Here is a 141,327-nt window from a genome sequence, read left to right on the forward strand (position 1 = left end):
CTTTGGAGGAGTGTCTAGAATGCAGAGTGTGGTATGAAGTGGGCTGAGCCTCCCCTGCTGCCCATTCCAGGATGAAGATGGAAAGGAACTGTCAGACGAGGACATCCGAGCTGAGGCGGACACCTTCATGTTTGAGGGTGAGGACATGGGGTGAGGCTGAAGGAGGATGGGAAGGGGCACCATCATCTGAAAATTGCATCTCTGCTATCTTCAGGCAATTTCATTCAGTACCTCATCTACCTGCAGGTCATGACACTACGTCCAGTGGGCTCTCATGGGTGCTGTTCAACTTGGCAAAGTATCCGGAATACCAGGAGAAGTGCCGTGAAGAGATTCAGGAAGTCATGAAAGGCCGGGAGCTGGAGGAGCTTGAGTGGTTAGTTTGGGGACTGATGGGGGCAGGTTGAGGCCAGAGCCCTGAGTGTGAATATCTGCTCTACTGCCTATTGATTGTGTGACCTTAGACAAGTCACATAAGCTTCCTGAATTCCCATCTCTTCAGCTGTAAAATGGGGATGATAATAATGCTATGTCTACCTTATGAAGCAGGAGTTCTCAAAATGTCTTAGTCAGCAATTGTTGCAATGATGCCGCATAACAAGCAGCCCCCAAACTTAGTGGTTTACAGCAGGAATTTACTTCTTGCTCTTGTGTACACATTACTCTTGCTGCTGCTGGGCTCAGCTGAGTGGGGTGGGGTTGCTTCCAAATTGAAGGTCAGGCTCAGATCTGTTCCATATGTCTCCTCACCCTCAGAAAGAGACCCTGTTGGTTTAAGGAAAACAATCTAGATCATGAACCAAGCATTATAATTAATCCAATTTGGGGCGCTAAAGTCCAAAGTAAAAAAATATCAAGTAGATGATAGTATAAAGAGAGGATGCATGGGTTTTTAAATAGTGAAATGGATCCATACATGCTGGTAAATTGCAGCTGCTTTGAGCACCCCTGGCTGTTCTGACACCTCCTTTGGGTGACTCTTGACTTCCACATAATTCATCAATTAAAGGGTTAATGCTGGGCCGCCCCGTGGCTCACTCAGAGAGTGCGGTGCTGATAGCACCGCAGAGGCCGCAGGTTCGGATCCTATATAGGGATGGCCGGTGTGCTCGCTGGCTGAGCGTGGTGCAGACCACACTCTGCCGAGGGTTGTGATCCCCTTACCGGTAAAAAAAAAAAAAAAAAAAAAAAAGAGGGTTAATGCTGGGCCCAGTAGGGGCACCCAGAAGCCTGCTCCAGTGCTAGCTTGACTGGTTGGTGCTGATATTTTGCATCCTAAATGTTAGTGACTCTGTGCATGGATGACTGCAAATGGTGGAAGTCGGGGTGCTTCTGAAATCCTGGACTGGTTTCCTTCCCAGATGCTCCTTAGTATGTGCGTGTTTGGGAGAGGGGGTGTCACATGGCCTCGCCCCAAGTCACGGTTCCATGTTCCCCAGGGATGACCTGACTCAGCTGCCCTTCACCACTATGTGCATCAAGGAGAGCCTGCGCCAGTTCCCACCCGTGACCCTTATCTCTCGCCGCTGCACGGAGGACATCAAGCTCCCAGATGGGCGCATCATCCCCAAAGGTGCCCACGTGTGCCCCCTGCTGCCAGTGCACCATCCCCCATGACATGGCTGCTCTATTGTCTGGGGGGCCCTGGCCATGCCTGTCACAGGTGCACTATCCCTGTAAATGGGGCAGTGTTCTGAGTGCCTGTTGCTTCTGGGGTCGTGGGGGAAACCCAATTGTGTGGGGGGGAGACAGGTGAGTGAGTCCAGGCAGAAAGGAGGAAATTGTCAGTGTGGCAGGATCGGCCCTGTAAGGGTGCAGGTGGGGGAGGGTCAGTTTCATTCAGTTGCCAGATATCCCCTGGAGACTGAGCCCTGTCCTGGGTGATGCTGGGGGTCTAGACAGGCCTCCTTTCCAGGCCAGTCCGGGGGGAGATACAGCAGGGCACAGACATTTCCAGCTACATGAGGTCAGGGATGGGTAAAGGGAGGGAGAAGGGCCGGAGCAGCCCAAATACGGAGGGATGGCTCTATTTGGGGAGGAAGGCAGGGAAGGCTGTCTGGAATAGAGAAAGTGGGAGGGGAGCCTCAGAAGTTGGAGGTGAAAGAGCTAGCGTGTTTGTGAAGCAGAGCCTCAGGGTGCAGACTGTGAAAGACATTGGTTGCCAGTCAGAGACACGCAAACTTGATCCTGAGGGAAGTAGGGAGCCAATGGAGGTGTGTAAGCTGAGGAGGAGCAATGTCAGATCTGTGAGTGAGAAAGATCAATGTGTGGCCAGCATAGCACTGGAAAGAAGGTGATGGGGACTTCTTAGGGAGAGGCAGGGCAAGTAGATGGAGCAGCAGAATTTTTCAGAGAAGGATGGACAGGCAGATGGCTTGTGGCTCTCCAGGGAGGGGAATGTCTCTAGAAGAGGCCCTGGCTCCCCGTCGTATCACTAACTCCATCTCTCCCCACAGGAATCATCTGCTTGGTCAGCATCTACGGGACCCACCATAACCCCACAGTGTGGCCTGACTCCAAGGTGAGCTCCTGCCCCAACCCTTCCTGCCCTCAGTTCCTTCCTCCCCAGCAGAGGCAGCTCTGGGGTGGTGGAGCCTCCTCTCCCCTGCTCCCTGGGGAGCCAGACTGCAGGCTGGTTTCAGGGCCTGAGCACCTTACCCCCCGTCCCCATTTATTCACCCACTTATTGATAATTCATTAGGTCAACAAATATTTATTGAACACCTGCTGTGTGCCAGACCCTGTGCTGGGTATTGAGGATGGAGGATGATACTGTCTTTGCCCTCATGGGGCTCACAGTTAAGTTCAGAGGAAGACTATAAACAGATAAAGATCATTTTGGGTATTGATAAATGCACAAACGGAGTACAAACTGGTGGGGGCGGGCACATTAGCTCAGGTGGTCAGGAAAGGCCTTGCCGAGGAAGAGAGGTCTGAGCTGAGACCTGACCTGAAGGGTGTGGAGAGTAGGGAGAAGTGTGTTCCAGGCAGAAGAAACAGCAGATGCAAGGGCCCCGAGGTGGGAAAGTGCCTGAATGAGGTGGGAGGCAGTTGTTGCTGGACTGTAGTTTGGAGTGGGATGGAAGAGGTGGCCCTGAGCTGCTCTCCATCCACCTGTATTGGTTCCCAGAGGCTGAGGGAGGGGACCAGGCTGGGATGTCTGGGACAGCCCCCAGACTCACCTCTAGGGTGTTCCTGCCTAGGTGTACAATCCCTACCGCTTTGATCCAGACAACCCACAGCAGCGGTCCCCACTGGCCTACGTGCCCTTCTCGGCAGGACCCAGGTAACTCCTCTATTCCTCCAGTCCAAGACCAGTGGCAGGTCAGGGATGTGCCCATCAGGAGCAGAGATCACGTCCCACTCAAGTATTCTTTCTGCCAACGCAGTGTCCTCTCTGCACCCCTCAACACACCAGGGGATCCCCAAATCAGACTCTGCAATAGCATCCCTGGGTAATGAGTACCTACTGTGTGCCAGGCCCTAAGTTCTGGGCCGACATACTCCCGATGGTTCTATGATGTCATTGTCCCCGTTTTATAGATGAGGGAAGGGGAGGTCGTTTACCTAGGACACACAGCTATCAAGAGGCTGCTCCAGGATTCAAACACTTGACTCCAAGTTCATATTAATTTAGCGACTCTTGGAGTCTCCTTTAGCCCCCGTCCAGCCCAGGATGCTTGTCCCATTTTAGGGGCATGAGAGGCCCAGGAATCCCTGCTCACACAGAGGCTGGGCCTGAACCCCGTCTGCCTTCGTGCAGGAACTGCATCGGACAGAGCTTTGCCATGGCCGAGATGCGCGTGGTCGTGGCGCTGACGCTGCTGCGCTTTCGCCTGAGCGTGGACCGAACGCGCAAGGTGCGGCGGAAGCCGGAGCTCATCCTGCGGACGGAGAACGGCATCTGGCTCAACGTGGAGCCGCTGCCTCCGCGGGCCTGAGCGCGGGCGCGCCCCTGCGGTACCCGGGGTCCAGATCCGCTCAGAGGCCCAGGCCCCGCCCCCAAGATCCAGCGGGATAGGCCACGCCCCTCGAAGTCCAGGCTCCGCCCCTGGAGGACCAGGCTCTGCCGCTGAGCCCCTGACGGTGTTGACCACGCCCCTCAGGGCAAGGCTCCGCCCCCTAAGGGTCTGACCCCGGCCCTTGAGGTCCACGTCCCGCCCCCAAGTTCTCGCACTGTCCTCCGGCATGAGGAACCAGGCTCGGCCACGCCCCCTGGTCCGCAGGATTTTGAGGCTTAAGGTATTTAGGCCACCCCCCTGCAGGTTCAGGTCCCTCAGGCCCCGCCCACCGGGCCTTCCGAGGACCTAAGACCCACTTCTCGGACTCAAGCCTCATCCCCTACTGGCTGGATCCCGCTGGCTTATAAGTTGAGGACGTGGAAGCTAGAGCCCGAGGTCAAAGCCCTGAACCGGACATCACCTTCCTGAGACCCTCAACACCTATGGGCGGACTGCTTGGGCTTCGGGCTGCATCCGGGGCTCGGGTTGTTTGCTTTCGTTGTTTTGTAAACCCAGACCTTCACAAGCCTCTTCCTGTCTCGCTTGCTCAAAAGCCCTTTGCTGAGTGTTCTGATATTTGTAGAATAAAAGCAAAGGATGCAGACATCTCCCTCCCAACCTCCACCCACTAGCCAAGCTAGACCCTCACACCTGGAGCCCAGGATGGGAATACGGGGCTCTGTGCAGTTGGGAAGCGCCTGAGGGAAGCTGTGGGCTCGGAGGCTGGGAAGCCGTTTGCCCTAAGGCACAAACTCAGACTTTTTGGGGACGTTTCGTGCATTCGTTTATTTAATCAACTGATCACATATTAATTAAGGGACTGCTGGCCCAGGGCCGGGAGCACAGATAGGCCCAATTCCTGCCGTCGTGGAGAGAGAGACAGATGTTGAACAAATAATTCCACGTGTGAATGTTTATTTACAACCTGTGACAAGTGCTGCAAACTAGAGGCCCCTGGTGCTGAGGCGAATGTAGTAGGGGGATGGGGGTGAGTCAGGGAGAACTTCTCTGATGCTGAAGTAGGAGTAGAAGTTGAGTGGGTGACAAGAAGAGGGAGGAACATTCCAGGCAGAAGAAACAGTATCCACGAATGCTTTGGGGTGGAGAGCACCGTGTGCTCGAGGAATTCACCAGGGGCTGGAAGTGGTTCGATATGTGGAGTGGAGGCAGAATGGTAAAAGGACCAATGCACAGGCTTTATGCTGAGGGCAATAGGGAGCTACGGAGGGTGTATGAGCAGGGGCAGGGCAGGACATAGATATGGGGCTGGCAAGGAGGTGGCTTGTGAGGGGCACTGGGGGTTGGAGCCATGGGGAAGAGGGAAACCGAGGTTCAGGCAGGACAGGAAGGGACTCGATTGGGGTGACTATCTAGCCATGGGAGCTTAGGGAGAAAGTCAGTAAGGGTGATGATGACCAGGCTGGGGGAAATATACAGTGGAGTAGTCCCTGATAGGGGATTGGTGGGGCAATGACAATGTCGACAATAATAATATTAATTCAACAAATATTTATTGAGCATCTACTGTGACCCAGGCACTGTTTGAGTCCTTGCATAGTTGACATCTAGAGGGGGAGATAAATGATAAATGATAAATAAGTGAATAAGTAAATTCACACAGAGTCTTGGAGACCACTGTTAAGGATTTTGACTTTCTTTTTTTTCTTTTAATTGAGACATAATTGATTGCACATATCTGTGGGGTACCACGTTGAATATCAATACCTGTGTGCAATATGTGATGCTCAAATTAGGATAATTAATATATTCAACATTACACAATGTAATCATTTTTTGTGCCCCTTTACCAATTTCTCACTAACCCCACTCCCCCTCCCCCTTTCCCACCTCTGGTAACCTCAGTTCTGTTCTCTCCCTTGGAAAGTTCAATGTATTATTGTGATTGTTGTATCTTTCTTTCTTTCTTTTATGTATTTGTTTATTTTTTTTAGCTCCCACTTATGAGTGAGGATGTGCAGTATTTTTCTTTCTGTGCTTGGCTTATTTCACTTAACATAATTTTCTTTTCTTTCTTTTTATTTTTTAAACATAATTTTCTTTAAGTTCATCCATGTTGCTGTGAATGGGAGTATTTCATTCTTTTTTATGGCAGAGTAGTATTCCATTGTGTAAATATACCACATTTTCCTTATCTGATTGTCCTACAATGGACATTTAGGTTGGTTCCAACTCTTGACTATTGTAAATAGAGCTGTGATAAACATGGGAGTGCAGGTGTCCCTCTGACATGATGATTTCCATTCATCTGGGTATATACCCAGCAGTGGGATAGCTGGGTCTTATGTAGTTCTATCTGTAGTTGTTTGAGGAAACCCCATACTGTTTTCCATAATGGCTGCACCAATTTACAGTCCCACCATCAGTGTAGGAGGCTCCCCCTTTCTCCATATCCTCACCAGCATTTGTCATTCTTTGTCTTTTTGATAATAGCCATTCTAACTGGGTGAGATGATATCTCAGTGTTTTTTTAAATTTGCATTTCCATGATGTTTAGTGATGTTGAGCATCTTTTCATATGTCTGTTGGCCATTCGTATATCTTCCTTTGAGAAATGCCTATTCAGCTCCTTTGCCCATTTTTAAATCAAGTTTTTTGTTTTTTTACTGTTAAGTTGTTTGAGTTTTTTGTGTATTCTAGATATTAATCCCTTGTTGTATGCATGGTTTGCCAGTATTTTCTCCCATTCTGCGGGTTGTCTTTTTGCTCTTTTGTTTCTTTTGCTGTGCAGAAGCTTTTTCGTTTAATATAATCCCATTTGTTTATTTTTTCTTTTGTTTCTTGTGCTCTTAGGGTCTTATTCATAAAGTTTTTGCCCAGTCCTACTTCCTGAAGTATTTCCCCTATGTTTTCTTTCAGGAGTTTTATAGTTTCAGGTCTTATATTTAAGTCTTAATCCACTTGGGGTTGATTTTGGTATATGGTGAGAGGTACAGATCTAGTTTCATTCTCCTACTTAAGGATGTCCAGTTTTCTCAGCACCATTTATTGAAGAAGCAATCTTTTCCCCATTGTGTGTTCTTATTGCCTTTGTCAAAGATCAGTTAGCTGCAAGTATGTGGGTTGATTTCTGGGTTCTATGTTCTGTTTTGTTGGTCTGAGTGTCTGTTTTTATGCCAGTTCCACGCTGTTTTGGTTACTATAGCTTTGTAGTATAATTTGAAGTCAGGTAGTTTAATACCTCCAGCTTTATTACTATTTTTTTGCTTAGGATTGCTTTGGCTACTCAGGGTCTTTTGTTGTTCCATATGAATGTTAGGATTGTTTTTATATTTCTGTGAAAAGTGTCATTAGTATTTTGATGGGGATTGCATTGAATCTGTAGATCACTTTGGGTGTACTGACATTTTATTAATGTTAATTCTTCCAATCCAAGACCATGGAATATCTTTCCTTCTTTTTGTGTCTTTCTAAATTTCTTTCAGCAGTGGTTTATAAGTTCTCATCGTAGAGATCTATCATGTCTTTGGTTAAATTTATTCCTAGGTATTTTATTGTTTTGGTGACTATTGTAAATGGACTTGCTTTCCTGATTTCTTTTTCTGCTGGTTTGTTGTTGGAGTTTAAAAATGCTACTGATTTTTCCATGTTGATTTTGTATCTTGCGAGTTTACTGAAAGCATTTATCAACTCTAAGATTTTTTTGGTAGAGTCTTTAGGTTTTTCTATATATAAGATCACATCATCTGTGAACAAGGATGGTTTGACTCTGTCTTTTCCAATCTGGATGCTCTTTATTTCTTTCTCTTGCCTCATTGCTTTGGCTAGTACTTCCAATGCTATGTTGAATAGAAGTGGTGAGAGTGGGCATCCTTGTCTTGTTCCTGTTCTTTAGGGAAAGGCTTTCGGCTTTTCCACATTCAGGATGATATTGGCAGTGCATCCCTGACAAGAATCAGTTGATTTGTCCCTATCCTATGGGCCTGCCAGAAGCAAAAGTAAATCTCTTGTGAGCCAGTGGAAGAGCAGGCGGTTTTGGAGTCAGCTTTTTGGAGTTTCAAATCCAGCTGCTTCAGCTTGTTTATAATCCTAAGAAAGAAATAGGTGCAGGCTAGGTTCACCCAGACTTCAGGATTGCAATTTTCCTCTTTTATCACATTTTCATATTTCTCCAGAGCTCTCTTGTAGCCACCCAGTTGGAAAGCATAGTGTCCAATCCACAAATTAGTATCCTCTTGTTTTCTGACATGAAGTTTGAACTCCAATAGGGTAATAGCACCAGTGAAATCTCTTTGTGAAAATACTTCCTCTGCTTTTAGAATCTTCCTTTCTTCCTTTGCCAATGTGCAGTAGGTCCCTGCCGACAGCAAGTTTGGCGCTCGAAAGCATCATTTTGGCATTGGTTCTGTGAGCCCCCTCCACAGATAGACAGCAAAGGACACAACTCAGTACATCCTGACATCTGCACAGCAAACACTGTTTTTAAAGCAAACCATCCAGGAGGCTGATCTGCCTGGGAGAGATTTTGACTTTTACTGTGAAAGAAATGGGGAGCCATGGAGGGTTCTGAGTAGAGGAGGAACGAGATTTGTCATACGGTCTTTGTTTGCTATGTCAAACAGAGTCTGTGTGGGGTAAGGATGAGATTAGGGAGATCAGATGGGATGATTGCATTAGTCCAGGTGAGAGAGGACGGTGGCTTGAACCATGCTGGGTGCTATAGAGGTGATGAGGGATGATTGGATTCTGATGAAGAGTGATTGTTCCATAAAGGTAGTGCTGTCAGCTTTGCTGATGGATCAGTCAAATGTGGGGTTTGGAAGAAGAGGCAGACTCCAGGCTTGAGCACCTGGAAAGATAAAACTGCCACTTCCTGATATGGGGAATGCTGAGTGGAGGGAGTTGTTTTTCCGGGGGTAGGGGTGAGATCAGGATGTCAGTTTTGGCCTGGAGGTGTTGGAGATGTCAAGGAGGCAGTTGGATAGAAGGTTCTAGAATTCGGAAGAGAGTTCTGGGCTGGGGATGCACATTTGGGAAGTCTTAGTATTTAGATAGTGTTTAAAAGCCCCAAGATTGGGTGAGATTTCCCCAGGGTGTGTGTGTGTGTGTGTGTGTGTGTGTGTGTGTGTGTGTGTGTGTGTGTGTGTGTGTGTGTGTACATGAAGGAGAGATTTAAGAACTGAGCCCTGGGGGTCTCCAAAGTTAATATAATAATGAGATTTAAAATGGATCGAATGCTTTCTGCATGCTCTTCCCGTATATTCTCATTTAACTCTCACGCTGATTTATGAGATCACATTTATTATTTCATTTAACAGCGGTGGAAACTGAGACCTCAGAAGTGACTCACCCAAGGTCCTACAATGATATCCTTATGTTGGGGCCTCAGCGGGGTTCCTGAGTCCTTTTCTGTCCCATCCCTCAGCCCCCGGGTCCTGGTCTGGGTCTCTTTGTCAACAGGGCTTGGGGTGGGGGCGTGGAGATGAGCCTGAGCCGGGCCAGCTGTGCTGAAGGGGGCGGTGGCAGCGTGTGTCCTGGGGCGCCGCCAGGTGGCGTGTGCTGGGATCGGCCGGAATCCCCTGTCCGAGGTTCTCGGAGGCCGAATGGGAAACGTGCTGTCTTGGACCCTGCGGGAGCCACCTGACTCTTGCTGTTGGAGCCTCTCCCACACCCCAGTCCCGACTGAGGTTCTCCAAGCGCGCATCATTCGCCAAACACCCCCTGGTTCCCCTAGGTGCAACCCTACCATCAGTCAGTCAAAACAAGCAAACAAAAAAACTTCTCCTGGGGAGCCCACGTATGTGCGCGCCCAGCTTCCAGCGCTGCCTTTTCTTAGCGGTGGCTTTGGGCACGTGACTGTCTCTCTTGACACCTCGGTTTTTACTTTGTTATGCGGATTTTACAGGATCATGGTGCTCGCAATACATATTGGGCTTCTGCTAAGGACCATGAGGGGGAATGAATGAGACAGGGAGTGGGGGGCGGGGGGGGCGTGGAGCCCGGGGTCTCCCAGACTCTGCTGCACTCGCAAACACATCCAGGCTTGGTCCTGTCACTCTCCAGACTGTGAAGGAGGCTCCCTCTACTGGAAGCTTTGGGGACAACAGGCTCTAACGAGTCCCTTCGCCATTAGTTCAATGTTTTTGTGCACATGTGCGCATTTGAACGTGTAATTGTGTGTGATTGTGTGTGACCGCGTATGCGTTTGGGAGACTGTGTGTGCACATGTTCGGGTGTGTGGGTGTAATTGTGCGTGCATGCGTGTGTGTACACGATTGTATGTGAAAGTGTGTGCATGTGGGTGTGTGCGGAGGGGAGAACTCCGTTCACTGAGCCACTGTAACTAACTGTCCACATCAGGCTGTGCTCCCGCTCATCGCCGGAGCTGCTGTCAAAGCCCCCTGTCCCTGTCCCCAGGCCTGATCCTTGCAGTGCAGGCAGGACATTTTGGAGAAATAATGCCGTTGGAAGCAGCCCTCAGTAATGACTGGTGGGTATCAGTGGATAAATACCCAGCTTCCTTGCTCCGGGTGGGATGACTCTGAGGTGTACGTTCTATGCTGTCTCTCAGAGGTCCCCAGCAAGACAGAGCCCTGGTTGCCTACATTAGAAAAGTCCTTGATAAATGTCCCTTTAACTGTTGCCTTCCCTTTCCTGTCTCAGTTCCCTTCTGCCCTCCCGGTGTTTCCTGGGGTCACCTCCCAAAGAAACAGCTGGCAGTAGAATGCTTGTCTTAGGGTCCCCTCCAAATAGAGCACTTTCACTTGAATCCTTGCTTCAGGGTTTACTTCTGGGGAACCCAGACTATGGCACACATGTTAGCTGGACACTCCAATCCCCATAGGCCCATTGCTGTGCCTTTTTTACCAAGGAAGAATTGAGGCTCCAAGAGGGCAAGTCACTTGCCCAAGATCACACAGCTGAAGAGTGGCAAAGCTTGGTTTGGACCATGGACTGTGTGACCCCAAACTGGAAGCCTGTTCCTCTGCCAAGAACCTCCTTGCTGCTAAGGGAAAAGAGAATGAACAGGGAATGTTTACAGCCAGCAACGCCCATGATGTGTATGCCAGAGAGTTCATTGCTGGTGCCCATGTCCTTATTCTACCACAAACTCAGAATAGTAATACTGGCAAGCACATGCTGGTGCTAATTGCGTGCCAGCAGTGCTGTTGTAAGACCTGTACTACTCTCTCTCAATGTTACATGGGTTTGAAGTAAAAAAAAAGTTGTCAGTGTAGAAATTTAGAAGGGAATTTCTTCCATTTTCTGCTTCTGCTTCTTACTCCCAGCCCAGAAGTTTGATGTGATTTTTTGGGGGGTTTTAAAAATTGCATATATGAACATTATTTAATGTGTCTATTTATGCACACATAATCAGTTTTTTCGGGACCCCAAACTTGCTGGGAATAGTATCTGTTTCAGTTATCTATTATTGTATGAACTACTAGGAAACTTAGTAGCTTAAAACAATAAATGTCTAGTTTGCTCACAAATTTACCATTTGGGCAGGCCTCAGCAGGGACAGCTTTTGCTACCCTACAAGGCACCAGCCAGGGCAGCTCGTCTAAAGCTGGAGGAGTCACTTCCAAGGTGGCTCACTCTTGGGGCTGGCAATTTGGTGCAAGTTATCAGCTGGGGTCCCTGGTTCCTCTCACATAGGGCATCTCCACGGGGCTGCTTAGGCTTCCTTTCAATGCGGCAGCTGGTCCAGGAGTGTGCATTCCAAGGGTCCTGGAAGAAGTCACTGAGACATCCCAGATTCAAGGACAGGGGGATTAGATTTCACCTCTGTATCCATCAGGGATCTTCAGAGAGACAGAACCAACAGAATCTATCTTGTATCTATCCTTATATATTTATCTTAAGATATATACCTTAAGAGATTTATTTTAAGGATTTGGCTCATGCAGTTATGTGGCTAGCAAGTTCGTCATTTGCAGGACAGCAGGCCACCAGGCTGAAACTCAGGCAGGAATTGATTCTGCAGTCTCCAGACAGAAGTTCTTCTTCTCTGAGAAACTCAGTTTTTACCCCTCTCCCCCTTGCCCCCCATGCCTCCCCTTTGTCCTCTGACTTCTGATCCTGAGTCCAGCCTCCAGGTTTCCTCTTCCAGCTGGGTTCTTCATCCCCAGAATCTGACCTGGGTAATCCCTGGCGAGGCTGGGTTCTTTGTTTCTGCTCTGAGCAGTCATGTTTCAATCTGGGCTCTGGGCTGCCCAGAGATAGGACTTGAACTCCTGCCCGGCTGTGCATCTGGGGGTCCAGATGATTCCTTCTCAGAGCCTCATGATTCTGCACCAAGAAATGGTGCAGGACATTCTCCTGGCCCAAGCTTGCAGCGGAGCTCGGGAGATGTTCTGGGACAAGGCTTGGCCTGGCCCTGCTCACCTGGTGCTTGAACTCTCTCAAGTTCATGCATTTACCTGTCGCACCCTGGCCTTGGAAGGGCAGGAATAGCAGTAAACTTTGGGGCTCAGAGTCATCTTTGACCACCCCCCAACTTACCCTTCACCACCTGTGGGAGGTGCTGAGTCCTGAGGATCCAGTGCCTATACTCTATCAACCTCAGTTGGTTCCTCTGCACCCAGTAGGACCCACCTCTACCCCCTTCACTGCACCTCAAGTTACTCCCCATCCAGCTTGAAAGGTGATGAAAGGCCCAGTGCTCATGTTGTGTCACTATGAGTTGGTTCTTCTGCAACCAGTGGGTCCTGCCCCATGTTTTGGCCGGTGACGCAGGCAGGAATGAGGCAGCTAGGCCTTTGGGGATTGGCTGGCCCAGCCCAGCCCAGCCTCCTGCAGGCTTCCCTAAATCAGTGGACAGGAGCAAAGATCTCCCAGCAGAGGAGGGGGGGGAGTTTTTTGGGGACAAGCTGCTCTTGACAGAAGTTGCCAGGTTGGGAGTGGCGGGGGTGGAGGGACTTGGCTCAGGATAGGGAGGGAAACTGTCCGAGGTGGGGGTGGGTACAGGGATTGCACTGGCTCGGGAATCTGGTGGTTTCCAGGTAACTAACTCCCCCCAGCCCGCCCCAGTGTTTCAGGCTGGATTTTTCTGAACTCTGATCAGCCTCTTCCTTCCTTCCTCTCTCATCAGGCTCTCCTCCTCCTCTCCCAGCTCACTCTGCCTCCTCCCCTGGATCTCCCTGGGTCTCCCTCCCTGTTCTCAGTCCTTGTTGACCCATCTCTGAGCCCTCCCTGCCCTGTCCCCATCACCCACCTTCCCTGCGCCTCTCCACTGTCCCTGGAGCTCCCGAGGCCCTGCCTTGGCCTCAGGTCCTCACCTCTGTCCCACCTGCCTGCAGGATGCCGCAGCTGAGCCTGTCCTGGCTGGGCCTGGGGCCAGTGGCAGCCTCCCCATGGATGCTTCTGCTGCTGGTTGGAGCCACCTGGCTCCTGGCTCGTGTCCTGTCCTGGACCTACACCTTCTATGACAACTGTCGCCACCTCCGATGTTTCCCACAGCCCCCGAAACGAAACTGGTTTTGGGGTCACCTGGGCCTGGTGAGTGAGGCAGCAGGACTGGGTGTCAGGGTGCTTGGACTTCCTGAGGGGCCAGAATGGGGCTCAGGAGTCTGGGAGTCAGGGGGTGGTCTGGGGTCCCGGCAGCAGAGAAGAGAGGGAGGTGTCTCACTCTGTCCTCTGCAGTACCATCCCAAGTCGTCTCACACCTGGTCCCCTTCCCAGCCTGCTCTGGATCCATTTCCTGCCTGTCTTCCCCACATTAGTGCAGAGGTCTGAGGGCTCACAGGGCAGGCTCCACAGAGCAGGGGCCCCCTGGTGTTCCCACATTCTCCACTGCTGGACTTGAGGCCTCCTGAGGGGCAGTGTCCGGGGTACGCCTCCTGCCTGTCCCATTTCCTTGTGTCTACCCATCTCTGGGCTGCCGCATTCCCTCAGAAATTAGCTATGACCCCCCCCCCCCACAGGCACAGCTGAGCCAGGAGAGAGCTGTGGCCAGTCTCTCAACCCCTCCCCTTCCTGGGGCACCTTCCTCTAATCTTGCTGTTCCTCTCTAAGATGTACCAATGCACCCTGTTTCCCAACCTGATAAAAGGTGTCCACTCACTTCCTCTTTCAGAAACCCTCCTGATTCCCTTCCCCCAGACCCTGACCTCTGACTTAGACCTGCTCTTATTTGCAAAGGCATGACTGATGGTTGTGGGCACAGAATCAGTGACATCATGCACAGGATGCCCTGTGCACAGAACCAGGTGTGCAGAAGTTGCCAATAGGTGGGAGCCACCATCCTGATGGACAGTCAGAGCTCACCTCTGTTCCCTGTGGTCTGACAGGTCTGGAAGATCCCAGGTGTATTAGTCCATTTCTGTTGCTTATAACAAAATACTTGGAATTGGGTAATTTATAGAAAACAAGATTTATCGCTTACAGTTTCGGAGGCTGGGAAGTCCAGTCTAGGGAACACATTTGGTGGAGGCCTTGGTGACAGTGTCCCAGGGGTCTCACATGGCAGAAAATGGCAGAGCAGAGAAAGAGAGACTAACCTCTCATGCGCTCTTCTTTTGAAGCCCTCAGAACCACGCCCCTGCTCATTATTAATCCATTCACTAGGCACGATCCTACAATCCAATCGCCTCTTCACACCCCACCTTTCAGTTACCATAATAGGATTTCCCACCCTCAACAGTTACAGTGGGAACTAAGTTTTGGGGGGACATTCAACCCAAGGCACCAGGAGTATTAGTCCATTTGTGTTGCTTAGAACAAAATACTTGGAATTGGGTAATTTATAAAGAAAACAAAATTAATTGCTTACAGTTTTGGAAGCTAGGAAGTTCAAAGTTCAGGGAGCACACGTGGTGAGGGTCTTGGGGGTGGTAACAATGAGCCAGAGGTCTCACATGGCAGAAAATGGTGGAGCAAAGAGACACTAACCTCTCAAGTGCTCTTCTTCTAAAGCTGTCTCCACGCCCCTGACCACCATTATTAATCCATTCACTACAGCATGGTCCTACAATCCAATCACCTCTTCAAGATCCCACCTTTCAATTACCGTAATAGGATTTCCCACCCTCAACAGTAACAGTAGGAATTAAGTTTCCAACATATGAAATTTGGGGAACACAATTCAATCAATCCTCAGCACCAGGTATGCAGACCTTTCTCCATGGGAGGGACGGGAGGCCATGTGAACAAGCAAGGATGTGAGAGGATGTGGGGAACAGCCTTAGGGATAAGTCTTGAGGACACACTGCTGCCCAGAAACCACCCCTATAGATGCCCCCAGGTTGAAATCACTCCAGAATGAGAAAATCCATTCTTTTGAGCCGAGGTGGGCCTCTCTTCAGGCAGACAGCACATCTTCCTTATCTACCCCCCTGGGATGCACCCTGGCACTTAGAGATAACCCCAAGAAGGAAGCAGCAGGACAAAGCAGAGATTCCCTCCATCCATGCAGAGTCCAGACACAAGTTCACTGCAGAGGCTGTGCCAGCTCTGGAGGCTGCCAGGGGGACCCGCTGTGGCCCCTTTTGGGGAGGTGTGTTAGTCAGGGTTCTTCAGGAAAATAGAATCAATTATGTGTGTGTGTGCATGTGTGTGTATATACACACACATATATGAATTGGCTCATGTGGTTATGCAGGCCCAGTTGGTTAGTGTGGTGCTGATAACACCAAGATCCAGGGTTCAATTCCTGTACCCTCCAGCTATGAAAAAAAAAAAAATTATGTAGGCTGAGAAGTCCCACAATATTCTATCTGAAAGCTGGAGAACTACAGAAGCCAGTGGTTTAATTTATTGTGAGTCTGAAGGCCTGGGAACCTGGGGGCTGCTGGTGTAAGTCCTGGAGACAGAATGTGCGATAGCCTGGAGTTCTGACGTCCAATGTCCCAGCTCCAGAAGAGAAAGTGAATTTGCCCTTCTTCTGTTTTTGTTCTATTCGGACCTTCAAAAAACTGAATGATGCCCAACTACGTATTCAAATGCTAATCTCTGCTGGCAACACCCTCACAGACACACCCAGAAATAATTCTTTCTCAGCTATCTGGGCATCTCTTAGCCCAGTCAAGTTGATACCTGCAATGAACCATCACAGGAGGTGACCGCCCTGCCTTGCTTGCAGATCACCCCCACAGAGCAGGGCTTGAGGAAGGTGACTCAGCTGGTGTCCACCTACTCCCAGGGATTTAAGATCTGGATGGGCCCCATCTCCCCCCTTGTCACTTTGTGCCACCCTGACATCATCCAGTCTGTCATCAATGCCTCAGGTACCTATGTGAGCTTGTGGTGGTGGGTGCCGTGGCACATTTGAGAGCTTCCTGCCTCTCCACCCCCAAGATTCTGTGCAGCCCTTATAGGACCCTGGCCCCTCCTTCCCTCTCCTCTCAGCCATCTTCTCTTTCTTGCACGTATTCACTAGCTCTATCTCAGTCCTCCACTGCTGTCTGCCCAACCCACCCTGGTGTCCTGGGTACCAGTGGGGTCCCAAGATGTCTCAATCCAAGGCCCTATCTGAAGGAAGCCCCAACTTTAAGGAGATGGATTTGGACAGAGACACCCCCAACTTTGTGTGGTCAGGAATGGGCCAGAGGGAGATGGGCCATGACAGCTAAGAGGAGAAACAAAGTCTCTGATGGGGCAGACTGGAGGAAGAGTTGCTGGAGCCGAGTTTGGAATGATGACTAGAAATTTTTAAAGCAGTGGGCAGCATGATACAGGGCATTGGTAGCATCCAAGTCCCCCTGCCAGGCCTGGCATCAGCTTGTCTATTCCTAGGCCCAGAGTAATGAGGAGGGCTTGCAGATGATGGGGGATTGGGGCCGCTATTTCTATGATATTCACCTCTGGTGGGTTGGCTCCTTTTCCCCCATCCTGTGACTCATCTGTTGTATGTTCATCAATCTCCTTCTCCAGGTCCCAGGAATCTCCAAGTGGAGATCCTATCCTAGCCTGGTACCCTTTGCATGACCTCTTCCCTTCTCATCCTTGAACAGGCCAGGTTGACCAGGGGAAGGGGCAATGTCCCACAGAGACCATGGCTCTGACACCAAAATGCTAGGTGACTCAGGGTGGATCCCCACCTCTCTCTGACTGCCGAGGTCTGTGTCTGTTTCAGTTTTGAGTAATAGAAACAACCTTGTGTTATCTAAGAAAAGAAAGGGAAACTATTGACTCTAAATTTCAGAGAGGGTGGCCGTCAGGCACCGCTGGATCCAGGTCTCAAACAATGTCATCAGGAATCTGTCTCCATCCTTTGGTTTTACCTTCCTCTGATTACTTTTCTTTTTAAGACAGCCCTTTCCTCTTGGTGTCAACGATGATTACTAGAAGCTCAGTTCCCATGGGAAAGTTTGTCTTTCTCCTGGGTTTCCCCTAAAGGGCCAGTGATTCACTTTAATTGTTCACATCTGGGTCACAGGACCAATTGTTTATTCAATCACCGATCGAATCACAGCTCTGATCGCCCAGTCTTAGCAGACATGGGGCCCCCAGAGCTATTTTTGGGTGGCAAAAAGTTGTTAATGTCTAAGAACACAGGCCCTGGATTTAGACAGACCTGGCCTTAAGTCTCAGGCGTGCCACTTACTATCTGGGAGACCACATGCAAATGACTTCATTATTCAGAGCCTCGGACTCTTTATCTAGAAAATGGGATGGAAGAGACTTGAGGTAAATGTGGTGTTTGGGGTCTAAATGGGGAAAGGCCATTTCTTTCCCTGTAACCAAGGGACCTGGAGAGTCATGTACTGAGGACATGGGGAGGTAGCCCTGGAGGAGGCTCTGCACAGAGAGGACAAAGAGCTGCTGGGTGGAATTCCCAGGGCCCGGGTCTGGGTCTCTGCCCTGCAGGTCCTTCTCTGTGGCAGCCTAGAAGAGTATGAACTGGGTCCTCTTTGTTCTTCCCCAGATTCGGAACTCGGAGGAGAGTCTCCTGTACATACAGAACTTGGCAAGCACCTTTGGGGATATGTGCTGCTGGTGGGTGGGGCCCTGGCACGCAGTCGTCCGCATCTTCCACCCCACCTACATCAAGCCCGTGCTCTTTGCTCCAGGTAGACACTGCACTGGCCACACCTTGCCCACTGAGGACATCTCTGTGTTGCATCCAGATGGTGGATGACCTGAGTCATTCTGAGTGCAGGATGACCTGAGTGCAGACAGAGGGATTGCGGCAGAGATGCCCCAGCCTCTGCCTCACCTGGACTTCCATCTGTCTTGCCTCTGGTCATGTCTGCTCATGTCTGGGCATTTCCTTGTGATATCTGCTGTCTAGCCACATGTTGACACATTTATGTGTACAGCTGGGCCCTGGTTATATCTGGTATATGTTATACCTTGTTATACCTGGTTTACAACAGGGATCATATGAAGATGATAATATGGGGGCTTGGCTATGGCCCAAAACATTTCAGGCATATGGAGTCTATCTTCGTCCTGTGTGAGATGCTGTTTGAGATTGTCTTTTTCTCCTGTTGGTCACATCTAGGCAATGTTTGGGCTGATCTGAATCTGGGACCCAGGGTCCCTTTGTGAAATGTCTGAGACATTATTTGAGTCTTGTCTGAAGCAGGTCTTAAGGTACGTTTGGGTCAGGCCTGATGTTCTGCCTGGGTCACACCTGGGCCATGTCTGGGACATTAACACAATCATATTCAAATAATGTCTGGGGCCCATCTCTGGGGCATGCTGAGGTAATGTCAGTTCATCTCAGGACCATATCAGAGTGTGTTATGTCATGCCACAGCTTGTCATGTATGCTGTGGCCATGTCAGGACATGTTAACACATGTTGGTGTCATGTCATATGTCCCAAGTCTGTGTCAAGAGATGTCAGAGAGTGCCGGGACAGAGAGGTTGTGCTAGGTCTTTGTGAAGGTATTTGTGAGTGTTGTGCTGTGCTCAGGTGTTGCTGAACATGTTGGACCACGTAGGAGCCATGTCAAGGTGTGCTGGGGTATGTCAGGTCATGTTCGGGTGTTCCTGTTCTCTACTCTGCTGCTGTAGCCTAGTCTGGTTCCCCCTTTTTTTTTTTTTTTTTTTTTTTTTTTTAAAAGATGACCGGTAAGGGGATCTTAACCCTTGACTTGGTGTTGTCAGCACCACGCTCAGCCAGTGAGCGAACCGGCCATCCGTATATGGGATCCGAACCCGGGGCCTTGGCGCTATCAGCACCACACTCTACCGAGTGAGCCACGGGCCGGCCCAAGTCTGGTTCCCCCTAATCCCCACTCTCCTCCCTGCTTGCTCCTCCCTCAGCCCCCTCCCTGCTATGCTGGGCTTGAAGGGGGAATTGTAGACTCCTGGTGGGAGCCCCCACCCAACACCCAAAAACCCTCCCCTCCCCCCCTCTATGGCCCCTGATGGTCCTCGTTCCTGTCAGCTGCCATCGCACCCAAAAGTATGACTTTCTATGGCTTCCTGAAACCCTGGCTGGGTGAGTAACTGCATGTGAAGGGGTTGGTTGGGGTCAACCTTGGGGGACCAGGGGAAGGTGACACCTTTGCCCGCTGCCATGGCTGCCCCACTAGGGGATGGGCTGCTGCTGAGTGCCGGTGACAAGTGGAGCCGCCACCGCCGTCTGCTGACACCCGCCTTCCACTTCAACATCCTGAAGCCCTATGTGAAGATTTTCAACCACAGCGTGAACGTCATGCACGTGAGTCGTGTGAGCCCAGGGTCCCAGCTGGAGGGGGAGGGGCCTCAGAGGGATCCGTCTGGAATTTGGCTCTGCTGGAGGGCTTTGGGGTCATTGCTCTTCCTCTCCAAGCCTTGGTTTCCTCAACTGTAAAATGGTGATGATAACCCCTCCTTAAATGTGGTCAAGATAATGGAATGGAGTCACATCCCAGGCACATAGTAGGTGCTCAGAAGGTGGTCATTTCTTTATTTCTCTCACAGACTCTGTAAACTCAAGAGAGTAATGATGAAGATTGTATAGGAACTATTGCAAGTAAACAACCACTTCAAAACTCACTGGTTTAAAGCAAGAAGGGTTTATGATCGTTAACATGTCCCTGGGGTCAGTGGCTGGTTCTCCTGGATGTGGATGGGGTCACTCATGGTAAATGATCAGCTTTGCTGATCCTGGCTCAGGTCTCTCACATGTCTGGGGCTTGGCCAGCTTCAGGCTGATCTGGGATGGCCTCAGCTGGCACCACTGGACTTTCCTCCCTGTGATTCTCTTTTTCCAGAAGGCATCTGGGCCTGTTCACATGGTGGAGAAAGGGTCCCAGGGAGTGAAAGGAGGCTGCAGTGCCTCTGGCGTCTTAGGTTTATTAGTGTTATTATCTCATCATTTTCACCACACTGTGTTGGCCAAAGAAAGTCCAGATCCAAATTAAAAGGAGATAAGGTAGGCTCCATCTCTCGATGGAAGTTGCTGAAAAATCACATTGCAAAACGTGTAGATACAGGGAGAAGTGGAAAATTAGGGTTAAGGGTTTTGTGGTTTTCCTAGGATTTTTTCTTACTTGCAAGGTGATAAGTTAGCTTGTTACTGCTCATGGCTTCTGCCAGAAGGCATCAGACTCCAGGGTCAGAGACAAAGGGTAGTTTATTACTCTTGGCACAGCAAGCATTCTGTACTTCTGATTGGTTTGCATCCTTTCTCCAAGCCACCCGTATCCCGTGGGGATGACACAGGTGGACTTCCACATATCTCTGCTCTTTTAGTATGTTGCATTACAGGGGAGAAGCAATAGGTTTAAGGAATCCGCTTTTATAGCAAGCAGAAGGAAGTCTGATATTTGTTCGGGGGAGTCATTACCTTGTTCTCTGCAAATACAACTGACCCAGTTTAAGAAGAACAGGGCCTTACAATCCTGGCATACTCATCAAAGATTCTCAGGACCCATGGAGGACAGCCTCTCCCAAACTAGGGTTATATATGTGTATGTATATATATTTAATGATTTATTGTAGTAAAACATATACAACAAGAATTGCCATTTTAAGCATTTTACTTTAATTTATTTTCATTTTAAGCATTCTAAAACATACAATTGCATGGAATTAAATACATTCACAATACTGTGCAAACACTACTTTATTTCCAAAGCTTTTTCCTTCATCCTAAACATAAACTCTGTACCTATTAAGCAATGACTTCTCATTTTCCCTTTACCGACCCCCCACCCCCCACCCCCTTCGTTTCTGGTAACCTCAAATCTATTTCTGTCTCTGAATTTTTTTTCTTTTTAATTTATTTTTTCTTAATTTGCCTATGATAACTGTATATATATATTGAATACGATATAATAGTTGGGAAGATTTATACTGTGTGCAATGATCATATCAGGGTGTGTAGCATATCCATTTCAAACATTTGTTACCTCTTTGTGTTGGGGACATTCAACATACTCTTGATGTTGGGAACGTGCAACTACATACTTGAAATTATGCAGTAATTTGCTCTTGACTGTAGTCTCCCTATACTGCTGTAGAACACTAGATCTTATTCTTCCTGTCTCTCTATAGTTTTGTATCCATTGGCCACCCTATCCCCATCCCCCCTCCATCATCCCCTTACTAGTCTCTAATAACCACTATTCGGGCCGGCCCGTGGCTCACTCGGGAGAGTGCGGTGCTGAGAACACCAAGGCCCCGGGTTCGGATCCCATATATGGATGGCCGGTTAGCTCACTGGCTGAGTGTGGTGCTGACAACACCAAGTCAAGGGTTAAGATCCCCTTACCGGTCATCTTTAAAAAAAAAAAAAAAAAAAAAAAATAACCACTATTCTACTCTCTACTTTTATGAGTTCAACTTTTTTGTCTTCCATATGTGAGAACATGTGGTATTCTTTCTGTGCCTGTCTTATTTCACTTAACACATTTTCTCCAAGCTCATCCACATTTCTGCAAATGGCTGAATTTTTTTATGGCTGAGTACTATTCCATTGTGTATACATACCACATTTTCTTCATCCAGCCATCCATTGGTGAACATTTATTTTTTTTATCCCTTCTTGGCTATTGTGAATAGAGCTGCAATAAACACGGGAGTGCAGGTATCCCTTTGACTTGTTGACTTCCTCCTTTGGAAATGTTCCTAGTAGTGGGATAGCTGGATCGTATACTAGTTCTATCTGTAGTTGTTTGAGAAATCTCCATACTATTTTCCATAGTGGCTGTACTAATTTACATTCCCACCAACAATGTATGAGTTCCCCTTTCTCCACATCCTCACCATCATTTGCTATTTTCTTTTTGGTAATAATCATTCTAACTGGGGTGAGATGACATCTCATTGTTGTTTTGACTTGTATTTCCCTGATGATTAGTGATGTTGAGCATTTTTTCACATACCTGTTGGCCATTTGTATTTCTTCTTTTGAGAAATGTCTATTCAGCTCCTTTGCCCATTTTTATTTTTATTTTTTAATTTTTTAAAAGATGATCAGTAAGGGTATCTTAACCCTTGACTTGGTGTTGTCAGCACCACACTCTCCCAAGTGAGCTAACTGGCCATCCCTATATAGGGATCCAAACCTGTGGCCTTGGCGTTAAGAGCACCACACTCTCTCAAGTGAGCCATGAGCTGGCCTGTTTGCCTATTTTTAAATTGGATTATTTTATTTTATTTACTATTGAGTGGTTTGAGTTCTTTGTATATTCTGAATATTAAACCTTTGTTAAATATATAGTTTGCAAATATTTTCTCCCATTCCACAGGTTGTCTTTTTGCTCTGTTGATTGTTTACTTTGCTGTGCAGAAGTTTTTAGTTTGATATAATCCCATGTGTTTATTTTTGCTTTTGTTGCCTGTGGTTTAGAAATCTTATTAATAATATCTTTGCCCAGTCCTAAATCCTGAAGTGCTTCCCTGGTGTTTTATTCTAGAAATTTTATAGTTCCAGGTCTTACAGTTAAGTCTTTAATGCATTTTGAGTTGATTTGGGTATGTAGTGAGAGATAGGGGTCGAGGTTCATTCTTCTGCAAACAGATCTTCAATTTCCCAGCACCATTTATTGAGGAGACTGCCCTTTCCCCAATGTATGTTCTTGGCTCTTTTGTCAAAAATACTTGTTGAGACTGTTTTATGGCCCAGCATATGGTCAATCCTGGAGAATTTTCATATGCTGATGAGAAGAATAAAGTTGTTGGATGAAATGTTTTGTAGATGTCTGTTAGGTCCATGTGGTCTATGGAGCTGTTTAAATCCAATATTTGTTGATTTTCTGTTTTGATGATCTTTCCAATGATGAGAACGGGGTGTTAAAGTCCTCAACTATTATTGTGTTGGCATCTGTCTCTCCCTTAGATCTGATAATATTTGCTTTATATATCTGGGTGCTCTGATGTTGGGTGTATATATATTTATAATTGTTATATCCTCTTGCTGTATCAATCCCTTTATAATTACATAATACCCTTCCTTATCTCTTGCTACAGATTTTGATTTAAAGTCTGCTGTATCTGATATAACTATAGCTACTCCTGCTCACCTTTCTTTTCCATTTCTGTGGAATACTTTTTTTCATCCTTTCACTTTTAGTCTATGTGTGTCTTTGTAAGTAAGGAGTGTTCTTTGCAGGCAGCAGCATATGGATGGGTCTTCTTTTTTTTTTTTTAAAATCCATTCAGCCAGTCTGTGTATTTTAATTGGGGCATTTAATCTGGTTACATTTGTGCTTATTTTTGATATGTGAGGTCTTATTCTCATCATTTTGTTGGCTGTTTTCTGGTTGTTTTGTGTATTCTTTGTTTCTTTCTTTCTCTCTTATTGTTTATTCTTGTGGTTTGGTGGTTTTTCATATTGATGAAGTTCTATTCAGTTCTCTCCTGGCCTGTAGGGTTTATGCTGAAAAGTCTGCTATTAGTCTAATGGGGATTCCATTATAAGTGACTTGACACTTTTCTCTTGCTCTTTTTAGAACTGTCTTTGACTTTAACTTTTGACAGTTTGACTCCAACATGTCTTGTAGTGGGCCTTTTTGGATTGAATCTATTTGCAGACCTTTGTGCTTCGTGGATTTGGATATCCATATATTTCCCCAGACTCGGGATGCTTTCAGCTATTGTTTCCTTAAATAGGTTTTCAATATCTTTTTTGTTTTCTTCTTCTTCTGGAATGACCATAAATTAAATATTTGTTTGCTTGATAGTATCCCATAAGTCTTGTAGGCTTTATTTTTTAAAATTGTATTTTTTTTTTTGTCTTTCTGGGTTATTTTAAAACAGTTGCCTTCAAGATAAGATATTCTTTCTTCTGCTTGATCTAGTCTGTTATTGAGACTCTTGGATTTTTGTGTGTGTGTGCATTTTTCCATTAAATGTATTTTTCAATTCCAGGATTTCTGGTTGTTGTTTTTTTTATAATGTCTATTTCTTTGTTGATTTCTCATTTAGATCATGAATTGTTTCTGACTTCATGGAATTGTTTGTCTGTAGTTTTCTTAAGGTTATTAATTTGAATTCCTTTTCTGGCAAGTCAGGAAATTTTGATTCTTTGCAATCAGTTACTAGAACATTATTATGTTTCTTTGGTGGTACAATATTTCTTTGTTTTTTCATGTTTCTTCTTTTCTTGGATTGACATCTGTGCATCTTCTGGAACAGTTACTTCTTTGAATATTATAGAGAGCTTGCATGGGGAAGGACTTTCACCTGCAAGTGTGTCTTTGGGTTTTGATCGAGTATACTACAAGGCCATCACATTTGTCTGCAGAGGGGGCCCTGCCAGCCACTTCTTGGGTGGTGCTCAAGGCCATGGAGCAGGCCTGACATAAGGGGGCCCAGCCAGCCACTTCTCTGTCAGTGGGTTGTGCACTAGATGAGGCTGCAGAGGGCCCCTGTCAACTGCTTCCTGGGCAGTGGGTGAGGCTGCTAGGTGGCACTGTTGAGGGTGAGACCTCCTGGTGCTTCTCCAGGAGGTCGGGAGTGTGCTTTACTTCCACTGGCCCGGAGATGTTTGTTAGGGTAGGGACTGATGAGCTGTTTTCCTAGGTTTGGAGCTTACACACACAGAACTCAGCCACTGGTGGAAGGGTGGGGTCTGCTTCTCTGATCTTTGGCTGGGGACATGGGTGTGCATCAGTTCAGCAGACCAGGAGTTGTCTTCCCAGATGTGCAGGTCTGGTGTCACAGCTGCCCTTCAGTCCAGGCCTCAAGCTGCTGGGATCAGGGTGTTGTAGTCTCTCCTGTGAGTGCACTGGGATGACTGCAGAGCCTTAGGCTGGAAAAGCAGCATGGCTACTGTCTCCAGAACAGGACAAGCTCCTGCAATGGCTCAGTTTCAAGACGGCACCATTCTCCATCAGCTTGGGTCATGAGGTGGGGGTGGGGAGTGCACAGCATGTGTTCTTGTTCTAGAGTGATGCAGTGCATGTGTTCTAGGCAGCTCCCCACACCTGGCTCTGGGTTTGCAGGGGATGAGGAGTCCTCCTGCAGTAGAAATTTCAGTCCTCTGTGTTGAGGATGGGGGTTGGTTGGTCCCTTTGTCTGTCTTTCAGCCCTGCAAAGGAAAATCTTTCCTGCACCAATCCTGGTAGTGGAGATGTGGTGGCGGAGGCTGTGTGCCTGTCTTTCCTCTCTGTGCTGTCATCCTGGGCTTTAATGATCCACCGCATTCCCACCAGTCTCCTGCTGCACTTCTGAACTCTTCCACAGATGCTCACATTGATGTTTAACTACTGATCCTTTTATGTGTGACAGGAATGTGCTGTGGGCACCTCTTGTCTGCCATCTTGCCCCGCCCACCCATAGGGATATATTTGAAGTCAATTGATAATAATGAAGATGAGGAAAGCTAATATTTATTGAATACTCACTATGTACTAGAAACAATGCCATGTGCCAATTTCATGATATATGTCATCTAATTTAATTTTTACAACACTTTGATGTGTAAGTAATTGTTGCCCTATTTCAGATGATGAAACTGAGGGTTAGAGAGAATAGGGATCTTCCCCAAGTTCACCCAGTTATTAAGTTAACTACAAGTGGTGGAGCAGGGGTTCTAACCTGGTTTGACTTACACCAATGCAGATTGTCTTAGTGTTATTGAAGATTTGACAGGTGGGACCTAGGGGAGGGCAATGAGATGACCAAGGACATGCAGAGCAGAGGAAGCAGAGCTGGGACTTGAACCCAGGTCTTCTGACTTCCAGCCTTGGGTTTTAATCTCCTAGTAGTAACAGTTTCCATTTCCACCCAAATCTAGTTCTCCCTGGTGATGGGTGCCTGGGGCAGAAGAAGAAGAAGCTGGTTCTCAGGGAGTCCAACTTGGTGGTTGGGATTTGTGGAGTGGCTGAAGATAGCCAGGTCTCAGCCTCAGCTCTGTTCCCTTCTCTGCCCAGATCAAGTGGCAGTGCCTGGCCTCAGAGGGCAGTGCCCGTCTGGACATGTTTGAGCACATCAGCCTCATGACCTTGGACAGTCTGCAGAAATGTGTCTTCAGCTTTGACAGCAATTGTCAGGAGTGAGTCTCTGCCCAGGGCCTGGGAACTTGGGCCATGGACCCAAGAGAGAATGTGGGGGAAGAAGGACTGACCAGGGCAACCAGAAGAGCCTTCTTGGAGGAGGTGGGTCATAGCTAGGCTTTGAAAGACAGAGAAGTGGAGAGAGAAACAGTGGTCTTCCACGTAGGTAGAAATGTTCGAGTAAAGGCAAGAAGTCTAGGATGAGAAAAGCGTGTGCACCAGACAGTAGAAATGAGGCTGCAGAAGCCGACAGATCCTAGGTCTTAAGGACATTGAAAAGCCAGGCAAAGGGGGCTGAACTTTATCATGATGTTTCCAGAGAGCCATGGAAGGTGTTTGAGCAGATGATGAGCATAGTAAGAGTTGAGCTCTAGTGAACAGACTGTCATGTAGACGCAAGATAGAGTTGACAATGGATTCAAGGAGGCTGTGGAGGGGGCTGGGTCATGGACCAGTGGGAAGAGGATGAGATCTGAACTATGGAGACAGTTTCAGGAAGGAGAGGAGGCAGGACTGGATCTGGCTAGGAGAGAGAGGAGAGGAGCATGATGTCCAAGTTGTGCTCTGAGTACCTGGGGTATGGAGGCAGCTCACAGAGATGTGATGGAGGGAGAGAAAGTAGTTTGGAGAGTCAAGTTTCATGGCTCACCTCCACCATGTATCATGCAGACATCTGTGTTCAGGTACTCCATTTCTGATGGGAGGTAGCCCCCAGGTGTTGGTGGGAGGTGCTCTTTGATCTTCAGGTGTGTTAAATTGTTGCTTACCTTTATGTCCTCATCCTGCAGGAATCCCAGTGAGTATATTGCTGCCATCTTGGAGCTCAGTGCCCTCGTGGCAAAAAGGAATCAGCAGCTTCTTCTGCACATGGACCTCCTGTACTATTTCACGCCTGACGCCCAGCGCTTCCGCAGAGCCTGCCGCCTAGTGCACGACTTCACTGATGCCGTCATCCAGGAGCGGCGCCGCATCCTCCTCAATCAGGGTGTTGATGATTTCCTCAAGGCCAAGGCCAAGGCCAAGACTTTGGACTTCATTGATGTGCTCCTGCTGAGCAAGGTGGGCTACTCTGGGATCTGAACTGAAGAGGCAGAATGGACCTTGATGTCAAATGTCAGATCAACAACTTGGACTTGATCCAGAGGGCACTGGGGAGCCATGGAAGTTGTAGGAGGGAGGAAGGGATAGGTCAGACATAGGTTTTAGAGACATCTGTATGGATTTCAGTCAGCAGGAGATTGCAGATTCTGAAACTTTGAAAAACCTGAGATTTTACTCTATTTATAAGTTAATAAATTAGTCTGCCACATTTTAATCTGTATCTATATAGTTATGTCTATTCCTGTCTATGTCTTCTCTATGTCTTCGTCTATGTTTATGTCTTTCTCTTGTCTGTGCCTATATCTATGTCTATGCTTATGTCTTTGCCTGTGTCTATATTTATGCTGACAGATGCACTACACCCCCGCTTCAGAGCAGCTCATTTATTATTCACAACAATAACAACAACCAGAGTAGTGTTGTAGCACTGGGTCCTCACTCCTAAATTCCTCTGAAGGCCATGAAATATTTTTACTTGTATGTGCAGCAGACTTTGCACCATAAGAGAGGGGCCCTTACCTTATGAGACTGGATTTTATCAAGGACAGCTGACACATCTGTCCCTTTTTCCTTCCAGTGAGACAGAGATGGAGAGAGAAGGGGGGTGGGGAGAGAGAAAAAGAGAAAGAGAGAGAGAGAAAGTGCTTTGTTTTGAAATCCTCTCCAGAGAGATTACAAAGCCTATAGCTTTACAACTCAAATGACTCCAGGGCAGATAAGATAAAATTCTCTCTCTTTACCACCCTAGAATGGGATCAACTGTTCTTTGAGCAATACCTAATCTCTACATTTAAGGGCAAATTAGCACTCAATCATCTTGTAACCCAGGTTGCCAGCAAACTTTTCTCAGAAAGCCTTAATTATGTGAAAGCAAGAAAATATTCAGGGATCATTGATTCCTTCCACCAGTGATAAAACAGAACTCAAGGAAGCCAAAGAGGGTGGGGTGGGAGTTCTTGTGATGGTGACCAAGAGAGACCTAGGGGTGCAGAATGGGCTTGGATTTCTGGAAGGATGGGTCTTCAGAAGTAGTCTCAGGTTAGACTCAGAAGCCCTCAGAGCTAATGTGATTTTGGGGGGTTTGCCTCCTCTCCAGGATGAAGATGGGAAGAAGTTATCGGATGAGGACATAAGAGCAGAGGCTGACACCTTCATGTTTGAGGGTGAGGGTCGCAGTGTGGAACTACAGTGGGGGTAGGGGTCTCTCTAAACCAGGGATGTGGCAGATGGATCCTGTTTCACTCCATTTTCCCATCCTCCTATCCTCTCTGAGGGTCTCAATGTCAGGGCGCTGTCCACCCCTCTGGTGCTGAGGCATCCCAGAGACACAAGCCTGCCTGGCTACCCCTCAGGCCATGACACCACGGCCAGTGGACTCTCCTGGGTCCTGTACAACCTTGCAAAGCATCCAGAATACCAGGAGCGCTGCCGACAGGAGGTGCAAGAGCTCCTGGAGGACCGTGAGCCTCAAGAGATTGAATGGTGAGTCAGGTCATTGTGGTCTGTCCTGAGCTGCTTTCATTGGCCCTGCTCCCCAGGTGTGGAATAGGAAAGATATTTTGGTTGATTTTGCCATTACCGCTTAGTGGGAAAAGGAGCAGAGCCCAGAGGCAGGGCTTGGTACTCAGACTAGTTAGCAGTGGAAAGGTTGCTGGCTTTTGGGGCAGAAGGATCTGGGTTGCTTAAAAAATCAGATAGATTTTTATTTAAATTGAATGTATTCTATTGGTTCTCTTCCATATATGATTGATTTGTTGAAATAAATCACTTCATAATATTGACACATACCATCCCATAGTGTGGAATGGATATCCATCGATATAAATTTTTTTTTAAAAGTTTGATGTGACGGGTATTAGTTATCCTGCTGTGATCATCCCACGTTTTATACATGTATCAAAATATCACTCTGTACCCCATAAATATGTATAATTATAACATGCAAAATAAATCTTTAATATGTTAATACAGTTTAAAATATTTGCTTAGAGACATTATGCATGTTTCATTAAATTAACCCTTATATACATCTGTTGCTATGGTGAATCGCATCTTTTATTTGGATTAAGGGAAATTTATAAATTTATTTGGAATATAGATTTCACACTTCTTGTTAAACTTAATCCAGGTATTTTATATTATTATTATCACCATCTTTTCTTTTATTTCTTGATTATATCTAAATACAAAAACCAATGATTTATCGATATATATCTTATGCCCAACAAACACAGTATAAACTAAAGATGGTGTGTTGGAAATGTATAGATCATTTGGGAAAAGCTTTTGGGACAACTGGAGAGCTGCCTGAAAAAAGTCAAACCATCCTGCTTCTTATGTCTTATCACAAGATAATGTCCAAATGAATCAAGTACTTAAAACAACAACAAAAACAGGAGCTTTAAAAGCTCTAGATGAAAACGTGGTAAAGTTATAGTATAGTTTTAGGGTAAGGAAAACCCTATTTTGACACGTCTCAAGAGATATTCAGGAAGAGACTGAAAGACTCTAAAATGAAAAAAGAGAGTAGTGTTTATAATATATTGTATGCTACTATATATATATATACATTTTTTTTTTGGTTGACAGTTTACCTAGATACTATTTAATATTTTTTAAAGAGTCTAAAAAGCAGCTCTGGAATCACACATAAAAAACAATAACCTAGGCAAGCTGTGTGTGTGTGTGTGTGTGCATGCATGTGGGTATGTGGCTGGAAAGTAGGTGGTATTGGGCCATAGGGGTGAGTGATGTCTTAATGTTTTCAAATTTGAACCAGTTAATTGTATCAGGTATTAAATTTAAATAGCCACAGAAAAAAGAAGAAAGATTAAAGAAAGGAGTTCAGCTCCCCTACTGGATAATCCATAGTTATAAAAGTTTTTCAGAGGATTCTCTTGTGTTTCCTAAGTATAAAATCACTATCTGCCAAAACAACACATTTACCTTTCCATTTCAAATTGCATTATTCTCCTGTTTCTTCTTGTCTAATTGGGTTTGCTAGTATCTCTAGTATAATGGTGAGTAAGAGAAAACATTAAGTCTGTTTATTTTGTTTCTCACTCATTTGCTTTTTGATTTTGGTTCTTGCCATAAAGAATATTTATTGTTATGCAAACTTGTAAACCTTTTTATGTTGGCTTTTGGATGTTGTGTTTTCCTTAGAAAAGAAACTAAAAATAGCTGGCTAAATTTCTTTGGTACTTTTCTAGTTCTCTGCTTTTTCAATTTTTTCTGCTGTTTTAATGCTCAAGTATATGATCCACCTGGAATTTATTTTGTTATAGGGAGAAAAGGTCTCAGGGGGCAACAGAGGGATTGGAGAACTCTGTTTTTGCTCCATGGATAATTGTTAAGGGGTGATGGTTTCATAGGGATGACCTGGCCCAGCTGCCCTTCCTGACCATGTGCATCAAGGAGAGTCTGCGCTTGCATCCCCCAGTCACAGTCATCTCCCGCTGCTGTACCCAGGACATTGTGCTCCCAGATGGCCGGGTCATCCCCAAAGGTGCCCACAATGTCAGGGATAGGAGGCTCCTGGGCTGGAAGAGGGGCCCATCTGGCTCTGGGACCTTGTTCTGACTGCCTCCTCCTCTCCCACAGGTGTTACCTGTCTCATCAGTATTTTCGGGACCCACCACAACCCAGTTGTGTGGCCGAACCCTGAGGTGCTGCTTCCCCCTCCCCATCCTTGTCCATTCCAGGGGTCCTAGAGAAAGGGGTTGGGTTTAGACATTGGAAATCAGACATCACCTCCCCCTACTACACACATCTGTCTGTCCAAGGCTGGCTGTCCTGGGACACCTCACCCAGCAACCCTGACTCGGTCTTGCCTCCAGGTCTATGACCCCTTCCGCTTCGACCATGAAAACCTCAAGGGGAGGTCACCTCTGGCTTTTATTCCCTTCTCAGCGGGGCCCAGGTGAGGACAGAGATGTCTAAGGTGGGAATGGGTGATGGGTGTGGGGGTCTTGGAGAAAATGGGATTATGGTGTTCTGGACATAACAGTAGGAAAGAGGAAGTTGCAGTGGTCAGAGTTCCACCTGTCATTGTCTCTCCTCCTCCAGAGGTTATGGGCAAGGTCTGGGGAATGGGAGTTGGGTAGGTCCAAGAGTCTGAGCCAGGCTGGGGAGATATGCCAGCCCATATGGGGTCCCAGGCAGGGCTAGCCCCCCTCTCTGCTCCTCAGGCTGATCAGGGTGGGGCGTGAGCCCTAGGCCAGCTTCCTGGTACTATGGGGCCAGGAAGGGGGACCTGGGCACAGTCAGAGTCCCCATCCTTCCCGCAGGAACTGCATTGGGCAGACGTTCGCCATGACTGAGATGAAGGTGGCTCTGGCACTCACGCTGCTGCACTTCCGCGTCCTGCCCGATGACGAGGAGCCTCGGAGGAAACCAGAGCTGATCCTGCGCGCAGAGGGCGGACTCTGGCTGAGGGTGGAGCCGCTGAGTGTGGGACTGAAGTGATGCATCCACCACCCCTAGGCCTGGGAACCGCTCAGACCCCATCTACCTGCCTTTGAAGATTCCCAGGAATAAAATTGTGCTGTTCCTTCTGCCTGTCTCATTGCAGCCAGCAGTGTCATGGGAGACTGGGGATCCACTGAGTGGTCATGGGTTTGTGGAGGTGGAGCTGGTGTCTCTGATCCCAAGACCCATACTGCCTGTCTTGCTGACTACAGAGCCACTATGCTGGTGGCATTTTCTCCCAGAGCCTAAGAATGGACTTTATCCTGTGGGGAATAGGGAGCCATGGGAAGTGTCTGAGCAAGAGAGGGACCAGAGTTTAGGATGGATTTAAGAGGCAAGATTGAGACTCTGACTCAAGGAAGAGAACCTGTAGAGGCAGATGCCTCTGTCTGTGGCTCTGGGTGCCCTCAAGACAGATGTCCCTGGCCGGCCCAGTATATAGGGGAGGAGGCTATCAGCTTCCACCCTGGTGGCCTCTCTGTGATTTCTAGTTTCCTTCCTGCTCTTGCCAAAGCCCGACCCCTGTGTCTGCTTTTTCAAGCTGGTCCCATTTGTGTCCCTCTTCCCCTGCATTCACAGAGTCCCCTCCCTTTCTCCTCTTGGTCCCCTGGTACTGCTCAGGCAGCCTGGACAAAAGACACTGGCTGAGCCACCATCTTTAATCTACCACATGGGGAGGTGAGGGGGATAAGTGGCCTCTTTTTATGACACTACACTTCCCAAGAGTCTCCTGTCAGAATCCCTTTTCTGTGGCTTGGGGTGGTTGATGGTGGTCAGGCTAGTTTTCTAAAGAATCATCACCCAATAAGTAAAGAGAGATAGAGACAGAGACAGAGCAGCAGGAGGAGCTGGGGATAAGGAGGAGGTGAAGACAAAAAAAAAAAAAAAAAAAAAAGTAAAGAAAAGGAGGAGAAAAAGGTAAAAAAAGAAGAAAGAAAATCAATGAGAGACACTGAATAACATGCCCTCGTGGGTGTTCCTAAGCTGTCGTGTGTCCTCTGAAGTTTCACGAAGTTTTCCTCTAGGCCATCTGCCTCCCAGACAAGTTCATCTGATCTTCTTCTTCCCAGGCCGAGAATTTGGCAGCTGCATATCATGTGGTTCTGCCCTCAATATGGCCTAAAGGGACTGTTGGGTTTCGAGTTCTTGATCATGTTGCGTGAGACCTCAACATCTGCTTCTCGTGTTGGCGTCGGTTGGGATTTCATCAGCCACTGTGGTTTTCCAGTGCAGCGGGTTCCTGCTCTCCTCACATCCCTTGATTGTAAGTGACCCTCTAGCCTTTATGATCTCCATGCATTTGAGGATAGAAAGAGCATTAACCTGTCACCTCCATTCCTTTCCATGCTGGGTCTGTACACTTCTGGCAAGGCTTCGAAGGTGGTCCTTCCACATGGCTCACTCCTCCATGTCATTCAGGTTTTTGCTTAAAAGTCACTTCTTGGGGAGACCTTCCTTGATCACAGAGTCCAGAACAGCCCCCCCCAGTCACTTTCTAGCACGTCTCAGTCTGTTAATTTCCCATAATATCATCATCTCTACCATGCACTATTGGTTAAACAGTGCCAGGCCAGTCTAGGCTCTAAGGGAAGGAAAATTCTTCCCCTTGTTGGGGATGCAGAATTTGCAGCCATTACCTTTGAGGGTCTGGGTTAGAGGCCGAGTCTGCATTTTTAGAATGCTGCTGGAAATGACGACACTGCTGGTCTGAAGACCACATTTTGAGTAGTCAGTTCTTAGAGCTCATGGCTACAAAAGTCCCTTTCTTTTCTAACTATTTAATGAGCATTTATTATGTGCTGGGATTCACCCTCACCTGTGCTGTTAGGTGTAATTACTTCGCTGTGTGGCTGCAGCAAGTTACTGCACTACTGTTTCCTCTTCTTTCCTCCTGCTTCTCCCCAGACTAATGTGGGCAGCCTGCTGCTTCTCACCTCCTACTGTGGCTTAAGGAACCCTAACTCCACCCCTGGCTCTTCTTTGGATGGGCCTGTCGGCAGGTGGATCCATGCCAGCAGAGAAGGAGGAGAATCTGTTCACCTCAACTTGCTGGAGGCTCCGGGACCCTCCCATACTCTCCAGGACCTGAAGCTGGATCAGGTAGGGCTAGAAGGCATGTGGGTGGGGATAAGAAAAGTTTGTGCACCTCCCAACATTCTGTCAGTTGCAGAAGGAGCGTCTGTCCCAATTCTCTCACTCAGTTGCTACATCAGTGGCACAGCAGCCTCCCAGCTCATGCCTGGAGAGGAGCTCGGGAGATGTTCTGAGACAAGGCTTTGCCTGGCCCTGCTCACCTGGTGCCTGAATTCTCAGGTTTATGCTTTTACCTGCTGCACCCTGGCCTTGGAAGACTAGAGGTTGCTGTAAACGTTGAGGCTTAGAGACACATTTGGCCGCCTTACAGCTTATCCTACCCCATGTGACAGGTGCTGAATCCAGAGCCTCCAGGACCTATGCTGTGTCATCCTCTGCATCCAGCTGACCTTGCCCCCATATTTTGGCCAACTGCCCAGGCTGGGAGGAGGTAGTCAGGTCTCCAGGGATTGGTTGGCCAGGGCAAAGAACATTCAGGATTGAGGGAGAAAAGGTTTTGTGAGACAAGTTTCTCCTCAGAAGGTACCAGGCTAGGGATTCTGGGGCTGGAGGGTCCTGGCCTGGTATAAGGCGGGGCACTGCCTAAAACCTGAGGAGGTTTCAGTGACAAAGCTGGCCCTGGAGATTTGTGGTTTATGGGTAACTGAGCCTTTGGCCACCTTCCAATGACTCAGTCTGGGCCTCTCTGAACTCTTATTCTCCCTCTCTCTCTCTCCCCTCTTCTTCCTCTTCCTCTCCCCGCTCACTCTGCCTCCTACCCTGGATCACCCTGGGTGTCCCTCCCTGCTCTCAGTCCGTGTTTTCCCATCCCTGAGTCCTCCCAGCACCCACCTTCCCTGCCCCTCTCCACTGTCCCTGGAGCTCCCGTGGCCCTGCCTTGACCTCAGGTCCTCACCTCGGTCCCATCTGCCTGCAGGATGCTGCAGCTGAGCCTGTCCTGGCTGGGCCTGGGGCCGGTGGCAGCCTCCCCGTGGCTGCTCCTGCTGCTGGTTGGAGCCTCCTGGCTCCTGGCTCGTGTCCTGTCCTGGACCTACACCTTCTATGACAACTGTCACCACCTCCGATGTTTCCCACAGCCCCCAAAACAGGACTGGTTTTGGGGTCATCCAGGCCTGGTGAGTGGGGCAGCAGGACTGAGTGTCAGGGGGCATGGGCTTCCCAAGGGACCAGGAATGGGGCTCAGGAGTCTGGGAATCAGGGGGTGGGCTGGGGTCCCGGCAGCAGAGAAGGGAGGGAGGTGGCTCACTCCATCCTCTGCGGTGCTATCCCAAGTCTTTCTAACCGCCTGGTCCCCGCACCCCGGCCTGCTCTGGATCCATTTCCTGCCTGTCTTCCCCACATTAGTGCACCTCTGAGGGCTCACAGGGTGGGCTGCACAGAGTGGGGACCCCCTGGTGTTCCCACATTCTTCACTGCTGGACTTGAGGCCTTCTGAGGGGCAGTGTCCAGGGTACACCCCCTGCCTGGCCCATCTCCTTGTGTCCACCCATGTTGGGGCAGCAGCTTTCTTGTACACAGGAGACGAGTCCTCATGCCACACTGCTGCCCATGACCTCCCCCCACCGCCCCGGCCTTGTAGCTTCCCCTGAGCTCAAACCACTTCCAGGATGAGAAAATCCATCCTCTCCAGCCGAGGTGGGCCTCTCTGTGAGCAGTGTGTCTTCTCCTTCTGTCTTGGGATATCTTTGGCACTTGGAAATGGCCTCAAGAGAGAAGCAGCAGGAAAAAGCAGAGATTCCCTCCTTCTCTGCAGATTCCATACACGTTTGCTGCAGGCGCTATGACTATTCTGAAGGCTGCAGGGGGAACCTGCTATGGCTTTTTCTAGGGAAGTGTGTTAGGGTTCTCCAGAGAAACAGAATCAATTGGAAATATATACATTTAAGTGTATATATGTGTGTATGTGTGCATATATACATGTATATATGTGTGTGTATTGTATTAGTCCGTTTGTGATGCTTATAACAAAATACCTGAAACTGGGTGATTTATAAAGAAAACAAAATTTATTCCTTGCAGTTTCAGAGGCTGGGAAGTCCACAGTGCAGGGAACATATCTGGTGAGGGTCTTGGGGGTGGCAACAGTGACCCAGGCGTCTCACACAGTAGAGAATGGCAGAGCAGAGAGAGAGAGAAAGCCCCTCATGTGCTCTCCTTTCAAAGCCCTCAGAACCACACCCACCCACCCACATTAAACCATCAACTTAATCACCTCTTCAAGGCTCCACTTTTCAATTACCATAATAGGATTTCCCACCCTCTTAACAGTTACAGTGGGGATTAAGCTTTGGGGGACATTCAATCCAAGGCATTTCACCCCTGGCCCCCCAAAACTCATGTTCCTTTTACATACAAATGTGTTCATTTCCACCCCAAAGTCTTAACTTATTTCAACTCAAAAGTCTAAAGTTCAAAGTCCCATCTGTGAAATAAAAACAAGTTGTGTACTTCAAAGGTACAATGGTGGGACAAGCATAGGGTACATATTCCCATTCCAAAAGGGAGAATAGGCCAAAAGAATAGGGTAACTGGTCCTAAGCAAGTTGGAAACCCAGCAGGGCAGGCATCAAATCTTAAAGCTGGCGAATCATGTACCTTGACTCTGTGCTCAACATTCTTGGCACGCTGGTGCAGGGGTTGGACCTCTAAGTCTTCAGGCAGCTCCGCTTCTGTGGTTTTTCTGGTTTCAGATGATAACTTAGTTCTCCCAGGCTGGGGATGCCCGCTGGTAGCTCCACAATTCTGGGATCTCCACAGTGGTCCCACTTTCACGGCTCCACTAGGCATGGCGCTGATGGGGTTTCTCTGCTGCAACTCTGACGTGTTCCCACTTGGCATTGCTCTCACAAAGGCTCTATGTGGTGACTCTGTCCTTGCAACAGATCTGTTCCTGAACCCCCAGGCTTTTCCATACATCCTTTGAAGTACGAGTGGAGGTTCCCAAGCCTTCACAGCTCTGGTATTCCGTGAGCCTGTAGACCTAACACCCCTTGGATGCCGCTAAGGCTTCCGGCTTGTATTTTCCAAAGCTGCATGTCCAGCCACATTTGAGGCCAATTTAGGCACAGCTGGAGCAGCCAAAGCAGCTGGGGTGCTGGTGCTAGAAGCAGTTTCCCAAGGTGGCCCTGAGCAGTGAGGCTGTGGAGGGTTCCTCGGGCCTGTTCCCCAAGACCATTCTGTCTCCCTAGGCCTCTGGGCCTGTACTGGAAGGGCTGGCCCCAGAGGCTTCTGCAATGCCTTCAGGGCCTATTTCCCCTTCTCTTGATAATCCCTTTCTTTTGTACTAATCTTCTTAGCACCATTGCATTTTTCTCCTGAAAATGCTCTCTGCTTCTCTACCACATGGCCAGGCTGCAAATTTTCCAAATCTTTATGCTCTGCTTCCCTTTTAATTATACATTTGGACTTTACATCATGTCTTTTCTGCCATGACTCAGCATAGGCTGTTGCAAGTAGCCTATGAATGCTTTGCTGCTTAGAAATTTCTTCCACCAAATACCCTCGGTCAGCACCTTTAATTTTCACATTCCGTGAAACTTTTGGGCATGAACAGAATGCAGCCAAGTTCCTTGCCAGTTCATACGAAGGGTAATCTTTGCCCTCGTTTGCAATAAGTCCTTTCTTATTTCTACCTGAGACCTCCTTAATCTTTACTGCCCACATTTCCATAAGCATTCTGGTCACCACCATTTAACCAGTCTCTAAAACATTCCAAACTTTCCCTGGTTTTCTTGTCTTATAAACTCCCACTAGCAGCTAGGCTTTTCCTAGCCTGTACCTCCAAATTCCTCCAGCCACTCCTGAACACCCAGTTCCAAAGCTGCTTCCACATTTTCAAGTATTTGTTCTAAGAAACACCTCGCTTCTCTGGTACCAATTTTCCGTATTAGTCCGTTTCTGTTGTTTATAACAAAATACCTGGAACTGGATAATTTATAAAGAAAACAAAATCTATTGCTTACAGTTCCAGAGTCTGGGAAGTCCACTGTGTAGGGAACACATCTGGTGAGGGTCTCGGTGGTGGCAACAGTGACCCAGGGGTCTCACATGGCAGAAAATGGTGGAGCAGAGAGAGAGAGCTCCTCATGTGCTTTCCTCTTAAAGCCCTCAGAACCACACCCACGACCACCATTAAACCATCAACTTAATCACTTCTTCTAGGCCCCACCTTTCAATTGCCATAATAGGATTTCCCACCCTCAATAGTTACAGTGGGGATTAAGTTTTGGGGGGACATTTAACCCAAGGCAGTATGTATATATATGTGTGTGTTTGTATCTATATATACACATATGTGCACATATCCACACACACAAGGGGGTACTTCAAAATGTTTGTGGAAAGCCCCCACTTACGAGTGAGGGCATGGGGTATTTCTCTTTCTATGCCTGGCTTATTTCACTTAACATGATTTTCTCTAAGTTCATCCATATTGTATACATGTAATGATATTCGATTCTGTACCCAACAAATAAATATAATCAATAAAAAAGAAAAGTTCATGGAAAGATTTGTATTACCTATCAATTCTGTTTTTTCCATGAACTTTGTTTTTTTTGTTTAAAGATAACCGGTAAGGGGATCTTAACCCTTGACTTGGTGTGGTCAGCATCACGCTCTCCCAAGTGAGCCATGGGCCAGCCCTTTTCCATGAACTTTTTGAGGTACTCCCTGTGGTGTGTGTGTGTGTGTGTGTGTGTGTGTGTGTGTGTGTGTAGTATGGGAATTCGCTCATGTCATTATGAAGGTTGAAAAGTCCCATGATATGTTGCCTACAAGCTGTAGAACCAGTGAAGTTGGTGGTATAACTCATTGTAAGTCCAAAAGCCTGAGAATCTGGGGGTTCCTGGTGTATATTCTTGAGTCTGAAGGCATGAGAACCTGGAGATCTAATGCATGAGGGCAGGAGATGAAGGATGTTCCAGCTCCACAAGACAGAAGGAATTCACCCTTCCCCTGCCTTTTTATTCTATCTGGGCCCTCAAGAGATTGGGTGATGCTCACCTCCATTTCTTTCTCAGTCTACTGATTCAAATGCTAATCTCTGCTGGAAACACTCTCACAGACACACCCAGAAATAATGCTTTACCAGCTATCTGGGCATCCCTTAGCCCAGTCAAGTTGACACCTACAATGAACCATCCCAGGAAGTGACCACTCTGTCTTGCTTGTAGATCACCCCCACAGAGCAGGGCTTGAGGAACCTGACTCAGCTGGTGTCCACCTACCCCCAGGGACTTGTGCACTGGTTGAGCCCCATCTCGCCCTTCATCACGTTGTACCACCCGAACGTCATCCGGTCTGTCCTGAATGCCTCAGGTACTCATGTGGAGCTAATGGTGGTGGGCACCATGGCTTAACCAAGGGCTTCCACCCCCGAGATTCTGTGCAGTCCCTGCAGAACCCTGGTCCCTCTTTCCCTCTCCTCTCTTAGCCGTCTTCCTCTTTCTTTCATGTATTTACCAGCCCCCATCTCAGTGTCTCCTCCATCGACTGCCACCTGCCCCCCCTGGCATTCTGAGAACCTATGGGGTCCCAAGAGGCCTCATCCATGGTTCCATCCTGGATGAAGCCCCAACAGAGAAATCTCTGATTTCACGTGGTCAGGAATGGGCCAGAGGGAGATGGGCTGCTTTAGCTCAGAGGAAAAACAAGGTCTCTGATGGGCCAGGCTGGAAGGCTTCCTAGAGGAGGAGTTGCTGCAACTGGGTCTGGAATGATGAACAGAGACTCTTTAAAGCAGTGGCAGGATGATGCAGCAGGCATCAGTAGAACCCAAGGCTCCCTGCCAGACCTGGTTTCAGTCTCGTCTGTCCCCAGGCCCAGAGCAATGAGGAAGGCTTGAGGAGGTTTGAGAATCTGGGCTGAGATTTCTGTGATACTGACCTCTGGAGGCTGGTTTCTTCACTCCATCCTGTGGCTTGTCTGTTGTATGTTCATTACCCTCCTGCTCCAAACCCTAGGAATCTCCAAGAGGAGTTCTTATCCTGGCCTGGTCCTCTTCTTTTGTCCTCTCCTCTCCCCATGTTTGAACAGGCCATGCTGAGCAGGGAAACTGGTAGCATCGCACAGAGACTACGGTTCTGACACCAAAATACTGGGTGACTCTGTGCAGGTTGCTGGCTCTCTCTAGCTGCTGAGGACTCTTTCAGTTGTGAGTGGTAGAAACTCACTGTCATGTGATCTGAACAAAGAAAGGGAACCTATTGACTGTAAAGTCCAGAGAGGGTGACCTTCAGGCACAGCTGAATACAGGTCTCAAACGATGTCAAGGAATCTGTCTCCTTCCTCTGGTTTTATCTCTTCTGCGTGATCTCTTCTTTCAAGGCAGCTCTTTCCTCATGGTCTCAACGAAAAGTCCCAGGATTTTCCCCAGAGTTACCATAAATGGCATATGATTCATATTAATAGTTTTGGCCTGGGTCATAGGACCGATTCACATCTAATTATGGTGACTCTGATTGCCATGTCTTGGCAGGCATGGGGCTCCCAGAGCTATTGTTTTGGGGGCACAAAACAAGACAATGGTTAGGGACTCAGGCCCTGGAGTCAGACATCCCTGGACTTGGGTCTCCAGCATGCCACTTAATATCTGGGATACTGTGAACAAGTGACTTTATTGTTCAGAGGCTTAGTCTCTTTTATCTAGAAAATGAGATGCAAGGGAACCCAGGTGTCTGTGGTGTTTGGAGTCCAAATGGGGAAAGGCGGTTTCTATCCCCGTAACTGAGGGACCTGGATAGTTGTGTATCAAGGACATGGGGAGGGAGTCCAGGCACAGGCTCAGCACAGAGAGGATGAAGAGCTGCCTGGAATTCCCAGGGTCTGGGTCTGGGTCTCTGCCCTGCAGGTCCTTCTCTGTGGCAGCCTAGAAGAGCATGAACTGGGTCCTCTTTGTTCTTCTTCAGACCTGGAGCTTGGAGGAGGGTCTATGGTACACATCAGGGCATGGTGGGCACTGTTGGGGTCTGTGCTGCTAGTGGGTGGGGCCCTGGCACGTGGTCGTCCATATCCTCCACCCCACCTACATCAAGCCCATGCTCTTTGCTTCAGGTAGACACTGCACTGGTAACAGCTTGCCCACTGCAGAGGTCCAGCTGTTTGGGTGACCCAAGTGCAGACAGGGGGCTGTGCAATGCCACTGTCTCTGCCTTACCTGGTCTTCCACCTGTCTAACCTCTGCTCATGTTTGTCAATGTCTGAGTGGGTCTCTGTGACATCTGCTGTGTGGCCAAGTCTGCTGTATGGCTACATCTTATTACATTTGTATTTATACCTGGGTCCTGGTGATGCCTAATATATGTTATATCTAGTTGCACCTGTTTTACACCTGGGATCATGTGGAGATGGTCATATGTTGGGCTCAGTGGTGGCCAAGGACATCTGAGGCACGTAGGGGTCTCTGTGACTCTTTTGTTAGACACTGTTTGAGATTGTCTTTTTCTCCTGCTTCTCTTGTGTGGGCCATGATTGGGTCTTGTCTGAAGTCTGGGACCCAGGGTCCCTTTGTGAATTGTCTAAGACATTATTTGAGTGTTGTCTGAGACGGGACGTAAGGTATTTCAGGTCACACCTCTGCCATGTCTGGGACATTAATAAGATCATGTTTAAATCCTGCCTGGGGCCCATCTCTGGGGCACACTGAGGTCATGTCATACCATCTCCAGTCCATGTCAGAGCATGCTGTGACATGTCAAGACTTGTCATGCATGTCATGGCCATGACAAAACATGTTAACACATGTCAGGACCATGTCATATGTACTAGGTCTTTGTCAAGAGATGTCAGAGAGTTCTGGGACAGACAGGCTATCTTAGGTTCCTACAAAAATGTTTTGTGGAATGTGTGCAGCGATGGGGTGTTGGAGAACTTATTTGACAATGTAGGAGCCATGTCAAGTTGTGCTGGGGGGTGTCGTGACTTGTTAGGATGTTCCTGTGCTCTGCTCTGCTGATACAGCCTAGTCCAGCCTCTCCTCTCATCTTCCCCCTCCCTGCTTGTTCTGTCCTTGGCCTGCTCCCTGCTATGCTGGGCTTGGAGGGGAAAGTGCAGACCCCTGGCTGGGAGCCTCCACCCAACACCCAAAGTCCCTCCTCTCCTGCTGTCCATGGCCCCTGATGGTCCTTGTTCCTGTCAGCTGCTGTTGCACCCAAGGATATGACTGTCTACGGCTTCCTGAAACCCTGGCTGGGTGAGTAACTTCAGGTGAAGGGGTTCGTTGGGGACAACCTTGGGGGACCAGGGGAAGATGATGCCTTTTCCCACTGCCCATGGCTGCCCCACTAGGAGATGGGCTGCTGCTGAGTGCAGGTGACAAGTGGAGCCGCCACCGCCGCCTGCTCACACCCGCCTTCCACTTCGACATCCTGAAGCCCTATGTGAAGATTTTCAACCACAGTGTGAATGTCATGCACGTGAGTCACATGAACCCAGGGTCCCAGCTGGAGGGGGAGGGGCCTCAGAGGGATCCGTCTGGAATTTGGCTCTGCTGGAGGGCTTTGGGGTCATTGCTCTTCCTCTCCAAGCCTTGGTTTCCTCAACTGTAAAATGGTGATGATAACCCCTCCTTAAATGTGGTCAAGATAATGGAATGGAGTCACATCCCAGGCACATAGTAGGTGCTCAGAAGGTGGTCATTTCTTTATTTCTCTCACAGACTCTGTAAACTCAAGAGAGTAATGATGAAGATTGCATAGGAACTATTGCAAGTAAACAACCACTTCAAAACTCACTGGTTTAAAGCAAGAAGGGTTTATGATTGTTAACATGTCCCTGGGGTCAGTGGCTGGTTCTTCTGGATGTGGATGGGGTCACTTATGGTAAATGATCAGCTTTGCTGATCCTGGCTCAGGTCTCTCACATGTCTGGGGCTTGGCCAGCTTCAGGCTGATCTGGGATGGCCTCAGCTGGGACCACTGGACTTTCCTCCCTGTGATTCTCTTTTTCCAGGAGGCATCTGGGCTTGTTCACATGGCGGAGACAGGGTCCCAGGGAGTGTGGGGAGAATAAGGTTTATTAGAGTTTTTACCTCGTTATTCTCACCACATTCTATTGGCCAAAGAGAGTCAACAGTCCAGATTCAAATTAAAAGGGGATAAGATAGGCTGCATAAGAGCTACTACAGAACACCTGAGACTGGGTAATTTGTAAAGAACAGAGGTTTATTTGGCTCATGATTCTGGGACAGCTGCATCTGGCACTAGCCTCAGGCTGCTTCTACTCATGAGGGAAAGCAGCAGGCAGACAGTGGGTACAAGGAGATCATGTGGTGAGAGTCAGCAAGAGAGGAGGGGGGGAGGTGCCAGGGTCCTATAAACAACTAACTCTCCCAGGAACTAATAGAGTGGGAACTCACTCACTACCCCCCACCTCAGGGCTTAAGTTGTTTATGAGGGATTTGCTCCCCATTACCCAGACGACTCCCTGTACTGCTACATTGGGGATCAGATTTCCACATGAGCTTTGGGGGGACAGCATATCCAAACTGTAGAGAAGATGCTGAAAAAAAAATCATATTACAAAGAGTATGGATATAAAGAGAAGTGAAAAATTGTGGGCAAGGGTTTTGTTAGGTGCCTAGGATTTTTTCTTACTTGCAAGGTGATAAATTAGCTTGTTAGTATTTCATGGATCCTGCCAGAAGACGCAAGACTCCAGGGTCAGAGACAAAGTGCAATTTGTCACTCTTTGCACAAGTTAGTATCCTGTGCTTCTAGTTTGTTTGCATCCTTTCTCCAAGCCATCCACATCCCGTGGGAATGACACAGGTGGGCTTCAGTAGATGTCTGCTCATATAGTAAGTATATTGCACTATTGGGCAGAAGCATTGAAATGACCCATTTCAAGAACATCAGGGCCTTGCCTTCATGACATTCCCAGCAAGGATGCTCACAGCCCATGGAGGACTACATCTCCCAACATAGGGATATTTTTGAAATCAATTTATAACAATGAAAATAAGTAAAGATAACATTTATGAACATTCACTATATGCCAGAAACAACGCCATATGCCAATTCCATGATATATGTTGTCTAATTTAATTTTTGCAACACTTTGAGATAGAGGTTATTATCGCCCCATTATAGATGATGAAGCAGAGGGCCAGAGAGATTAGGGAGCTTGCCCAAGTTCACACAGCTAGTGAGTGAGCTAGCAGTGGTGGAGCAGGGATTCTAACCTGGTTTATCTTATACCAGAGTAGTTTCAGTTGAACTGTTATTGAAGATTTCACAGGTGGGATCTAAGGCAGGACAATGAGTTGACCACACAGAGCAGAGGAGGCAGAGCTGGGACTTGAACTCAGGTGTCCTGGCTCCAGCCTTGGGTCTTCATCTCCCAATAGTATAGCTTCTACTTCCACCAACCTGGTCCTCCCTGGGCATGAATGCCTGAGGCAGAAGACCTGGAGGCTGGTTCCGGGAGAGTCCATCCTGATAGCTGGGATTGGGGAGAGGATCAGAGAGTCAGGACCTAGCCCTAGCTCTCTTCCCTTCTCTGTCCAGGCCAAGTGGCAGCGCCTGACCTCAGAGGGCATCACCCGTCTGGACATGTTTGAGCACGTCAGCCTCATGACCTTGGACAGTCTGCAGAAATGTGTCTTCAGCTTTGACAGCAACTGTCAAGAGTGAGTCCTTGCCCAGGGCCTGAGAACATGGGCCATGGACCTATGGGAGTGGATGGGGGAGGGAAACTGACCAAGGCAACCAGAAGAGCCTTCCTGGAGGAGATATGTCATAGCTAGGCTTCGTAGGACAGGAAAGAAAAACTCATGGTCTTTCCTGGTAGGTAGAAATGTTTGAGTTAAGGCAAGGAAGCTAAGATGAACACAGCATGTGCAAGAAACAGTAGAAATAAGGTGTAGAGGTAGACTTGATCTAGACCTTAAGGACATTGAAAAACCAGGCAAAGGGTATAAACTTTATACTCCCAGTGAGCCATGGAAGGTGTTTGAGCTTATAATGGGCATGGTCAGAGCTGCTCCGTGTGGAGGACTGACTGTCACGTAGACACTAGATGTGGTCTGCACTGGACACAAGGAGGTTATGGAGGGGGATGGACCATGGACCAGTTGGAAGAGGATGAGGTGTGAGCTGTGAGGACAGTTGAAGGAAGTAGAGGTGCAGGATAGGATCTGGGTAGGAGAGAGAGAAGAGGAGCATCATGTTCTTGCTGTACTCTGGGTGCCTGGGTCACAGCAGCAGCTCACAGAGATGGGATGGGGGTAGAGAAGTGAGTTTAGGGAGTCAAATCTTATGGGCCATCCTTGCCATGTATTTGTGGGGCATGTGTTTCTCGATACTCAGTTTCCTGATGTGAAGTGGTTCCTCGGTGCTGGTGAAAGGTGCTCCTTGGGCTTCTGCTGTGTTAAGTTGTTGCCTTGCTTTATGTCCTCATCCCACAGGAAGTCCAGCGAGTATATTGCTGCCATCTTAGAGCTGAGTGCCCTAGTTTCAAAAAGGATCCAGCAGCCCCTCCTGCACGTGGACCTCCTGTACTGTCTCACCTCCGATGCCCAGCGCTTCTTCAGGGCCTGCCGCCTGGTGCATGACTTCACAGATACTGTCATCCGGGAGCGGCGCTGTGCCCTCTCTGATCGGGGTGTGGATGACTTCCTGGAGGCCAAAGGCAAGGCCAAGGCTAAGACGCTGGACTTCATTGATGTGCTCCTGCTGAGCAAGGTGGGCTGCTCTGGGATCTGAATTGAAGAGGTAGAATGGACCTTGATGTCAAATGTCAGATCAAAGAACTTGAACCTGATCCAGAGAGAACTGGGGAGTCATCAAAATTATTGGAGGATGGGAGGGGATAGGTCAAGAAAGGTTTTAGAGATAACACTGCAGAATGTAGCCAGCAGGGAACTTCCAAGTTTGAAATTGTGATGAGCCTGAGATTTTACTCCCTTTACAAGTAAATGAATTAGCTTGCCACTGTGTCTATATCTATGTTTATGTCTATGCATATGTCTGTGTCTATGTCTTATCTCTATTTTTGTCTATGTACATGTTTGTCTCTGCCTTTGTCTGTGTCATTTGCCTGTGTCTGTCTATGTCTACGTCTTGTGTATGTCCATGTCTATTTCTTTGTCTATGATGATGTTTATGTCTTTGTCCATGTCTATTTCTTTGTCTATGTCTTTGTCTATGACTATGTCGCTCTTTGTCTACGTTTATGTTTCTGTCTATATTTATGCTGACAGATACACCACACCCCTGCATCAGAGCAGCTTGTTTATTAATTCACAACGATAGCAGCAGCCAGAGTAGCCTTGTGGCACTACCTCTTCACTTCCAGATTCCTCTGAGGGCTGGCTGTGTGATGTTTTTACCTATATGTGAAGCAGAGTTTGCTCTGTAAGAGATAGCCCTGACATTGTGAACCTGGGCCTCATCTGTTCCTTGTTCCTTCTAAGCAGACAGAGAGAGAGAGAGGGAGAGGAGGGAGAGGAGAGGAGAGAGAGAGAACACACTTTGTTCTGGAATATAAACAAATGCTCTCCAATGAGATGGTAGAGTCTATACCTTTAAAACCCAAATGCCTCCGGGGGAGATAAGAAAAAATTCCATTTATCACCCTAAAATGGGAGCAAATATTCTTGGAGCAATATTTAGTCTCTAACTTTTAAGGCAAATTGTGTTTAATTATCTTTTAACCCTGGTTGCTAGTAGCTTTTTCTCAGAAAGCCTGAACTCTGAAAAAGCAAGAAAATATTCAGGGATCATTGATTCCTGCCACCAGGGACAAAACAATACTCAAGGAAGCCAGGGAGGAAGTCTGTGGGTGGGGGCTCTGGTGATGGTGACCAAGAGAGACCTAGGGGTACGGGGCAGACTTGGGTTTCTGGAAGGATGCTAGGTCTTCAGAAATTGTCCCCGGTTAGACTCCGAATCCCACAGAGCTGGTGTCATTTGGGGGATATTGTCTTCTCTGCAGGATGAAGATGGGAAGGAGTTGTCAGATGAGGACATAAGAGCGGAGGCTGACACCTTCATGTTTGAGGGTGAGGGTCCCAGTGCGGGACTACAGTGGGGACAGGGGTCTCTCCATTCCAGGGATTTGGTGGGTGGACTCTGGATGACTCCACTCTGCCCTTCCTTCCTGTCCTCCCCCATCCACCCTGAGGGTCTCAATGTCAGGGCGCTGTCCACCGCTCTGGTCTTGAAGCAACACAGAGACCCGGGCCTGCCTGGCTACCCCTCAGGTCATGACACCACGGCCAGTGGTATCTCCTGGATCCTGTACAACCTCGCGAGGCACCCAGAATACCAGGAGCGCTGCCGGCAGGAGGTGCGAGAGCTCCTGAGGGACCGTGAGCCTAAAGAGATTGAATGGTGAGTCAGGTCCTCATGGCCTTTCCCCCTGCCCCTCTCATTGGCTCTGCTCCCAAGTGGGGAAAGGAAAAGATGGTCTTGTTGATTCTGCCATTATGACTTGGTGGGAATAGGAGTCAAACCCGAAGGCAGGGCTTCTTACCCAGGCTGGTTAGCAGGGGAAAGGTTGTGGGTATGGAACAGAAAAACACAGACTGCTGAGAGAGTTAATGTCAGTGGGTGAATGTAGATGATGCCATTTAGCACATGTTTAGTAAATAAACTTCCCCTCCAGTCCCTTCCTTTTCTCCCTGATAGCAGTTTTTTGAAGATCTTTACTCCATGAATATTTACTACTCTCTTGTATCCTAATTCATACCATACTGTCTCATGAAGGGATTCACAGGGGACAACTGGGGGTAGAAGTCATTGGTCTCTTGTCCAGAAAACCTGCATCATTCATCCATCCAGTCTTCATCCAGCAAACACTTCCACACTGCCTTTCCATGTCCAGTTTTGTGTCCAGCCCTTTTCTGTGATCTGGAAATCTAGCATGGATCCAGCCCAGGCATATACCTTCCAGGGGCTCCCAGCCTGGCGGGAGAACAGTCCCAGGTCAAGACACTCCCAGTCCACATGGGCGTGGATGGAGTTGAGAGTAAGAGAAGCAAGCCTAGGGGTAAAGAAAGTGTCTCAGCTGAGGTCCTGAATGATGATCTGTAGAAATTTGGGCGCATTTGGGCAGCGGTGCTCTAGGTCACAAAGACAGTCTGGGCGAAGGGGGGGGGGGGGAGAGAGAGAGAGAGAGAGCGAGAGAGAGAGAGAGAGAGAGAGAGAGAGAAACACACACAGTGTGGCATGATTAAATCAAACTAGTGTATATATCTATTACCTGATATACTTATCAGTTTTTTGGTGAGAACATTTGAAATTTAGTCTCTTAGCAATTTTGAAAAATGCAATAATTCATTAGTAACTATTGTCACTGTGCTGTGCAATAGATCTCAAGAACCTCTTCCTCCTGTCTAACTGAATCTTCTATCCTTTGAAAAATATCTTCCCACTCCCTCCCCACCACCCTCACCTCTGGTAATCACCATTCTCTCTGTACTTCTATGAGTTTGACTATTTTAGATCACGTAGGTAAGTAAGATTCCGTGGTATTTGTTTTTCCGTGCCTGGCTTATTTCACTTAGCATAATATCGTACAGATTAATCCATGTTGTTGCAAATGACAGAATTGCCTTCTTTGTAAAGGCTGAATAGTATTTCACTGTGTATATCTACCATACCACACGGAAAATGAGTTTTGAACTATAAAAACAGTGATGAGAACAGGCTCTTCTTGCACTACGTGAGACACTACAGAGAAGACTAGGGTTATCCTTCACTTCTCCCACGCAACCTAATCTCTTCCTTTTCTCCTGAGGGGTCTTTAGTGCCATTGGTTTGTTATCTACCTGTCTGTTTGTCTATCTATCTGTCTCCATATATATATCCATGTACTTTTTACCCTCCTACATTTACATATGTACATTGTATAACTTGTCCTTTTCACTCAGTGCTATGTCTTCCAGCTCTTTTTTTCTGCATACTGCATGGATTCCATATTTTATTCAGGTTACACTACACTGAAAGCACTTATGAGAACCTTTCAAATTGTGATAGATTTTGCCAATATGCCTCCCAGGGTCTCTGTACTGATTTACTTCCCAGTCTGCAGTTGTGTGATACGACAAGTAATCCCTATTTTCTCCTTTTGGTAGCTATAAAGTATTCTATGGTGTGGATGTACCATAATTTATCTAAACATCTGCCATTGATGCATATTTGGATTATTTTGCAGTCTTTGGCTAAATTAAGCATGGCTTAGTTAGCATGCGTGTATAGTGACCGTTGCTTACATGTGTGAGCATCTCTGTGAGACAGATTCCCAGAAGTGTAGCTGCTGAATCCAAGACCTTTTGCACTGTCTGACTTTAATAATGATTGCAAGTCCATTTCTATTAGCTAAGTTTGACTGCTGTACCTTTCCCATAACTTTCCCAGGAGTATTACTGTATTATTATTGAATTTTAAATCACTGCTAATTTTCATATTTCTTCTTTTAATGAACATTTATTTAAATAAGAGTGAGGATGAGCATCTTTTTTATTGTAATGTAGTTGATTGTACATATCTGCGGGGTACAGAGTTGAATATCAGTACCTGTGTGCAATATGTGATGCTCAAATCAAGATAATTAATGTATTCAACATCACGCAATAATTGTTCCCCAGTTTCTCATGTCCCTTTACCAATTCCTCCCTTACCCACTCCTTCCCACCTTTGGTAATCTCAGTTCTGTTCTCTCCTTTTGAAAGTTAAACACATTATTGTGATTGTTGTATCTTTCTTCTTTTTTTTCCATTAAGCATCTTTTGCATATGTTGATAATTCATTCTTTTATGTGAGTGGTCATCTTACATTTTTTTCTTATTTTCTTTGTGTCCTCTTTTTCATATTTACTTGTAAAAATTTGTACTAAAAATAATCTATTTTCTGTCTTGTGTTTCAAAAGATTGCTTTTTGACTTTTTTGCGGGGGGTACGTTTGGTTAATTTTTTTTTAAACTTCAACAATCTTTATTATCACACTCATGCATGGTTAACTCTTTAATGTGGCTAACAGCAAAAACCATATCTCTAATATGGTCAAAGATGGGGTGCAGACCCAATAAAGATTGTCTCTTTAAAAAAAGGATTGGAAAAAAATAGGTATCTGTATTTTTTAAAAAAGTAAAATTCCCCAGTGCTGCAGAAAAAACGTCCCAAAGTGATTTCAGCCCATTAAAAACAGCATTTGGCAGTCTGTGTTGCCTTAAAACCCCCAAATCAGGATAACCCCAGGAGAAAATCATCCCCTCCCCATTAAAAAAATCCCCTTTTCTCCTCTTCCTTGTTCAACTTCCACTACTTATTCCAAGAATCGCCCCCAAAATAACAGGATAAATCAAGACCCAGCTCACTGCTCTCAGCCTCTACCTGTTAAGGCTCACTCCAAGGACTATTCCTTAGGAATCTTCTCCTCTACTGCAATCAGGAAATTGATCCCAAATTTCTGGGCCAGATTTCTAGAAACTTGCAAAGCATCTCTAAGCTTCCTTCCAGGAGGAGGAGCCTAAGGGCTTCTTGAAAGTTCAGGAAGGCAGTGAACCTGGAATGCCTGTGAACCACGCACTTGGGGGCCTTTGTCACATAAACATCCACCACCTTATAAGCTGAAGTCTACCCTACCAGGTAGAAACAAGTAGCGGCAGGCACCAAACAATTGGCTGTACCAAAAAGTATACACCTCCCCCCTTTACTCATAAAGGTAAGGGAGCCGAAGAGAGCCAAGAGAGAATTTGATCTCACCTGCATTTTAGACCAAAACAATGTTGCAGAGAAAGACATTTGGTCTTTGCTGTTTCTGCCATTTGTGGGCAGCCAGGTTCACAGCTGCTTTCTGGAAACTTTTTTCCTTTATGCAGAGTACTTAAGAATTAATATGTAACGTTTCCACTCTACTTCAGGACTGACAAATATTTCAATAGCAGCTTCTCCAAACCACCCCTCAGTTCAGGATCACAGCTCCTTGCAGTTGATGGGCTTCTTGCCAGACTCCTGCAGCAGTTCGTTGGTTTTAGAAAAATGTCTACACCCAAAGAACCCTCTATATACTGTTGAGCAGTTTGCACTACATGATGCTCTTCCTATCAATGGCACTGCCCTTTTCCTGAGCATAAGAGCCCCAGAGCCAGAGGACAAGGCCATTCGAGTTCTGATTTAGCCGGGACACAACCGCATCAGTAGACTGCTCCCAACCTCTCCCCTTATGACAATTGGCTTCATGGGCCCAAACAGCGAGGACAGTGTTGAATAGGAGAACACCTTGTTTAGCCCACCCAGATGAATCTCCATGGCTGGGATGAACAAAACCATCGATGTCGGTAGAGAGTTCTTTATAAATACTTTCCAAACTGGGCAGAGGTGGAACAGGTCTTTGAACAATAAAGCAGAACTTGTGAACTTGATTGAGTCCATGATATGGATTCTGTCCAAGGAAGACAAGCTTCACATGTCACACATTTGGGTCCGTGTGAAGACTTGGTGTGGGGGTGGATCAACCGTGTAATGTTTCCTTTCTTCTGCAACAAATCCCATTGGCTTTATAAAATACGGCTTCCCGAACTTTCCACTGAGGGCTTCATCCAACTTTCACCATAGCCCATGGGCACATCACCAGCCACGAGTCTGAGCAGGGCTGCAGCCTTGTTCCTCTGGGTGCGGACCAGCTGCTCAGGGCTCAGCGGCAAGGAGAGCGGCATGCCAGGCTCATCCTGCCCAGCCCGGGCCTTCTTGGTGGGGCTGACCAGCAAGGGGTCCCTCCAGTGGCCCTTTCCTGGGCTCAAGCATCTTCCAGCCCAGACACAGTGGCTCACAGCAGAAGATGCCCATTTGTGGAGCAGGTCCTAGCAAAACCCGACCATGAGAGCCCAGGACTGAGCCTGGTCTGGAGATTTGGAGGTTGGTACTAATGTGGGGTGGGGAAAGGGGCTGTGAGGCCGGCCCATGGTGTCCCCTGAGAGATTCACAGGACAGGGGACCATGCACCAGGTGGTTAATTTTTATGAAGTCAAATTTGTCCAAATTTTCTTTTACAGCCATATACCATCTATCCATTTCCGAGGATTTTTGTGGGGCTTCCTTTATCACATGTGAAGCTTTCACTTATTCACATGTCTGTCTCTGAACTGTCTCTTCTGTACCATGTGTCTATTTTCGTGTTCTAGCAGGAGTGCCCCACAATTTTATCATGGTGCCTTTGTAATAGGTCTTAATATCTAGTAGAGTGAATTTACTCTCTTCAACCTTTTATTTTCCAATTGACCTCGCTCTTTGTGATCTCTTCCAGAAAACTTTTAGAGTAAGTCTATAAGTTCCTTAAAAAGTCAGGTAGGTTTTTATTTGAATTGAATATATTCTTTTGGTTGACTTGACAATATGGTTGATTTGTGGAAAATGGATTACCTTATAATATTGACTCATACTGTCCTAGAATGTGGAAGGAATATCTATCCATTTAAATAAAAAAAGAGATAAATGTTTGAGGTAATGGGTATGCTAATTACCCTGCTATGATCATTCCACACTGTATACATGTTTCCAGACATCATTCTCTAGTCCATAAATATATGTACAATTATTACATATCAATTGAAAGAAATCTTTAGCCTGTTAAGTTTAAAATATTTGCTTAGGGATTTTATGCATGTTTTGTTAAATCAACCTTTAAATATGTTTGTTGCTATGGTGAATTGTGTCTTTTGTTTAGATGTAGGGGATTTTATTAGTTCATTTGGAATACAGAAATTTTACATTTTTTTCTTGAAAAAAGATGACCAGTAAGGGGTTCTTAACCCTTGACTTGGTGTTGTCGGCACCAGGCTCTCCCAAGTGAGCTAACCGGCCATCCCTCTATAGGGATCCAAACCCATGGCCTTGGTGTTATCAGCATCATAGTCTTCCAAGTGAGCCACAGGCCAGCCCAGAAATTTAACATTTTTTGTTAAGTTTAATGCAGGTATTTCATTATTATTGTTATTAGCATATTTTCTTTTATTATCTGTTCCAACTAATTGTTATTTCTACAAACAAAACTAGTGATTTATCTATATAAATTTTGTGCCCAACGAACATAGTACATGCTAAAGATGATGTCTCCTATCAATAGGAAAAACATAGATCATTTAATAAAAGCTCTTGGGATATCTGGAGAGCTGCCTGGGAAAAAAAGTCAACTCAACCTTCTTCTGATCTCTTACAAGAAGATAATGTCTAGATGAATCAAATATTTAAAATTTCAAAAAGGAGTCTTAAAAGCTGTAAAAGAAACCATGGGAAAATTATTTTATAGCTTCGGAGTAGGGAAAACCCTATTTTCACAGAAGTCCCAAGAGATATATAGGAAAAGATTGATATACTGTTAAGCATAAAAATATACAGTGCAGTGTGTATCAGATATAGCAGGCTACTATATAATTTTTTAAGATCATAAAAAGTAGCTCTAGAAGAATACATAAAAAGTAATAAGCTAAGCAATGTGATGGTGGAAGAAGTTGGTAGTGTGGGCCATAGGGGTGCGAATGTTTTATAGTTTTCAAATTTTGAACCAGGTAACTGTGCCAGGTATTAAAATTTTATTTTATTTTTTCATGGATTATAGGAATTAAAATTGTTTTTTAATTTTTTTATTTTTAAATTTATTTTTATTATTTTTTATTTTAATTTATCAATATACAATGTAGTTGATTTTTGTGTCCCTTTGCCAGTTCCTCTCCCTCCCACCACATAACATCATACCTGTTCACAATCACAACTATTTCTTGAACATGTTAAGACAAGTGAACAGGTATTAAAATTTTAAACAGCCACCCATACAGAGAAAGATTAAAGAAAAGAATTTATCCCACTTACTGGATCTTCAGTGTTTATAAAAGTTTTCTGGAGGATGCTCTCATGTTTTCTAAGCTGCCCAAATGAGACATTTACTTCTGCATTTCAAAATACTTTATTCTCCTTTTTTTCTTGTCTAATTACATTTGCTAGTATCTCTAGTACAATGATAAATGAGAGCAAAACATTAGATCTGTTTATTTTGCTTCTTACTCATTTACACTTTGATTTTGGTTCTTGTCATAAGGAATATTTATTTTAATGCAAATTTGTTAACCTTTTTATGTTGGCTTTTGGGTATTGTGTTTTGCTCAGAAAAAAGCTTCTAAAAATACCTGGCTAGATTTCTCTGCTACTTTTCTAGTTCTCTGCTTTTCTAATTTTTTTTTGCTTTTTTAATGCTCAAGTATATGATCCGTCTGGAGTTCATTTTGTTATAGGGAGAAAAGGTCTCATGGGGCAACAGAGGGGCTGGAGGACCCTGTTATTGTTCCATGGATAATTGTTGGGGGGGATGGTTTCATAGGGATGACCTGGCCCAGCTGCCCTTCCTGACCATGTGCATCAAGGAGAGTCTGCGCCTGCATCCCCCTGTTCCAGGCTTCTCCCGGTGCTGTACCCGAGACGTTGTGCTTCCAGATGGCCGGATCATCCCCAAAGGTGCCCACATCATCCCCAAAGGTGCCCACAATGTCAGGGGGAAGACCCTCCTGGGCTGGTAGAGGGGCCTTGTCCTGACTGTCCCCTCCTGTCCCATAGGTGTTTCCTGCACCATCAGTGTTTTCGGGACCCATCACAACCCAGCTGTGTGGCCAGACCCTGAGGTGCTGCCTCTCCCTCCCCATCCTTGTTCATTCCAGGGGTCCTAGAGGAGGGAGCAGGATTTTGACCTGGGAAATCAGACCACCTTTCCCCGCCACACATGTCTGTCTGTTCAAGGCTGGCTGTCCTGGGAGACCGCACCCAGAAACCCTGTCTCCGTCTCCCCTCCAGGTTTATGACCCCTTCCGCTTCGACCCTGAAAACATCAAGGGGAGGTCACCTCTGGCTTTTATTCCCTTCTCAGCAGGGCACAGGTAAGGGTGGCAGGCGTTTTGGGTGGAGATGGGTGATGGGTGTTGGGGTCTGGGCATCACAGGAGGGTAATGGGGGAAGTTGCAGGTGGTCATAGTTCCAGCTCTCCTTCCTTCCCCTCCTCTGGAGGTTATGGACAAAAGTCTGGGAAATGCAGATTGGGTAGGTCCAACAGGAGTCCACGGTGTGCTCAGAGCCCCCTCACTCACCCTGCTGGTCTGAGTTGGAGGCTGGAGTCTGGGCGAAGCTTGGGGGCTATGCAAGACCATATGGGGGTCCCCAGCATGGTTAGTCCCCCTCTCTGCTGATCAGGGTGGGGGTGGGGGCCCTGAGCCTGGTTCCGAGTAGGATGGGGCCCGGATGTGGGTCCTGGGCACAGTCAGAGTCCTCACCCGCCCTGCAGAAACTGCATTGGACAGATGTTCGCCATGAACGAGATGAAGGTGGCCCTGGCACTCACGCTGCTGCACTTCCGCATCCTGCCAGATGACACAGAGCCTCACAGGAAACCGCAGCTGATCCTGCGTGCGGAGGGCGGACTCTGGCTGAGGGTCGAGCCGCTGAGTGTGAGCCTGAAGTGACCCTTCTTCACTTGGCCTTGGACCCACTACGACGCCACCCATATTCCCAGTAATAAAAGTGTAGTGCCCCCTCTGCCTGAGCCTCATCAAGAACCACAGGGGGTGCCTGGGGACTTCAGGGATCCACTGAGTGGGCATGGGTTGGTGGAGGTGGGGCTGGTGTCTCAGCACAAGAACCTAATTTCCTCTCTGCCTGACTGCAAAGCCCCCACACTAATTGTGGGTACTCCCAGAGGCCAAGTATGGACTTTATCCTGTGAGGGATAGGGAGCCATGGTAGGTGTTTGAGCAGGAGAGGGACCAGGGTTAAGGACAGATTTAAGGGGCAAGATTGAGGCTCTGAGTCAGAGAGGAGAACCTGACAGAGGGAGATCCCTTCTACTCGGCTGTGAGAGCTCCCCCCCACCAAGATGGATGTCCTTGGCCAGCTCAGAACATTGAGAAGGACTGTCTGTAGCTCCAACTCTGGTACCCCTCTGGGATTCTTAGTTCCCTTTCTGCCCTTGCTAGTGTCTTACCCCTGTGTCCCCCACTCCCACCCTTTAGACACTCTTTCTCTGCCTTTAGGGAGCTCCCTCCCTTTCCGCTTCTGCAGCCTGGCCAGCAGATACTGGCTGAGCTCTCACTGTGTGCCAGGTGTCTCGCAGTAGTGTTGGGGGAGGGCTCATCTTCCACTCTTTTCATCTCCAGGTTCCTACCTCACTCCAATCCACCCTGGCCCATCTTGGGGTGAGGTGGGGGGTGGTGCAGGGACATCCTGTTTGACTCTCGAGATTCAAATCCAGACCCCTGGAGACAAAAATCACCCCCAAGAGCATTGCATCTGGAACCAGATTACTTGGGCTTAATCTCTGCTCTGGTGTGTTAATTCCCCTCTCTGTGCCTCTGTGGTTGAGTTTCCTTAACTGCAGTGGGGATAACAACACTGCCAAGCGCAGGGTTGTCCTGAGAGCTCAATCCTAACAGACTTAGAGCTATGCCTGGTGCATATAAATGCTTACTCAATGTGGCCATTATTACTTCTCTCAGAAAGTCTGACTATTCAAGCACATTGTCCTTCAATAGTTATTTCAGCTGTGACTGCTGAGAGTGTGTCTTGGAAGTCAAAGGCAAGAATTCTAGTATTTGTGCTCATTGAGTGAGATTTTCCCCACTTGGGCTGTGCATATAGGAGGCAATTGTTTCAGAATGTGTTGGGGAGAGGGGCACGTGGAAGTGCAAGGAGATGGGAGAATCCTCAGTTAATGTCTCAATTTATATCCTGCTAGGAACACTGATCTCTTTTCATAGCCTAAGGGACTGCACTGCTGATCCCCTGGCTGACCCCTCCAATCTCTTCTCCAGCTGACCTACCTTGCTCACTGTGCCTAGATTCTGATCTCCTGATAGACTGAGTGTCTCAGGGCCTTTGTACCTGCTGTTCCCTGAGTTTGCAATGCTCTTCTCCAGTTCTTTCATGACTGCTTCTTATCATTCAGAACTTGGCTGCAACGTCACCTCAGAGAGCTTTTTCCTTTACTATCAAAGTACCACCCATCCTGGTTGATTTCTACCTTATTACTGCATTTATTTTTCTGTAGGTCTTACCACCATCTGAAATATTTTTGCTTATGTGCTGATCCTTTGAAATACTGACTCTTAAAATATCCATAGTGATATTTATGAGAAACTTCAAGGATATCTGGTGCTAATCTGGCCCAAAGCATAGAACTGGTAAAGTTCCCAGAGATCCTTTTGACCTCAATGAAAAGCTTTAGTGCAAGACAGAAATTCCACAAGTCTCCAGGGTAGATTGTGTCATGCAGTGTTACAAACACATTAAAAGCTCTTCTGGAAAAAATAAATGTGAAGCCACAGTTACTAAAATTTTGGAATCTTGAGGTGAGCATGGGTATGTAGATCTATTTCCAGCAGGACTTCTCAGAGCATTCGAAATTCTAATGTGGCCAAGTGTTCAGAAAATGGCCCAAGTACGGACTATTACTTAGTGTGTACTATACACCAGCCGTATAATGATATAGAAATCAATACCAAAGTCTCCTAGCCCATAAGGGGAGCTGAGATTTGAATGAAGATCTGAGAGGAGGCTTGGTACAGAATTAGGGGCTATGATTCTAAATACAGTCTTGCAGAAGTTGCAAGCTTAAAGTCATCTCATGGAAAGAAGAGGAAGGTGAAATATGATACACATCAGGAAATTAATAGATGACTGTATTAGTACGTTTTGCGTTGCTATAAGAGAAATACCTGAGACAGCGTAATTTATAAGGAACAGAGGGTTATTTGGCTTATGATTCTGGGACAGCTGAATCTGGTGTGGGCCTCAGGCTGCTTCTACTCATGCCAGAAAGCGGCAGGCAGCCGGTGGGTACAATCAGATCACATGGCGAGAGGAAGCAAGAGACAGAGAGAGGAGGTGCCAGACTCTTTTAAAAAACCAGTTCTCATGAGAACTAATAGAGTGAGATCTCACTCAGGTCTCCCTCCCCCAGGGAGAGCCTTAATCCATTCATGAGGGATCCACCCCGATGACCCAAACTGCCACGTTGGAGATCAGATTTCCATGAGTTCTGGGAGGACAATATACCCAAACTGCATCATTCTGCCATTGGCCTCCCAAAACTCATGTCCTTCTCACATACGAAATACAATCATTCTGTCCCAACAGTCCCAAAAGTCTTAGCTTTCTCCAGCACCAACTTAAAAGTCCAAAGTCCAAAGTCTCATCTGCGACCAAAAGCAAAAGTCCTTCCAGCTGTGAACCTGTAAAAATCAAAAACAAATTTATTTTCTTCTAAGATACAATGGTGGAACAGACATCGAGTACATATTCCCATTCCAAAAGGGAGGAATAGGCCAGAAGAAAGGAGAAACAGGTCCCAAACAAGTCCAAAACCCAACAGGGCAGACATTAAGTCTTAAAGCTCCAAAATAATCTTCTTTGACTGCAAGTCCTGCATCTTGGGCACAATGGGGCATCTGGGGCCCCAAAACATCAGGCAGCCTCACTCCCACAGCTCTGCCAGGCACAGCTCAGTAGGCTGCACTGGTGCCTGTGGCTTTTCCAGGCTGGTGTTCCACTCTGGTAGCTCCATAGGTCTGGGGTCTCCATGGCTGTCCCGCTCTGATGGCTCCCCTAGGCATGGCACTGATGGTATTTCTCTGCTGCAACTCTGACCCCATGTTTCCACTTGGCATTGCTCTAGTGAAGGCTGTCTGTGGTGATTCCACCCCTGTTACAGATCTCTTCCTGGGCCCCCAGACTTTTCCATATATTTTCTGAAATCCGGGTGGAGAGTGCCACACCTCCACTACTCTCATGTTCTGCCAGCCTGCAGACTTAACACCATGTGGACACCAAGGTTTCCAGCTGGTTCTCTCCAGAGCTGCTGCACGATCCACACTTGGGGCCACTTGAGACAGGGCTGCTCCAGCCAGAGCAGCTGGGATGCAGGAAGCAGGTTCCTGAGGGCAGCTGTGCCCCAGGTCTGTCCTCCAGGACAACTCAGTCCTTCTAGCCCTCAGGGCCTGTGATGGGTGGGGCACCCTTCCAGACTTCTCAAGTGCCTTCAGGGCTTTTCTTCCATTGTCTTGGCTCTTAGCACCTGGCTGCCTCACTGCCAAGCTAATGTCTTTAGCAACCAGTTTATTCACTTCACTCTTGTGTTTTTCTCTGGCTCTCTACTTCTCTACCACATGGCCAGGCTGCAGATTTTCCAAATTTTTATGCTCTGCTTCCCTTTTAAGCTCTGGCTTTACATCATGCCTTTGCCACCATAACTCAGAGTAGGCTGTTATAAGTAACCATGCAGCTTCCTTAATGCTTTGCTGCTTAGAAATTTCTTCTACCCAATACCCTGGTTCACAACTCTAAAGTTCCAACTTCCACAAAGTACTAGAACAGGGAACACCATGCAGCCAGGTTCCTTGCTATGGTGTAGGAAGGGTGATCTTTTGTTCAATTCCTGATAAGTTCCTCATTCTATCTGAGACCTCATCATCAGCATGGCCTTTACTGTCCATGATTCTTTAAACAGTCTGGTCACAATGATTTAACCATTTAACTCTAAAACGTTCCAGACATTCTCTCATCTTTTTGTCTTCTTCTAAGTCCTCCAAACTCCTCCAACCTTTGCCCCTTACCCAGTTCCAAAGCTGATTCCACATTTTCAGGTTATCTGTATAGCAACACCCCACTCCTCAGTACCAGTTTTCTATATTAGTCCATTTTGTGTTGCTATAACAGAAACACCTGAGACTGGGTAATTTATAAAGAAGAAAGGGTTATTTGGCTTACGATTCTGGGACAGCTGCATCTGCTGTGGGCCTCAGGTTGCTTCTACTTATGGTGGAAAGTGGCAGGTTGCCAGTGGGTACAAGCAGATCACATGGCGAGAGGAAGCAAGAGATAGAGAGAGAGGGGAGGTGCCAGGGTCTTTTAAACAAACAGCTCTCATGGGAACTAACAGAGTGAGATCTCACTCAGGCTCCCTTCCCCCAGGGAGAGCATTAATCCATTCATGAGAGATCCGCTTCCCATGACCCAAACTGCCACACCGGAGATCAGATTTCCATGAGTTCTGGGAGGACAATACATCCAAACTCCATCAGTGACCTTCTTTGGAAAATCTGGTGTAGATGGTCCTGCCCCCGAAAACTCATCCAGTCAGGCTGCAGAATCTTTCTCTGGGATAAGTCCAGGAGTTCCTCTCAGAAAGCATGAGTCTCCACCTCTCTCTCTCTCTCTCTGTCAGGAGGGGCGAGGGTGGTGCTTGTCAACTGGTATTGGAGTCTGGGTAGGAAGTACTTCAAACCCATGGTTACTGCAGATCTCCACAGTGAATGGAACAGTGAACTGGACACTAAAGGAAACTCACTAAAGCCCCAGCCTCCCCAAGTAAAGTTTTCCTAAATCCAGCAACTGGCAAGGAGTCTTTAGACTGCCTGCCAGCCTCCCACCCATGCCTACTGATAGGGTCATGAGCCACCCACCCACAAAGAGTCCTGATGGGGAAGTGAACCTAAATACAGCCAGCACAAAGGGAACACCTATTAACAGGGTCACTTACCCATCAACAGGCCACCGACATTCACCCAGCATTTACCTAAGGGCATGAAAGAGAAAGAAACAAGGAAACAGAGCTGACCCCAAGTTACAGAGTCAATGCAGGGAAGAGAAGACAGCCCAAGAATGTGCTCATTTCTATTTGTCGGGAGTTCAGCTGAGCTGCCAAGGGCTGGAGCAGCCAGTTCAGATCACAAGCCAATGTGAAGGTGACTGTCCAGGCTTCCATCACTCACTGTGACAGTGAAAGCATGAGGCCACACCAGAGACGGCATTGGTTTTCCCCTGTCACCAGCAGCCAGGCTTGGCTTCCCCTCTTGCATTAAACAAACGACCCAAAAGTCCAAAAGTTGGTGCAAGAATTGGAAGGTTTATTCAGACAACTGGCATCTGGGGGATGACCAGGCTAAAGTCATTCTGCTTTCTGATGCCTGTTCTGGGGTTTATGAAGGGGTAGAGTTGAGAAGGTGAGGTAAGGGTTTTGCCCTGCAGGCAAAAGGGGGAGGCTGGTCATGGGATCAGTAGAGGATCTGAGTCAGATGTCAGGGCCCCATGATGGATGAGGTGCTTTGGCATCACCGAGTCTGCAGTTGGTGGACTGGTCATCTTCAAGCCCTTGACCTTATTTAGGGGTTGGAGTCCTTCTCTACTAGGGAGAGCTCAAGGACAGTAACCTCAGTCAGGCATCACTGAAACATAAAAATGCCTGACTTGTACCTCTAACTAATGTGTGTGCAATTTTCCTCTAAGCAAGAAGGTGAGTTAATAATCAGCTAGGGTATTTTTGCCTTTCTCTTGGATTTCTTCTGTTTGCAGTTGGCTTGGGAGGTAAGAAAAACAAGAAAACTTAGTTTTAATCCTTAATTGGAGGTGCACAACATCCAAAGTAAATCAACATAAGAGGGTGTAATAGGAGATAAACAAAAATAAGCTTTAGAGAAGAATGCATCTGGGGCATGATTTCATCTCTGGGCAGTTTCAGCCAGATGGTCAGTGTCTCATTTTCTCTGCTCTGCTAACCTCAGGAATTGATGATTTTCAGTTCCCAAGATAATGGCTAACTGAAATTATCTGCTTGGTCCTAGTTGCCCCAAAGAAGATCGTTCTCTGGCTAAGTTGCCTTTCCCCTCTTTCCATCCCTCCTGCTGGGATTGAAGGTCGGGTGATTCACAGGGACGTGGTGGCTGTCTTACTGCTGGGGAACCCTGAACAAAAGGTTTCTGCAGTTTTACGGACCTGGGGGCTGATGGCAGGAAGAGGAAAGAGGGCTAGCAGTGGAATGATATTGAGTAGCGGGGATAAAGTGTCTCTCAGGGCCAACGTTGAAAAATGGCCTTTTGTTATGACTACATTTTCCAAGCAGTCACTGTTTAAGCGATGGTGCTCAGGCTAGTTTTTGTAAAGAATCGTCATTCAATAAACAGAGAGAGAGAGGGAAAAAATAGAGAGAGAGAGAGAGAGAGAGAGAGAGAGAGCGAGAGAGAGAGAGCGAGATCGATGAGCGACATTGAGTGACATGCTTTAATGTGTACTCGTAGCTGCTGCGTGTCCCCTGAAGTTTCCCAACGTTTCCCTCTAGGCTCCTGCTTCCCACACCAGGTCATTTGATCTTCTGCCTTCAGACCAGGAATGTGGCAGCTCCCCCAGCTTGGTCCTGCCCTCAGTGCCTAAGGGCATTGAGTTCTTGATCGTGTTGAATGAAACCTCAACACCTGCTTCTGGTGTGAGTGTCGGCTGCGATTTCATCAGGCATCGTGGGTCTCCGGTACGGCGGGTTCCTGCTCTCCCCACATCCCTTGATTGAAGATGCCACTCTGGCCTCAATGATCTCAGCACGTTTGACGATGGAAACCAGAATGAACACGTGTGTCCCCCCTTGTGCTGGTTCTGCACGCTCCTGGTGAGGCTTCAGGGGGCATTCCTACTACACGGCCCACTCCTCCATGTCATTCAAGTTTTTGCTCAAAGGTCACCTATTGGGGAGACCTTCCTTGCTCACAGAGTCCAGAACAGCCTCCTGGTCACTTTCTAGCATGTCTCACTCTGTTAAAGTTTCGTAACTGGCTTGTCACTACCTCTACCATGCACAGTTCGTTAAGCAGTCGCCGGCCAGTCCCAGGCCAGGCCAGATTCTAAAGGAAGGGAAATTTCATTGCTGGGGACAATGACAAAGAATTTTCAGCCATCACCTTTGGGGATCTGGGTTAGAGGCTGAGAGTCTGTATTTTCAATATGCTGCTGATAATGCTGACACTGCTGGTCTGAGGACCACATTTTTTTTTTTTTTTTTTTTTTGTCTTTTTCGTGACCGGCACTCAGCCAGTGAGTGCAGCGGCCAGTCCCATATAGGATCCGAACCCGCGGCGGGAGAGTCGCCGCGCTCTCAGCGGCGCACTCTCCCGAGTGCGCCACGGGCTCGGCCCATGAGGACCACATTTTGAGTTCTTAGAGCTCATGGTTACAAATAACGTTCCTTCCTTCCCTCGATATTTAATGGGCATTTACCGTGTGCCTGGATTCACCCTCACCTGTGCTGTCAGGCATAATTACTTCGCTGTGTGGCTGCAGCAAGTTACTGCACTTCTCTGTTTCTTCTTTCCTCCTACCTCTCCCCAGACTAATGTGGGCAGCCTGCTGCTTCTCACCTCCTGCTGCAGTTTAGGGAACCCTAACTCTACCCTTGGCTCTTCTCTGAATGCACCTGCCAGCAGGTGGATCTGCTCCAGCAGGAAGGGAGGAGAATCTGTTCACCTTAACTTGCTCAACTTTCCCATACCCTCCAGGACCTGAAGCTCCATCAGGTAGGGCTAGAAGGCATGTGGGTGGGGGGGGAAGAAGACCTGGACATCTCGTCAACAGTCTATCGTTGCAGGAGGAACGTCTATCCCAGTTCTCTCACTTGGTAACTCCATCTTTTACGCTCACCTTCATCACGGAGTCTGACCATGAGCAGACCTTAGAGGGATTAAAACCACCCCACAGGAAAATTTGGGACAGTATTTGAACAAGAAGTGTCCCCACTTTAGGTCAACATCTCATTTTCCAGATGGAAAGACTGAGCTCAGAGAGCACTGGCACTGCCCATAGATAGGGACAAGGACTCTATTCAGGGTTCCCTGGTTCTGCCCTTTCCTACCCGGACCCCATCTGCTCACAGACTCTCTCAGGCTCCCCCACCCCCCTATCTCCGACCTCTCATGCTGAGCAGATCCTCCAGGTTTGCTCTTCCAACTGGGCGTTTTTTCTCCAGAAGCTGACCCAACTAATCCCCAGTGAGGTTGGGCTCTTTGTTCCTGCTCCCAGCAGTCATGTCTCAAGCCAGGCCCTGGGCTGCTTCAGGCAGGACTAGAACTCCTGCTAGGCTGCCTGGCTGGGGACCCAGAGGCTTCTTTCTAGGATCCTCCTAATTTTGCACCAAGAAATCGTGCCTAATGCTCTACCTGCCCAAGCTTGGAGAGGAGCTCGGGAGATGTTCTGGCACAAGTCATGCTCTGGTCCCGCTCATCTGGCACCTGAATCTCAAGTTCATGCTTTCACGTGCTGGGCCCTGGACTTGGACGGATAGGGCCGGCTGTCAACTCAGGGCCTCAGAGTCACCTTTGATCCTGTTTTGAGCAGGAGTGCTGAGTCATGAGGGTTCAATGTCTACACTGTGCTATCCTCAGTTTGTTTTTCTCTGTACCCAGCTGATCCCACACTGTATTTTGGGCTGCTGCCCAGGCAGAGAGGAGGCATCCAGGGTGCCAGGATTGGCTGGCCCAGCCCAGCCCAGCCACCTTTGGCTTCCTCCAGGTCAAGGGTTGGGAACAAAGAATTCTCAGGTGGAGGAGAGAGGAGGTTGTGTGAGAAGCTGCTCCTGATGGAAGGTGCCAGGCTGGGGGTGGAGGGGCTGGAGGGTCCTGGCCTGGGATTGGGAGGGGCCCTGCCCAAAACTCCTCCAGGAAGCAAGGTGGCCCTGGAGACTGGTGGTTTCTGGGAAACTAAGCCTCTGCCAACCACCCAGTGATTCAGGCTGAGCCTTTCTTAAGTCTAATCAGCCTCTCCCTGCCCTTCTCTCTCTCTGTCTCCTCCTCTCCCAGCTCACTCTGCCTCCTCCCCTGGATCTCCCTGGGTCTCCCTCCCTGTTCTCAGCCCTTGTTGACCCAACTCTGAGCCCTCCCTGTCCTGCCCCCAGCACCCACCTTCCCTGCCCCTCTCCACTGTCCCTGGAACTCCTGTGGCCCTGCCTTGGCCTCGGGTCCTCACCTCTGTCCCATCTGCCTGCAGGATGCTGCAGCTGAGCCTGTCCTGGCTGGGCCTGGGGCCGGTGGCAGCCTCCCCGTGGCTGCTTCTGCTGCTGGTTGGAGCCACCTGGCTCCTGGCTCGTGTTCTGTCCTGGACCTACACCTTCTATGACAACTCTCGACGCCTCCAATGTTTCCCTCAGCCCCCAAAACGGAACTGGTTTTGGGGTCACCTGGGCCTGGTGAGTTAGGCAGCAGGATGAGCTTGGGGTATAAATGTGGACAGATTTTCTGAGGGTTTGGGAATGAGGCTCAGGGAACTGGGGGTCAGAGGGAGGACTGGGACCCAGACAGCAGAGAAGGGAGGGAGGCTGAGGGGACCCCTCTTTCCTCCCCTCCCCTCACATCTATTCTTCTCCTCTTTGTCCACCCCATGCCCTGAGGTCTTCCTCTTTCTTACTTTTGCTAACCCTGGTTTGGGTCATATTCCTGCCTTTTTTCCCCACATCATTGCACTCCTGTCCTTCTTGGGGTAGGACAGGGTGGGCTGCACAGAGCCTTGGACCCCCTGGCCGGCCCAAAGTCTTCTCCCCTGGATTTGAGGCCTCTTCAGGGGCAGGGTCCTGGGTCCTGCCTGGCACATCTCTGTTGGCCTCGGGCCAGTGTCCACTCCTCTCTGGGCTGCCACCTGCCCCAAGGTATTAACTATGACTCCCTACCCCTCACCCAAAGGGGGCATGACTGAGCCAGGGGAGAGGTGTGACCAGCCTCTCTTTCCCTTCCCTTTCTAGGACACCTTTCTTTTCTTATCTTTCCCTCTACCCCCAAGACACACTGCTGGCTCCTATTGCTCACTAAGTTCCTGTTGGTCACTAAGTAAAAAGTGACCACTTTCCCTTTCAGAAGGGATCCCTCTGGCCTCTGCCTTAATGGCCAAACTTCCTGAGAGAGAGCTCCTCACCCCCCATCCTAGCCTCATCCCCAGAGGCCTTTCCTCCATTCTGCATTGGCCCCCTATTGCCAGAGTCGTACCTGGGATTTGGTCATTACCTGGCAGAGCATCACCTCTAATGCCACCGATTCAAGTGCAGTGTCCTCTGACCACAGTCCCTGTCCTTCCAGCTCCTTGTTCACCTCCTCTCATCTTCTATCCCCTCAGGACTCCCAGTCCCCTCTACATCCAAGTCCAATAGCTTTCTTCCATCTCCCTTTCTTGGCTGCATAGAGCTTAGATTCCTATCAGTTTTCATGGCTGGAGGCTCTTGCCAATTGGGTTTTCCTTCATGGCTGTTTGGAAAACCTTTGCCTCAGATGAGCTCGACCACCCGTGTTCTCTGATCTCGTCTCCACAATGACACGACAGAAGGTCACAAAATAGGAAAGACGAGTGACATGTAATTTCCCACCCTCCCACCTCCAGAGAGAGATACAGAGAAAGAGTGAGGGAGAGAGAAGGGGAGGGAGAGAAAGACACAGAGATAGGGACAGATAGACAGAGGGAGTAAAAGAAACACATACATACACAGATACACACATACACGTGTTTATCTCTCTTATCTCTCTTATTTGTCTGTCTCTCCCATCTATCTCTATCTAACCTAATCTATCTGTCTGTGTGTCTATATCATCTGTCTATCCATCGTTTGTCTCTATCTACCTGTCTAATCATATCTATCAATCATCCACGGATCCCTCTATCTTTGCTACCTATCAATATGTCTGTCTATCTATCAATATGTCTATCTATTTATACCTACCAATCTCTATCTGTCTCTCTATCTCTCTACCTACCTACCTACCTACCTATCTATGCCTATGTCTGTCTGTCTCTATCTACCTACCTAATTACCTGCCTATCTAATCTGTTCATCTACCCAAACACCAATCTATCCATCCATCCATTATCTACATATCTGTTGAATGAAAGCAACAGAGAGACGAAGAGTGAGGGGACAGAGAGAGGCACATAGATAGAGACACAGACACAGAAAGAGACAGACACTGACAGAGAAGCTGACTCAGCAGCAGGTGTAGACCAATAATCCAGGCAGCAGAGGTGAGAGGGATGAGAGGGTGTGGGGGGCAGGGGGGTGCAGTGGGCAGTGGTAGCATCCAAGGGCCCCTGCCAGTCCTGGTCTCAGCCTTGCTTGTCCCCAGATTCAGAACAATGAAGAGGGCATGCGGCTGCTGGAGGATCTGGGCCACTCCTTCCGTGACGTCCACCTCTGGTGGATCGGGCCTCTCTATCCTGCTCTGAGGCTTGTTCACCCTAAGTTCGTGGCGCCTGTGCTTCAGGCCCCAGGTATCTGTCCCAGGAGCCCACAGCCCCAGCCTCTTCCCTGCCTCTGCTCCCAGCCCTTCCCAGCCCTGGAAGGCCAGGGTGAGTGGGGAAATGGGCAGTGTCCCACAGAGACCATGGCTCTGCCACTAACCTGTTGGGTGGCTCTGGGAAGGTCCCCAGCTCTCTCTGGCTGCTGAAGTCTCTTCCAGTTGTGAGTGATGGGAATCAACCCTGTGTGGTCTAAACAAAGAAGGGGAATCTCTTGATTATAAAGGGGTGGCCTTCAGGTGTGGCTGGATCCAGGTCTTCAAACGATGCCGTGAGGAATATGTCTTCATCTCTTAGTTCTGTTTCCTTCTCTGATGGCTTCAATCTCATGCCAGTAAAGATGAGTCCCAGAAGCTGAACCCTAATGGAAAATTCCCTTGAATTCCAGGAAAAATTCCAGAATCCCCTTAAATTTTCCTGGCCTGGGTCAAAGGACCAATTTTTCATCCTATCACTGGGACTTGATTGCCGAGGCTTAGGTTCATATGCTCAGGTCTGGAGCAGGGGCTGGGGTTGGGTGGTCATTCTCGAACCTATTCGAATTGAAGGGAGGGGGATGTGAGGTGCTGCTTCCAAGAGAAGAGAAATGGACACTGGACAGGCAGACACTGCAGATGTCCATCCACCAGCATCCCTGCAAGGTGGGCATTTCCTGGGTAAGGAAATGGAGGCTCAGAGAGGCACAGTGACTTCTGAAGGTCACACAACATACTGAGGCTTCCCACTTAGTTCTGTGCACTCTCAGCTTTCCTGGCTGCCTCTGATGGGGGGAATCCTAATCTCAAAGTTGATTCTGAGAGGAGGGTATGTCCAGAGTATTGTGGGAGAAGATCCACCAGACCCCAGATTGGTCCACTGTGTCTGGTCAGTCCTGGGGTCTTCTCTAGGAGCAGAAGGGTGCAGTGGCAGCTCTTCAGGGTGGGCAGAGCTCAGCATCCAAGGTGTTGGCATCCTCTGATCTATTTAAGGACAGAAGAGCCCTTGACCTGAGGCACTTGACACTCAGTGTGCAGTGAAAAAGGATACTAAGGGAGTCAGGGCTACACCTAAGCCACATCTGAAACAGTAACAGGACCGTGTTTAAATCCTCTCCAGAGCCTGTCTGTGGGGCATGCCAAAGTCACATCAGATCATGCCAGATTCATGGCAAAGCATGTTGTGTCATGTCAGGACTTGCAATATATGTTGTGCCTATGTACGGACATGTCATACACATGCTGTGTCCATGTGCGTCCCAGGGCCATGTCAGGAGATGTCAGAGAATACTGGGGCAGACACGGTGTCCTAGGTCCCTGTAGGGCATTTTGCAGAGTGCTGGGCTGTGCTCGGGTGTCCCAGAATGTGTTGGACATGTAGAAACCATGTGAAGGCATGCTGGGGCCTGTCATGCTATGTTAGGGTGTTCCTGTGCTCTACCTTGCTGATGCAGCCTGGTCTAGTCTCTCCTCTCATCACCCCCGGCTCCCTCCTTGCTCTGCCCTCGGCCCCATCCCTGATGTGCTGGGCTTGGAGGGGAATTGAGCAGGCTCCTGGCTGGGAGCCTCCACCCCTAACCCAAAGTCCTTCCCCTCCCCCTCTCCATGGCCCCTGATGGTCCTTGTTCCTGTCAGCTGTCATCGCACCCAAGAATATGACTTTCTACCGCTTCCTGATACCCTGGCTGGGTGAGTAACCGCACGTGAAGGGGTTGGGGTCAACACTGGGGGACCAGGAGAAGGTGATGCCTTTGCCCACTGCCATGGCTGCCCCACTAGGGGACGGGCTGCTGCTGAGTGCCGGTGACAAGTGGAGCCGCCACCGCCGCCTGCTCACACCCGCCTTCCACTTTGACATCCTAAAGCCCTATGTGAAGATTTTCAACAAGAGTGTAGACATCATGCACGTGAGTTTCTTTAACACAATCTCCCAGCAGGAGTCTTGGGAAAGGGGAAATGTCCTCAGACAGATTTGGTCTGGAATCCTGGCTTTGCTGGGTTGTTTTGGGGCCCTTGCTCTTTCTCCCCAAGTCTTGGTTTCCTCGTCTGTAAAATAGGGGTAGTTATGCTGACTTAAAGTGTGGTCAGGATGATGCAATGGGCTGGCACGCAGGAGGTACTCAGAAGGCATTAGTTTCTAGGCTCCCTCAGAGAAGCCCTGTAAATTCAAGAGAGTGATGTTGAAGATAACATAGTAGCAATTTTCTGCATAGCAACCAGTCATGGCATAGCAATCTCTCTGCAAAGCAATCAATGGTCTTAGTGGGTCCAGTTGGCCTGGTTGGTCTGTTTGTTGCTTATCCTCCAGGAGGCTAGCCTGGGCTTCCTAGTGTGGTGGAGACTGGGTTCTGAGAGAGCGAGCAGCAACATTCAGTGCCTCTTGATTCTTAGTTCTGGAACTAGCATGCCATCATCTTATTTTATTGTGGTAAAACTTATATAAGTATTGCCATTTTAAGTATTTTTAAACATACGATTGTGTGGAATTAATGACATAAACAATGTCGTGCAACCTTTTACCTCTATGTATTTCCAAAACTTTTCCTTCATCCTAAACATAAATTCTGTACCCATTAAGCAATAACTTCTCATTATCCCTGCACCCCATTTCTAGTAACCTTGAATCTGTCTCAGAAAAATTTGTTTCTTTTTATTTCTTCTTAATTGACCCATGATCATTGTATATATTTATGGAGTACAAGAAGATATTTGGGACATTTATACTGTGTGCAATGATCATATCAGGGTGTTTAGCATATCCATCACCTCAAACATTTGTCACCTCTTTGTGTTGGGAACATTCAGCATCCTCTCAACTAGCTGCTTGAAGTTATACAGTAATTTATTGTTGACTGTAGTCTCTTTATATTGCTGTAGAACCCTAGGTCTTATTCTTCCTGTCTCTCTACAGTTTTGTATCCATTGACCACCCTCTCCTCATCCTCCCACCCCTTCCCCTTAATAGTCTCTAGTAACCACTATTCTACTTTCTACTTCTGTGAGATCAATTTTTTTCTTCCACATGTGAGTGAGAACATGTGGTAATTCTCTTTCTGTGCCTGATTTATTTCACTTAACGTAATTTTCTCTGAGCTCATCCATGTTGCTGCAAATGGCAGAATTTTATTCTTTTTATGGCTGAGCAATATTCCATTGTGTATACATACCACATTTTCTTCATCCAGTCATCTGTTGATGGACATTTAGGTTGGTTCCAACTCTTGGCCATTGTAAATAGAGTTGCAATAAACACAGGAGTGCAGGTATCCCTGCACTGCAGGAATGGAGATCACATGATGATCTCCATTCCTCTGGGTATATACCCAGTGGTGGGATTGCTGGGTCATACGGCAGTTCTATCTGTAGTTCTTTGAGAAATCCCCATGCTATTTTCCATAGTGGCTGTACTAATTTACATTCCCATCAACAACGTACAAGAGTTCCCCTTTCTCTGCATCCTAACCAGCATTTGTTATTTTCTGTATTTTTGATAATAACCACTCTAACCGGGGTGAGATGATATCTCTATGTGGTTTTGATTTGCATTCTCTGATGATTAGTGAGGTTGAGCATTTTTTCGTATACCTGTTGGCCATTTGGAAGTCTTATTTAGCTAAATGTCGATTTAGCTTCTTTGCCCATTTTTAAATTTTTTTTTTTTTTTTTTTTTTTTTTTTTACCATTGAATTGTTTGAGTTCTTTGTATTTTCTGGATATTAATCTCTTATTGGATGCATAGTTTGCAAATATTTTCTATTATTCTGCAGGTTGCTTTTCACACTGTTGATTGCATCCTTTGCTGTGCAGAAGAAGCTTTTTAGCTTGATATAATCCCATTTGTTTATTTTTTGCTTTTGTTTCCTGTGCTCTATCATTCTTACTCATAATGTCTTTGCCCAGTTCTATATGGTAAAGTGTTTCCCTTGCGTTTTCTTCTAGAAGTTTTATAGTTTTGGGTATTATATTTAAGTCTTCAATCCATTTTGAGTTGATTTTGGTATGTGGTGAGAGATAGGGGTCTAGTTTCATTATTCTGCATATGGATTTCCAATTTTCCCAACATCATTTATTGAAGACTGTATGTTCCCCAATGTATGTTCTTTCTTCTTTTGTTGAAAATCAGTTGGCTGTAGGTACATGGATTTATTTCGAAGTTTCTATTCTGTTCCATTTGTCTATATGTCTGTTTTTGTGCCAGTACCATGCTGTTTTGATCAAGATAGCTTTGTATTATGTTTTGAAGTCAGGGAGACCGATGCCCTCCACTTTATACTTTATGCTTAGGATTGCTTTGGCTATTTAGGGTCTCTTGTTGTTCCATATATTTTTGAGTTGTTTCTTAAATTTCTGTGAAGTACATCATTGGTAGTTTGATGGGGATTGCATTGAATCTGTAGATTGCTTTGGGTAGTATGGTCATTTTGATGATATTGATTGTTTCAATCCATGAGCATAGAATGTCTTTCCACTGTTTTTTTTTTTTTTTTTGGTTTCCTTAATTTCTTTAATCGGTGTTTTATAGTTTTTTAGTTTTCCTTATAGACATCTTTCACCTCCTTGGTTAAATTTATATCTTGGCAATTTTGTTGTTGTTACTTTTGTAAATGGATTGCTTTCTTGATTTCTTTTTATGCAAGTTCATTGTTGGTGTATAGAAATGCTACTGATTTTTGCATGTCTGTTTTGTATCCTGCTACTTTACTGAATTTGTTTATCAGGTCCAGGAATTTTTTTGGTAGAGCCTTCAGGTTTCTTTCTGTATAAAATCATCACATCTACAAACAGGGACAATTTGATTCCCTCCCTTCCAATTCGTATGCTGTTTATTTCTTTCTCTGCCTAACTGCTCTGGCTAGGATTTTCAGTATCATGTTAAACAAAGTGGTGAGAGTGGGCATCTTTTTCTTCTTCCAGGTCTTTGGATAAAACCTTTGAGCTTTTCCTCATTTAGTATGGTGTTAGCTGTGGGTTTGTTATATATATGCTTTATTGTATTAAGATATTTTCTTTTTATACCTATTTTGTTGAGAGTTTTTATCATGAATAGATGTTGAATTTTATCAAATACTTTTTCTGCATCTGTTGAGATGATGATCATATTTTTTTTCCTTTCCTTTTATTGATATGATATATTACATTTATTGATTTGTATATGTTGAACCATCCTTGCATCCCTGGGATAAATCCCACTTGGTCAAGATGTATCATCTTTTTGATATGCTGTTGGATTTGGTTTGTTAGTATTATATTGAGGATTTTTGCATCTATGTTCATTAGAGATATTGGCCTTTAGTTTTCTTTTTAAAAAATTAATTAATTTATTTTAAAAGATGACCGGTAAGGGGATCTTAACCCTTGACTAGGTGTTGTCAGCACTGTGCTCTCCCAAGTGAGCAAACTGGCCATCCATATATAGGGATCCGAACCTTTGGCCTTGGTGTTACCAGCACCGCACTCTCCCAAGTGAGCCACAGGCCTGCCCTTAGTTTTCTTTTTTGTGTGTGTGTCCTTTCCTGGTTTTGGAATCAGGATAATGCTGGCCTTGTAGTATGAGTTTGGAAGAATTCCATCAACTCAGTTTTTTGAAATAGTTTAAGAAGTATTGGTATTAGATCTTCTTTAAATAGTTAGTAGAATTCAGCAGTTAAGCCACCTAGTCCTGGACTTTGCTTTCTTGGGAGAGTTTTTATTACTGATTCAATCTGGTTACTTGTTATTGGTCTATTTAATTTTTCTATTTCTTCTTGGTACAGTCTTGATAGGTCATGTGTGTTCAGGAATTTATCCATTTCCTTTATGTTTTTATATTTATTGGCATATAGTTGTTCATAATAGTCTCTGATGATCTTTTGTATATTGGTGGTATCAGTTGCAATGTCTTCATTTGCATTTCTGATTTTATTTATTTTGGTCTTTTCTCTTTTTTTCTTGTTATTCTGGCTAATGGTTTGCCAATTTTATCTTTCCCAAAAACCAACTTTTCATTTGACTGATCTTTTGTATTGTATTTTAGTCTCCATTTCATTTATTTCTGCTCTTATTTTTATTATTTTTTTCTTCTACTTATTTTGCGTTTGGTTCATTCTTGCTTTTCTAGTTCCTTGAGGTGCATTGTTAGATTGTTTATGTGAAATCTTTCTATTTTTTTTTGAGTAACAGAAATGTTTTATATCTTGATTGCAGTAGGTGTTATAAAACTGTATACATTTTCAAAAATCATTATCAAACTGTATACTTAAAAGTGGTGTTTTTATTCTACATAAATTATACCTCAATAAAATCACTTTTAAAGAAAAGCAAAGCCGGAAGAAAAAAATTCCACCTCTACAATTTACAACCTTGTGCAAATTATTTAACCTCTCTGAGCCCCATCTCCTCCTCTGTAAGACTGACCACACTTGTATTGCATGTTTTAGCTAGTTCGTTTTTAGTGGTATGCAGCAATACATCATGTTTACATAACATCCCGTCTGGGCCATTTCCAGCCCCTGAGTACCTCAAACAGTGCTGCTATGACCATCACCATGAATGCCCTTGACACATGTATATTTGATAACATATGTAACGAGGCTACCAATAGATAAATATTACTGCTGAGCTCTCATTGGTGTTTATTGCTATAAAATTTTCTCTTAATACTGCCTTGGCTGTATCCTATAGATTTTGATAGGTTTTGTTTCTGTCTTCATTAGTTTCAAGAAATTTTTTGATTTCCTTCTTAATCTCTTCTCTGATCCATTGGTCATTCAAGAGCATATTGTTTAATTTCCATGTATTTGTGTAGCTTTGCAAGTTTCTCTTGTTATTGATTTCTAGTTTTATTCCATTATGGTCAGAAGAAATACTTGATATGATTTTGATTTTTTTGAACTTGTTGAGACTGATTTTGTGGCCTCACATATGGTCGGCCCTAGAGAATATTCCATGTGCTGATGAAAAGAATACTCTGCAACTGTTGGATGAAATGCTCTATATACATCTTTTATGTTCATCTGATCTATGCTGCCATTTAAATCCTATGTGTCCTTGTTGATTTTCTGTCTTGATAATCTGTCCAATGCTGAGAGTGGGGTGTTACAAGTCCCCAACTATTATTGATTGGTGTCTGTCTCTCCCTTTATATCTGATAATATTTGCTTTATATTATAATGGATGCTCCGTTGGGTACATATACATTTATAATTGTTATACCCTCTTGCTGTATTGATCCATTTATCATTACATAGTGCCTGTATTAGTTCATTTCTGTTGCTTGTAACATAATACCTGAAACTGGGTAATTTATAAAGGAATGAAATCTGTTTCTTAAAGTTTCTGAGGTTGGGAAATCCAAAGTCCAGGGAACACATCTGGTGAGGGCCTTCTTCTGGGTGGGAACACTTTACAGGGTCCCATAGTGAACAGGGTGTCACATGGAGAATGGGCTTAGCAAGAGAGAGCTAACCATCTCATTTTCCCTACTTATAAAGCCATCAGAACCACACCCATTATTCCATGAATGGATCAATCCATTCATGAGGGCTCAGTCCTCGTGATGGTGATGCAATAACCTCTCTAAAGCACACCTTTGAAATACATAATTGGATTTCCCACCCTCTTAACACTGTTACAATGGAGATCAAGTTTTCAGTACACAAACTTTGTGGGACACATTTGACCCATAGCCATGCCCTTCTTTGTCTCTTAGTACAGATTTTGATTTCAAGTCTGCTTTATGCAGTAAGTATAGCTACTCCTGCTCACTTTTGTTTTCCTTTTGCATGGAATAACTTTTTCAACCCCTTCACTTTCAGTCCATCTGTGTCTTCATAGGTAAGGTGTGTTTCTTGTAGGCAGCATATAAATGGCTCATTTAAAAAAATCCATTCAGCCAGTCTATGTCTTTTAATTAGGGCATTTAATCCAGTTGCATTCAAGTTATTGGTATGCGAGGTCTTACTCCTGTCATTTTGTGGGATGTTTTCTGATTGTTTTGTATATTATCTGTTCCTTTCTCTCCTTATTGTTTATCCTTGCAGTTTGGTGGTTTTCTATCTCGATGCAGTTTGATTCCTTTCTATTTCTAGTTTGTGTATATAGCCTACCATATGTTTTACGCTTTCATGATGTTTATTGTTGTTATTTCTCTTCTAGAGGTAGGACACCCTTAAACATTTCTTGTAAGGCCAGACTGTTGGTGAGGAATTCCCTTAATTTTTACTTGTCTGAGAAAGCTCTATATTTCTTTCATTCCTGAAGGATAGGTTTGCTGGGTATAATATTTTTTCGCTGGCAGTTTTTTCTTTTGGGATTTTGAATATATGATCCCATTCTCTTGTGGCCTGTAGGGTTTCTGCTGAGAAGTCTGCTGTTAGTCTGATGAGGACTGTCTTGTAAGTGACTTGAGCTTTTCTCTTGATGGTTTTGGAATTCTCTCTTTGTCTTTAACTTTTGACAGTTTAACTATGATGTGTCTTGGACTTTTTGGTTTGAATCTATCTGGGTAGTCAGCATGCCCTCATTTTTACCACTTTCTATGAGCCAAAGCCAGTCACAAGTCCAGATTACATTCAGGAGAGGGAGAAACAGGCTTCACCTCCTAATGGAAGAAGCTGCAAAGTCTCATTACAAAGAGTGAGGCTATTGGAAAGAATGTAACATTTGTCACATTTCCACAATCACCTACCACTATGCTAATGATAGAGATGATAATTATAGCAAAAATTGATTGAGCATTTACTCTATGCCAGAAACTATATGTCAGTTCCATCATATTTAGTGTCTAATTTAATGTTACAACCCTATGAGGTAGAAATGATTATAATTGTCACGTTATATGGGTGATAAAACTGAGGGTCAGAGCAATAAAGGAGCTTGTCCAAGTTCGCTCAGCTAGTAAATGAGCTAGGAGTGGTGGAGCAGGAGTTATATCCTAGTTTCTCTGATACCAAAGCAGGTTAACTCAACTGTTACTGAAGATTTGACAGGTGGGACCTAGGAGATGGCAATGAGTTTACCAAGGGCACACAGAGTGGAGGAGGCAGAGCTGGAACTTGAACACAGTTCTCCTGACTCCCAGCCTTAGCTTCATCTCCTGATAGTAACAGCTTCCACTCCCACCAAGCTGGTCCTCCCTGGGGATGTTGTATGGGGCAGAAGTCCTGGTGGACTTCTGGGGAAGTCCATCCTGGTGTTTGGGGTTGGAGAGAGGCTCAAGGAAGGCAGGGCACAGTCCTAGCTCTGTCCCCTTCTCTGTCCAGGCCAAGTGGAAGCGCCTGTCCTCAGAGGGCATCACACGTCTGGACATGTTTGAGCACATCAGCCTCATGACCTTGGACAGTCTGCAGAAATGTGTCTTCAGCTTTGACAGCAAATGTCAAGAGTGAGTCCCTTCCCAGGGCCTGAGAACTTGGGCCATGGACCCATGGGAGTGGGTGTAGTGGGAGAAATGACCAGAACCACTAGAAGAGCCTTCCTTGAGGAGGTGGGTGAGATTTAGGCATTGAAGAAGAGGGAAGGGGAGAGAGAAAGAGCAGTTCTTCCAGGAAGGTGGGATTGTTTGAGTAAAGGCAGGAAGGCTAGGATGAGCAGAGTGTGTGCAACAGGCAGTGAGAAAAGGCACCTTGAAAATGAGGTTGGAGGGGCAGGCAGTGGCTAGATCTTAAGAACACTGAAAAGCCACAAAAAGGATATGAAATTTATCCTGAGGTTCCCAGGGAATCATGGAAGGTGTTTGAGCAGATGGTTATGATCAGAGCTTGGACACTTGACTCCATAGAGGACAGACTGTCTTGTAGACTCAGGATGCAAGGAGACCATGGAGAGGAAGAGGTCTGAGCTTGGTGGAGGAAATGGAGCAGATCTGGGAGAAACCAAAGAGGAATGGGCAAGACTAGATGTTGAACAAGAGAGAGAGGGGATGACCTTGATGGCCAAGTTTTTCCCTGGAAACCTGGGGCATGAGGAAGCTCACAGAGAGTGGGAGTAAGAGGGGGAATTGTGGCTGGAGGACACCCTTTTCTGGGTGGAATATGGTCTAGGGATTCTGGCTGGGAGGTGCTTCCAGAGTTCCATGTGTGTTAAGAAGCTGCGTCCTCTCCCTGGCCTGGCCCTGCAGGAGTCCCAGTGAATATATTGCTGCCATCTTGGATCTCAGCGCCCTCGTAGTGAAACGGGTACAAAAGACCTTCCTGCACGTGGACTTCCTGTACCACCTTACTCCTGAAGGCCGACGCTTCCGCAAAGCCTGCAACCTGGTGCATGACTTCACAGATGCCGTCATCCAGGAGCGGCGCCGCACCCTGGCAAGCCAGGATGTTAATGATTTCCTCAAGACCAAGACCAAGGCCAAGACTTTGGACTTCATTGATGTGCTCCTGCTGGCCAAGGTGAGCTTCTCTGGGGTGTGAATTCAAGAGGTAGAATGGACCTCGATGCCAAATGTCAGATGGAAGAACTTGAACTTGATCCAGAGGGCACTGGGGAGCCATGGAAGGTGCTTGAGGAAGGGAGGGACAAGTCAGAGATAAGTTTTAGAGTTGACTCTGTAGAAGACAACCTGCAAGGCACAAACAAGAAAGAGGAGGTCATGGGAGAAGCCTGTGGGGCGGGCTCTGGAGATGACAAGGGAGGGATCCTAGTTGGCTGATGGATCTTCAGGGATGGTTTTCGATTAGACTCTGGTGCCCTCAGAGCTGGTGTAATTATGGAGGTCTTGCCTTGTCTCCAGGATGAAGATGGGAAGGAGTTGTCAGATGAGGACATACGAGCAGAGGCTGATACCTTCATGTTTGAGGGTGAGGGTATCATTGTAGGACCACAGTGGGGGCAGGGGTCTCTCCATCCCTGGGACTTGGCGAGTGGACCTTGACCACTCCATTCTGCCCATTTTTCATAACCCTTCCCCATCCCTCACTGCCTCAGTGTAAGGGCGCTGTCCAATCCTCTGGTGCTGAGGCAGACCAGAGACCCAAACATGCTTGGCTGTCCCTCAGGACACGACACCACGGCCAGTGGCCTCTCCTGGGTCCTGTACAACCTTGCAAAGCACCCAGAATACCAGGATCGCTGCCGGCAGGAGGTGCAAGAGCTCCTGAGGGACCGTGAGCCTAAAGAGATCGAATGGTGAGTGCAGGTCCCCATGGCCTGCTCCCGTGCCCCTCTCATTGGCCCTGCTGGGGAAGGGGAAGATCTTTTTGCCGATTCTGCCACGATTGCCTTGAGGAAATAAGATCAGAGCCCAGAAGCAGGGCCTTGTACTCAACCTGGCTAGTAGGGAAAAGGTTGCAGTCTTTGGGAGTAGAAAGATCTGAGAGTCCATATTTATTGCCCCACGTTCTTGCTATGTGACATTAGTAAAATCGATTCCCTTTTCTGTACCACTTTTCTCCTCTGTAAACTGGGGTAAATGTCTAACCCACAGGGCTTCTTGGAGAATTAGCTACAATACATATAAAGTAGATGCCACCCAGCATGTGTTGAGTAAATGAACCTCTCCTCCACTCCCTTGCTTTCCTGCCTAAAGTTACATTTTTTGCTAAGACCCTCACTCTTAAATTTGCTTTTCCATTTAATTTCCACCTTATAATCTATTCCATGGATTCATGAAGATCTTAATGGGTAAAAGCCATCCATGTCTTTGTTCAGTAAGCAATTCCCCACTGCCTGCCCTTTCCCAACTGTTAATTAATTAATTAATTTTGTTTGCTTGTTTTTTTAGATAATATTATTTTTTTACATTGTATGATGTTGTTGAGGAGCAGTTGGGAGGGAGGGGGAGAGGGGAAAGGGGAAGGAGATGGGATGGAAGAAGGAGGAAGGAGGAGGGGTGGGATGGAGGCCTGTGGCACCCCCTTTGTTCCCACAGGAGACACCAGGGGGCTTCCGGTGGTGGCTTGGTCATCGCAGGGCTGAGTGCAGATGTCAGGGGGGTGTGGCAAAAGCCCTTGGCCCCCACCAACTTAGCTTGGGAATCTGGGGCCCTCTTTTGGTGGCTCAGTGGTTGTTACTGTGCTGGTTGCAGGTGTTGGGGGTGTGTGGCCGAGGTCCTAGGCCCCCCACTGCCCCAGTTTGGGAGAGCCCAGGGCACTTCCTGATGAGGTTCAGTGGTCATCACTGGGCTGGTTGCATGTGTCAGGGGGGCGTGGCCGAGTCCCTTGGTCCCAACCCTTAGGACTGGTTGCAGGTGTTGGGTGGCACGGACAAGGCCCCCCGCCCTCCCTTTCTGGCTTGGTAGCCCAGGGGACTTTCGGTCCTTCTAAGTGTTATAGGTGTTCCCTGGTGAAATGAGACCTTTACTAGTTAGTATCAAACTTTGTCTCTGGTTGTGGAAACTTTGTTTTTTCTTTCAGTTCTGTGTTAGATTATTTGCTGTTCCTACCATTAAACTCTGCTCTGGAACTAATTTTTTGTCCTTTGCTTACTTCTAAAGTGGGGAAATTCCTGTGGGGACTAACTTGAGCTCTTTGGTTGAGCTAAATTGCTACTTTGCTGCTGATTCCCTGGGGAAGGCTTTTTGTGTAGCTCAGGTTTTAACAGTTGACTTTATAGGTACTTCCAGCTCTCATGAGATCTGGTGTACCTGGGTTGGGTGGAAACTCTGGTCTGGGCCTGAGTCTTTCAGCGAACTGCACCCCCTGCAGTTCTATATTCCTGACCAGTCTCCTCTGAGTGGTACTGTGCTGACTGGGGTGCAGATCAGCTGACCTTGCTGTGCCCCAGTGTTCCCCCAGTGAGCCCATCTTCCCACTGCCTGTGCTCCAGACACTTCCCATGGGATGGGTCATGTGCCGGTCTCTTGTCATGACTCACCAGCCTCTGAGTGGCTCCTTTTTTTCAGTTGTTCTGGCTCCTCACTCCTATGTGGGTCCACAGGAACCCTATTAGTGGTCTTGCTGGCCTGGGGGCCACCAAAGCCCTCTTCTCCCCTGCCACCTCCAAGCAACTTCATCCGAAGGGCACAGCTGTGGCTTTTGTCAGCTCCTGTTCTGTGCACTCAGCAGCTCCAGCCTGCCAGCAGCTGGGGCTCAAAACAGTCAGAGCTGTTCTTTCTTTCTCTCATCGTGTCTTCTCCCACCTTCATGCACTCTCTGTAGGTCTCTCCTCCTCTTCTTCTGAGCTCTTGCTAGCTCAAGCAGCCCCAGTTTGGCTGTTGTTGCTTTTTTATAGTTGTAAATTGGTTGATTTGTGGGAGAGAGTGATACTGGGGACTGTCTATTCTGCCATCTTGACTGGAAGTCCAACTCAGCTAATTGAATTGAATTGAATTAATTGAATTTTGGGGGGAGCTGACTGGTATGGGTATCTGAACCCTTGACCTTGATGTTATAACACATGCCGTAACCAACTGAACTAACCTTTCAGCAGTCCAGTCTCATTTTAATCCTACAAGGGTAAAGCTGAAGATGAGGCTGAGTAATGAAACAGTGAATACAAATATTGTACAGTGCTTTAAGTTAAGGGAACAGCTGTGCAAAGGCCAGGATGGAAACATGCATGGAAGTCTGGTGTGTTTGGGGGGTGAGGGGAAATAATTGTGGCTGAGTCTTTGTAAAATGACCAGTGTGAGGAACAGAGAGAGGCTCCCAATGAGGTTGGAACTGGTAATGGAAGCCCCTCTTGGAATGCCCTGGAAACCATGTTAAGAGTTTGGACTAACTTGAGGTGTATCAGTTCAAGTGTTTTGGGAAGCTTATATTAGATGAATGGTAAGAGTGGACAGGGATGCTGCCATTCAGGGAGTGAGACATAGGGCAGAAATGGCCAGGCACCAGTGAATGATGATGCTGACTATTACCTAGGGGCTGCCCAGGAAAGCATGGCCTTGGCTTGATGCCTCAGCAGAACCTGAAGACTTTATAGCAGGAAGCTGGTAGCTAACTTAAGTCCTTGCAGCTGGACACCAAGTTCTTTCTTGATGGAAGACCTGTTACTAAAATAGGAGGGCAATGGGGAGCCATGGGAGGTGATTGAGCAGGGGAGGGACAGGTTGGATGTGGGTATTAGAAATATCTCTCTGTGGCTACTGGGGTAGTCTAGAGTGTGGAGTGGGTCTTAATTACTCAAATAACCTTATTAACCCTTTATGGAGATTCTGCTCTTCTTAGCTCATTATATAATTTTTTAACACCTTTTCATGCAAATGTATTAATATTTTTAAGGGCACCTCCTGAGTGTCCTGTTTTGCTCAGAAGCACTTCTAAAATACCAGGCAAGTTGTCTTCTAGTATTTTTGTAATTTTGATTTGCTAATGCTTACATCTTTGATCCATCTGTAGTTAGTCTTATCATAGGACTGAAGCTCAGAGGGAGGTGGTGAGAGGGTCAAACAGGGCAGCAGTGGTGCAGTGGGGCTGGAGGACTCTGTTTTTGTTCCCTGGATAATTTTGGGGGGTGGTGTGGATGTTTCCTTAGGGACGACCTGGCGCAGTTGCCCTTCCTGACCATGTGCATTAAGGAGAGTCTGCGCCTGCATCCCCCAGTCACCATCATCTCCCGCTGCTGTACCCGGGACGTTGAGCTCCCAGATGGCCGCGTCATCCCCAAAGGTGCCCACAGTGGCTGTGGGAGAGGGCTCCTGGGCAGAGTGGTGGCTCCATCAGGCAGCGCGAACCTCGTCCTGACTGTTCCCTCCTCCCCAACAGGAAACATCTGCTCCATCAGCATCTTCGGGATTCATCACAACCCGTCAGTCTGGCCGGACCCTGAGGTGCCGCCCCTTCCCCTTCTCCATCTCAGGGACCTGGCGAGGGCGAGGGGTCCTGATCGGGGAAATCTGACGTTCCCTGTGACTGTACCCACAGCTGTCTTTCCTGGGGGTGGCTGGGTGTCCTGAGAGACCTCACTGAACAGTTCTTTCTTACCTCAGGTCTATGACCCCTTCCGCTTCGACCCCGAAAACATGAAGGGGAGGTCACCTCTGGCTTTTATTCCCTTCTCGGCGGGGCCCAGGTGAGGCCAGCGAGCTTCTGGGCAGGGATGGGGTGATGGAAGTGGGGGTCTGGGCACGACAGTGGAGAAGGGCACGGGGAAGGGTGAAGTCGGAGATGGTCAGAGTTCCAGCTCTCCTTCCCTCCCATCCTCCAGAGGTTATGGGCAAAGTTCTGGGCATGGAGTTTGGTTGGGTAAGTCCAGGAGGGGTCCATGGTGTGCTCCACGCCCCCCCCATATCTGCTATTCTGAGTTGGGGGCTGGATTATGGGCCTGGCTCAGGTGATACACAAGCCCACGTAGGGGTCCCAGGCACAGTTAACCCCCTCTGTGCCCCTCAGGGTGAACAGAGTGGAGGTCCTAGTTCAGGTTTTAGGTATGATGGGGTCCGGGGGGGTGTCCTTGATGCAATCAGTGCCCCCACCCCTGCCCCCAGGAACTGCATCGGGCAGACGTTCGCCATGGCCGAGATGAAGGTGGCCGTGGCGCTCACGCTGCTGCGCTTCCGTGTCCTGCCCGATGACAAGGAGCCTCGCAGGAAACCAGAGCTGATCCTGCGCGCCGAGGGCGGACTCTGGCTGAGGGTGGAGCCGCTGAGCGCGGGCCCGCAGTGATGCATCCACCGCCCCCTTGCCTGGGAACCCACACCGAGCCCATCCACATACCTTTGCAGATTCCCAATAAAGAAACTGTGCCGTCACCTCTGCTTGAGATATAATTCATGTTCATTTTATCTCTTGGTTTCTGTTTTTATTTGAATACTGTCTTTATAATTCGTTAGTGTCTTTTCATGTCATTTATTCATTTTGCGAATTAAAGCATCCAGCTTTGAGAAGTTTTAAAAAGCTGGAAACATAATCCAAATTTAGCTTGCCATTAGTGCAAGCAGCAAGTCTTAGTTGGGATTTTAAATTGTGATGTTCCCGTGATTACTCCACTCTTGCATGTATTAGGGATGATCATTGCCTTTGAAGTGATAGATTATCAGACCGCAAAGCGCACATCAGAACTCAAGGGAGAGGGCGGCACATCACCCAGAGACTCTGCAGTCTGAGCCGGACGGAGGGAGTAGATGGAATTTGGGTTTGATTTCCTTGGGGGTGTTTTGTGTTCCTTGTATAGGAAGGAAGGTATACATGGGATATTTTGTAGTCACTGGGGTGGACTGTGTCAGAGACTGCTAATTGTGTATTTTTACACATTTTTTTTTGTTGTTGCCCTTTTAGGATTCCTAACTTTTAGTGAGAAGCATGGCAGCCTGAAATACAGGTTATGTTTGAAAGCATTTCTTGAAGCTAGATTGAGTGACCATGACCTGTCCCATGTGGGAAGCCAAAGATTACTTGGTAATTCTGGTAACCTTCTTTAAAAGAAAGCTTGATCACTTTCTCTGCCCAGTATTTTCCCTTTTCCTTTTTTTTAAAAAAAAAACCTGCTCGCAATATTGATGTGGTAGCTGGAGCTCCATCTTGGACCATGGGACCAGGACTGCTCTTTAGGGAAGATGGGGAAGAAAGCTAGAAGCAGCCAGGGTCAGATGACTCTGGATTCATGCTGTGGTTCGAATGTTTGTGTCCCCCCCCGCCGAATTTGTATGTTAAAACCTAGCCCCCAATGTGGTGGCATTAAGGAGGGGGTTCTTTCAGGGGTGATTAAGTCACGAGGGTTTTGCCATCATGAGTGGGATTAGTGCCCTTATAAGAGAGGCATGAGGGAGTCTTTCTGTCCCTTCTGCCATATGAGGACACATAGAAGTTTCCTTGTATGAGGAATGTGTCTTCACCAGACACTGTATATGCTGACGCCTTGATCCTGGACTTCCCAGCCTTCAGAATTGTGAGCAATACATTGCTTTTTTTTTTTTTTTTTTTTTAGATTTCAGAACTTTCTTTTATTTTCTTTTATTATTTTTTATTTTTTAAATATACAATGTGGTTGATTATTGTGGCCCATTACCAAAACCTCCCTCTCTCCTCCCTCTACCCCCTCCCTCCCAGCAGTGTCCTTTCAGTTCGTTTGTCATATCAACTTCAAGGAATTGTAATTGTTGTGTCTTCCTCCCCTGCCCCCGGTTTTTTGTGTATTTATTTATTTTTAGCTCCCACAAATAAGTGAGAACATGTGATATTTCTCTTTCTCTTCCTGACTTGTTTCACTTAATATAATTCTCTCTAGGTCCATCCATATCGTTGCAAATGGCAGTATTTCATCCTTTTTTATAGCAGAATAGTATTCCATTGTGTAAATATACCCCTTTTTCTGTATCCACTCATCTGATGATGGACTTTTGGGCAGGTTCCAACTCTTAGCTATTGTAAAGAGTGCTGCAATGAACATTGGGGAACAGATGACCTTCGACTTGATGATTTCCATTCCTCTGGGTATATTCCCAGCAGTGGGATAGCTGGGTCATATGGTAGATCTATCTACAATTGTTTGAGGAACCTCCATACCATTTTCCATAGAGGCTGCACCATTTTGCAGTCCCAGCAACAATGTATGAGAGTTTCTTTTTCTACGCAACCTCTCCAGCATTTATCATTCACAGTCTTTTAGATATTAGCCATCCTAACTGGGGTGAGTTGGTATCTCAGTGTGGTTTTGATTTGCATTTCCCAAATGCTGGGTGATGTTGAGCATTTTTTCATGTGTCTGTGGCCATTTGTATATCTTCCTTTGAGAAATGCCTATTTAGCTCTTTTGCCCGTTTTTAATTGGGTTGCTTGTTTTTTTCTTGTAAAGTTGTTTGAGTTCCTTGTATATTCTGGAAATTAATCCTTTGTCAGATGTATATTTTGCAAATATTTTCTCCCACTCTGTTGGTTGTCTTTTAACTGTTAATTGTTTCTTTCCCTGTGCAGAAGCTTTTTAGTTTGATATAATCCCATTTGTTTATTTTTCCTTTAGTTGCCTGTGCTTTTGCTGCTGTATTCATGAATTCTGTGTCCAGTCCTACTTCCTGAAGTGTTTGTCCTATGTTTCCTTTAAGAAGTTTTATTGTTTCAGGGTGTATATTTAATTCTTTAATCCATTTTGAGTTGACTTTAGTGTATGGTGAGAGGTATGGGTCTAGTTCCATTCTCCTGCATATGAATATCCAGTTATCCCAGCAGCATTTACTGAAGAGGCAGTCTCTTCCCCAGTGTATAGGCTTGGTGCCTTTTTGAAAGATCAGATGGCTGTAGGCGTGTGGGTTGATTTCTGGATTCTCTATTCTATTCCATTGATCAGTGTGTCTGTTTTCATGCCAGTACCATGCTGTTTTGGTTATTATAGCTTTATAGTATAGTTTAAAGTCTGGTAGTGTTATGCCTCCAGCTTTATTCTTTTTGCTCAGAATTGCTTTGGCTATGCGTGGTCTTTTGTTATTCCATATACATGTCTGGATAGTTCTTTCCAATTCTGAGAAAAATGTCATTGGAATTTGGATGGGGATTGCATTGAATTTGTATATCATTTTGGGTAGTACAGACATTTTCACAATGTTGATTCTTCCAATTCAAGAGCATGGGAGATCTTTCCATCTTTTTGTGCCCTCTTTAATTTCTCTCAGCAGTGGTTTGTAGTTCTCATTATAGAGATTTTTCACATCCTTGGTCAACTCTATTCCTAAGTATTTTATTTTTTTGGTGGCTATTGTAAATGGGCAAGCTTTCTTGATTTCTCGTTCTGCATGTTCACTATTGGAGAATAGAAATGCTACTGATTTTTGTGTGTTCATTTTCTATCCTGAAAATTTGCCAAAATCATATATCAACTACAAGAGTTTTTTTGTAGAGGCTTTAGGCTGTTTGATATATAGGATTATGCCATCTACAAACAGGGACGGTTTGACTTCATCTTTTTCAATCTGGATGCCCTTTATTTCCTTCTCTTCTCTGATTGCTCTGGCTAGTACTTTCAACACTACGTTGAATAGGAGTGGTGAGAGTGGGCATCCTTGTCTAGTTCCTGTTCTTAAAGGAAAAGTTTTCAGGTTTTCCCCATTCAGGATGATATTGGCAGTGGGTTTATCATATATGGCTTTAATTATGTTGAGATACTTTCCATCTATATCTAACTTATAGAGGGTCTTTGTCATGAATGAATGTTGAATTTTATCAAATGCGTTTTCAGCTCTATAGAGATGATCATGTGGTCCTTGTGTTTGATTTTATTGATATGGTGTATCACATTTATTGATTTGTGTATGTTGAACCAACCTTGCATCCCTGGGATGAATCCCACTTGATCATGGTGTATAATTTTACATATGTGTTGCTGTATTCTGTTTGCTAGTATTTTATTGAGGATTTTTTGCATCTATATTCATCAAGGATATTGGCCTGTAGTTTTCTTTTTTAGTTGTAGCTTTACGTGGTTTTGGTATCAGGCTGATATTTGCTTCATAAAATGAGTTTGGGAGATTTGCCTCTGTTTCAATATTTTGGAATAGTTTGTAAAGAATTGGTGTCAATTCCTTTTTGAATGTTTGATAAAATTCTGCTGTGAATCCATCTGGTCCTGGGATTTTCTTTGTTGGGAGCCTTCTGATAACAGCTTTAATCTCCTTTAATATTATTGGTCTGTTCAGGTTTTCTACATCTTCTTGGCTCAGTTTTGGTAGCTTGTGTGTGTCCAGAAATTTATCCATTTCCTCTAGATTTTCAAATTTGTTGGCATATAGTTGTTTATAGTAGTCTTGAATGATTCCTTGTATTTCAGAGGTATCAGTTGTAATATCACCTTTTTCATTTCTAATTTTTGTTATTTGGATCTTCTGTCTTCTTTTTTTAGGTAGTTGTGCTAATGGTTTGTCAATTTTATTTATCTTTTCAAAGAACCAACTTTTTAATTCATTGATCTTTTGTATTGTTTTTTGGGTTTCAATTTCATAAAGTTCTGCTGTGATCTTAATGATTTCTTTCTGTATGCTAACTTTGGGTTTGGATTGTTCTTGTTTTTCTAGTTTTTTAAGGTGAAGTATTAGGTTGTCCACTTGCCATCTTTCCATTCCTCTGAAGTAAGCATTTAATGCTATAAATTTCCCCCTTAATACTGCTTTTGCTGTATCCCACAGGTTTTGGGATGATGTATCATCATTTTCATTAGTTTCAATAAATTTTTTGATTTCCTGTTTGATTTCTTCTTGGACCCATATGTCATTAAGTAGAATGCTGTTTAATTTCCACGTGTTTGTATAGTTTCCAGAATTTCATTTGTTATTGATTTCTAATTTTAATCCATTGTGGTCTGAAAAAATACATGGGATAATTCCAATTTTTTTGAATTTGTTGAAACTTGATCTGTGACCTAACATGTGATCTATCCTGGACAACGAGCCATGTGCTGATGAGAAGAATGAATATTCTGAGGTTGTTGGATGGAATGGTCTGTAGATATCTGCCAATTCCAATTGGTCTAGAGTATTGTTTAGATCTTGTGTTTCTCTGCTGATTCTTTGCATAGATGATCTGTCCAAGATTGACAGTGGGGTGTTCAGGTCCCCTGCTATTGTGGTATTAGTGTCTATTTCCTTCTTTAGGTCTAATAGAGTTTGTTTTATAAATCTGGCTGCTCCGACATTGGGTGTGTATATATTTATGATTGTTATGTTTTCTTTATGGATCAATCTTTTTATCTTTATGTAGTGGTCCTCATTACCTCTTTTTATAGTTTTTAGTTTAAAGTCTATTTTATCAGATATAAGAATAGCTACTCCAGCTCATTTTTCATTTCTGTCTGCATGGTAAAGCTTTTTCCATCCTTTCACTCTTAGTCTATGTGAGTCTTTATAGGTGAGGTGGGTCTCTTGAAGGCAGCATATAGTCAGGTCGTCCTTTTTAATCCAGTCAGCCAGTCTGTGTCTTTTGATTGGGGAATTTAATCCTTTTACATTAAGAGTTGTTATTGAAAGGTGTTGATTTATTCCTAGCATTTTATTGATTTTTGTTTGGATGTCTTAAATGTCTTTTGTTCCTTTCTTCCTGATTTACTGTTTGTTTTCTGTATTTGTTGGTTCCTTGGGTTGTAGATAGTCTTTTTTTGTTTGTTTTTTTTCTCTTCATGGATGCCATTTTTATTATACTAGTGGGTTTTGATTTTTCTTGGGTTTTTATGGCAGTGGTAGTTATTTTTCAGGTACCAAACCCAGTACTCCCTTGAGAATTTCTTGTAAGGCTGGTCGTGTGGTAGTGAAGTCCACAGTTTTTGTTTGTCTGAGAAATATACTATTTGCCCTTCATTTTGGAAGGGGAGCCTTGTGGGGTAGAGTATTCTTGGCTGGCAATCTCTGTCTTTTAGTATTTTGAATATATCATCACATTCCTTTCTGGCTTTTAGGGTTTGTGGTGAAAAGTCTGATGTTAGTCTGATTGGGGATCCCTTATAGGTGATTTGATGCTTCTCTCTTGCAGATTTTAAGATTCCTCTTTGTTTTTGAGTTTTGCCAATTTGACTATAACTTGTCTTGGGGAAGATCTTTTTGGGTTGAATACATTTGGGATCTTTGAGCTTCCTGAATCTGAAGATGTGTGTCTTTTCCTATACCTGGGAAGCTTTCTGCCACTATGTTTTTGAATATGTTTTCAATGCCATCTACTTTTTCCTCCCCTTCTGGAATACCCATGACTCATATATTTGAGTACTTAAGGTTGTCTGATATCTCTCTTAGATTTTCTTCAATGTTTTAAATTCTTTTTTCATTTTTTTGTCTTCCTGTGTTATTTCAAACAGCCCATCTTCAAGGTAAGAAGTTCTCTCTTCTACTTCTGCAAGCCTGCTGGTTAAACTCTATGTTGTGTTTTTTATTTCGTTGAATGAATTCTTCAGCTCAGGAAGCTCTCCTACATTCTTTTTCAGGGCATTGATTTCCTTATACATTTCTTCTTTCAGGACCTGTGTACTTTTCCTCGTTCCATCATGTTGTCTAGCTGAGTTTTCTTGTATCTCATTAAGTTTCCTTAGAATTATTACTCGAAATTCCTTGTCAGACATTTGACGGGCTTCTTGTTCTATAAGATCTAGAGCTTGAGACTTATTACCCTTTGGTGGTGTACTTTCTTGATTTTTCATATTTCTGGTATCTTTCCTTTGATGTTTAGTCATTGTGGCAGGGGGTATCACAGTCTACTGGTTTGACATGATTGTCTGGCTAGGATGTTGCTGACGATGCCAATTTTTTATGGCTACCTCAGTGTCTGCTCGGTTGACCACTAATGCCTTGTGTGTGTGGTTGCCTCGGTCTTTGGCCTCTCCAGGGAGCTGCCTCTCTGGTCAGCATGCACTCGGCCGGGCTGCTGGGTCCTGTGCTGGCACCGCAGGGTGTGTGGTCTCTGCGGAGCTTCCGCCTCCCCTGCTGGACATCTCCCTGCTCCGCATGCACTCGGCTCTAGATTTCAGAACTTTCAACCAAGCACTCAGAGGTGATATAAGTGGTGATGACTAAAACAGGTAACATCCAAAAACATTTTCAACTCGTGAGCAATACATTTCTTTTATTTATAAATTACCCAGCCAAAGGTATTTTGTTATAGCAGCCTGAATGGACTAAGAACAATTCATATCACCTTGGAGTTGTAGTACCAAGGTCAGAATCCAAGTCTGCTGTTTACTAGCAGTTTGGCTTGTGGGCAATTGTTTACCTCTCTAAGCCTCAGTTCCTTTACTGTCAAGTAGTATCCACCTTGTTGGGCTATTGTGAAGCCTGGACAAACCAGCTGGTGTAAATAACTGACCCAAACCTGTTAAGCATCAGTAGTCCACGGGGTTTCATTTCCTCCTTCTCCCTTCTTTTTTGTGTCACAAATGTTTTAAACTCACAAAAGGTTAATTTAAGTTTTGGGAAATGTGGCAACCTGCCATTGAAGAAAGCTCATTAGCGTATTCAGGAAGTTCAAACTATCCAGAGTCACATCTAAGGAAATACAAGGGCCTTTGGTGCAAAACTGGTGCAAAGCTGAGAACTGAAAAAAAAAATTTTTTTTTCAGAGAGGTATGACCTGGACTTGATTTTCCCCTAGGTCTTCCAGGAAGTGGAGGTGGTAAGGGTTTTCAGTAGTGAGAGGAGGCTGTTTAGCTCAGTTGGTTAGTGCGTGGTGCTGATAATACCAAGGTCCAGAGTTTGATTGCTGTACCAGCTAGCCACTAATAAAATTAAGTGAAACAAAAGTGAGAGGGGGGCAGAAAGGGTGGGAGTGGGTCCACTCCCTTCAATACCAGGGACAGTGAGTGCATCTGGACTCTGCCCTGTCTGGCTGTAGCGTGCTCCTGTGGGATATAGAGTCAAAACGACTGAGCGCCTTTCAGAGGCTCACAGATTGGAAGCCTGGGAAGATGACTGGCTGCAAAATAAGAAAGGAACACTCCCCAAATAAATGAATAAATATTTAATATGTTTTAAGCTGAATGTCACATTTATGTTTCTTCGCCTTTGGAGTTCTTATTTCAAATATTTTTCATATCCCTAAAATGATGCCTATTCATAGAAGAAAATACAAGTAAGCAAAAGAAATGAAAATCATCCATAATTTCAACATGTCCAAATAGTCACTATTAATATCTTCTCACGTACACTTGCAGTTTTTTATTTTTTACATGTGAAATTTCTAATAAAAATATGTACATGTATTACAATTATATGCAATTTTCTGTTTAAAGGTGCTGTTTTACTGGCCAAGAAGCACAAGAAAAGAAGCTCAACATCATTAGTCAGTAGGGAAATCCAAATCAAAACTAGGATGTGATACCACTTCACAACTGCTAGGATGGCCAGAATCTAAATAAGGGGCAGGAACAAGTGTGGTTGAGGTGGTGGAGAAATTGCAGGCTTCATGCATTCCTGGTGGGAGTGTAAAATGGTGCAGCTGCTGTGGAAAACAGTTTGGCGATTCATCAAAAGCAAAACGATTACCATATGACCCAGCAATTCCACTCCTAGGTACATACTCGAAAGAGTTGAAAGCAGGTGCTCAAAAAAACCAAAAATAAGCTTGTGCATGAATGTTCATAGGAGCCCTATTCACAATGGCCAGTAAATGGAAATAACCAAAATAGCCATTAACAGATAAATAGATAAACAAAAGTGGTCCATCCATTCAGTGGAATATTACTAAGCCATAAAAAGGAATGACATACTGGCACATGCTACAAAAGGGATGAAACTTGAACTCATTATACAGAGATAGAGAGAAAGAGATCGTATGTGGCACTGTGTGTGAGTGTATGGGTGAATTAGCTTTTTGGCATATGTGTGTGAAAGTGTGTGTATTTAGTTGTATGCCCTGTGGGGGTTGTGTGCATGTGTGTACTTGCACACTGTGTTGGTGTGTGAGTGTGTGCATGTACTCACACATTGTATTGCCATGTAAGAGTGTGTGCATGTACTTGCACACTGTGTTGGTGTATGAGTGTGAGTATGTGTGTGTGTTGGACTCATTGACTGTAATTGTCCACACCAGGCTGTGCTCCTACTCATCCTTGGAGCTGCTGTCAGAGCCCCGCATCCCTGTCCCCAGGCCTGACCCTTGCAGTGCAGGCAGGACATTTTGGAGAAATAATGCCCTGAGTAATTACTGGTGGGTATTGGTGGATAAATACCCAGTTTCCTTGCTCTGGGTGGGATGACTCTGAAGTGCAAGTTCTATGCTGTCTCCCAGAGGTCCCCAGGGAATGGAGCCCCAGTTACCCACATTGGAAAATGCCTTGATAAAAGTCCCTCTAACTGTTGCCTTCTTCCTGTCTTGGTTCCCTTCTGCCCTACTGGTGTTTCCTGGGGTCACTTCCCAAAGAAACAGCTGGCAATTGAATGCTTGTCTCCTCCAAATAGAGCATTTGCACTTGATTCTTTTTATCAGAGCCTGCTTCCAGGGAAAACAAAATGAGACACACATGTTGGCTGGGCACTCCAATCCCCATAAGTGCCTTTTTTATCAAGGAAGAATTAAGGCTCAGAGAGGGCAAGTCACTTGTGAGATCACACAGATGGTGAGTGAGAGTCCAGCTTTAACCATATGTCATCTGACCTTAAACTGGGTGCTTCCTCCTCTCCTGAGAGTCTTCTCCCTGTGTAATACTGGCCCAAAAGCGTGAGTCTTACTTGTTGGGAAGGCTTGTCTCACAAAGACCAGGAGACAGAGATTGTTGCAATCAAGCAAGAGGTTTTTATTCCAGCATGCTGGGGTCGCTCCGTCTTCAGGACAGAAGCGGCCCTGAGCTCTTAACATGAGCACTTTTTATACCGTTTGGTAGGCAGACTTTGGCAACAGGATGAGTTGTACACAGCTTATTTCTCACCTGAGGTGACTTTTAAATTCATTGGTGGCTTTCAGTGGGGTGGTATACAGACGAGGAACTGGAGAATTGCCCAAGAGCCCACCCCTTGTGTGGTTAGGCCCTTCCCAGAACTGGGTGAACTTTGGGCGGTTTGAGAAGTCCTTTATCTGCCCTTATCAGAAAGTCCCACCCGCAGGGGCTTGTAAAACCTTGCGCAAGCAAGCTAATTACAGAAGCAGAAAAGCTAGTCAGTTAATATTTAAGGGTGGGGGAAGGGGTTCAGGTCCACATTCCCCCCTTTTTCTTGTGGGTATTTCAATCATGAAATACTGATTCCTGTTGGTTTAATTCCTGATATTGTTGCCTTAACATCATAATTTGAACAGTACTAACACGTTCTCTAACAAAAGCTAGCAAGCAGTTTAAAATGCAGGGACCGAAGGTCAGAAGCAACACCAGAATGACTAGTGGTCCTAGTAGGGTAGACACGAAGGTCGTGAGCCACAGAGAGGAGTTGAACCATGACTCAAACCATCCCTGATTTTGTTCTCTTTCTTTTTTTCTTTTGGCTAGGCCTTCCCTAATTTTGGCCTTGGAGTCTTTAATCACCCCTGTGTGATCAATGTAAAAACAACATTCTTCTCTTAGTGCAGCGCAGAGTCCCCCTTGCTGAAGGAACAAGAGGTCTAGTCCCCTTCTATTTTGTAGGACCACCTCAGAGAGGTGAGGGACTCTTGTAATTTAGTAATTGAATTTTATATTTCTTTAATATCAGCATCTATGGCTGCCTATAAACTTTGGTAATTCTGATGTTGAATAGCCAGAGCTGAAGCTCCTGCAGCTGCCCCAGCTGCTCCCAATCTTAAGCCTAAGAGGACAGAGAGCGTGATACTTAGGAGCTCCCTTCTGGTTCGGTAGTTCCCGTTATTTTCATCCCAGTGTGATAATAGTTCTTCATAGGGATGGTAAACAAGCCGAGGCAACAACCAAACCAAGACACAGATGTCCTGGGTCTTGTCTAGGGCCTGTAAGCTAACACAGGGTGTGACCCCAGTAGCGCAGGCTCACCATCTGTCTGGAGAGGGCAACAGATATGTGTCACCAGACCACTCGGTCAAGTTGAGAGTCTGGTTGCACAGCTGGCTGTGTGAGGAGGGGATCTTTCCCATACATGTTCCTTGCCCCGCAACAGCTAACAGAGTTAGTTTGACCTGTCATTGCTGCCAACGACAGTTGGAGACATCAGTTGTAGTATTAATTTCATTTCTGAAGGCTATTCCTTCATAATATGGGGGAACAACATTATAACAAAGCCAGCAGGAGTGGGTAGCTTTGGGGTTGGTAGTATTTAAGACCTTGAAGGCTTCAGAAATTAAGCGGAATAACCCAGCTTGTTCTTGTGGCCTAGGTTTAGGGGGCTGAATTATTCCCTTTGGTGCCTTAGTCTTGGACCCTTTAGTGAGGGCTGAGGACTCTGGTTGGGTACCCGGGGGTGCTGGGGTAGTCTTTGGTTTGATCCCTGGAACTAGGTATTTGGGCCTATGGCAGTATACTGGGTTTCTACTTTGAGCTTGATGGTGAACAATAGCCCATCATCATACCTCTCTTTATAAAATCTTAACCCCCACATAAATCCTTTTTCCCACCCAGTGGCCTTTTTTCCTGAATCCGTGAAGGACACTCGGAGGGGGTGACACCACCCATTACAGGCAGGGTTATCTTTCCACTTAGAGTGGCTGCTTCCCAATCGGCCTGTCCACCCTGCAGCAGGGGGAGAGGGGTGGGTATAATTAGCAGTTACCTTTATATAGTCCCAGGAGGATGAGGGATTCCAATATGTGTCTCCCGTGGTCTCACAGCCCCAGCCTTTACAGAAATAATCTGCTTGCCTCCACACTGATAGTTTAGTGCTCTGTCACGGTGGAACCCAGGGCACACATAGAAGGTGAGGGCACTCAGCATACTTCTCCGATCTTTAGTAGAGCAGCCCCCCCCACGGTTCGAGCCCAAATCGCCCTGGTGGGGAGGGGGTAGAAGGGGGTTTGTGAGCATCAAAGTATCCTTCTAAATTCCAGTTGGCTGGGGCTCCCATGGCTAATTTGCACACATCGGGAAACAGGTCAGGCCACCATTTTCCCATGGTGACCTTGGATAGGTTCCAGATTTCATCTCCCACCCCATTTAGAACATACCATGTTAACTTTTGGGGGATATGTGGGCTGGAAGCTCTCAGGCTCCCGGGAAAGACTGTCAGGTACAGAAGAGGAAAAAATGAAATTTTCATCTTACAATATTTAAGGTGTTTAAACCCCCAGTCCAAACGATTTTGAGCTTCAAGGGGTGTTCCTTGGAACTTTGGGCTCTCCAGGCGGTGTCTTTTGATCCTTGGTCCTCTGGTGGTGCAGGCTTTACGTGCGAGGCGTGGATCCAGGGGGTGATCCCATCTACTTTTACGGCCATTGGTATTGTCAGGAGCACCACGTAAGGTCCCTTCCTGCGGGGTTCCAGAGTCTGGGAGCGATGTCGTCTTACGTAGACTGTGTCCCCGACCTGGAACTGGTGAGAAACTTCGGGGGTCCCAGGTTCATAGACAGCCGCTAGCTGCGTCCAGACTTCCTTCTGCACCACTTGCAGTCCTTTTAACCTGGCGTATAAGTCACTGTTACTGTGGCAAGCGGGTTAAAAGGCATCCCCAAGTAAAGTCAAGGGAGCAGGGGTACCATAGAGAATTTCAAAGGAGGTCAGGTTGAACCGGGAGGGGGTGTTCCTAGCTCTAAACAGGGCCAAGGGAAGGAGCACCACCCAGTCCACTCCAGTCTCCATGGTTAATTTAGTCAGGGTCTCTTTTAGAGTTCTGTTCGTCCTTTCTACCTGTCCTGAACTCTGGGGTCTGTAGATACAATGTAATTTCCAATTGACCCCTAGGTATCTGGCCACTCCCTGGCTTACCTTGGCAATGAAGGCGGGCCCATTGTCGGACCCTATTACCTTGGGCACCCCGAAGCGCGGGAAGATCTCTTCCAGGATTTCCTTGACCACGACAGTGGCAGTCTCCTGTTTCACTGGGAATGCTTCTACCCATCCAGAGAAGGTGTCTACAAAAACTAGGAGATACTTGTCACCATATTTACCTGGCTTGATCTCTGTAAAGTCTACTTCCCAATATACCCCAGGCCTGTTTCCCCTGGGTCTTTTGCCAGGTCCCATGGTATTCTTACAAACATTTACCTTTTGACATGGCACACACTTATAAACTATCTGTTCTGCTAATTGTTTTAGCCCTATGATGTGATATTTTGTCCTTAGGGCAGTCTGGATCAATTTGTTTACTCCCAGATGAGTCCATTGGTGCATTTGTTTAATCATGGCACGTGCTTGTTCTTGTGGCAAGATAGGCTTGCCTGACACTGCATGCCAGCACCCTTTTTCCTGATTGAAGTGGTTATTAGAGTCCCCTGAGATTTCTGCTACATCTTCAGCAGAGTACTTAAACTTGGGCTCCTCTAGCTTTGGGATGTTAACTAGCAGAAGAGAAGTGGACCTGTTGGCTGCTGCCCTTGATTCAGAATCGGCCAAGTTGTTTCCCCTGGCGATGGGGGAATCCCGTTTCTGGTGGCCCAGGCAGTGTATAATACTCACTTTTAGCGGTCGGTGAAGGGCCTCTAGCAGGGCTACGATCTCTGCCTTCTTTTTGATTTCTTTTCCTCCAGAGGTTAGCAGACCCCGCTGTTGATAGATAGCACCATGCACATGGGCAGTGGCAAAGGCATACCTGCTGTCCGTATAGATATTGATTCTTTTGCCCTCTCCTAGTTCAAGTGCTTTTGTGAGGGCGATGAGCTCTGCCTTCTGTGTGGATGTTCCTGCAGGTAAGGTCTGTGCCCATATCAGGTTCTGGCCATCTACTACAGCGGCCCCTGCCTTCTGCACTCCTTCTTCCAAGAAACTGCTGCCGTCAGTGAACCAGGTGGCTTCAGCGTCTGTCAGAGGCTGATCTGACAAGTCTTTCCACCATCCATGTGCCTCAGCAAGCACTTGTTGGTAGTCATGGATAGGAGGGTCGAGGTCGGGGTCTGGGAGCAACGTGGCTGGATTTAAGCTCGACGGGGGAGCGAAAGTAACTCAGTCTGAGTTCAGTAACAGAGTCTGATAGTGAGTCATGCGAGCATTTGTGAGCCAGCGGTTGGGGGGCTGGCGGACAATAGTCTCTAAAGCATGAGGTGCTGAGATTACTAAACTCTGTCCCATAGGCAACTTGTCAGCATCTGTCACCAGAACAGCTACTGCCGCTATGATCCTTAGACAAACTGGCCACCCCGAGGCTACTGGGTCTAGTGTTTTTAGACAGATATGCTACAGGCCTTTTCCAGGGCCCCAGTTTTTGAGTTAGGACACCCTTTGCAACCCCCTTATTTTCTGCCACATATAGGTGGAAGGGTTTAGTTATGTCGGGGAGCCCCAGAGCCGGTGCGGACATCAAGGCCGTCTTGATGTTGTTAAAAGCCTGTTGTTCTTCCTTTCCCCACTTGAAGGGCTGACTGTTCTTAGTGAGGGGATATAACGGGGCTGCCATCTCAGCAAACCCAGGTATCCGTAGGCGGCAGAACCCGGCAGTACCTAAAAATTCCCTGACTTGTCTTGGGTTAGTGGTTGGCGGGATGTGAAACACTGTCTCTTTTCTGGCCTCAGACAACCATCTTTTCCTGTCTTTAAGAAGGTACCCCAGGTAACTGACCTGTCGCTTGCAGATCTGAGACTTTTTGGCGGAGGCTTGATAGCCCAGTTCTCCCAACTCCGTGAGGAGATGCTTTGTTCCTTCCAGACACAGTTCCTCGTCGGCCGCTGCCAGGAGGAGGTCGTCTACATACTGCAACAGGTTTACCTGGGGATTAGAGGCCCGGAACTTAGCCAAGTCTTGGTGGAGGGCCTTGTCAAAGATGGTGGGCAAGTTTTTGAACCCTTGAGGCAGGCGTGTCCACATGAGTTGCCCTGCTAGGCCAGTCTCTGGGTCTTTCCACTCAAAAGTGAAGTACTCTTGACTTTTTACAGCCAGCGGTAGGCAGAAAAATGCATCCTTGAGGTCCAGTACTAAGTACCAGGTCCTGTCTGGGGGTAGAGAGCTTAAAAGATTATAGGGGTTAGGAGCTGTGGAGTGGAGGTCGGCTACCTGCTTATTTACCTCTCGGAGGTCCTGGACCGGTTGGTAATCATTAGTTCAAGGGTTTTGTACCAGTAGCAAGGGCGTGTTCCAGGCTGATTGGCACTTCTGTAGGATCCCCAGCTGGAGCAAACGGGCAATGTGGGGTCGGAGGCCTTCGTGTGCCTCTCGGGACATTGGGTATTGTCAGACAGCTATAGGACTGGCCTGAGCCTTCAGCTCTACATGGATGGGGGGTTGGTTTTTAGCCTTCCCTATGCCTGCAGTTTCTGCCCATGCCTGGGGGTAGTTTTTTTAACCACCAGTCCATCTGTCTGGTCTCCCGCCCTTGTTTTTCAAACAATTGGTATTCATCTTGCAGCCTGAGAGTTAGTACCTGGAGAGGCTTTCCTTGTTGGTTTAGCACCCGAGGTCCCTCAGGGTCAAAATGAATTTGAGCACCCATTTTGGTGAGGAGGTCTCTTCCCAGTAGTGGGTAGGGGCACTCAGGAATGACAATGAACGAGTGCGATACCCAGCCCATGCCTAGGTCCACCATTCTTTGGGTAGTCCATGAGTACTGTCTGTTCCCTGTAGCCCCTTCTACCCACTACTTCTTTTTTTTTTTTTTTTTTGAGAAGGGGTCCATCTGCCTGTTGCAACACGGAATGTTCGGCTCCAGTATCTACCATGAACTGAGCAGGCTTCCCCTCCACTGTTAGGGTTACCCTGGGTTCGGGGAGGGGGTCTGAACCCCATCCCCTCTAATCACTGTCTTCCTGCAGGGCCAAGACTTTGGGGGCCTGAGGCTTTTTCTTTTTCTTGGCACTTTTCTCTTTTTATTTCTTTAGCTTCCTGCTTTTTCTGCTTTCTCTCTTCTTTTTCTTCCTCTGACTCTCTATTATGATAAACCTTTTCAGCCACCCGCACTAATTCCCTCAATGACTTATCTTGTAACCCTTCAAGCCTCTGCAGTTTCTTCCTGATATCTCTACTAGACTGGTCAATAAAGGCAACTGTCACTGTAGCCTTGTGCTCCTCACTACTAGGATCATATGGGGTAAACTGACGGAATGCTTCCATGAGTCTCTCCAAAAATGCTGATGGAGACTCATTTGGCCCCTGGATTACCTCTCTTACCTTAGTCAAATTGGTGGGGCGTTTTGCTGCCCCTCGGAGACCTGCCATTAGAGCCTGGCGATAGACCTTCAGGTGCTCCCTACCTTCTGCCAAGTTAAAATCCCAGTTAGGTCTGGTCAACGGGAATCCTGCATCTATAACATCAGGGAGGAGGGTAGGTCGCCCATCATCTCCTGGAACGTTCTTTTGAGCCTCCAGGAGGATTCGTTGTTTCTCCTCGGTGGTGAACAGGACCTGGAGGAGCTGCTGGCAGTCATCCCAGGTGGGCTGATGAGTAAAGAGGAGGGATTCTACAAGGTTAGTGAGACCCTGGGGATTTCCAGAGAAAGGGGGATTCTGAGATTTCCAGTTGTAAAGATCAGAAGAGGAGAAAGGCCAGTACTGTAAGGGCTGGTTGTCCTCTTCATCAGGGGGGCCATAAGCCTGCAGAGGGAGGGTGGGAACAGCCTCCGGAGGGGCTGCTCACCTACTACGCATCCCCTGCACAGGTCCCTCCCTTGTTCCTTGTGGGTCTTCCAGCGGAGCTGACGGGTGGGCTGCCTGAGGGTGGAGGGAGGGAGGATAAGGAGGAAGGTCTAGGAGAAGCAAGTCTGATTCGGTGGGAGGTAGGACGTCCGGTTTCTTTCCCATCTCTTTAAGAGCAAACGCGGCCGATGGACCTGTTAGGGGAACAAAGGGACGGACCCACGGAGGAGGGTCCATGACCAGATCTTCCCAGACAATGATATAAGGGACCTGGTCTGGGTGACTCTTAGAATTGAAACCAAAAATTTTTCTCTTTACCGCCATGATCAGTGGTGGAGAGAAGGAGCCTTCGGCAGGCCACCTGAGATGGAAAGTTGGCTACTCCGAAGAACAAAGAGTTTCCCATTTATCCTTTTTAACCTGTACAGACAGATTATGAGCCCTGGCCTTCATATCAGTCCAGTATTTCAGAGTCAGACTTAAGGGGGTTGAGACAGTCTGCCCCATGTCGCCCCAGAAAGTCGTCAGTCCCAACACACATGCAACCAGACAAGCAAAAACCAAAACACTGACATGCCCCTGCCATGGGCGCCACAACCTGATTATCAGAGAACTCGGGAGGGGTCTCCTTCCTAGAGATCTCCCTTGGAGCCGAACCCGTTCGTCTCCAACATAGGAATCTGAAGCGTCCTCCAGGATTCCAGTGCCCGTGGCATACCGGTACGTCTACCCGCCGCTATGGACCACCACAGACCGATGACTCTGTCTTGGAGCCACCGAAAAGCCGAAACCAGACCGATGACTCTGTCCCGGAGCCACCAAAAAGCCGAAACCAGATTACAGTAGGAAACAAAGACACAAAGACAGACACAGCAGACAGACAGACAACCACGGTACCTGCTCGAGTGATGCTCCATTCTCTAGTCTCTGTTCCCAGAGAGAGCTGCTTCCCGTCCAACGCACCAAAATGTAAGACTGGCCCGCCCGAAAGCATGAGTCTTACTTGTTGGGAAGGCTCGTCTTGCAAAGACCAGGAGATAGAGATCGTTGCAATCAAGCAAGAGGTTTTTATTCCAGCATGCTGGGGTCGCTCCATCTTCAGGACAGAAGCGGCCCTGAGCTCTTAACCTGAGCACTTTTTATACAGTTTGGTAGGCAGACTTTGGCAACAGGATGAGTTGTACACAGCTTATTGCTCACCTGAGGTGACTTTTAAATTCATTGGTGGTTTTCAGTGGGGTGGTATACAGACGAGGAACTGGGGAATTGCCCAAGAGCCCACCCCTTGTGTGGTTAGGCCCTTCCCAGAACTGGGTGAACTTTGGGCGGTTTGGGAAGTCCTTTATCTGCCCTTACCAGAAAGTCCCACCTGCAGGGGCTTGTAAAACCTTGCGCAAGCTAATTACAGAAGCAGAAAAGCTAGTCAGTTAATATTTAAGGGTGGGGGAAGGGGTTCAGGTCCACACCTGTAAGGCCACAGGAACGAACAGGGGATGTTCAATGTCAGCAAGGTCTTTGATGTGTGTGCCAGAGTGACCCACGTCTCACAGCTTGTCCGTGCCTTCATTCTGTCAGAAGAGTAGTAATACTGGCAAACACATGCTCAGCACTGATTGTGTGCCAGGGAGTGTTGGTGTAAACCCCTTACTCATTTAAACTCATTTAATTTTTACAGTAACCTTGCTATGGCCCTCAGTGTTCAGGTGAGGAAATGGAGGCACAGAGAGGTAAAGAGACTTGCCCAGAGTCACACTGGTCCTGATTTGAACCAAGCAGTCAGCACCTGGAATCCTTGTTCTCAACCATGATGCCCTCTGGCTCATCACAGGTCACCTAGATTGAGCCCTACTCTGTGCCAAGCATGTCACTAAGCAGTTTATTTGAAACATGTAATTTATAATTATACAGATTTATGATTACAGTAAAAATACTATACAAGCTTTATATAAGAAAAGGAGTAAATAAATAGTGGTGACCAGAATGCTGATAGAAAGCCATTCTGAGGAGGTCAGATGGAAACGAGGAACTTCATGAAAACTGTAGCAAAGGTCACCCTTGTTACATCTTAGCAAAAACTTGGCTGCACTGTGTCCATTCCCTAGGGCTTTATGCAAGGTGGAACTTAAGAGTGATGAACTAGGATTAGTGGTGGAAGAAATTTCTAAGCAAAATATTGAACGTGTTGTGTGGCTGATTTTAATTCATATGGTAAAATGAGGGAATAGAGGAATGACCTAAAGATGGAATTTATAATGAAAAGAGAAGCAGAGTGTAAAGATTTGGGAAATTCACAGCCTGGCCCTGTGGTACAGAACGAGACAGCATTTTTTAGAAGAATCCAAGGGTGTGGTGGAGGGGCTTGTTGTAAAGACATGAATATGGATATGAGGCAGCCAGGTGTCATCACCAAGAAGTTGGGAAAAAGGCCCTGAAGGCATTTCAGAAGTCTCCGAGGGCTCCCCTCCCATCAGAGACCCAGAGGCACTGCTCCGGGCACCATGGATGCTCTGGGGGCCCCAAGTGCTGTCCCTGCCACTGTTCCAGAGATGCCAAGCCACAAAACTTGGAGCATCCAAGTCCACATGGTGCTAGTTTGTGGGTGTGCAGAATGCAGGATCTGTTGACGCATGGCAGCCTCTGCCCAGATTTCAGAGGACATATACACAGGCCAGGGGCCCACACAGGGGTGGAGTCGCCACAGAAGGCATCTACCAAAAAAATGCAGAGCAAAAATATGGGGTTGGAGCTTGCACAGAAAGCCTCCACCCAGGGCAATGCCTAGTAGAGCCATGGGAGCAGGGCCACCACAGGACCCCAGAATTAGCAGCGTGCAACACCCACCTGGAAAAACCGCAGGCACCAGACTCTAACCTGTGAGTTCAGCCACATAGGCTCTACAGGGCAAAACCACGGTGGCAGAGATGCCCAAAGCTCTGGGAACTCCAAATCCCACTGTGCCCAGGAAGTAGCACCTGGAGTCAAAGGAGGTTATTTTCCAGCTTTAAGATTTAATGTCTGTCCTGCTGGGTTTCTGACTTGCTTGGGACCTGTTCTTCCTTTCTTCTGGCCTATTCCTTGCTTTAAGAATGGGAATGTGTACCAATGTCTGTTCCACCGTTGTATCTGGGAGGTAGATAAAACTTGCTTTTGAATTTTACAGATTCCCAGACAGAAGGAGTTTTGCCTTGAGTCTCAGATGAGACTTTGGGCTTTAAACTTTTAAGCAGGTGCTGAGACTATTGGGACTACTGGGATGGAATGATTGTATTTTGCATGTGGGAACATGAGTTTTGTGGGCTGGGATGAAAGATATAGTTTGGATATATTTGTCCCCTGAAAGCTCATGTTGGAATCTGATCCCTAGTGTGGTAGTGTTGGGAGGTAGAACCTTTCAGAGGTGGGGCCTAGTGGGACATGTTTAGGTCATGGGGATGAATCCCTCTTGAAAAGATTAATGCCCTTCCTGGAGAGTGAGTGAGCTCTCTTAGGAATGGATTAGTTCTTAGGAATGGATTAGTTCTCACCAGAGTGGGTTGTTAAAAGAAGCCTGACACCTCCTCTTTCTCTCTTGCTTCCTCTCTCACCAGGTGATCTCTACACATGCCAGCCGACTCTGCTTTCTGTCACATGTTGAAGCAGCTGAGGCCATTGCCAGTCACAGCTGTCTTGGAATTGTGAGCCAAATAAAACTTGATTCTTTATAAACTACCCAGTCTTAAGTATTCCCTTAGAGCAAAGGAGTGGGGAAAACACACTCAGTTCAGTTTCTGTCACTATCCTCTCACAACACGCTCTGGCACCAGATACGTGGGGATTTCTCCCCACCAGAAAGCAGAGAAGCAATGCTGCAGTGGACACCAGCTGGGTGTGCTGCAATTCAATTCTAACATTGCCTACCTAGAGATAGCATCAAATTCCACAGGTTCAAGGCTCAATTGCCAAGACTATCCCACACGTACTTCAGGTGTCAGTCGCATGCCCCAGGTTGTTTTTACCTGTGCTTCTGACTGACTGGCCATAAGTCAGGTTTCTTACGACCCCCTCTTTGGGTTTGGTTAATTTTCTAGAGTGGCACACAGTACTCAGGGGAACACATTTACCAGTTTATTACAAAAGATATTACAAAAGATACAGAAAAAAAAAATGCATAGGGCAAGGCATGGGGGAAGGGACACAGAGCTTCCATGCCCTTCCTGGGTGTGCCACCCTCCGGGAACCTCCATGTATTCAGCCCTCTGGAAGCTCGCTGAACCCTGTCCTTTGAGGCTGTTAATGAAGGCTTTGATCACAGAGACATGAATACAGCACGGACAACCACGTAGAAATGTGATTGGACAAAAAGGGTTTGACCTGACGCTAGTACACTGAGACGGGAAATCCAACAAGACTCTTTTGTTCAGATTGCCCTTGGCTTCTCTGTGCAGCATCCCTTCCTTTTGGACATGGGGGAGAACCCCTTCTGAAATGGGGTCTGATGACCTACAGTCAGACAAGGTGGGTCAGAGAATTTCGTTGTGGCTACATCCAAGACAGAAAGCCAGGGGAAGGTTATAATCCTGCCTTGGGGAGCTGGGAACTGTGGATGAAAAGCAACGTATATGTGTATAGAATATCACAGCAACACGAAAAGGGACTAATACAGACATTTGTAATAAAAACTTCTTCCTGCCCCTCTCCCCTCCCATTCCAACCGTTGGGTGTCATTTTTCATATGTCTCTATACAAACTTCAACACCCACATACCTGGTTTGTCGAGAAATCCTATCCCTTTGGGGAATGTACTGCTTGGGTCCTGGCAAGGACCTCAAAGGGGCTAAAGGGGGTTTTACAACGGGCCATTTACAAGGGTGTGGGTGGGGTCAAGGGAATCCATGAGGAGGTAGTGCAGCTCTTTGGGGGTTTCCATTAGCTGAGAGGTGTTATCACCCCAGGCCAGAGGGGCCAGGCAGCTGCTCCTGGAACCCAGAGGGAGTAGCTGTAGCTGAAAGTGGAGGGCAGGGGACAGACGTCATTCCCCATCCCCTCTGATTGCCTGTGGATGCCTCCCACTGACCAAACCACCCTCTCCTTCTTTGATCTGGGGGGGCTGCAGGTGGGTGGCCAAAGACTCCTGCTGTAGCTCTTGCCTACAGTGAGTCAGGGCCGCTGCCCACACCCCTGCAAGGGGGGTTCAATCAGCTCTTCTCTGGGGGTCCCATCGCCCCCTGGCTGAGCAGACAGCAGAGTAAGGGGCAAAATCCCATCTCTCCCCCTGCTGGCTCCTTGCTCCTTTTGAGCGATGTTCTTGGGGTCCCCTCCATTGGTTTTGGATGAAAAACACCCTGTCCCTTCCACAGGGATGGTCTCTGTGGACCATGCCCTGAGTCTTCCCCTTCTGGGTATGGGGGCTGGTGGGGTGGTTGGACCACTGGTTCACAATTGGCACCTCCCAATACATCTCACCCAGGGGAAGTGGATACCAACTATTGTGTGTCCTCTGCACCTTTCTGAAGCTGTGCTTGGGCCTTTGTTTCCAAAACCAGCTCATTTGATTTCCTGGTACCTTTGCCAAGATGCTGGCAGCCCCACCCAGCAGATCTGGCCTTGGACATGCCCTCAGGAGCTGGTCACATTTCGTAATCTCTATTGTGGCAAACGGGCCACAGCAACTGCTTCCAGCTTGAATGCTGAGCCAGATTTCACTGTCACCTTGACTCTGCAGCATGGCTGGTTCCTGCTGTCCCCAAGACCCTGAATGAAATTGACCCATGTCTCCGTTTATCTGAGCATGCCTGAGGATGGAAGCAAGAACAGACACACTTTTTAGGGCATTTGGTTGCCACGCCTGGTGCTGGGTCTTTACACTCCTGATGTGGCTTCAGGGGTGGCTTGGATACACAACCCACTCCTCCATGTCATTCAGGGTTCTGCTCAAAGGTTACCTCTTCGGGAGGCCCTCCCTTATCACTGTGTCAGAATATCGCCTCAGTCTCTCTCTAGCTCGTCTAGCTCTGTTAATTCCTTTATTACTGTCTTGATCTGACTTGATCTTATTACCTGTTGGCCTCCCCCATCAGACATGAGCAGCACATTGGCAGGGACCTCGTCTGTCTTGTTCATCCTGTGTCCCAGGTTCTAGCACTATGCCCAGTATGGTGCTGGTTGTCAGGTAAAGTTTGTCACTGAGGAATGAGATGCCTGGGAAGTACAACCCTACCTCTCCATTTTATCAAGGACATGAGGCTCAGAGAGGGCAAGAGACTTACCCAAGGTCACACAGCCAGTGTGTGGCAGAACCTGGGCTTGAACTCAGTTGTGCTGAATTCGGAACTTGTTCCTTCCTGACTGCCAAGGAAAGGAAAGGTGGAACTCCAGCCAGCTTGCAGCCTGCATGCTTGTTCTAGAGACCCCAGGCCGATTCCTCAGAGGGGTGTCTTCATGGAGACACAGCATAAGAAACTGCCCACCTGTTTGTGCACCAACTCTGTGCCCCTGCTGAGCAAAATCCTCATTTCTTTTTCTTTTTAAAATTAATTATTATTATTATTTTTATTGGTTATGAATATTCATGAGATACAAAGCTGATTGTCACCACTTGTGCCCAAGATGTGATGGCCAGATCCATACTGGTGGCATTCCCATCACCACAAATTCATTTCTTTTTAAAGTTGTGTTTTCATTATTAGATTTATAGCAGCTCAGTGTGAAAAATAAAGCAGTGGAGAAATGTAGAAAGTTAAAAGGGTCTTCACTTCAGATCTACTTACCCCAATTCCACTGTGATGTGTGATTCTTCTGGATTTTTTTCAACACATATACAAATATGTACACAGGCACATATACACACACACTCATAAGTTTTATAGTAGATGGGATCATTACTCACATATAATTTGACACTTTTCCCTATTTTCTTTGTCTGTGTTTGATAGAATGTTTGCAATACTCAGTGATGCTTTTCTAGGCCCATTTTTCAGATGTGAAGACTGAGGCTCAGAGGTTGATGGATGGTGTCTGAGGCTGGCCCCTCAGAGAGTGACCACCACTGCTGATCTGAAGAACTTGTTCACTGCCCCACTCTAGGTGGGGCTGGATGGGCCATGGAGAGAAGTACCTGCCTCTGTCTTCCTGTGGGTGGGCTCCCCTTACTCTGGTACTCACTGGGGGAATATTCTGTATGCCATGCTTGTGTGATTTGGCAGCTGAGGCATTCCTGGTTGGATGAGAAACCTTTGGGCAGGCTCCAGCCTCCTCAGGCAGAAAATTCCCAAGGCAGAGAGCTTCTCTTAAGGACTCTCTCCTCCCACCTTAGCTTCTATTTCCCATTCTGCCGCCTGATCCAGGAATTAGGAACCCTGGTGATAGCCCCTGCCTTTGTAGTGGCTGCAGAGTTCTGGAGTATGAGTCCCTGCTCATGGTTAGTGGATATTTCACATCTGCTTATGGTTTCAATATTGGGCCAGATATTGCTTCCCACCTTGGCTTTCCTCTGCGTGTTTCCACATGATGGTGTTCTCAGCATAAGTGTCAAAGCAATAAGAACCCTCCTGCCTTTTTGTGCATCCTGGGTGCCCCATCCTGTGCTTACCTTTGGAGGCTCTTCCTCATCATTCATGTTTCTGCTCAAAGATCACCTCCTCCTGGAAATCCTCCCTGACCCCTGGCCTAAGTCTGGTCCAGGCATGTTCCTTATTGTTGTCTGAGTATTTGATTGTTAGATTTATTCAATCATCACCCATCTCTCCATGAGATGTGATCTCTTTGATGGCAGAGTTCTTAATGGTTGCATCTCCAGTGCCCAGAAGAGTGCTGAGCACATAGTAGGTACTCAATAAACATACGGTTGCATGAACAGCTCTGGGAGGTGTAGATTTTTCTCCTTATTTTATAACTGAAAAATCTCTGAGAATCAGAGAGATTAAGAGGTTCCCTTCTAGCATCCTTGAAAAGCCTGGGCCCAGGAATTTTAAAATGATGCTTCTTCAACGTGAACAAGTGTACACAGATCCCCTGTGGATCTATTAAGATGCAATTCTGCATCACTATTTCTGGGCGGGGGTGTGAGATTCTGCATTTCCTGCAATCTCTCTGGTGATAGCAATGATGCAGGTCTGCGGATTGCACTTTGAGTTGCTACAAACACATCTTTCCTCTCTAGGGAAGGCCAGAAGGGGAGGACTTGATCTGTTTTGTGGAGCATCTTGGGTGTGGGGAGAGGAGTCAGGTGGTGAGAAAAAGCCCTCAAGATACTTTCCTTTGGGAGCCATCAACATATGAATTTGAGGATTGTTCCAACATCTGAATTTGGGGGACACATTGAAATCATAGCAGCTCTTTATCCCTAGAATCGGACCCAGGTAATTCCCAGCAAGGCTGAATTATTTGTTCCTGCTCCGAGTAGTCATGCTGCCAACTCTTCACTGGGCTGCTTGGAGCAGGACTTGAACTCCTGCCAAGCTTTGTGTCTGGTGGCCTGAGGCTTTCTTCTCAGAGTCTCCTAATTCTGCACTGAGAAATGGTGCATGACTTCCTCCCTGCCCATGCTTGGAGAGGGGCTCAGGAGATGTTCTGGGACAATATTTGGCTTGGCTCTGCTCACCCAGCACCTGAACCCTCAAGTCCATGCTTTCACCTGCTGTACCCTGGCATGGAAAGGCATAGGCAGTTGTAAACTTTGGAGCTCAGAGTCACCTTTCACCATATTACCTCTACCCCATAAACCTTCCTTGACTCCCTCCCCTCAGACTTTGACCTCTGACGTAGACCTGCTCTTTTTTTGCGAAGTCATGATTGATGGGCATGTGCACTCACCTAGCACCTGAACCCTCAAGTTCATGATTTCACATGCTGTACCCTGACGTTGGAAAGGCATGGGTGGCTGTAAACTTTGGGGCTCAGAATCACCTTTCATCAAATTACCTCTACCCCATAAATATTCCTTGACCCCCTCCCCTCAGACCTTGTCCTCTGGCGTAGACCTGCTCTCATTTGCAAAGGCACGATCGATGGGCATGTGCACAGGATCAGTGAGAGCATGCACAGGATGCCCTATGCACAGATCCTGGCATGCAGGTGCCCATAGGTGGGAGGCGTTATCCCGGTGGACAGTCAGAATTCACCTCTGCTCCCTGAGGTCGGCTGAAGTTGGAAGGTATCTGGTGTGCAGACTTTCATCTGTGGGAGGAACCAGAGGTCCTGTGGATAAGCCAATGCAGGAAAGAACGTGGGGACCAGCCTTAGAAACAAGTCCAGAGGCCACATGACTGCCCACAAAACCCCCCTTGTCTGTCCTCTGGCTGGAACCACCTCAGAATGAGAAAATTCATCCTCTCCAGCCAAGGTAGACCTCTCTGCAGGCAGATAGTATGTCTTCCTCTCTTCCATGGGATGCACCCTTGGCACTTGGAGATGGCCCCAAGAAGGAAGGAGCCAGAGGAAGCAGGGATTCCCTTCATCTGTGCAGGATCCAGACGCATGGTCACTGCAGAGGCTGTGCCAATTCCAGAGACTGCAGGGGGCACCTACTGTGACTTCTTCTGGGGAGATGTATTAGTGAGAGTTCTCCAGAGAAACAGAAGCAATAGATAAATGTGGGAAAAGAGAATTAAAAGATGATATGAGTATTTCCATAAAATTTTGAAGTACCTACCTATGTATGTGTGTGTATTATTCATATGCATACACATACACATACATATGTGTGTGTGTATACATATATATACAGAAAGAGAGAGAGAGAGAGAGAGGTGATTTATTTGGGAGCTGACTATGTGTTATGGAGGCTGAGAAGTCCCACAGCATGCTGAGGACAAGGAAAGCTGGTGATGTGTCTCATTGTGAGTCTAAGGCCTGAGAACCTGAGGGCTGCTGGTGTAAGTCCCAGAGTCTTAAGGCTTGAGAACCTGGAGTTCTGATGTCTGAGGGCAGGAGAAGATGGAAGTCCCAGCACCAGAAGAGAGAGCAACTTCACCCTTCCTCTGCCTTTTTGTTTTACCTGGGCCCTCAAGGGATTGGATGATGCCCAATTACATTGGGGAGTGCGAATATTTCTGACCCAGTCTACTGCTTCAAATACTAATCTCTGCTGGAGACACCTTCACAGACACAAAAATAATATTCTACCAGCTATCTGGGCCCTTAGCCCAGTCAAGTTGACAACTACAGTGAGCCATCCCTGGAGCTGACTACCTTGCCTTGATGCAGGTAACCCTCAGAGAGCAGGACATGAGGAAACTGACTCAGCTGGTGGGGGGACATGAGGAAACTACCCCCAGGGCTTTATGTGGTAGATGGAGCCCATCTTCCGCATCCATATTTCGTGCCACCCCAATTTCGTCTGATCTGTTCTCCATGCCTCAGGTAGCCATGCGGAGCCTGTGGTGATGGGCGCTGTGACATATCCAAGGGCTTCCGTCCCACCTCTCTCTGGCTGCTGAGGTCTCTTTCAGTTGTGAGTAGTGAAAACCCAACTCTATCTGCTCTAAGCAAAGAAAAGAAATCTATAGACTGTAGAGTCCAGAGAGGGCAGCCTTCAGGCACAGCTAAGTCCAGGTCCCAAACAATGTCACTGGGAATCTGTCCCCCTCCTTTGGTTTACCTTTCTTTATGTCACTTTTCCATTCAAGGCATCCCTTTCCTCATGGTGTCAGCAGTGAGGTTCAGAAGCTCAGTTAACATGGGAATTCTTGTCTTTTCCCCAGAATTCTCCTAAATGCCCAGTGATTCACTTTAACTGTCCTGATCTGGGTCACAGGACCAGTTCCTCATCTAATCACGGTGACTCTGATTGCCCAGTCTTGGCAGTCATGGGGCTCCCAGAGGTATTGTTTTGGGGATGCAAAACAAGTCAATGGTTAAGTACTCAGACCTAGGGTTCAGACAGACCCAGGCTCGGGTCTCAGGCATGCCATGTAGTATTGGAGAGATTGTGTCAAATGACTGGATTGTTCAGAGCCTCAGTCTCTGCCTAGAAAATGGGACGGAAGAGAACTCAGGTGAATGTGGTGTTTGGGGTCCAAATGTGGAAGGACCATTTCTTTTTTTTAAAAAAAATTTTTAATTTTTATTGAATCAAAGTTGGTTATACATATTTTGGGGTTTCAACATTGAGATATGTTGATCAAATCAATATTACTAGCATATATATTGTTACAATTTGTAATTATTCTTTATGCCTCTTGTCCAATCCCACCCCATCCCCCTTCCTCTCCCCCTCCCCCCTCTAATCACCCTAGATTTCTTCTCTCCCTCTGAGAGAATAATGGTTACTCTGTTGATTTGCTGCCCAAATGATCTGTCCAATGCTGAGAGGCATGATCAGGTCCCCCAATACTATCATAGAGCAGATGTCTTTTCCATCACTATGAAATGGGCTTTGTGGAGACAGACATCCTCCTCCTTTCTTTATCTCTGCTGGTGACTCTCTTTGTGTCAACTTGCTCCAGTGGTTGGTAGACCATCTGCACAGTGGTTGTGGCATCTAGCTGCCTTCATAGCAGCCATGGTTATCGTGGTAGCTATGGTGGGCCACCCACATGCAGGAGATGTTTTTGGCCTGCTCTGTGGTGCTGGCAGTGTGCCTGGTTGTGGAGAGTGTCTGATCCCCAGTTCCATGCCCTGGCTCACCGAGTGGGTCCCAAGGCACTGGCAAGGTGTGCCTGGTTGTGGGAGGGGGGTCCAGTCCCCTTCTCCATGCCCTGGATCCCTAGGTGAGCCCCGAGGCACTGGCATGGGGTGCCTGGTTGTGGGAGGGGAGTCTGGTCCCCTTCTCCATACTTCAGGTCCACGGGCAGGCCCCAAGGCACTGGTGCAGTGTGCCTGATGGTAGGAGGGAGATCTGGTCCCCATCTCCATGCCCTGGGTCCCAGGGAAGGCCCTGAGGCACTGGCATGGGGTGCCTGGTTGTGGGAGGGGGGTCCGGTCACCGTCTCCATGCCCCAGGTCCCTGGGCAGGCCCCTAGGTGCTGGCATGGTGTGCCTGGCTGTGGGAGGGGGGTCTGGTCCCCTTCTCCATGCCTTGGGCCCCTGGGCAGGGCCCTGATGTGCTGTCCCAGAGTGCCTGGTTGTGGGGGGGTGGGTCTGGTCCCAAGCTCCTTACCCAGGGCCCCTAGGCAGGCCCTGCAGTGCTGGTGCAGTGTGCCTGGTTGTGGGAGGGGGGTCTGGTCCCCTTCTCCATGCCCTGGATCCCAGGGAAGGCCCTGAAGCACTGGCATGAGGTGCCTGGTTGTGGGGGTTCGGAGGGTAGGACCATTTCTATCTCTGTAATTGAGGGACCTGGATAGTCTTGTACCAAGGGTGTGGGAGGGAGCCCAGGAAGGGGCTTGGCACAGAGAGGATGATGAGCTGCTGGATGGAATTTCCAGGACTCAGGTCTGGGTCTCTGCCCTGCAGCTTCTTCCCCCTGACAGCCTAGAAGAGGGTGAATTGGGTCCTCTTCGATCTTCTCTAGATTTGGAGCTTGGAGGAAGATACTGTGTACATGTAGTGCCTGGTGATACTCTTTGGGGTGTGTGCTGCTGGTGGGTGGGGCCCTGGCATACAGTCGTCCACATCTTGCACCCCACCTACATCAATCCCATGCCCTTTGCTCCAGACAGACACTGCACTGGCCACAGCTTGCTTGCTGCGAAGGTCTCTGTGCTGCATCCAGCTGGTTGGGTTACCTGAGATGTCACTGCCTCTGCCTCACCTGGACTTTTGCCTGTCTGTTCCCTGGTCTTGTCTTCTGATTTGTCTCTGTGACATCTGCTGCATGGCCATGTTTGCTGTATGGCTATGTGTAGTCATGTTTATATTTACACCTGGGTCCTGGTTATACCTGGTTTATGTTATACCTGGTTGCCCCTGGTTTATACCTGAGATCATATATATATTTGTATTTAGTCATGTGGGGGGCTTGGCTGAGGCCAAGGACATTTGGGGCATGTCATCGTCTGTCTTGTTTTTGTCTGAGATTCTGTTTGAGATTGTCTTTTTCTTTTGTTGGTTATGTCTGGGCCACATTTGAGCTTGTCTGAGGTCTGGGACCCAAGGTCCATTTGTGAAATGTCAGAGACATTATTTGAGCCCTGTCTGAGACAGGTTAAGGTACTTTTGGGTCACACTTAGGTCATGTCTGGGATATTAATGAGATCATATTTAAATCCTGTTTAGACCCCGTCTGTGGAGAACATCTCATATGAGGTCATGTCAGACCATCTCAGGTCCATGCAAGAGCATGGTGTGACATGGCAGCACTTGTTATGCATGTTTTCACCATGACAGGACTTGCAAAAACATGTCAGGACCATGTCACATGTCCCAGGCTCATGTCAGGAGATGTCAGAGAGTTCCAGGGTAGATAGGATGTCCTAGGTCCCTGTAAAGGCATTTTTCAGAGTGTTGGGCTGTGCTCAGGTGTTGCAGAGCATGTTGACCAGGTAAGAGGGATGTCAAGGTGTGCTGGGGTGTGTCATGATATGTTAGGGTGTACCTGTGCTCTGCTCTGCTGATGCAGCCTGGTCTAATTCCCCCTCTCATCTCTGTTCCCAGCTTGCTCTGCCCTCAGCCCCTTCCCTGCTTGGCTGGGCTTGGAAGGAGGAAGTTCAGATCCCTGGCTGGGAGCCTCTCTCCAGAACCCAAAGTCATGTGATATTTGTCTTTGTGTGTCTGGCTTGATTTGCTTAGCATAATGATATCCAGGTTCATCCATGTTGCAAATGACAGAATTTACTTTTTTAGAAAAGGGTAAACAGTATTCCATTTGTATATACAGGACATGAAAATGAGTTTTGAATGACAAAAACAATGATGAGAACAAGTTATTTTTGCACTAAATGAGACATTACAAAGAGTAGGGTTATCCTTGACCTGACTCCCACCCAACCTAATCTCCTCCCTTTCTCCTAAGAAGTTGCCTGAGCCATCAGTTTGCCACCTATCTATCTGTCCATCTATCTATCTAATCTCCATATATATTCATGTACTTTTTATCCTTTTGCATTTATATATATACATTTTATAACTCACATTTTCCAATCAGCAGTGTATCTCAAAGCTCTTTTTTGTGCATGTTGTATAGATTCCATATTTTATCCAGCTCATCTCATGTTGAAGACACTCACATAAACATGTCTGATTATAATATATAGTGCCTATTTGCCTTCCAGAGTCTCTGTACTGGTTTACATTCCTGCCTGTGGTGTGTGATAGGAAAAGTGACCCTTATTTCCTCCCTTTTGGCAGCTGTATAGTATTCTATGGTGTGGATGTACCATCATTTATCTAAACATCTGCCCTTTGATGTTTATTGGGATTGTTTCCAGCCTTTTGCTAAATTAAGCATAGTTTAGTCAGCATGTGTGTGCAGTGACTGTTGCTTACATGTGTGAGCATCTCTGCAGGACAGATTCCCAGAAATGCAGCTGCTGAGTCAAAGACCATTTGCATTGCACGATTTTAATAATGATTGCACCCCCCCCAAAGAAAAAGATTAAAGAAACTAACTCAGTCCCCTTACTGTTTCTTCAATGTTTGTTGGAGTTTTGCAGTGAATTCTCCTGTGTTGTCTAAGTATAAAAATTACTATCTGCCAAAATAATACATTTTCTCTTGTGTAATGGCATTTGCAAGTATCTCTAGTACAACGATAAATAAGAGCAAAACATTGAATCTGTTTTTGTTTTTTACTCATTTGCATTTTGATTTTGCTTTCTTGCCACAAGGAGTATTTATTTTTATGCAAATTTGTTAACCTTTTCATGATTGACTTTTGGATGTTGTTCTGCTCAGAAAAAGTTTCTAAAAAACTCAGCTAGATTTTCTCTGATACTTAAATTCTCTTTTTCTAATATTTTTCTGCATTTATTATTTGCAAATATTTGATCCATGTTGAGATTATTTTATTATAAGGAGAAAAGGTCTCACTGGAAAAAAGAGGGCTGGAGGACTCTGTCTTTGCCCTCTGGATAATTGTTGGTGGGGGAGGTGTGTGGTATTTCATGGGGAGGACCTGGCTGAGCTGCCCTTCCTGACCATGTGCATCAAGGACAGTCTGCGCTTGCATCCCTCAGTACCAGCCATCTCCTGCTGCTGTACCCAGGACGTTTAGTTCCCAGGCCAGGTCATCCCCAAAAGTGCCCACAGCATCAGAGGGAGGAGGCTCCTGGTTGAAAATAGGAGCCATTCAGGCTCTGGGGCTTTGTTCTGACTGCCCCCTCCTGTCCCACAGGTGTCACCTGCTTCCTCAGTATTTTCAGGACCCATCATAACCCAGCTGTGTGGCCTGACCCTGAGGTTCTGTCTCACCCTTCCCTTCCTTGTCCATTCCAGGGGTCCTAGAGGAGCGGGCAGTTTTAACCTAGAAAATGAGACATCACCTCCCCCCACTACACACCTGTCCCTCCAAGACTGGTTGTTCTGGGAGACCCCACCCAGCAAATCTGTCTTGGTCTCCCCTCCAGATCTATGATCACTTCTGTTTCGACCATGAAAACATCAAGGGGAGGTGATCCCTTGCTTTTATTCTCTTCTCGGTGGGGCCCAGGTGAGGCCAGCGAGCTTCTGGGCAGGGATGGGGTGATGGAGGTGGGGGTCTGGGCACGACAGTGGAGAAGGGCGCAGGGAGGGGTGAAGTTGTAGATGGTCAGAGTCCCAGCTCTCCTTCCCTCCCATCCTCCAGAGGTCATGGGCAAAGTTCTGGGGATGGAGTTTGGTTGGGTAAGTTCAGGAGGGGTCCGTGGTGTGCTCCGCGCCCCCACCCCATATCTGCTATTCTGAGTTGGGGGCTGGATTCTGGGCCCGGCTCAGGGGATACACAAGCCCACGTGGGGGTCCCAGGCACAGTTAACCCCCTCTGTGCCCCTCAGGGTGAGCAGCGTGGGAGTCCTAGTCCAGGTTTCCGGTGCGATGGGGCCCAGGGAGGAGGTCCTTCGCGCAGTCAGTGCCCCCATCTCGACCCCCAGGAACTGCATCGGGCAGACGTTCGCCATGTCCGAGATGAAGGTGGCCCTGGCGCTCACGCTGCTGCGCTTCCGCCTCCCGCCCGACAAAGAGGAGCCTCGTAGGAAACCGGAGCTGATCCTGCGCGCGGAGGGCGGACTCTGGCTGAGGGTGGAGCCGCTGAGCGCGGGCCCGCAGTGATGCACCCACCGCCCTCTGGCCTGGGAACCCACACCGAGCCCACCCACCTACCTTTGCAGATTCCCAGGAATAAAACTGTGCTGCCTGAGCCTCACCGAGAGCCAGCAGGGGGCGCTGGGGACCGCGGGGAATCCAGGGAGCAGGCACGGGTTGGTGGAGGTGGGGCTGGTGTGTCTGAGCCCAAGACCCTGACTGCCTCTCTGGCTGACCACAGGTTCTTCCCAAGCCCAAGTACGGACTTTTTCCTGCATTTGATAGGGAGCCATGGGAGGTGTTTGAGCAGGAAAGGGACCAGGGTTAAGGATGGATTTAAGGAGCAAGACTGAGGCTCTGGTTCAGGAAGGAGAGCCAGTAGAGACAGAACCATTCGTCTGTGCTGTGGGTGTCTTCCAAGAAAGACCAGGGCCAGCCCAGAACACAGGGGAGGAGGCCTGCAGCTTCCACTCTGCCAGACCCTCAAGGATTCTAAGTTCCCTTCGTGCTCTTGCAAATGTCCCACTTCTGTCAGTTGTTGCCCCTCTCAGTTGTTCTCACCTGTGGCCTCCCCCCTCATCCTTCAGAAAAGCCCCTCCCTCTTCTCTTCTGGGCCCCCTCGTGCTGCCCAACACTGTGGACAACCAATTCTGGCTGAGCACACACTGTCCACCAGTCGCCCACACAAGAATGTCAGGGGGAGGCCTCATCCCCCATATTTCACCTCCAGGTTTCTCCTGCATTCCCATCACAGGCCACACTGTCCCATCTTAGGGTGGGTTGGGGGTAGAACCATCCTATTTGACACTTGAGATTCAAGGCCACACTATTGGAAACAAAAGTCACCCTCGACAGCATGAGATCTGGAGCCAGACTACTTGGGCTCGCCTCAGCTGTGCTGTGTGACTTGGGTAAGTTACTTCCCCTCTCTGTGCCTCAGTTTCCTCAACCACATGAGGACAACAGCCCTACCTATTTCAGGATTGTCCTGAGGGCTACATGTAAAGGATTTAGAGCTGAGCCTTGTGCATAGTAAATGCACAATAAATGTGGCCATTGTTACTTCTCATAAAGTCTGGCTATTCAGGCACGTTACACTTCAATAGAGTTATTTTTGCTGTGACTGTTAAGACTGTGTCTTGGAAGTCAAAGGCAAGAATTCTAGTACTTGTGCTCATTGAGTGAGCTCTTCCCCCTTGAGCTGTGCATAGAGGAGGCAATTGTTTCTGAAACTGCAGGGACGAGGGCACCCAGAAATGCAAGGGGATCGGAGAATCCTCAGTTAATGTCTCAATTTATATCCTGCTATGAACACTGATCTCTTTTCATAGCCGAAGGGACTGCACTGCTGAGCCCCTGGTTGACCCCTCCAATCTCCTCTCCGGCTGGTCTCCCTCCCTCACTGTGCCTAGATCCTGATCTCCTGGTAGACTCTGCTTTCATGTCTCAGGGCCTTTGCTCCTGCTCTTTCTTGTGCTTGGGGTGCTCTTCTCCAGCTCCTTTGTGCCCGAGTCTCATCATTCAGGACTTGACTGAAAAGTCATCTTCTCAGAGAGCTTCTTCCTTTTCTATCGAAGAATGACCCATCCTGGTTAATTTTATCCCGTCACTGCATTTTAAAAATAAGTTCTCCCATCATCTAAAATAATCTTGTTTATTTATTGATCATGTGGAATATTTACTAACAGTAATATCCATGGTATCAAAGATGAGAATGTGCAAGGACCTTTGATGCTAAACTGGCCTGATGCACAGAACTGGATAATTGGCCGAAAGATTTTCTTGGACCTCAATTAAGAGATTCAGTGCAAGACAGAAATTTCACAAGTGTCTTAAGTAGAATCTACCATGCAGTGTTACATGAAAGAACACATTAAAAGCTGTACTGGAAAGAAATATGGAACCTCAGTTCCGAAAGTTTGAAATCCTTGAGTTTAGTTCAGGTAAATAGATTTATTTCTGGTAGGGGTTTTCAGAGCATTTAAAATTCTGATGTGGCAGAGAGTTTCAGAAAAGGACCAAATTATGGACTATTTTGCAAATAGGGTTGGTAAAAAATGATGACTAGTATTCACTCAGTGTCTTCTATACACCAGCTATGTAATTGTATAGAAACTGAGGCCCAGATTTCTTAGCCCATGAGAGGAGTTGGGATTTGAATGAAGGTCTCAGAGGAGGCTTGGCGCGGAATTGAGAATCATGATTCTAAATAGAGTCCTGCAGACACTGCAAGTTTAAAGTCAACCTATGGGAGGAAGAAGAGATTAACAGAGGAAATTAATACAAATTAATTAAGAAATTAACAGAAGACCTTTTTGGCCACATCTGGTGTAGGTGGCCCTGCCCCCTAAAAACACACCCAGGCAGGGCTCAGAATCGGATTTTGTGATAAGCCCGGGAATTCTCTTCACAAAGGACAGATGCTGCCTCTTACCTCTCACCTCTCGCTTCTCTCTATTTCTCTCTGGGTTTGGTGCTTCTCAATGGGTACTGAAGTCTGGGAGAAAAGGGTTCTAATCCATGGTTACTCCAGATCTCCACAGTGAATGGAGAGAGAATGGAACAGTGAACTGGACACTGAAGGAAACTCATTAAAGCCCCAGCCTCTCCAAGTAAAGTTTTCCTAAATCCAGCAACTGGGAAGGAGTCTTTAGACTGCCTGCCAGCCTCCCACCCATGCCTGCTGATAGGGTCATGACCCACCCAGCCACAAAGAGGCCTGATGGGGAAGTGAACCTAAATACAGCCAGCACAAAGGGAACACCTATTAACAGGGTCACTCACAGGTCAACAGGCCACCCACATTCACCCAGCATTTACCTAAGGGCATGAAAGAGAAAGAACCAAGGAAACAGAGCTGACCTCAAGTTACAGAGACAATGGAGGGAAGAGAAGACAGCCCAAGAATGTGCTCATTTCTATTTGTCAGGAGCTCAGCTGAGCTGCCAAGGGCTGGAGCAGCCAGTTCAGATCACAAGCCAATGTGAAAGTGACTGTCCAGGCTTCCATCACTCACTGTGACAGTACAAGCATGAGGCCACACCAGAGACCGCACTGTCTCCCTCCCTTCCGTTATTTCCCCCTTTGAGTGTCAAGTGGGTCGCACAGGCGTGGGGGTCATCTCACTGCTGGGGAACCCTCAACAAAGCTTTTATGTCCCGGGCTGTTGAGGGGAGGAAGAGGGAAGACTAGGAGAGGAAAAGTATTGAGTCATAGTGTGGGAAAGGTGTCTGAAGGTCTCCCCTCCTTTAGCCTGATGAGGAGGTCTTGACAGAGGTGCCTGCAGAAGCCCTCTGCGGAAGGCTCCCAGTACAGAGACCTTTGGTTGGAGGTGCCTGGGCTAGGAATGCAGACGTGTGTGAGACCGTGGCTGGACAGGGCGCCTGAGTCCGCGACGGCAACTCTCCTAGGACGCAGCAGTGCATTGATTATGTACCGAGGCTGGTGTGGGGAGGGCAGCTTCCCTCCTGAGGCCTGTGGTGGAAAGCCTCTGTAATTGTCTGTGGTCAGGCCTGAAAGATCCCATATAACCAGGAGCCGGACTTGTGACTATTCTCTAGAGATACCTGAGATGATAGTGTGTCCATAGAACAAAATGATGCTATTAATATGAAGAATCAGTTGTCATGAAAGAGTTTGCATAAATCACAAAGACACAGAAAATTAAATGTAAGGATCCCTACGTTAATCTATACATTTTCTGTAGGCAACATTCAGCATGCATAACCAGTTTTTTGAGAACTCCAGGCTTGTTTGGAAATGTATCTGTTCCAGTTACCTACTATTGTCCAGCGAAGCACTAGGAAACTTAGTAGCTTACGATGATAATAACTTTACTTTGCTCACAAATTTACAATTTGAGCAGGGGTGGCTTTAAAAAAGGGCCTGTTTTTATGAATCTGCAGTCCGCAAAAGTCGACCATCTGACTCCCTTCTGAGGCTTGGGGTAGTCGATGGTGTTTGGGCTAGTTTTTATACACAATCATCACCCAATAAATGAGAGAGAGAGAGAGAGAGAGAGAGAGAGACTGTGTGCACTGTGAGAGTGTTGTGTATGTGTGCGTGTGTACTTGCACACTGTGTTGGCGTGTGAGTCTGTGCGTGTACTTATACATTCTGTTGGTGTGTAAGACTGACTGTACATACTTACACGCTGTGTTGGTGTGTGAGTGTCTGTGTGTGTGTGTGTTGGACTCACTGATTGACCATAATTTTCCACACCAGGCTGTGTACCTACTTATCACTGGAGCCACCGTCAGAGGTCCACGTCCCTGTCCCCAGGCCTGACCATTGCAGTGCAGGCAGGACATTATGGAGAAACAATGCCCTTGGAAGCAGCCCTGAGTAATCACTGCAGGGTGTTTGGTGGATAAATACCCAGCTTCCTTGCTCTGGGTTAGATGACTCTGAGGTGCAAGTTCTATGCTCTCTCCCAGAGGACCCCAGAGAACAAAGCCCTGGTTGCCTACATTAGAAAACTCCTTCATAACAGTCCCTTTAACTGTCACCTTCCCTTTCCTGTCTCAGTTCTCCCCAGCACTACTGGCATTTCCTAGGGTCACCTCCCAAAGAAACAGCTGGCAGTAGAACGCTTGTCTTAGGGTCCCCTCCAACTAAACTGATTGCACTTGAATCCTTGCATCAGGATTTACTTCTGCGGAGCTCATACTAAGATAGACATGTTGGCTGGCTCCTCCAATCCCCATAGACCTATTATTGTGCCATTTTTATGTGAGAAGGAATGTGAGGCTCAGAGAGGGCAAATCACTTGCCCAAGGTCACACAGCTGGTGAGTGGTAGAGTTCAATTTTCACCATGGGTCATCTGACCTTAAGCCAGTGCTTCCTCTTCTCCTGAGAGTCTTCTCCCTGCTAAGGACCATGGGAATAAACAGGGCATGTTCAATGCCAGCAAGGTCCCTGGTGTGTGTGCCAGAGGGACCCCAGGCTCACAGCTGGGGTCTGTGTCTTCTTTCTGTCAGAAGAGTAGTAATACTGGCAAACACATGCTCAGCACTGATCGTGTGCCAGGGAGTGTTGACATAAACCCCGAACTCATTTAAACTCATTTAATTTTTACAATAACCGTGCTATGGCCCTCAGTGTTTAAGTGAGAAAACTGAGGCTCAGAGAGGTAAAGAGACTTGCCCAGAGTCACACAGCTGGTCCCAATTTGAACCAAGCAGGTTCTGCACCTGGAGTCCTTGTTCTCAGTCACAACACTCTCCGGCTCATCACAGGTCAAGTAGATTGAACCCTACTCCATGCCAGGCATGGCACTAAGCAATTTATTATAAAAATGTAATTCATAATGATGTTGATTAGTAATTATAATTAAAATGCTATGCAGGCTTCATATAAGAAAAGAAAACAATTGGCAACTGTAGATATTGATATAGTATGGCTAAGTCTGTCACCCCAAAGCTCATGTTAGAATATGACCTCCAATGTGGCAGCGTTGGGAGGTAGAACCTTGAAGAGGTGGGGCCCAGGGGGAGGTGCTTTCGTTGTGGGGGTCGATCCCTCATGAATTGATTAATACTTCCCTGGGAGGGGGTATTCTTGTTCCCATGAGAGCTGGTTGTTAAAAGGGGCCCACAGTGCCCCTCCCTCTCTCTTGCTTCCTCTCTGGCCAAGTGATCTCCTCGCACCTGCCACCTGCCTGCCTCTCTCTCCACGAGGGAAAGTAGCCTGAGGTCCACTCCAGATACAGCTGCTGCAGAATGGTGAGTCAAATAGAACTCTTTCCTTAATAAATTACCCAGTCTTGGGTATTCTGTTATAGCCACACAAAAATGGACTGGGACAGAAAATTGATACTGAGGAAGGGTGTGTTGCTGTACATCTGGAAATGTTGCTGTACACCTTTGGAACTGGGTAATGGACAGAGGATGGAAGAATCTGGAGGAGCAGGCTAGAAAAGGATACTAATGCAGTGAACAGAGCATTAAAGTCCATTCTGGTGAGAACGTAGAGGAAGAGCTGGAACTTCTGAGAGATTGGTTAAGTGGTGGTGACCAGAATGCTGATAGAAATACGGACAGTAAAAACCATTCTGAGGAGGTCAGATGGAAACGAGGAACTTCATGGAAACTGTAGCAAAGGTCACCCTTGTTACATCTTAGCAGAAACTTGGCTGCATTGTGTCCATTCCCTAGGGTTTTATGGAAGGTGGAATTTAAGAATGATGAACTAGGATAGTGGTGGAAGAAATACCTAAGCAAAATATTGAACGTGTTGCGTGGCTGCTTTTAATTCATATGGTAAAATGAGGGAATAGAGGAATGACCTAAAGATGGAATTTATGATAAAAAGTGAAGGAGATCATGAGCATAAAGATTTGGGAAACGCACAGCCTGGCTGACTGGTAGAGAATGCAAGAAGATTTTCAGAAGAAGAATCCAAGGGTGTGGTAGAGGCGCTGGTTGTAGAGATATCAGCATGGGTATAAGGCAGCCAGGTGTCTTAGCCATGAAGCTGGAAGAAAGGTCCCAAAGGTGTTGCAGAAGTGTTAGAGGCCACCCCTCCCATCACAGAGCCAAAGGCCTAGGGCGACACAGCTGTGGTACCATCTTGGGATGCTGCTCCCTGTATTCTGGTTGCTCCAGCAGCCCCAAGTGCTGTCCCCATTGCTGCTCTGGAGAGACCAAGCCATAAGCCTTGGTGGCATCCACGTCCACTTGGTGCTCCATTTGCAGAAGTGCAGAATGCAAGAGCCATGGAGGCATGGTGGCCTCCATCCAGATTTCAGAGAATGTATGGAAGGGCGAGGGGGCCCAGACAGAGGCCTGCCATGGGGGGTGGGGGGTGGGGAGCCACTGCAGAAGCATCTACTAGAGAAACACAGATCCTTCACAGAGAGTCCCCACCAGGGCAATGCCCTGTAGAGCCTGGAAGCAAGGCTGCCACCAGGACCCCACAACTGCAGAGCTAGCAGCAGACAACACCCACCTGGAAAAGCCATAGGCACCAGACTCCAACCCGAGAGTGCAGCCACAAGGTCTCTGCTGGATAAAGCCATGGGGACAGGGGTGCCCTAGGGTCTTGGGGCCCCAGCTCACCACTATGCCTAGACGTCAGCACGTGTAGCCAAAGGAGATTGTTTTCCAGTGTTTCCACTCCAACCGATACATGTGAAGATTGTTTGTGACTTACGTGTTCTTTACTGAACAAATGTGTGGTTCCTGGTGAATTTCATTTCTGCCCCTATGAGGAAAAGATACAAAGTGGTTAATACTCACAATACCTTGGCTCTTGGGAACTTTTGGTTTGTTGTTATAGAAAGTTTCCTACATCTGTAGCTCTTTAATAGGATTTATTTAATGCTGCTTACTTCATCACTCATGACACTTCATCATCTGTGACCACAATTCCCAGAAGGTCTTTCAGTGGTTGCTATGGTTCTTTAGTAAGGATGACCACATATGTAAATCTTGTTTGATAATGTGAAAACTAATTTGGTTTTTTGTTTGCTTGTTTGCTTAGTGACTGGCTGGTATCAGGATCTAAACCCATCACTTGGGTGTTATAAGACCATGCACTAACCAACTGAGAAAACCTCTCATTCGTCTTTTCTTTGGGATTTTATAGCATAAACGTATTATAAAACATCTTCCAACCATGTCATCTTCTGTTCTATTAAGGCTGTAATCTCTGCATTCCTAAAATGTGCTCTCTTTCAGTGCTGACTTTCACACATCAGCACCAGCAGGAAGCACAGGTGAGGGATCCGCGAGCAGCAGGAGAAGAGCAGTCCCACTGTCAAAGGAATAAGCATTCCTTACCTGGCAGAGCCAGAGACCAAACCAGAACAACAGAAAATCATCACATCCATTGGAGGGAAGAGAGTACATGGTGTAGAAGGATCCACTGAAATTGCCAAGCAACAGAGTCAAAAACACTTGGAGAAGAGAGGGATGCCCAACTTTCAAGGATGGGCCAATAAGTGGTGCAGAGCCCTAAGTTGTCCTGTAGGTGACCACACTGGGAACCAAGAGTAGGAGGCGCATATGATAAAGGACTCCTGTCACCATCCGTACCCTCTGTCCATACAGCACACCCGACATGACACCTAAAAATGCATACACAAAGACAGAAGCACAGATGTACACAAATTCACACCCAAGGGTTGTTGTTGATCCATCCCTTTTTCAGAACCTAAACTTAGCCTGGATCTATGGCAAGTGACCTTCAATTGGTACATAAGCACCTCCTGGCTACCAAATCCCAGTTACTCACATGAAAGAAACGTCATGTCAACAGGGCACGGGTGCAAAGCTCAGAGCTCGCTTGGGCCATTGGTCCCTGCGTGTGTAGGTTTGAGTGTGAAGAGATCCCGAAAAGGGAGATACAGTGAGAAGAGCTACAGTGCTAAGAGGGAGGACTGGAAAGGAGAGGCTCCGCTCCCTTCAGCACCAGGGACAGCGGTATTGGGCCTCCTTGGCCTCCTGGGCTGCAGAGGGCGCTAGCCCAGGTGCATCCTGCACATTTTTGGAGCACAGAGTCCAAGGCCTCAGTGCTTGCAGGATCCCACAGAGTGGAGACCTAGGAGGACTGTTGGTTGCAAAAACAAGGGAAAACATACAAGGAAAATAAACATTTGCTATAGTCTAAGCTAAAGTTTTTTTCATGCCAGAGTTTATTTATACAAATATGACAAATATGAGTGTATATGTCTGTATTTACTCACTCTACACCCCGTTTCAGAGAAAACGTACCAGACTGTACCTGCTGTTTTGCACCTCGCTCTTTTTCCAAGTGTATGTTGACTCCCTTAACGTGCACATAGAGAGAGGACATGCATTTCAAACTATCCCCCTCTTGAACGATTTCAGAACTAAGTTTGAGGCTGTATTAAAGTATCTAACATCTAATGTTCTGTAAGGAAAAAAGGGGGCCGTGTGTGTGTGTGTGTGTGTGTGTGTGTGTGTGTGTGTGTGTGTGTGTGTGTGTGTGTGTGTGTGTGTGTGTGTGTGTGTTTGATGAGCTCTCCTTGCTTGGGGCATATTCAGCAGAGACTGTCAGGGAGCAGTAGCTGGGCGGTTCATGGCTCACCATTGGGCGAGTGGACAACATGGATCTTCCAGCTCCCAGACCGGAATGGCTGACCTCTTCTTCCAGAATTCTACCAACAGTTCAAGGGTTCCTGTTCCTACTTCTGCAAAGAAAACTCTTCCGTGTTCAGACCAAATTTCCCTGTGCTTAAGAGGGGCCCATCCCGTCACTCTCTACAATCAAACAGAGCAGATGGTGAGGACAGGAGGGACCTTTAAGGCTCTTCTCCAAGACAGTGCAGGGCCTTTTCTCTGCAGCATATAGGATCCAGTACAAACCCCACAGTCCAGCCTTCGTTTATGGCTAATATCCCCTTCCCCACTGCCCTACCATGTGAACATGACCCAACCATGCATTTACCTACTCTATGCTTTTGTTAGTTTCAGTCCCTGTGCCTGGAATTCCCTTTCACCTGTTATCTGCACTGAGAACTCCTACTGATCCTTTAAAACTCAAAGTAAATAAACACTTCTTTGTCCACATTTTCCCCTAAGGCCCAGCATATGGAAATGTCTCCATCACAGCTCTTTACATTGCATGGTGGCTGCTCAGTCATGGGTCTGGGACTGGATATGATTTATTTCTGTGTCTCCAGGTCCTAGAATAGTGCTGGGCACACAGTAGCCACTCAACACATGCCTCATATATGGAGTCCAATGGCAGAGCTTCTCCTCCTGTTCAGAGTCCAGCCTCTCAAGCCTGGTGAAATCTGGTGTTCAGTGTCCTTTAATAACAAATCCACATGCAGATTTTCTGAGTGCACAGGAAGTGGCATGTACTGTGTTCATGTGAACATAGTCAACTGTGTCAGAACCACCCTGGTAGGGAAGGGTTAACTGCCATCTGCAGAAAAAAATTCAAGTTCAGAGATTTGAGCCTGCTATCAACTAAATACTTGTGTAACTCCAAAATGCATATGGTGAAATCCTAACACTCAATGTGATGGTTTCAGGAGGTGGGTCCTTAGGGAGGTGAAAGGTCATGAAGTGGGAGCCTTCATGAATTGGGTTGGTGCCCTTATAATAGAGACCCTAGAGAGCTGGTTCACTGCTTCTACCATGTGATACTGCAAGGCTCTTGGAGGATTACACAACCATAGCAAAAAATTAGTAGCATTTATTGAGCTCTTAATCTGTTCTGCATTTTACATGTCTCGTCTCTTTCAATTATTACCACAGTCTTCTCAGGAGATTGATCCTGAAATGATCATTTACAGATGCAAAGGAGCACAGCTTAGTGGTAAAGGACACACAAGGTGAAGCTGGGTGGCCTGGGTGCACAGCCGGTTCTATCAGGTGTTTGACTTTGGGCAGTCGCTTCAGTATCTTTCAGCTTCACCTTCCTCATTCCTAAAATAAAAAAAAAAAAGGTGAATATACATAAAGGATATAAAGATGTTCATGGACATGTGTTGGCAAATGTTTGCAGTGACGACCATTCCTGCTCTATGCTGCCTGTCCATCCCCAGCACATAGTAGGTCTTCAGTGAGCTGAGTGGCTCTAATCTCTGGGAGCTTTTTCTGCTGAGTGTCCATGACCTTGCCTGATTTATCAAACTCTGGCCTTGCCTCTGACCCTGACGTGGATCGACCTGCCAGCAGGTGAAGTGTGTTCTCACAGAGGGGAGGAGATTCTGGGGGGTGTGCACCCCACCCTACTGCGAGCTCTAGGACCAGTTGCCTGAATTTCCTAGCCAATTGGGCTGGAAGTGGTAGTAGGAGGGGCTAGAAGGAGGTTTGGGGTCTCCCCAAATTCCTACCAGTGTAAAGAGTACACTCTTTCCCCCACCCTCCTGCTCAGCAGCTCTGCAAGGTTCCCCATCCTACAAGCCCTCACCTGAGACCACCCCACAGGGCAATTCTGGAAGGATCTGGGGGGTCCAGGAGGGGAGAACTAGATCTGATGTGTGGAGCATCCTGGATGTGGGAGGAGGAGCCAGGCAGTAAGACAAGGATCTCAAGATATTTCCCCTCTGGGGCCATCATGTTGCCTGAGATTCCACCATTATAAATGTTCCCGGATTAATAGGGCATTGTCCCCACTGAATAATGGGGGTGTTGCAGTGAGGCAGAGGACAAGGGTTTGGGCTTGCGTCTGGCAGACCAGGGTCCCTTTGAGCTCTGCAAGTTGGGTTAGAGGTTTGCCCTCTCTGAACCTCATTTTGCCTTTCTGTTAAATGGGCATCTTCCTTTTTCTGTCTGCTGTCACTTGGGGCTCTGAATCAAAGAGTTGAGGGGAGGGTAGTGGGAAGCCATGTGCGTTGTGTTGCAGGAGAGCATCTGACACAAAGCAGGTGCATTTTATGTGGAGTACTCTGCACAAAGTGTAGTTTATGTAGAGCACTAGGCACACAGAAGACAGGATTTATATAGTGTATCTTGCAGTTTATGGGGGGTAGCTGGTACAGAGTAGACATGCTTTATATAGTTGCCCAGCACACGGCAGGTGTGCTTTATATAGTGTACCCAACACGTAGTAGAAGCACTTGACATAGTCTTTTGCAGAGTAGAGTCCTGGCACACAGCAGTGCAAGTACGAGTGACCTGCCCCTTCCCTTCCTTTCACTCCCTCTTTTGGGGGGCTCCCTTCTCTGTTCCCCCTAAGGCCCTCATCCAACATCCCATATCCCAAATGGGGATTTTGAGCCCAGGAGGGTTGGCACTGCCCATAGGCAGAGCAAGGATGGGACAGAAGGAGGATTCCAGTCAGGGTCACCCGGCTCTTCCCTCTCCTGCCTGGGCCCTGTCTGCTCATAGCCCCACTCCTCCTTACCCCCCACGCCTCCCCTCTGTCCTCCAAACTCTGATGCTGAACCCGTCCTCCAGGTTTGCTCTTCCAGCTGGGTTTTGTATTCCCAGTATCCGACCCAAATAATCGTCGGTGAGGCTGCGTTCTTTGTCCCTGCCTCTAGCAGTCATGTCTCCAACACGGCCCTGCTCTGCCCACAGGGAGGATTTGAACTCCTGCCAGGCTGTGTGTCTGGAGCCCAGAGGCTTCCTTCTCCCAGCCTCCTAACTCTGCACTGAGAAATGGTGCATGACATCCTCCTGGCACATGCATGGAGAGGAGCTGGGAGTTGTCCTGGTACAAGTCATGACCTGACCCTGCTCACCTGGCATCTGAACTTTCAACTTCATGGCCTTGGAAGGGCAGGGGCAGTTGTAATCTTTGAGGCCTAGAGTCACCTGTGACCAACTTACCCCTCACCCCACAGGGGTGGTGCTAAGTCCTGATGACCCAGTGCTCATGTTGGGTCACCCTGAGTTGGTTCTGCTGTACACAGTTGATCTCACCCCATATTTTGGCCGGCTGCCCAGGCAGGGAGCAGGCAGCCAGGCCTTTGGGTATTGGCTGGTCCACCCCAGCCAGCCCACTCCAACATCCCACAGCCTTTTCTAGATCAGAAGCCAGAGTCCCTAGATCCCAGGGTCTTCCCTAGATCTCAGGACAGAGAGAGAGGAGGTTGTATGAGAAGCTGCTCCTGACAGAAAGTGCCAGGCTGGGAGAGGTGGGGCAGGTGGACCCTGGCCCAGGATGGGGAGGGGCACTGCCCTAAGCTGAGATGTTTACAGAGAGTGAGCAAGCCCAGGAGACTGGGGATCTCTGCGTAACTAAGCCTCTGGCAACCGCCCAGTGATTCAGGCTGAGCCTTTCTTAAGTCTAATCAGCCTCTCCCTGCCCTTCTCTCTCTCTGTCTCCTCCTCTCCCAGCTCACTCTGCCTCCTCCCCTGGATCTCCCTGGGTCTCCCTCCCTGTTCTCAGCCCTTGTTGACCCAACTCTGAGCCCTCCCTGCCCTGCCCCCAGCACCCACCTTCCCTGACCGTCTCCTCTGTCCTTGTAGCTCCCGTGGCCCTGCCTTGGCCTCAGGACTTCACCTCTGTCCCATCTGCCTGCAGGATGCCACAGCTGAGCCTGCTCTGGCTGGGCCTGGGGATGATGTCAGCCTCCCCATGGCTGCTCCTGGTGATAATTGGAGCCTCCTGGCTCTTGGCTCATGTTCTGTCCTGGACCTACACCTTCTATGACCACTGTCACCATCTCTGATGTTTCTTGCAACCCCCAAAATGGAACTGATTTCGGGGCCACCTGGGTTTGGTGAGTGAAGAAGCAGTACAGGTCTGGTGTGCCAGGGTGGATGGATTTTCTGAGGGACTAGAAATGGGGCTCAGGAATTTGGGAGTCAGGAGATGGGCTGGGGTCCAGGCAGCAGAAAAGGGAGGGAGGTGGCTCACTCTGACCTCTGCGGTGCCATCCCAAGTCTTCTTACCCCTGGTCCCCCTCTCCAGCCTACTCTGGATCCATTTGCTTCCTGTCTTCCCCACATTAGTGCACCTCTGAGGGCTCACAGACCCGCTGCACAGAGCAGGGACCCCCTGGTGTTCCCACATTCTCCACTGCAGGACTTGAGGCCTCCTGAGGGGCAGTGTCCAGGGTATGCCACCTGCCTGGCCCATTTCCTTGTGTTTGCCCATCTCTGGTCTGCCACGTTCCCTCAGAAATTAGCTTTGAACAGAGAGAGAGAGAGAGAGAGAGAGAGGGAGAGAAGAGAGAGAGGGAGAGAAGAGAGAGAGGGAGGAGGGGGCGGAATTTTTACAAGAATTGGCTCACGTGATTATGGAGGCCAAGAAGTCCCAAGCCATGTGACAACCCGGGAAGCTGGTGATGTGTCTCATTCTGAGTCGGAAAGACTGAGAACCTGGGGCTGCTGGTCTAAGTCCTGGAGTTCAAATGCTCCTGTACCTTGAGTTCCGACGCCTGAGAGTCGATGATGGATGTCCCAGCTCCAGAAGAGAGAGAAAATTCTCTTTCTCTGCCTTTTTTTTCTACCTGGGCCCTCAAGGAATTGGATGATGCCCAATCCTACCGGGCAGGGTGGATCTTCCTGACCCAGTCTACGGATTCAAACGCTACCCTCTGCTGCAAAGATCCCCACAGACACAGACAGAAATAATGTTTTAAAGTCATCTGGGCATCCCATAGTCTAGTCAAGTTGTCACCTACAATGAACCATCACAGAAAGTGACCATCTTGTCTTGCTTGTAGGTCACCCCCACAGAGCAGGGCATGAGGAACCTGACTCAGCTGGTGTCCACCTACCCTCAGGGCAACATCCTCACCAAAAGTAGCACATCTCTTACAATGGATGAACCTACCTGAGCTGTTAACTAAAACAAACAAACAAACAAACAAAAAACTGATTAAAATAGAGATCAAAATAAGTAATATTTACACGGGAAACAAAGTACTGCTGTTTGGATACACTGAATAGTGCTCCCTAAGGCAAACACAGAAAGGTTTTTTTTTGGGGGGGGGGGTTGGCAGCTGGTCAGTCAGGGATCCAAACCCTTGAACTTGATTTCGTAACACTGCAGTCAGCCTAACCAACTGAGCTAACCAGCTAGCCCCAGGAAAGATTTTTCATTGGGGATTTCCACAAAATGTTGTTTTTGGGGGCAGTCCAACATTGCAAAACCATTCTGACTGGTTAGGCAATTAACATACTTCCAGCTGAGAGATGTTGAAGATGGGTGGCTACTGTCTTCAGTCATTTTCCAAGTCTATGAAACATCCTGTGGCTGGACCTTCAGCAGGTGTGAGTACAATCCTCTCACAATCTCCCAACTCCACTTTAAGCCTTAGCCCTAATTACTTCATTCTCTTTTCACATTGTCATCTAACATCTTGCTTACATCAGAGTTCATCCTTATTGTTATACTTTCTATGGATTTTGGCAAATATATTTTGAAAGGCTTTCACTATTATGGTGTCATACAGAATAGTCTCACTGCCCTAAAACCCTTCTGTTCTCTGCCTGTTTATCCCTCCCTCCCCCAACCCCTGGCAACCACTGATCTTTTCACTGTCTCATGGTTTTGTCTTTTCCACAAAGTCACAGAGTTGGAATCATACAGTATGTAGTTTTTCAGATTCAATATTTTAAAAAAAATTTTATTTTGTCGATATACATTGTGGCTGATTATTGCTTCCCATCACCAAAACCTCCCTCCCTCCTCCCTCCCCCCCTCCCCCCCAACAATGTCCTTTCTGTTTGCTTGTCGTATCAACTTCAAGTAATTGTGGTTCTTATATCTTCTCCCCCCCCCGGTTTTTTTTTTTTTTTGTGTGTGTGTGTGTGTGTGTTTGTGTGTGTGTGTGTGTGTGAATTTATATATTAATTTTTAGCTCCCACCAATAAGTGAGAACATGTGGTATTTCTCTTTCTGTGCCTGACTTGTTACACTTAATATAATTCTCTCAAGGTCCATCCATGTTGTTGCAAATGGCAGTATTTCATTCGTTTTTATAGCTGAGTAGTATTCCATTGTGGAGATGTACCACATTTTCCATATCCACTCATCTGATGATGGACATTTGGGCTGGTTCCAACTCTTGGCTATTGTAAAGAGTGCTGCGATGAACATTGGGGAACAGGTATACTTTCGACTTGATGATTTCCATTCCTCTGGGTATATTCCCAACAGTGGGATAGCTGGGTCGTATGGTAGATCTATCTGCAATTGTTTGAGGAACCTCCATACCATTTTCCATAGAGGCTGCACCATTTTGCAGTCCCACCAACAATGTATGAGAGTTCCTTTTTCTCCGCAACCTTGCCAGCATTTATCGTTCAGGGTCTTTTGGATTTTAGCCATCCTAACTGGGGTTAGATGGTATCTCAGTGTGGTTTTGATTTGCATTTCCCGGATGCTGAGTGATGTTGAGCATTTTTTCATATGTCTGTTGGCCATTTGTATATCTTCCTTAGAGAAATGCCTACTTAGCTCTTTTGCCCATTTTTGAATTGGGTTGCTTGTTTTCTTCTTGTAAAGTTGTTTGAGTTCCTTATATATTCTGGATATTAATCCTTTGTCAGATGTATATTTTGCAAATGTTTTCTCCCACTCTGTTGGTTGTCTTTTAACTCTGTTAATTGTTTCTTTTGCTGTGCAGAAGCTTTTTAGTTTGATATAATCCCATTTGTTCATTTTTCCTTTGGTTGCCCATGCTTTTGGGGTCGTATTCATGAAGTCTGTGTCCAGTCCTATTTCCTGAAGTGTTTCTCCTATGTTTTCTTTAAGAAGTTTTATTGTTTCAGGATGTATATTTAAATCCTTAATCCATTTTGAGTTGATTTTAGTATACGGTGAGAGGTATGGATCTAGTTTCATTCTCCTGCATATGGATATCCAGTTTTCCGAGCACCATTTGCTGAAGAGGCAGTCCCTTCCCCAGTGAATAGGCTTGGTGCCTTTGTCAAAGATCAGATGGCAGTAAGTGTGTGGGTTGATTTCTGGATTCTCTATTCTATTCCATTGGTCAGTGTGTCTGTTTTTATGCCAGTACCATACTGTTTTGGTTATTATAGCTTTGTAGTATAGCTTAAAGTCAGGTATTGTTATGCCTCCAGCTTTATTTTTGTTGCTCAGCATTGCTTTGGCTATGCGTGGTCTTTTATTGTTCCATATAAATGTCTGGATAGTTTTTTCCATTTCTGAGAAAAATGTCTTTGGAATTTTGATGGGGATTGCATTGAATTTGTCTATCACTTTGGGTAGTATGGACATTTTCACTATGTTGATTCTTCCAATCCAAGAGCATGGGATATCTTTCCATCTCTTATATCCTCTCTAATTTCTCTCAGCAGTGGTTTGTAGTTCTCATTATAGAGATATTTCACCTCCTTGGTTAACTCAATTCCTAAGTATTTTATTTTTTTGGTGGCTATTGTAAATGGGCAGGTTTTCTTGATTTCTCGTTCTGCATGTTCACTATTGGAGAAAAGAAATGCTACTGATTTTTGCGTGTTGATTTTGTATCCTGCTACTGTGCTGAAATCATTTATCAATTCCAGCAGTTTTTTTGTAGAGGTTTTAGGCTGTTCGATATATAGGATCATGTCATCTGCAAACAGGGACAGTTTGACTTCATCTTTTCCAATCTGGATGCCCTTTATTTCCTTCTCTTCTCTGATTGCTCTGGTTAGTACTTCCAACACTATGTTGAATAGGAGTGGTGAGAGTGGGCATCCTTGTCTAGTTCCTGTTCTTAAAGGAAAAGCTTTCAGCTCTTCCCCATTCAGGATGATATTGGCAGTGGGTTTGGCATATATGGCTTTAATTATGTTGAGATACTTTCCCTCTATACCTAACTTATAGAGGGTCTTTGTCATGAATGAGTGCTGAACTTTATCAACTGCTTTTACAGCATCTATAGAGATGATCATATGGTCCTTGTGTGTGAGTTTATTAATATGGTGTATCACATTTATTGATTTGCGTATGTTGAACCAACCTTGCATCCCTGGGATGAATCCCACTTGGTCGTGGTGAATAATTTTACATGTGTGTTGCTGTATTCTGTTTGCTAGTATTTTAGTGAGGATTTTTGCATCTATATTTATCAAGGATATCGGCCTGTAGTTTTCTTTTTTGGTTATATCTTTACCTGGTTTTGGTATCAGGATGATGTTTGCTTCATAGAATGAGTTTGGGAGATTTGCGTCAGTTTCAATCTTTTGGAGTAGTTTGTAAAGAATTGGTGTCAATTCCTCTTTGAATGTTTGGTAAAATTCTGCTGTGAATCCATCTGGTCCTGGGCTTTTCTTTGTTGGGAGCCTTCTGATAACAGCTTCAATCTCCTTTATTGTTATTGGTCTGTTCAAATTTTCTACGTCTTCATGGTTCAGTTTTGGGAGCTTGTGTGTGTCCAGAAATTTATCCATTTCCTCCAGATTTTCAAATTTGTTGGCGTATAGTTGTTTATAGTAGTCTTGAATGATTCCTTGTATTTCAGATGAATCAGTTGTAATATCGCCTTTTTCATTTCTAATTTTTGTTATTTGAGTCTTCTCTCTTCTTCTTTTTGTTAGCCATGCTAATAGTTTGTCAATTTTATTTATGTTTTCAAAAAACCAACTTTTTGATTCATTGATCTTTTGAATTGTTTTTTGGTTTTCAATTTCATTCAGTTCTGCTCTGATCTTAATGATTTCTTTCCGTCTGCTTACTTTAGGTTTGGATTGTTCTTGTTTTTCTAGTTCTTTAAGGTGAAGTATTAGGTTCTTCACTTGCCATCTTTCCATTCTTCTGAAGTGAGCATTTAATGCAATAAATTTCCCCCTTAATACTGCTTTTGCAGTATCCCAAAGGTTTTGGTATGATGTATCATTGTTTTCATTAGTTTCAATAAATTTTTTGATTTCCTGCTTGATTTCTTCTTGGACCCATATGTCATTAAGTAGAATGCTGTTTAATTTCCATGTGTTTGTATAGTTTCCAGAGTTTCGTTTGTTATTCCTTTCTAGTTTTAATCCATTGTGGTCTGAGAAGATACATGGGATAATTCCAATATTTTTGAATTTATTAAGACTTGATTTGTGACCCAATATGTGATCTATGCTGGAGAATGATCCATGTGCTGATGAGAAGAATGAATATTCTGAGGTTGTTGGGTGGAATGTTCTGTAGATATCCGCCAATTCCAATTGGTCTAGAGTCTTGTTTAGATCTTGTGTTTCTCTACCGATTCTTTGCCTAGATGATCTGTCTAATATTGACAGTGGGGTGTTCAGGTCCCCTGCTATTATGGTATTAGTGTCTATTTCCTTCTTTAGGTCTAATAGAGTTTGTTTTATAAATCTGGCTGCTCCAACATTGGGTGCGTACATATTTATGATTGTTATGTCTTCTTGATGGATCAGTCCTTTTATCATTAAGTAGTGTCCCTCATTGTCTCTTTTTATGGTTTTTAGTTTAAAGTCTATTTTGTCAGATATAAGAATAGCTACTCCAGCTCGTTTTTCTTTTCTGTTTGCATGGTAAATCTTTTTCCATTCTTTCACTCTTAGTCTATATGAATCTTTATGGGTGAGGTGGGTCTCTTGTAGGCAGCATATAGTTGGGTCCTCTTTTTTGATCCAGTCAGCCAGTCTGTGTCTTTTGATTGGGGAATTTAAGCCTTTTACTTTAAGAATTGTTATTGAAAGGTGTTGATTTATTCCTAGCATTTTATTGGTTGTTTGGTTGTCTTAGGTGTCTTTTGTTCCTTGCTTTCTGATTTACTGTTTGGTTTCTGTGTTTGTTGGTTTCTTAGGTTGTAGATAGCGTTTTTGTTTGCTTGTTTTCTCTTCATTAATGCCATTTTTATTATACTAGTGGGTTTTGATTTTTCTTGGGTTTTTATGGCAGTGGTAGTTATTTTTCAGGAACCAAACCCAGTACTCCCTTGAGGATTTCTTGTAAGGGTGTTCGTGTGGTAGTGAACTCCCGCAGTTTTTGTTTGTCTGAGAAATATACTATTTGCCCCTCATTTCGGAAGGATAGCCTTACAGGGTAGAGTATTCTTGGCTGGCAATCTTTGTCTTTTAGTATTTTGAATATATCATCCCATTCCTTTCTAGCTTTTAGGGTTTGTGATGAAAAGTCTGATGTTAGCCTGATTGGGGCTCCCTTATAGGTGATTTGATGCCTCTCTCTTGCAGCTTTTAAGATTCTCTCTTTGTCTCTGAGTTTTGCCAATTTGACTATAACATGTCTTGGAGAAGGCCTTTTTGGGTTCAATACATTTGGAGATCGTTGAGCTTCCTGGATCTGAAGATCTGTGATTTTTCCTATACCTAGGAGGTTTTCTGCCACTATTTTGTTGAATATGTTTTCAATGGAATCTCCATTTTCCTCCCCTTCTGGAATACCTATGACTCGGATATTTGAGCGCTTAAGGTTGTCTGATATCTCTCTCAGATTTTCTTCAATGTCTTTGATTCTTTTTTCTTTCTTTTTGTCTGTTTGTGTTATTTCAAACAGCCCATCTTCAAATTCAGAGGTTCTCTCTTCAACTTCGACAAGCCTGCTGGTTAAACTCTCCGTTGTGTTTTTTATTTCGCTGAATAACTTCTTCAGTTCAGCACATTCCGCTACATTTTTTTTCAGGACATTGATTTCCTTGTATATTTCCTCTTTCAGATCCTGTATACTTTTCCTCATTTCATCATGATGTCTAGCTGAGTTTTCTTGTATCTCATTCAGTTTCCTTAGAATTATCACTCGAAATTCCTTGTCAGTCATTTCAAGGGCTTCTTGTTCTATAGGATCTAGAGTTTGAGACTTATTAACTTTTGGTGGTGTACTTTCTTGATTTTTTGTATTTCTGGTATCTTTTTTTGATGTTTATTCATTGTGGCAGGGGGTTTCACAGTCTACCGCTTGAGACTAATGACTAACTAAGATGTTGCTGTGGTTGCCAATTTCGTATGGCTACCTCCGTGACTGCTCAGTTGGCCTCTAGTGCCTTGTGTGTATGGTTTCCTCGGGTCTTGGGCCTCTCCGGGGAGCCACCTTTCTGGTCACCTTGGACTCTGCTGGGCTGGTGGATCACATAACACAGGGTGTGTGATCTCTGTTGAGCTTTCACTTCCTGTGCAGGACTTCTCCCTGTTCCGTGTGCTCTGGCCCAGGCTGTTGGATCGTGCAGAGGTGACCCCACAGGGTGTGTGGTTTCTGTTGAGTCTCCGCCTCCCTGGCCACACATCTCCACACTCTGTACACACTGTGCTGGGCTGGGACGTGTCTTCTGCAACCCTCGTCTATCAGCTGGGCCTTCAAGACCCTGCTCGGCACCACCTCGCCCAGGAAGTCTACCAGGTTTCTGCTAGGCACAGACGACCGGTCGCTCTGGGTGCCTTTGTAGCACTGTGTAGATCTTTCTCGGGACTTGTTCACCTTTGTATCCCCCCGGCGTGGACCAAGTCTAGCGTCCGCCTGCCGCCAGCTCTCTGGCAGGTTCAAGCGGACCTGGGACCTCTCCTACCACACTATTCCCAACCAGAAATTGGTTAGGCATTTTTCCAAACTGGTGGCCGCAGAGATGGTATCTGCCTCCCAGTAACAGGAAGTTTACTGGGGCCCGGAGTCCAGGGTGTGGTGGAGTGACAGTTGGCCCCGCCCGTACTTCCTTGCCCTCCCAACACTGGCTGGGGATGCCCCACGCCACCAGCCCCACCAGAGAACTGTGGAGGGAGTGGGAGGGGAGGCCAGCCCACAGGCCCCGGAAAGCCCTGCGCCAGGGCAAGCAACTGGGAAGGCTCAGTGAGGAGCCGAGCTGAGCCAGGCTGGAGCTGCCAGCACCTGGGAAAATGGAGGCAGCCCTGGGGCAGTGAGTGACTCGGTGATGCAGGTAGAAGCCGTGTGGGCTTCAGCCTCCTGAGCAGGGCTGGGCCAGGGGACACTCACAGGGCTGTGCCAGGTCGGGCACTCACTCTCTGCCTCTGGTTTGTCGCCTTCCCCATTCTCGGCCGCTGCCTCCTTGGGCTGTTCAGTTGGTCCCGCGGCGCGGCTCAGGCGCTCCCAGGAATCTTCTTTTATGTCGGCCTGAAACCTTGAATCCTGAATTGGGCCGCTGGCCGCCTTCAGCGCAGCCCTGGCCTCCGGGATCCTGTCTGCATCCACAGCAGCCCTGGCGCCGTGTTCCCTGTTTAGAGACTCGCTTTTGCAGCTAAGAAACAGTTCTTTTCCTGCTCCACACTTCAAAGCTGTTGCCTGTAAATGAGGCAGCCTCTCCTGCCGGGGGCAAAGTGGCGGTCACCCCCACAACCGGCCACCAGCAGCAGTCCTCCCTTAAGAGATGGCGAGAGGAAGGTCCACAAGTTTCCTGGCTGCCTGAGGCCCAGTGGCCGCCTTTTGCACCTCAGCTACTCCGCGCCAACTGCCGCAGCCACCACCGTCTTGAAACCTCTCTCAGATTCAATTTTTTAACTTAGTAATATGCATTTAAGTTTCTGCCCTGTCTTTATAGCTCATTTTTAAAAAAATGCTGCATGATATTCCATTTTCTGGATGTGGCAGTTTATGTATCCATTTCTCTATTGTAGGGCTTCATGGTTGCTGTCAAGTTTTGAAAATTATGAGTAAGGCTGCTGCAAACATCCATGTGCCGGTTTTTGCTTGTGATACATCACATCAATAAAGTAAAGGATGAAAAGCATATGATTATCCCAATAGATGCTGAAAAAACATTTAATAAAATTCAGCATCCCTTCATGATAAAGACTCTCAATAACTTAGGTATAGAAGGAAAGTTCCTTTGAGCACTGCAACGTGGGCTAGAAGTTTGCCCTCTCTGAGCCTCAGCTTGCCTTTCTGTTAAACGGGCATCTTCCTTCTTCTGTGTGCTGTTACATGGGGCTCTGAACCAAAGAGTTGAGGGGACATGAGGGGGAAACCATGTGCATTGTGTTGGAAGAGATCATCTGACACAAATCAGGTGCACTTTATGTGGAGTACCTGGCACAGAGAAGGCACCCTTTATGTAGAACACCCAGCATTACAGTAGACAGTATTTGTGTAGAGTACTTGGCATGAAGTAGGCCCAGTTTACATGGGTTACCAAGCACAGAGTATACATGCTGTACTCTGTTTGTCTGATGTAGAACATCAGACAAACAGTAGGCATGCATTCTGTACAGCGTCTGGCACAGAGTAGGTATGCTTTAGGTGAAGCACTCTGCAAAAGTTTACTTTATATAGAGCACTAGGCACACAGTAGACAGGACTTATATAGAGTATCTGGCACTTTATGGAGAATACCTGGTACAGAGCAGATATGCTTTAGATAGTTGCCCAGCACACAGCAGGTGTGCTTTATACAGAGTACCCAACAAATAGTTGAAGTACTTGACATAGTCTTTTGCACAAAGTAGAGTCCTGGCACACAGCAGTGCAAGTACGAGTGGCCAGCCCCTTCCTTGCACTCCCCATTTTGGGGGCTCCTTCCTATGTTCCCCTAAGGCCCTCATCCAACATCCCATATCCCAAATGGGAAGCCTGAGCCCAAGAGGGCTGGCACTGCCCATAGTCACAGCACGGATAGTGCAGAAGGAGGTCTCCACTCAGGGTCACCTGGCTCTTCCCTCTCCTGCCTGGGTCCTGTCTGCTCATTGCCCCTCTCCCCCTTACCCCACATGCCTCCCCTCTGTCCTGTAAACTCTGACGCTGAACCCATCCTCCAGGTTTGCTCTTCCAACTGGGCTTTGTATTCCCAGAATCTGAACTGAGCAATCATTTGAGAGGCTGGGTTCTTTGTCCCTACCCCTGGCAACCATGTCTCCAGCAGGGCCCTGCACTGCTCGGAGGCAGGACTTGAACTCCTTCCAGTCTGTGCGTCTGGAGCCAGTGGCTTCCTTCTCCCAGCCTCCTAATTCTGCACCGAGAAATGGTGCATGACATCCTGCTGGCACATGCATGGAGACAAGCTCAGGAGATGTTCTGGGACAATTCATGGCCTGGCCTTGCTCACCTGACATTAGAACTTTCCACTTCTTGGTTTTACCTGCTGCACCCTGGCCTTGGAAGGGCAGGGGCCATTGTAATCTTTGGGGCTTAGACTCACCTTTGACCAACTTTCCCCCTGCCCCACAGGGGAGGAGCTAAGTCCTGACAGTTCAGTGCCCAAGCTGTGTCACCCTGAGTTTGCTCCTCTGTACCCATCTGGTCCCGCCCTATGCTTTGGACGACTGCCCAGGCAGGGATCAGGCAGGCAGGCCTTTGTGTATTGGCTGGCCCAGCCCAGCCGGCCCACCCCAACCTCCCACAGCCTTCCCTAGATCAGAGGACAGAGGCGAACCTCCCAGGACAGAGAGAGGAGGTTGTGTAAGAAGCTGCTCCTGACAGGTGCCAGGCTGGGGGAAGTGGGACTGGGAAGTCCTGGCCCGGGATGGGGAGGGGCACTGCCCTAAGCTGGGATGGTCACAGGGAATGAGCAAGCCCAGGAGACTGGTGATTTCTGGATAACTAAGCCTCTGGCAACCTCCCAGTGATTCAGGCTGGGCCTTTCTCAACTCTAATCAGCCTCTCCCTGCCCCTCTCTCTCTCTCTCTCTTCTGCTCCCAGCTCACTCTGCTTTCTCCCCTGGATCTCCCTGGGTCTCCCTCCCTGTTATCAGTCCTTTTTGACCCATCTCTGAGCCCTCTCTGCCCTGCCCCCAGCACCCACCTTCCCTGCCCCTCCCCACTGTCCCTGGAGCTCCTGTGGCCCTGCCTTGGCCTCGGGTCCTCACCTCTGTCCCATCTGCCTGCAGGATGCCGCAGCTGAGCCTTTCCTGGCTGGGCCTGGGGCCGGCAGCAGCCTCCCCGTGGATGCTTCTGCTGCTGGTTGGAGCCACCTGGCTCCTGGCTCGTGTCCTGTCCTGGACCTACACCTTCTATGACACCTCTCGCCGCCTCCAATGTTTCCCTCAGCCTCCAAAACGGAACTGGTTTTGGGGTCACCTGGGTTTGGTGAGTGTCACAGCTGGACAGGTCTGGGATGTCAGGGTGCATGGACTTCCCATTGGGCCAGAACTGGGGCTCAGGAGTCTGGGAGTCAGGGTGTTGTCGGGGGTCCGGGCAGCAGAGAAGGATGGGAGGTTGCTCACTCTGACCGCTGCGGTAACATCCCAAGTCTTCTCACCAGCTGTCCCCTCCCCAGCCTGCTCTGGATCCATTTACTTCTTTTCTTCCCTACATTAGTTCACTTCTGAGGGCTTATGGGGTTGGCTGCACAGAGCAGGGACCCCCTGGTGTTCCCACATTCTCCACTGCTGGACCTGAGGCCTCCTATGGGGCAGTGTCCTGGATGCGCCCCCTGCCTGACCCATTTCCTTGTATCTTCCCAGCTTGGGCTGCTGTGTTCCCTCAGAAGTTAGCTATGACCACACACATACATGAGTATAGCTGGGCCATAATGGAGCTGTGGCCAGTCTCCCACCCCCTCCCCTTTATAGGGCACCTTCCTCTTATCTTGCTCTTCCTCTCTGAGATGTACCAATGCGCCCTGTTGCCCAACCTGATAAAAGGTGTCCACTCACTTCCCCTTCCCCATATTTATGACTTCCTCTCCCCCAGACTTTGACCTATGATGTTAACTTGCTGTCATTTGTGAAAGACAGGATTGATAAGAGTGTGAACATTATAAGGGAGAGTGTGTACAGGATGCCCTTTGCCCAGAACCAGGTGTGCAGAAGGTGCCCACTGGTGGAAGCCATGTTCTGATGGACAGTCAGAGCTCACCTCTGCTCCCCAGGTTTTGCCGAGGCTGGAAGGTCTCTGGTGTGCAGACCTTTTCTATGGGAGGAACTGGAGGTCATTTGAGACATACAGGATATGACAGGATGTGTGCATCAGCCTCAGGGACAAGTCCTGAGACCACACTGCTACCCACAGTCCCCCTCTGTAGCTGCCCCCAGGCTGGAACTACTCAGGCATGAGTAGAGAAATCCATTCTCTCGAGACAAGGTGGGCCTCTCTGCAGGCAGACAGTGTGTCTTCTCCTTCTGCCTGGGGTTGCACCCTTGGTACTTAGTGATGGCCCCAGGAGGGAAGGAGCAGCAGGAAGCAGAGATTCCCTCCATCTGTGCAGAATACAGACACGAGTTCACTGCAGAGGCTACTCCAATTACTGAGGCTCCAGGGAACATGCTCTCTGTCCTTCTTCTGAGGAGGTGTGCTAGCCAGAATGCAGGTGCGTCATCATATATGTATATATATATGATGATGATATTTCAAAAAGTTCACAGAAAAATACAATTAAAAAGTAATAGGAATCATTCCTTGAACTTTTTGAAGAGTTCATTGTGTGTGTGTGTGTGTGTGTGTGTGTGTGCGTGTGTGTGTGTGTGTGTACATGCGCATGCAAGTGTACAGAGAGAGAGAGAAGAGGGGATTGTTTTTGAGAATTTGTCCACATGATTATGGAGGCTGAGAAGTCCCACGCCATGCTGACAACCAGAGAAGCTGGTGATGTGTCTCATTGTGAGTCGAAAAGACTGAGAACCTGGGGCTGCTGGTATAAGTCCTGGCATCCAGATGCTCCAGGAACTGGAGTTCTGATGTCTGAGAGTAGTAGGAGATGGATGTCCCAGCTCCAGAAGAGAGAAAATTCTCTCTTTCTCTGCCTTTTTTTTCCTACCTGGGTCCTCAAGGAATTGGATGATGCCCAACTCCACTGGGCAGGGTGGATCTTCCTTACCCAGTCTACGGATTCAAATGCTACCCTCTGCTACAAACACCCCAACAGACACAGACAGACATAAGGTTTCACAGTTATCTGGGCATCCCATAGCCCAGTCAAGTTGTCACCTACAATGAACCATCACAGGAGGTAACCATCTTGTCTTGCTTGCAGGTCCCCCCCACAGAGCAGGGCATGAGGGACTTGACTCAGCTGGTGTCCACGTACCCTCAGGGGTTTATGAACTGGTTGGGCCCCATATTCCCCATCATCAGTTTGTGCCAC

The 141,327-nt window shown here is 47.0% G+C and overlaps 5 protein-coding genes and 1 pseudogene across 6 annotated transcripts in view; 5 read left to right on the top strand and 1 right to left on the bottom strand.

The window, feature by feature from the left end:
* LOC134386847 (ultra-long-chain fatty acid omega-hydroxylase) overlaps positions 1-3,941 on the top strand; it is a 17,234-nt gene extending 13,293 nt beyond the window's left edge. The window contains exons 7-12 of the mRNA XM_063108972.1: positions 71-137; positions 247-376; positions 1,440-1,573; positions 2,457-2,521; positions 3,204-3,286; positions 3,764-3,941. Of these exons, the coding sequence (XP_062965042.1) occupies positions 71-137; positions 247-376; positions 1,440-1,573; positions 2,457-2,521; positions 3,204-3,286; positions 3,764-3,941 (657 nt within the window). The remainder of the gene's footprint in view (positions 1-70; positions 138-246; positions 377-1,439; positions 1,574-2,456; positions 2,522-3,203; positions 3,287-3,763) is intronic.
* Positions 3,942-13,262: 9,321 nt separating this feature from the next.
* Positions 13,263-31,908, top strand: LOC134389397 (cytochrome P450 4F3). Of its 2 annotated transcripts, none has more exons than XM_063112951.1 (12): positions 13,263-13,460; positions 16,042-16,186; positions 19,299-19,352; positions 19,447-19,574; positions 26,218-26,339; positions 27,129-27,399; positions 28,538-28,604; positions 28,794-28,923; positions 30,816-30,949; positions 31,045-31,109; positions 31,281-31,363; positions 31,731-31,908. In XM_063112951.1, exons 1-12 carry the CDS (start codon positions 13,263-13,265, stop codon positions 31,906-31,908), a joined length of 1,575 nt encoding a protein of 524 aa, XP_062969021.1. The 2 variants fall into 2 exon arrangements, with proteins under 2 accessions (XP_062969021.1, XP_062969022.1); XM_063112952.1 differs by lacking the exon at positions 16,042-16,186 and adding an exon at positions 17,827-17,971.
* A 3,014-nt stretch (positions 31,909-34,922) lies between these two features.
* LOC134389446 (cytochrome P450 4F2-like) lies at positions 34,923-55,446 on the top strand. Its single transcript, XM_063113013.1, has 12 exons — positions 34,923-35,120; positions 39,180-39,324; positions 42,143-42,196; positions 42,292-42,419; positions 44,511-44,632; positions 45,410-45,686; positions 46,939-47,005; positions 47,207-47,336; positions 54,318-54,451; positions 54,551-54,615; positions 54,785-54,867; positions 55,269-55,446. The coding sequence occupies exons 1-12, from the start codon at positions 34,923-34,925 to the stop codon at positions 55,444-55,446; spliced, it is 1,581 nt and encodes a 526-aa protein (XP_062969083.1).
* LOC134389447 (uracil-DNA glycosylase-like) lies at positions 50,921-51,793 on the bottom strand (annotated as a pseudogene).
* Positions 55,447-64,778: 9,332 nt separating the features above from the next.
* Positions 64,779-82,559, top strand: LOC134389588 (cytochrome P450 4F3-like). Its single transcript, XM_063113154.1, has 12 exons — positions 64,779-64,976; positions 66,892-67,036; positions 68,674-68,727; positions 68,818-68,945; positions 76,278-76,399; positions 77,135-77,405; positions 77,747-77,813; positions 78,012-78,141; positions 81,430-81,563; positions 81,660-81,724; positions 81,884-81,966; positions 82,382-82,559. The coding sequence occupies exons 1-12, from the start codon at positions 64,779-64,781 to the stop codon at positions 82,557-82,559; spliced, it is 1,575 nt and encodes a 524-aa protein (XP_062969224.1).
* A 56,574-nt stretch (positions 82,560-139,133) lies between these two features.
* LOC134389626 (cytochrome P450 4F2-like) overlaps positions 139,134-141,327 on the top strand; it is a 16,538-nt gene continuing 14,344 nt past the window's right edge. The window contains exons 1-2 of the mRNA XM_063113196.1: positions 139,134-139,331; positions 141,217-141,327. The exon at positions 141,217-141,327 is cut by the window's right edge and continues 34 nt beyond it. Coding sequence (XP_062969266.1) covers positions 139,134-139,331; positions 141,217-141,327 — 309 coding nt within the window. The remainder of the gene's footprint in view (positions 139,332-141,216) is intronic.

The sequence above is a fragment of the Cynocephalus volans genome, chromosome 10, assembly GCF_027409185.1.
Source record: "Cynocephalus volans isolate mCynVol1 chromosome 10, mCynVol1.pri, whole genome shotgun sequence".
Lineage (NCBI taxonomy): Eukaryota > Metazoa > Chordata > Mammalia > Dermoptera > Cynocephalidae > Cynocephalus > Cynocephalus volans.

Excerpts from the sequence above, each read along its gene's own strand:
- LOC134389397 (XM_063112951.1), top strand. The coding sequence starts at position 13,263 with ATGCCGCAGCTGAGCCTGTCCTGGCTGGGCCTGGGGCCAGTGGCAGCC. Across the intron at positions 19,353-19,446 it reads CTTCCTGAAACCCTGGCTGG|GGGATGGGCTGCTGCTGAGT; the intron begins GTGAGTAACTGC and ends CTGCCCCACTAG. Across the intron at positions 28,605-28,793 it reads TGACACCTTCATGTTTGAGG|GCCATGACACCACGGCCAGT; the intron begins GTGAGGGTCGCA and ends GCTACCCCTCAG.
- LOC134389446 (XM_063113013.1), top strand. The coding sequence starts at position 34,923 with ATGCTGCAGCTGAGCCTGTCCTGGCTGGGCCTGGGGCCGGTGGCAGCC. Across the intron at positions 45,687-46,938 it reads ATGTGCTCCTGCTGAGCAAG|GATGAAGATGGGAAGGAGTT; the intron begins GTGGGCTGCTCT and ends TCTTCTCTGCAG. Across the intron at positions 54,452-54,550 it reads TGGCCGGATCATCCCCAAAG|GTGTTTCCTGCACCATCAGT; the intron begins GTGCCCACATCA and ends CCTGTCCCATAG.
- LOC134389588 (XM_063113154.1), top strand. The coding sequence starts at position 64,779 with ATGCTGCAGCTGAGCCTGTCCTGGCTGGGCCTGGGGCCGGTGGCAGCC. Across the intron at positions 78,142-81,429 it reads GAGCCTAAAGAGATCGAATG|GGACGACCTGGCGCAGTTGC; the intron begins GTGAGTGCAGGT and ends ATGTTTCCTTAG. Across the intron at positions 81,967-82,381 it reads CCCTTCTCGGCGGGGCCCAG|GAACTGCATCGGGCAGACGT; the intron begins GTGAGGCCAGCG and ends CCCTGCCCCCAG.